Genomic DNA, 119303 nt, shown 5'->3' with positions numbered 1-119303 from the left:
GCCTGACACAGGTGCTGACAGCAGGGAAAACACTGCATTTCTGTTCTGGAGGCAGCAACTGCTTTCTACTGGTGCTTATGCAGATCTGGGGGGGTCCTTATGCAGCTCAAGGCTGTGCTCTGTTTTTAATAATTACCATATCTATGATGTTCAGGTGGCAATTGCTCTCAGTTGTGTTCTCATCTGCCTGCACAAACTCAGCAGTGTGATGGCAGATTATTTGCTAATAGCAAAAAGTCATCCCTATTATTGACACCTGCATGATGGGACCCCTCTCTCCCCATGCATTCTCAGTCCTTTTCCTATCTCATATCCTCTCCTTGATGGACAATATCCACCTCTGCTTGCTCTTAACAAGTAAATTTTCCATCTTGCAGATGGTACTCTGTGGAACCTAGGGCTGAGGGACTTCTAGGACCTTCTGCAACAAAGGTGGAGTCAGAGCAGGAGCTCTTCAAGGGCCACGTTGGCCTCCACAACATCTCTTTTGGCCTAGGGGCACATCATCTCTCTACTTCTTGTGTCCTATTTCCTCCTCCTGCTGTCATTTTGCCTGGAGAGCAATGTCTTCTGTGCCAGTTGCCCTTGGCTCTGTTAACCCGGAACAACAATTCTTGGGGGAGGGAGAAAGAAGAGAGCTACTCAGTCTCGAGTCTTTTCAGGGCCCTTTAGCTGTTGTGACTCCCTGTCGAAGTCACCTCAGAGATGGGGATGTTGCTCAGTCTAGGGTGTAATTTCCTGGCTGGAGACCACCAGCTGAGTCCTGGCAGCCTCATCTCGCCTCTTCAGAGCTTGCTGCAGTGTAACTTTGTCAGACACTGGCTGTTCTCCTTCTAACTGGGAGTTTTGATTGGGGTTTTTGATAGATTTTTTTTTTTTTACTGCTTGGAGGTCTTTCTCTCATTTTTCTGTCATGGCTTCACATATTTCCTCCCCTAGAGCTGTTTGTCAAGAGAAGCTTAGAATTGCTCCCTTTCCTGGTCTCTGAGATTTAATCTGGCAATGTTTAAAAGGGAAATGTGACAGACCCTACATGTCAAGCTGGGGTCAGGGATGGGGTCAGTTTGATGAGTTTCCCTCCAGCCAGATACACATCAGTTGGAGATATGTGGAGCCTGTAATCTTTCTGCACAAGTACTAGAAAAATAGACAATGTGAGGGCTGCAAGTTAGGGACTGTGAGGAAAAGGGTATAAAGGCAGAAGCGATTGACTTCTGTGTCCCAAACAGGGGAAATGCAGGACCAGTAGGGGAACAGGAATATGTAGGACATACGTAGGTTTATATTCCTTCATGAAGAGCCCAAAAGACTTGCTGAGGCAGATTGGGAGGGTGGGATTTCGGGATGGGAAGACCTAAGGCTTTTCCTGTCTTTTAGAATGCTGTATGGAAATGAAGTGAGAGGAAAAGTAATTTTTGCATGAGCTACTGAGGGAAAATGAGGATACAGGGCAGACTTTGCAGGTGGAAGGGCAGGTGGTAAGAATAAAAAACTGAAAGAAGATTTTCAGGGCCAAGCTCTCAAGGCCAAGGGCAGACAGGGGGGTTCAGAGCCATGATGAGGAAGGTCACCGGTAGCCATCAGTTTAGGCTGAAGATGTAGGGCCTGCATTAGAACAAGGCAGGAAGAGTTAAAGTCTGTGTGACAGGGTTGACACTGGGATTTGAAAGGGCAGTAGCAAGAATCCAGAATGATAAACCTAGGAATAGTGTGGGGAGATAAGAACAGCAAGCTGTGATGCTGTGAGCAGCAGTGGCTGGAGGCAGCGCATCCAGGTGAGACCAGAAAAAATAGAGTAGCTATGCTAAGGGCACTATCAGACTATCAGGGTGGAAGAGTGTGAAGAGATGTTGGAAATTCATATTTGAGTACAGCTCTTCTGAGGGAACTTCTGAGTGGAGGGAAATAGATATCTACAGTTGGTACCTGTACATCTTCATAAACACATTTAAACCACAAATTAATTCAGCACTATGTCCGCTATCTCTATTTCCTTTGCCAGAAAGTGCCCCAACCTTTCTGCTTAAACCTTTTTTTTGGGGAGGGGGGATGGGGGGAGTGGGGAACAACACATACATTTATGCCTAATTGTGATGCTGCATCATGAATACATTCAGGGAATGGAAAGAGAACCTGCACCTCACCTGACCAAGCAGAAATGCCCACTACAACTTGAGCATCAATATCTCGCAACAGAAATTTCATCATCAGTTCATACAGCAGAAGGAATGGAAGGAATATTTTCTGTGTTGGTTTGCCTTCCCTGCTTTTGATAATTCATTTTGATTCCTGTGAAGTGTTGCTCTCGCTAACAGTTTTGTGTGGCCATTGTGGGCCGTATTTAGGACTTTGTTTCTGTGATGTTGGGTGGCTTCATTTTGAGGATTGTAAAACTGGAAGTGTTGAGTTTCAGGTTACAGTTGAAGCATAAGGCATAAAATCAGCTTGTAGGCACAGCAGAACAGAGTGTCTAGGAAAGATGTCTTGCAGGGTTAAGATAATGCATTTCAGTGCTGTTGTCAGCAGACAGAGGCTGCAATTAATGTGAAAATGTTAGATGAGGAAGGAATGCTGGTGGGTTTGGAAAGGGTAATAAGTATGGGTTTCTTCTAACAGGTAAACGCAGAAGAAAGAATGCTGCAAGGCTCTGGATGGAGGTATCTGGGGAGGTAGTGGAGGAGGTAAAGGAGCATTCTTGGACAGTGTCATGGAACTGGATAAGAGCAGGAGGATGGTTCTGGTATGAGCAAAAGCAGAGTAGTGCAAACCCTGCCCTCTGGTTTCTGTACCTTTTTATGTATGGGGCTATTTCACTTAAGCAGAACATGTCGTTGCTCTCGATGGCCCTCACAGCTAAGATTGCCAATAGGTTGGCTTTCCTTCTTCACTGAGATAGACATGATCCCTGAATGCCATCTTGGTCCACAGCTATTTTGATACTTGATTCCTCTTCCCTGTCCATGCCTCTTGCCTTTTCCCTTCTGTCTCTGCATGTGGAGGTGTTATATGTCCCCACAATTCTGCTACACCTCCCCATGTATCAGCCCTCCCCATGACCTTAAGACTGCTTAGTTCCTCCCATGTACTTTGCTTTCCAGGATGGTAAGCTGTGGTCAGAAAAATAGCCACTGCTCATTCTATCCACTGCCACCCTCTCCTACCCCTCTCCTCTCCATCTGGTACTAGGGAAGAGCTTGTGCCCTGTTCAGCTGGCTAGTTCTGGCACAAAGCTGGACTGGTATAGGAGCGGGAGGGCTGTGCCCATGTCGGATGTATGTCTCTGTGCGGGTGAGGAGCGTCCGAGGCAGGCACCCTTTCCTCCTTTTATCAGACTGCGCTCATTTATTATACCATCTGTTTTCCCAGTGCTGGAGATGATGCTGGGGATATGTGACTTGGGGCACTCAGGCAGAAACTGGCCTGCACAAGGCCGGCCATGTGTTTGCCTCCTAGCAATGCAGCGGTCAGCAGCAAATTCTTTGCTGCTGCCTCCTCTCAGTATGGGAGAGAGCAAGTGTGGGCCTGGGTGTGTAGGAGGCACAAAGAGATGAAATGTGGCAGGGGGAGAAGGGGAGAGAGATACACTGGGGTACATGTGTATCAGCTGGAGAGAACTGTGGGGAGGAGGGACAGACAGATGGGCAGAGTTGGGGAGAAGGAAGAAGAATGGATTGAAGAGAAGGAAAAACATAAGGAACTGTGCAGGGAGAGACAAAGAAACAGACTGGCTGGGGGGCAGCAAGAGAAAGGCTGTGAAAGAAGGAAAGACAGGCAGATCTGGCAGGGTTGTGGTGTGGAAATCAATGGATTGACTGTGGGAGAGAGATGTGTGCCAGCCAGGTACTACACTCATAGGTAAGTGGATAACTACAGAGGTGGAGATAAATTTAGTGTGTGTATGTTTATATAGGCCTGTGTAAGGGTGAGCTGAATGAATGAGAGTGAGGAAGAGGAGCTATAAGGAAAGGGGAGAGTGAAAGCAGAGCAACAAAAGAACAAGGCTAGATCAAGGTGAATCCTTGGAGAGCAAACAAGAGCTGGCATCAGTGGGGAGGAAGGGATTTGTATGAAAAGAAGGGAGACTAACAGCACTGATGTGTTTGGGGCTGAGGTTTTCTTACTGGAACCTGAGAGGACACAGGGCAGACATCAGAGCACAATTCCCCAGTACTAAACAGAAGCATTTTTATACATGCAAGGGCTCACTGCCACTGCACGGAGAGACCCAGTGGACCCAGGAATGTAAATGCCACTATGCTAGTGCAGACTGTTTCCTGCCTGTCGAACTGCAATGTGTACTCGAGCGTTTGCAATCTGTGGACTGCCTATTTCAAGCGTACCTGCTTAACTATTAGAAGCTGTTTAAGATGGCAGCTCAGGTATTTATTTATCCCTCTTTCCCTTCCCTCTTTCCCTTTTCCTCACAGTGTACTCACAATAGAAAAGGAGACATTAAAAAGTAGTACTCAGATTCACAAGAACCTTCTTATTTCTTCTGCCTTGTTTCATAGACACCACTTTGCTTTGCTGCCTAACTTGACCTCCCCCTCTTCCCTTTGACCATTTCTTTTCTCTTCCTTCCTCTGCTATTTTATCTACTTCTTTCTCTCTTCCTTCAATTTTCTATAATTTGAAGTTTTTTATTGTCCCTATAACTCCATTCCCCTTTCTCTATTGTGTTCTAGACTAGGAGCCTTGTTTCTTTCCTTCTGCTCCTTTTCTCTCTCCCCAATTCCTCCATCTCCTTCTGTCTGTGCCTGTCTGCCTGCTTTCTCTCACTCACTGTCTGTCTCTCTTGAACTGGGTTGTGAATTCTGTTGGCATCAGAGTGGGACAAACTGTAAAACCAAGGTTCCCGGAGGGCCAGGTTGTGATCATTTTATTTTTACAATGTCCTTGGATGTGTAAAGGTGTTTGTTTGAGGGGGAGGAGCAGTGCATGTGCTCCATGCAGGAGAAGAGAGAGGAGTGCAGGCCAGAACAAATGAAGCTTATAACCAATATAGGTCAGTTGCAGAGAAGAGTCCCAATGGTCTGTGAAATAGAGAAGTGTTTTGTCATTTCAGACTGGCTAGTGGAAAGATGGCAAATGAATAGTTTTATCTAACAGATGCAGGAAAAGCGTCCTGTCAGAGAATGCAGTAGTGGTGAGCATGGGAGGAGGACCAGCTCTGCACAGGGGATTGCTCATCTCCCAGCCACCCCCATAACCCAGGGAAAGAACAGCCTTTCTCCTGTTCCGAGCTGCCTACTTCTGAGCATGTTCCCATGTCTCTGCTATGGACTGCAGAGCATGGCTGAGAGATGCTTCCCTGTGTCCTCTGCCAGACTTGCTCGCCGTGTCAAAGAGGACAACAACCAAGCAAACAGATTAGAGAAGCACAAAGGAGAACCATAACCTCACACCCTTGGAGGATGGGCTGGAGTGCTTGGTGAGACTCTGCTGGGGTAAGTGCTGCCAAAGAGATCCCCACAGTGGCAGAAAGGCATCATCAAGGCCCTGAGCTTAGGCTGGTGGAGCTGTATGAGCCAAGCGCACTGCTGGGAATTGTTTTGCTCTTCAGTAGACTACTCACTTCCCATGATTTGCCACCATATGAGTAAACCCTGCTTCCTGATCATTCCCAGAAATTTTCAAAAGTGGTCAGTAGCTGCAGTGAACGACTGTGTCAGATACTGATGAGCCCAGCATCTGGCCTTGGGAATTTCGATTTAATTTCTATTAAGAAATTCGTTGGTTTATGACATCAAAGCTATTCTGTTAAAATGACATTAAAACATCAAAACAGAAATCCAGATTTTTAGAGGTGTTTGGAGCCCCTGCATCTCTCTAAATTCGATGTGAGATGCTGACTGCTTAGCACAACTGAAAATCAGGACAGTTCCTCAGTGTCTAAACATGGAGTTAGAAGCCTAAATAGATGTATGTGTTTTGCTTACTTTTTTAAAGGAGGCCTTTATTCCCGAGGCAGAGAATACCACCTCTCGACAATTTCTATCCATGGAATACTCTTCTGTGCATCACCATAATGCTCCAGTCTAACATCTGACTGGCTTAATCTGATGTGTTTAACCTACTTCCTCTATAGGAATTCACTTGGGGGATCCTAAACCATTACAATGGTAATGTGAAAATAAATCCTAGGAATTAATACAATACAAGAGCTCTGTGGTCGCAATATATCAGCTGACTTGCTCTGAAACAGTGTCTCAGGTCCTCATGGGATGCCTCCCTGACTATGTGGGACTACAGAAGTAAATCTTTCTCACATTGAAATTGGTAGCCTGTTACTGGCATCAGTTGGATACTGTGATTCTGAATTCTCTTAGAATGCCAGCTCACTGAACTCCTGAATAGGTGCTGTGATATGTGCTTCTCTTGATTTGTCCCTCCGAAAATTCAGAGGGATGAAATAGCTTATCCTAGACACTAACCATTTCTCTTGCTTTTCTTGGGATGTTCCTTCAAGTATCCTTTTAACCCTGATATACCACTGAGTGTCAGAGATGTTTAATGTCCAATATTCCTGCCCCAATACCCTAAGCTATCTGACAGAAGAAAAGCTCAGGGTATCCTAAAGATGAAAGTCTGCATAGCTGTCTTGCAGAAGGGTTACCTGTGTCAGTACCACCAGACCTAGGAGAGCAAGTCTGTCCGTGGAGGAAGCCCCAGTGATACCTCTGTGGCTGCAGAGGTCTGGATGGCAAAAGCTCGTATTAGGGCTGGATTGTGGCTTTAAATGATGACACTGAATAGATGCGGCTGCACAAGATCCTCTTGTCTGTCCCCATCTGTGCCCTTTACACTGAAAGGAAGACTGATATCAGAGAATATCGATCAGTGTCAACACAAACCATCTTCACTGTAGGCCTCACCTTTACCTCAGCATTTATCATTGCACTGATGCTTCCAAGAAGATTCTGAAAGCCTTTAGAAAAAAGTAAGGCCTCTCTTTCTTGACTTACTCTTTGCAATTCTGTGATTGCTATGTTTACATGGAAACAGGCTTTTTTTTTTCTTTAAGAACCAAACCACAGCCCACGTACATTTCCTCAGTGGAGTTTCATAAAACTGTTTGTCAAGAAATGATGAGTGCTTTTAATTTGGAGTTTCTGAAGTTGACCTGGAGAGACCACCCCTTCTGTGAGAGACAAATCAGGAGTGAGAATCTAATCTAGTTACAGTCAGTAGATAAAAGGACAAAGGCTTTACTGGGGGCAACATAGTTACTGGTGCCCATATTCCAGGCACAATGGGCAGTGAGACCCATTGCCTCTCTGGTCCATTCTGGAGACCTTTCCCTGTGCCTTAGACCCTAGAACAGATTCTGATTACAAAACCTGTGCCAAAAACTTTTCATCAACTTTTTGTTGCCTGGAATATGCTTTCAGGGTTGGATGTATCTAGATGTCTGTGCCTGGCTTTGGATATGAATGGGAACTCAAAAGAGGATTTCCATGAAGGATCTGGGGATACAGCAGAGGAGAAATAATGGGTGTATGCTTGGGAATAAGTGGGTCTAAAGCTGGATTTCTATGCGCATGGTTAACATAGGGGTAAGGGAGTGAAGAGGCATGTATTTTACTTATATGCAAGATAGTCCAACATGAAGGTAGCCTGGGATTATAGATTAAGTGTAGAAAAATAGAAAAATGTGTGTTCTGGAGAGGATAAGTATGAGGCACAGCATCTGAGTGGGGAAGAGTGTCTTTAGTTTAGCATACTTATGTAAATACATAGGGATAGACGTGCTGGTGGGAGGGGGAATGTTCTCACAACTTATTTTCTCTGCTAGTCAGATTCGGTAAGTTTGTGTGTATATATATATACACATATGCATATATCCTCACTGAGGGCGCTTTACCAAATACTAGAATTCCAGCTAGAATGACTTGTTAGCAGCCTACCCTCTGTTAGAGCTAATGGGTTGCAGGTATTGATTTTTTTTCTATTTCTATTGATTAGGAGGCTGCTGTACATACAAACCTTAGCATAGCATGGAAAGAGAAAGGGAGGCAAAACAGTTCACATCCCAGCAACTCATCATGGCGGAAAATTCATCCTGGGAGTCTCAGTCTTCTCCAACTATCTCTTCCAAATAGAGAAGGAAGTCGTTCCTTTTTTGCAGAAATCAACCACCAGGGCTCATGAGAGGACACTTTTTGTTTCCCAACCATCTTCAAATGTATCATTCAATGGAAGAAAAGGTTGTGTGAGAAAAAGGAGTCTCACATGGAAAGCACAGGAGTGCTTCAAGCTTCAAGACTCAGTCTGAAACAGTTATCTTGGGTACCCGTGAGCACCCAATTCATTCGTAACAGCACCCAGATCCCACTAAAATCAGCGCAAACTCTTTCATTTTGGTGTGCTTTGTGATTATGTTCTGGATTTTTCAGTGCCTTAGTGCCTCCACAAACTAATGAACATGTTACTTTGTAAGACTGTTGTGAGGCTAAATGAACCATTGGTACAACATTTAGCTTGGAAGAGGACATAAGTGAGAAACTGAGGGACTTTTGTATGACAGCATTAGAACCTCATACTTGGAACCCCATACTGGTGTCCATCTTGTGATAGACAGGAGTCCGCTCCTGTCTATCACAAGAATTTTTTAATGCACTCTCAGGGCAGTACCCCCACCCATTTTGCATGGAAATCTGCTCATTTTAATTGATAGACCTCTATATCCTGTATCTCCCTTCTTTCTAACTTTCTGGTCACAATGTTACACTAGAGATGACTTTGCTGTAGTATTGAATGTCTGATGTTTAAACTGTGTTGTTGATCTTCCAGTTATATGAACCTGAAGATAAGAAGAGAGGACCAGTGAGGCTTTTTCCATCACCATTTATCTCCCTGTGTCTATCATCTCCATCTCTAGCTCCTTCACCTGAGATTCTCTGGCCAAAACCACAAATCTTCTTTCCATGGCTTGCTAGTTTATTGAACTGGTCTAAGAAAACCAACAGCATGCACATATGATGCGAATAATGTTTCTTAAGTGCTTTGGGACCCTCAGCTTCGGATGTCAGTGATGACTGCTCTGATCACCCCATCTGCTTTTCTAACAATACAGATATGTGACTTTTTTCTTCTCCAGTGAAATATCTTATATTTTCATTCTTGTTATATACCATATCTCTTCCCTGCCCCACTGGCTTCCAGTTCTATGATCATCACCCTAACCCCAGTTTGTTTTTCCTAACATCTCCTCTGCTGGTGCATTTCCCTATTAACACCTCTGCTCTGCCTGCAAATACGGCTGCATCAACTCTATCTCTTTTACATCTCATTACAGCAGCTCCTTCTGAGCTGGCCTCCCCAGGATGAAGATTCCTAGATCAAATTTTTATACACTATTGCTGTTTGATTTTATCCTATGTGCCAAAGAGCTCCACTGCAGCACTCAATCCACAAACACTATTCAGTCTCATTACCATCCCATGGAGTTGCTTCCGACTTTGTGCCCTTCATCTCGCTTCCTGCATCTTTCTCATGCCCCTTTCATTCCTACAGCACTGCCCCTTCTCTCCACAAATAGCAGCACTCTTGGTTTGCCATTGGAAGCAGACTTCCTGTGGCTCCCTGTCTCATCAGCTTCTCATTTCAAGTAATTTAAAATGTAATTTAAAATCTCTCTATTTCCTCCAGACTATTAATTTCTCTCTCCTTACTTTTCTATAGATGTCATTCTGTGTTGCGTTATTCAGAAGATGCGACTGTTGTAAAAATCTGCCACAGTGTTTTTATTCTGTATTCTTGTTTTGTATTACCATTTTTAATGATTCTTTGTAGGAAAGATGAAATCTCAGTACAGCATCTAACCACAGCACAAGCAGTCACACAGGACAGTCTGGCATTTGCATTGCCTTTGTTCCATTCTTCTCCTGTGGCATTTAGATCTGTAGAGGGATTCTTGTGGATGGTCTAAGAGTATATAAGTAGGGTAGCAGGAGGAGAATTATTTCTGGCAATTGGGAAGTGTGAGGCAGGAAGGCGTGTTTAGTTCTGATCCTGAGATGTGCTGAGTTCTCTTAAGTCTCACTCCTTTTGCCACCCTGCAAACCTGGCCTTCTTATACTGGCAGTTTCTTTGGGGAGAACATGCCCTTCTCTTGTTGCTGTAGTACACTATTTGAGAGTACAGAGTAACTGAGGAGCCAACTTTTCTTGGAAGTATGAGGTCTGCAGATTTCCAGAGTGGTTTTCTTGTCCACACATGAGATGTTTGTGCCTGATGGATTTAAGTGCAAGAATAGCCAAAGAAGTTTTTTTTCTTCTTCAGAATCTTTCAGGCCCCTGGCCCAGACTTTCTGTCTTCCTTTGAAGAATGAGAAGATTTGAATATTAGGGTTGGGTTGGAAAGGAACAACCACAAATACAAAAAGAAAATGCTCAGAATCCCAAGAATTACTTATTCTTCCCTTATGCCTTCCCTCTTCAAGGCCCCTTCCTTCTTTCAGGCAAAATGCAAGGGGAGGAGAGGCCCTCGGGTGATCTTCTCTAGCTTTCCCAACGAAGAGCCTCAGGGAACTTCCTCCTCAACACAGACCATCCCTGTAAAGCCATAATCTCCCACCATCTTAGGGGTGTTCTCCCCATCTCTCTGCCTCTCAAATTCCTTTGCACCAAGGACAACAGTCCAGAGAGCCTGTCCACAAACTACCATCCTCCACATTCTTGCAGCAGGCTATACTCAGAGTACTAAAAATGCAGAGTACAATATGCACCTGCCCCCACGTTCATCACCAGCTGTTCAGCAGCTCCAAGGGTACAGAAAGAGCCCCCCTCCCCCCAGCTCCTAAGGCAGAGGGCAAGGCTGGAAATCCCCCAGATGAACTAGGTACTGTGTTTGTCCACAAAAAATATTTCAGTGGTCTCAACCTGCACTGTCTCCTATCACCTCTTCCTCTTTCTGCCTTCCCCGGGGCCTTTTCTGCCTGCTGATGGTGCTTTGCGTATGGCTGATGTGGGACACCAAGAGTGCTTGCTGGTAAATGCCTCTGCCTCAGTCTCAGCTATGAGGGCAGCCTGGATTGTGCCCTCCAAATGGGGGAAATGATCAAGGGTCTGTAGGGCAGCCAGTGGCCCCCTGGCTGCTTGCTATAGAGCCCTTCATGTCCATCAGTCCTGGGACAGATTGTCCTGGAAGGGCAGTCCCAGTCTGCACCCAGAGAGTGAGTAGGGAGAAGAGATAACTGGAGTTATGAAATTGCAGCATGGCTGAAGCCCTCCAACTGGTTCAACTTCCCAGCACCCTCTTCCCCCAGCGCTGCTCCCCCGCATAGAACAGCAGTGAACCTAAAGCAGATCTTCTGGTCTCATTTTTCAGTGAACAATGAATCTGATCAGAGAGAAACAAAATCGGTAGCATCAAGAATTAGATGATTTCTTTTCTTCATGATTGTTGCATTAATGAGCAGCTACATGTATAGAACCAGGAGGTGACTAATGTAATTAACCTGGTGTAATGATACTGCTGAGGAAGAGAGAGAGGATTATGACATACTTAGATGTCAGTATTGCACAATTTTGTATGTGCTCCCTGTACTATCAGGTTGTGTCTGACACAGAAAACTTAAGCAGTGATAGATTTCAGTCTGCATCCATTCAGCTCATGCATCTTTCTGTGTAAAATGAGGATGTGAAAGGTGGATTGCTTTCCCAGGGTTGAGGGGGTGGAGGTATTCAATTTTGGTGGTTCCTGTCCTTAACAAAATGATACTAATTATCATAAATCGTCCTTTCTCATGAAGAATCTTCCCAAAATGTCTGCTTCTTGGAGCAGGCATTGGGATTTTGCCGAAAGCTCTAAAGACAAAGTAAGAACACAGGGATCCACACAACACTGGTCAGGGGGAGGCAGAGGGATGGAAAACGAGCAACACCAAGCCATATGCAACTTGCAGCAAACCCGAGAAGAGTGAAGATCAAGCACTTAAAAATCGTAACACCAGCAATAAGAGCAGAAATACATGCTTGTTTTTTAAATTACCCTTCCACGTTACATTTCAACCCCTCCTGGGGAGAGAAACGGCTGACTGAAGTTTTGTGCGGGTCTAACTGCGGTGTGCGGGTCGCACTCCCAGCTCCGGGCACCCACGACGGAGATACGAAGGAGGCTGAGCTGGGGGGCGGCGGTGGGGCGGGAAAGGCGGTAAGCGAGGGAGCGCCCCAGCTCCGTCTTCCCCTGGGTTCCGCGGCGGCCCCGGGGGAGCGACCCTTGCCGGTGCCGGCAGCAGCGGGCGAGGCGCAGGGCGGGGGCAGGCTGCCCCCCCGCCCCTCGCTGCCTGCCTGCTGCCTGTGTGTGCCCGCGCAGAGCGGAGCGGGGCGGAGGAGGAGGGCGGCTGCCGCCCGCGGATGCTGGGGCGCGGGCGGCGCGGGCAGGGCGGGCGGCGCGGGCAGGGAGCTGTCCTTCAGCACCGCGGGCCGCGGAGCGCTCCGCCCGCACCGCCGCCCGGGGAGCTGTCCTGCAGCACCGCCGGCCCGGGAGCGCTCCGCCCGCCCCGCCGCCCGGGGAGCTGTCCTGCAGCACCGCCGGCCAGCGCCGACACCGACACCAACACCGCCGCCGCCGCCGCCGCCGCCGCCGCGGGGGAGCCGTCCAGCGCCGCGCCGCCAACGCCGCCGCCGCCGCCTTGATGCAGTAGCGGGGCCCGGGAGTCGCCGGGGGCCGCCGCGGGGCAGGGGGTGCCGCAGCCGGGCTCCGCTCCGCGCCCCCCGCCCGGAGGGGCGCCGCGCCTGTCCCCCTCCTCCCCCTCCCCAACCCCCCACCCCAGGAGCCCCCCTCTCTCCTCGCCCACCTCCGCCGGGAGCGAGCGCCGCGGCTGTGCGGAAAAGCCATGGGAGGCAAGACCTCGGCACCTGTTCAGCTGAAATCAAGGGCTTACAGTATACTGGGCACTCTGGCTTGGTGGTAGGAGCGAGCAAAAGGAAGGAGAAGCGAGCAAGAAAAAGTGAGAGAGGATTGGAGCGACTGCCGCTGCCGGGAAAAAAAAAATAAAAACCCAAGGAAGATAACTGGGAAGGAAAAGGATTTTCATGGCGCAGGCTGCAGAGCTAAGCAAGAAGACTGAAGGTTGCATCTCTGCTCTTACAGTCTCTAACTGTCTAGGTCCAGATAATGAGAGATTGTGTTGAGGATGCTGCTGCTGCTCCCCTGTTCACTGTGGAAGCCATCTCCAAATTAGCCATTACATATGGAAACTGGAGACCAGAATTTTAGAAAAAGGGATTAAGGCGTCTCATTTTGGGGGGGGTTCTCTCTTTATTTGTTTGGTTTTTCTTGGTTCTTTTCTCTCTTTTTTTTTTCTTTTTCCTTTTTCCTTTTTTTATATTTCAACCAGAACGTTTCCGATTTAAAAGGCAAGCCTCTTCCCGTGTGGTCTTTCTAATTTACACTCTTTTCCGTGGGCTTTCTTACCTCCCTTTTTTGATATCTATCTCTCTCTCTATACCCATTATATTATTAGTCGGAATTATTATTCTTTTATTTTATTAAACACACACACCCCAAGAATCAGAAGGCGGTTGGGTATTTGTATAATGAAGAATTATGGGGCTCTTTGACAGAGGTGTTCAGATGCTTTTAACCACCGTTGGTGCTTTCGCTGCCTTCAGCCTGATGACCATAGCTGTGGGGACCGACTACTGGCTTTACTCCAGAGGGGTTTGCAAGACTAAAACTGTCAGTGAGAACGAAACCAGCAAAAAGAACGAGGAAGTCATGACCCATTCTGGATTATGGAGAACCTGCTGCCTGGAAGGTATTTGATTCTGGACCTCCACACCCCCCACCCCCCCCACCCCTTCCTCTCCCACCACCCCACATTTCTCCCTCCTCCCCCCAGTAAATCCCTCCACATTCCACCATTTTCTCACTTCATTCCTTTCACCGTGGATTGAGAGTGGTGGGCTCAGTTACTCAGGACACAGAGGCAAGAAGACAGGCAAAACATTCACTGTTCCATTCCCTTCTCCCTTCTTCTTTCCCACCCTCCCCCCTCCCACCTTCCCCAAAAATTCACTTCCTCTCTCCAACTGGAATAATGTGTGTGTTACAAAACCACCGAGAGATCCTTTCAAAAAGCAACTGTGCAGTCTGCCTGTCTTCATCTTGTTTGTATTGCCTGGGTAAGCAATGCCAAAATGCTGTGTTATTGCTGTGCTCTAGCTGCAACCAGAGAGTGAAATAATTGCTCTCTTTGCAAATGGCTTATTTGCAAAGACAAGACTGTGAGTGAGGGGCTATGTGGGGAGGAGGTGATTGCAAAGCACTTCGAATGCAATTATTAGTTCACTTTAGGAAGGAAAAAGAGAGAAAGAGAAGCAACCCTGTTACATCCAAAATGTCTCATGCAGAATGATACCAGTCATCTCAAACAGAGTTCAGAGCATTTTGTAATGTCTGTCAGCAACCACATCTCACTGGGCTGGGTGCAGAGGGGTCTAGTTGGCTGCTGATTGGTTTGGGGCTGGGATTTTTCCCCAGTTTGTTTGTTGTTGGGGGGGATTTGCTTGGTTTCTCTTTTTGGTTTTTTTTTTTTTTTTTTTTAAGGTTTATGGTAAAGGCTTAAAATAAACAACTCTCTGAATGGAGAAATCAGCCTAAGTCTGATGTGGTGAAACTGAATAGCAACTCAGTGACATGTCTGATGACAGAGGAGACACCACTGCAGCCAACTTCTGGAATCAGACGTTCTAAAGGGAGGGGGAAAGAAAAGAGGGGCCAGTGATTCGCTTTTAAATATGTGTTGCTGAGTCCTGCTATTGGCGTACGTGTGGGCTGGGGAGGTGGTCTTCAGCCTGTGCTGGAGGGAGAGGGGCAACCGATGTAAATGCGTGGTTTATGTTACACACGTAGTGAGAAGGAGAGAGTGAGAGCACAGGAGCACACATTCCAGCCCATTGTGAAAGCCCTGTTTGTGAATCAGCTCCCAGCTGGACGGTGGGCTGCCAGGGGTTCATGGGCATCCAGGGATAAGATCAGTGTCTGCCGGTGTCCACGGGAGCTGGGTGTGCCTGGAGCTCCCTGTCAGGAGAGAACAGCAAGTGGGTACCGCAGAACTGATTTTCTTAACCCGGCACCGGGAGATGGAAGGCAGGGGGAAGGGGGAAATAAACTATGTATGTTTTGATGTCTCTCACCAAAGAAAGCTAAAGCTGCTGTTTGGAAATGGTTGTGTCCAGGAAGAAGCGTGAATTTCCCCCCCGTTCTTGGTGCAAACGGTTGAGTGATGGCTGGACATGTTTTGAATAGCTAAGTGACTTCATTGAGCGATGGTCTATTTGACGCATACTGCATTTAGTGCCCTTTGTCAACCCAAACTGCTGCCTTTTAACATATCCTGCAGAGGAGCTCTATGCTGAATACTATATGCTGTATCCACGCCAGAAAATCAATAGCAGTAAATTAATGGGGGATGTTTTAAACACACTTGCTCACACACATGCACAGATTTCCTGCAAATAGATAAATACATAGAGGTATATATTAATAAAAAATGAAAAGCCTTTCACACAGATATTCATTACAACCAGGGAAGGAGACATCTCCTTAATTAAAAATTAATGAGAGAGAGAAGGGAAAAAAAAAAAGCCCAAATGCAAAGCCATGCAGGGAAGAGAGGCTGCGGGGATGAACTCCCTTCCTGAGCCATGTCCCCAAGCTGGAGGGCGGAGGGAGGCTGGGGTGGAGGTAGAAGGTATGAGGACCCCAGCCAGGAGAGGCAGTGAATTCAGATCATGTCTATCTGCCCACAGAGCCGTACCCAGAGGGACGCGGTCTGAGGGGGAGGAGGAAGGGGCGGGTGAGGTTTGTCAGATTGGAGGAGCTCGGGGCTCCTTCTCCTTTACATCTGACAGGACCCCACAGGCACTGTTGAGAAGTGGCTTGCATGGCAAAAGAATGTGCCAGGATACTTCCAATTAAAAGCTCTGAAGTGCCCCCAGCCCCCACAATGTTGTGCTGCCAGCCCAGGTCCTCTGCTCTCCCTGCTGATGCTCTCCAGTGGGCTTAAAATCATAGCCCTGCGTGAAGGGTGTGAAATGCAGCCTGAGCACAACCTGCATGGCCCTGGCAGGGTGCTCTCACTCACCCCACACACGTGAGGGTTGGGCTGGCCCAATCCCCCAGCTCCCAACTGCTGGGCAGCAGCAGCAAGTGGGGTAGGAGGGTGCAATGCACCACAGGGAGGTCAAGCCCAGCTCTGAGTCCCTCGCCTGAGGGCACAGGTTGCACTACAACTTAGATAAAGAATTTGTTGCAAGAGCATCTCAGCAGAGGGCAAAACCATCCCCATGGGCACATGCTGTGCAGGCCCTGAGCATGGGTTTGCCTCGTGAGGTGGCACAGCATAGGTTTGGCACTGGCACTGATGGGATGCCTCTGCTTGGCTTCCCTCAGCCCCACAGCCTGCATGAGGTGGTGGCTGGCACTCTCTTGGTCCCAGGACAGCACAGCCAAATATCCCCACCAGCCCTTGGATGGCAGGCTTCTTACTGTCATGTCTGATCACCTTAGGGGGGTTATCTTCTTTCTTGTCAGAAGGAATCAGAAGAGCGTCCCTGGTTGATTCCCTCTCCCAGTGAAAGCTTCCTGCTCATGAACAGGAGAGAGAAGGATGCAGCAAAGGCTCCTTTCCCCCATGATACATAGAGTGGGTAGATTTGTGGAGGAAAGGGCTTAGTCCCAGGAGGCTGTAAAAAGGACAAAAACCTTGGATCAGTTCACAGCCTGCCCACGGTGTGGCAGAGGCACCTGACAAAGGATGTGGGATAGACACTCCTCTGCCTGGGGTGGATGTCAGGGCAGGTCTATAGAGTGAGGAGAGGTAGTGAAGAGAAGGGCAGGAGGCTTTTTAACAAGAAAATAATCAAAGAAGGAGTTCAAACTGCCATCTGCTACTGGTAGGAAGCCTCTGATGATGTTGCCTTCATTTCTGGAAACGTGGAGGAACACTGGCATTAGTCAACACTGTAGGCTGTCAGAGATGGTGGACACCTCATGTTCAAGTTATCCTGCTAAATTGTCTTTTCTCTTCTTGGACAAGAAGGAGGCCTTTTTTTCCAGTAGGAAAAAAGGATGTGAGCACTTATCTTGGGCTGTATGCATAGGTATGTTGCGGTCAGAATTGCAAGCTCCTCTTGGAGAATTTGGTCCCCAGGCTCTCAATTTTTGGGTTTCCCTCTCTTCAGTCATTCTATTCCCTACAATGGACTGTCAGTCAGCATTTTCAGATCTTTGTATTACTTCAAAGAAGAGTGCCATTTGGGAAGTTACTCCTCTATTCGGATTTATTTTCCCCCTTTCTTCTCTCCTACAGTGCACCCCTGCTCCATCATGGGACTCAAGCAGACAGGTGGTGTCAGTTCACATTACTGCAGATCATGCTTCTGATTTTTTTCCTAATCCTCCTCAAGATGATTCTCTCTCAGACTTTGGGGTTGCCCAGATAGGTCTCTGGGCCATTCCAAAGTCTCTCCCCTTCAAGAAAAATGTTTTTTCTCAGCCTTTTAACTGTATAGGTACAAAACACACACAAACAGCAAACAATTGAGATCTGCAAGCTCATGCCCCACATGGATGCTGCACCTCTTACAACTTTGAAATGGCTGCGGAACTTCCAGCCTAATTCCTTCTTGGCCCTGAATGTTTTAAAACCACTTTTTATTATGAGTGATGCCTTTTCTAATTCTTTCATTAGCTCCTGTAGATCTCCTACAGGATCTCAAAAAGTGAGGGATGATGCCTTATCAGGGTCTTATGAAGCAAGAAAATGAAATGTATTTTATATCTGTAGGTTATTGGTTTTGTCATGTTGTCATTATTATTAAGAAACGGATAGGTCTGGGAGGCTTTTATACTGAGAAGGCAGGAGAGAAGAGTCCAGGGCAGGCAGGCATGAGTGATGCGCATGGGGTTAGACATCCCTGTAGATCTGACTGGTGTGAAGGCAAGTAATTGAATGGATGTTGGTGGAGAAAATAATTCCTGCCTAGAGACCCTTCCCAAGGAGAATTAATGAGCTGATCTGTTCCCTTTCCAGCTTGTTATATCTGAACAGTGCATGAGAGCTAAGTGCAGATTCAGTGTTTGCGAAAATGAAGAGCTGACAGCAAAGTGAGGCAGGGCACAGGCAGTGGACAGGCTTCTGCCAGACGATTCTGGCGCTGCGTCGCTTCCTCTCACTGCCTTCTCCCACTGCTGTTTGTTCCTGGTGCACCTCTTTCCTTTCACATCCATTTTACGTGTAGGGTTTTTTCCCTATTTTCCCTCTTACCTTTCATGATTTTCTTTCTTTCAGCCGTTGTTTCTGTCAACGACCCTAGTTTTGCTCTGCAGAATTGCCTGCCGTCCTACTTCCAAGGATCCACAAACCCACCAGGGTTCTTTCCTCGCATCCTTGCTGACCTAATCCAGGGCCTTTTCTGAAAATTCAGTGGACGTAGCAGTAGATTAAGTCAGGGTCTCCATGTCTTCACAGTTCAGGACCAGGAGCATCCTAGCCCAGCCATGAGATGCAGCAGGAGGAAATGACCGGGCACAGAGCTGATTGCTGCTGGCATTGCATCTGCTGGGGAGAAAAAGGATTCAGAGCTGGACAGGCCTTGGGTGAAGAGGAAGACAAAGGATTTTAAAAAGTGGGGTGGCAGATGGTGAAGAAGAATTACTCAGGATCCCAGACTTGGGTGGGTTTGGTTCTCTTCTCAGCTTAAATTCACACCTGACTGAAGTCACTGAGAAGGCAGGGATTTGAGGGGCTGAGACCTGCAAGCTCAGCTCCTTTGTAAGATTTGACAAGGAAATGCTGTTCCTCACTAGTGAGTTGCCAGAACAGACTTTTAAATTGCTTTTAAATTATGAATCTTCCTGCTGACAGAGAAAGAGGAATGGGTTAATATTGTCCTGAAATGCACCAGAAATTGCCTTGCTGAAAAGAGTGAGAGTGAAATGCAGTGGGAGGGACATGGAGATGCAGTGTGGCAGCAGTAATGTATAAAGAAATTACACAGAGCTAGAACAAATGTCTCTTTGCCAGGGAGACCAGGAGCTATTCCTATCTAATGTTTCCCTTTTAACCCATCCCTTTCCCCATGCAGCCCTCTGAGCCCCCGTCTCACTTGGTTGCGGTTTGGTATGATCTAAGCAAGAGTTTTGGGGGAGAAGGACTGCTGAGGTTTGACAGCAGAATCTCCATATTTATTTAATTTAAAAGCAGTAGCGAGGAGGTTGCCGGGGGGAGCAGGGAACATTTCAGGCTCTCAGATGGCTCTGCCCCCTGCCCCTGTTTTAAGAGCAGATTCCCAATCAAGCATACCCGGTTTATCCCAGGGGGAGCCCTCGCTGCTCCGTTCTGCGCTGCTTCTCCCTTCCATATTGCACTCGTTGTCAGGGGATGTGCTGCTGCCTTCCTTTCACGGGCACGAAACCTTCCCCCTTGAAGGGGGCTCTCAAGGAGGGAAGGGGGCTGCTCCTGGGGGAATGGGTTACAATGGGGCTCCTGCTCCATGTCCTCCCCCCCACAGCCCCCAACCCAAGGCAGCAGCCACCCAGCAGGGGAAACACAGAACGCGGAGCAGGTTAGGCATACGCAGAACGGAATGTAAATACAATACGCCTAAAAGTTATTTTTCTCTTGCCTGTATGACCCCAGCTTTTTCCTCACCCTCCATCTTTGACTCATTCTATCCATCTCCATTTCAATTTGTTCTCGTTTCCCTCCCCTGTTTTTCCTCTTTATTTTTCCCTTTCATCTTTATGTCTCTTCTGTGCTTTCTCTCAAAAGCATCTTCTCCTTCATTATTTCTCCCTGTTTGTCTCCAAGTTCTCTGAGGCCCATCCCCCTTGCTCTTTCCTCTGTTATATTATCTTGTCCTTGCTCTTCTCTGTCCCCTTTGCTCCTGCTGTCACATCTCTCCTCTTTCCTCTTCTCCCGGCCATCATTTTCCCCTGGCTTTACCCCATCTTACATACAGTCATTCCCCCCAGCCAAAGGACCCCATTCTTTTGGAGCCGTGCTGCCTGTATGCTCTAAACAAACACTTTTCCAACCTCTTTCTGGCTGTCCCCCTCCTCCTTTCTTCAGCCAGTGCCCCCTCCTCAAAGCAGTGTATGACACCAGTTGCTGTCGCTATCTCCTCTTACCCCTATGGCAGCTCAGCTACCTCTGAGGGGGGTGAGACCCGAGCCCCTCCCTCTGCTCCCCTCATTTCTCACTGCCTGTGGTCAAGCCAACCTCCCTCCACTTTGCTGCCTCCAACCTCCCATGGCCGGAGGGCTCACTGGCAGCTCAGCTGATGAGCTGGCTCATCTGCGTGCAGCCAGCAACTGGGCTGGAAGGAGCTCGTGGCAGCCCTAAATGCTCTCCCTGGCAACCCTCAGACATGGATCAGGCCAGGATCCAAGTGGAGAATAAGGGTCTCTGAAGCCATAACCCTGGGGCAGTTGTTGTGCACTACAGTGAAGGATCTCTGGTTATCGGGGAGAAGAGTGTCAGTGAGCAGTCGTCCTTTTTGAACTGTTTTCAGGGGAATGATTTTCTCTGAGATTCTCAGGAATACCTAAGGTGGGGAGGTGAATGGGTCTGGAGGCTCCAAGCCCCATGGTTGCCTGAATGAACCTCAGTGAGGAGGGGCAGAGGGTATCACTGGCTGGTGAGAAAAGGGGGACTGTGCACCATGCAGGGCTCTACATGAACCGTGGCGACTCACGGGGTGCCGAAATGGGGACACTGCTGTTAATGGTCTATTGCAGCACATGGCTGCAGACAGAAAACCCACCACCAGCAAGTCCCCAGGCATAAGGAGTAGAGCAAAGAAGATAGCAGAGAGTGCAGGAGCAAGAGCCATCCAAGGATGGGGTGTTGCAAAGAATAGGGTTCATAAAAGGGGGACAGGGACAAGGAAGAGTAGGAAAGACTGTGTGCATGAAAGCTAGGCATGTCTGCCTGGAAAAGGAGGTGAATGAGAGGGAAAGTGATTGGATTGTGTTGAATAATGAATGGGCTAGAGAAGGTGGATCAGTAGCTCTTGATTTCCCCATTTTGTAACACACAGACAAGAGGACCTGACATGAGTCACCGGAGACCCAGTTAAAGCTTTCTCATTTGATGCATATCAGGGCTGTGGAGCTCATTGCCACTGGAGCTCTCATGGCCAAGATTTTAACAACATTTAGCAAGCAAGTGGGCATTTACGACAGAGTTCACGAAAATTAAGCATCCTCCTAATGGATGTGAACAGCATTTTGGGTGTTCTGTAATTCAGCAATTAAGTCAGTCGCCATAAAAACTAGGATAACGTTTCACAAGGGCAGTCTATCCCCTATCTGACTGCCATGTGGTTCTTGCCTCTTCCCTGAAACATTTGTCAGGGATTAAACAGAGCTCAGATTTACTTTGTCTGGCATTTCTTTTGTTTCTAGATGTTATGCTGTGCAGTTGCAATGTAAGATGCAAACTAGGCCTGCATTTCTGCTGATGTCAATGACTGCCCTAATTTGACAAATTAACAGTGAGTTTAGGTATTTCTATCATATTTTTCTAGGAAGTATCTGGGATAGAAAGCAATTAAGAGCATATGGAATTAAGTGGAGTCCTTTTTCTTCACACCCCAGGGTATAAAGTAAGTAGTTGGCAATGAAGGTGCTATATATGTGCAAAGAATTATTATTGTTGAAGTCCCTGCTTCCCAGAAAGCAATAGGCTTTGGGTCTCTTTGATGCTATCACGACTAAATTAGAAACGAGGTTGTCTCTTTTCTCTTGTATCTGTGGAAATGATTACTGCACTGGCATCTGATGACATACAGTACTGTAGTGTTTCTATGCACAAGAGATGGAGGCCCAGTTCTCCCCTCTGCACTGATGTAACCTCGGTGACTCGGATGGAGCTGCTAACACTGCCCGTGTAGGCAAGGGGAGAGCGAGGCTGAGGAAGGGCTGTGCGTGCTTTAAACAGCCATGCCCCAAGGTCACTGCGTGTCTCCGCTCCACCAGTGATGTACCCAACAAACCAGGGGCTAAATTCATTTCTAGTATGAGTGGGTGAGACAGCCCCAAAGTTAATGAGATTCTGCAGTTATTTATGCCAGCTGTTCACCAAGGCCAGCAGTTCCTTTTCAAACTATTCCCATTTTCATCATCTTTCACCCTCATTAGAAAAATTCAACTTGGCTGCCCTTCCTGTGGGGCAAAGATTCTCATACAGACTCCTCACCTTGGATGGGTGAGTGTGTAAAATGGCAGAGGTGACCATGAACTTGCTGGCATTCACCTTTCCCTTTCTCTTCTTTCTGCATTTCTATCTTTATTTGAATCTCTTTTTTATTGACTGTTTTCTGCCTCCCAGCCCCATTTATTCTCCTTGTGTTACAGAAAAGTTCTTCCATAAAGTTCCAAACTACACAATCAGAGTCTTCATACCAAGCCCTGCAGAATAGGTGAAATCCACTTCTGTTTCTGTGGCACAGGTGACTAAAGTATTTATACTAGCTTCCTATCAAATCTATAACTCCCCAGAGAAGCATAGGGACTTTATCCTGCACTTCCTATTCCCCCAGAGCATACACTCCTATCTGCTAGCTGTGAAAAACAGAAAATGAGGATGGTATACAAAAACTTGAGAATGCAATGTCATCCTATTCATGGGTAGGGATTTTTCTGATGTGTGTTTTTGCTAGAAGCAAGCAAGTATAAATTTCTGATTTAGCTTGTTGTATAAAGAATACATTCTGTCAAATAAAGAATAACACTATCCACCTCCGTTCCTTGGATTTTCTATCCCTTTCTGATTTTTCTCTTCCTATTTCTCAGTTTTCATTCTCCTTCGGAACATGATTTTTTTTTTAGTGCCTGTTTTATTTTTCTCCTCCCACTCCTTCATAACAACGTTTCATTCTTAAATTTGCTATCACTCAGAGAACTTCTCTCTTTCTTCAGGTCTTGTTTATATCACCAGTGTAGCTGCAGTGAGATGGATCATGCTTGAACACTGAATATTTCCCAGGTTTAAGGTTGTGTCCATTCAGTATCACAGACCACTGTGAATCAAACGACTTTTCATCCAACCCTGTTTGCTGACTTCTGCAACCTTACTGTGACCTGTCCTTTGTAAACAGTAAATTTCTGAGAACCTGGTCCTGGAGCTTTATCTCCTCCTGAGGATGTTGCATAATATTTTTCTTTCTTAGTTCAATTTTTTTTCACCCTTGGTTTCCATTTTTCTTCATTCTCTTCATCATTATTCTTCAGAATTCACTGTTTCTTCTTCTCTTCCATTTTTCTCCACATCATCTCTCATGTCTGCAGTTTTCTCCCACAGCCCTAACGCCTGATGACATTTCTCCCCTTCCCTTTACATTTCTAGCCCATGGTCCTCCTGGGTAGAAACTAGTCCCCTTGATCCCATCCCATTCAGCCTCTTTGGAGAAGTGGTGGAAAAGGACTCACAACCAAGTCTGTTCAAATATGTGTGTGCACGTGTGCACACGTGCATCTCCTTTCAGATACGATCGGTATGAAAGATTGGTGGTTGAGATGAAGTGGTCTAATTTTGACTGTTGCCTTTTAGACAGCCACGAGGAGTCCTTCCCGAATGTAGATGCCCCCCAGAATTGCCTTCAGAGTACAGGGTCTCAAGGGATCAATCATCAAGAATTTCTGCTGCTTCGTTTTAGATTCAAGCATTGCCCTTTTCCTTAGGCTGAGGGTCATGGGTTTTTGAAGGGTAGTGGCAGAATCATGAAAGAAGACATTTTCCTCTTGCTCATTTTTGAGTGAGGAGTGAATGAACTGTGATAAATATTTTTCTGTATATAACTAGAGCTGTCTCAAAGAAGTGGCAGAGGAAACAGATGGCAGAGGCCCTTTATAGGCAGCTGCTGTTGTCTCTTAAGGTGTCACCATAGCAAGAAAAGTGGTTGTAATTGGGGAGCTTCAAGATCAGTAGCGCCTGAAAGGACTTGAGCAGAAAAGAATGTCATCCTGCCTGAAGGCAGGGGGGAGGGAGACAGAAATCAAATATTCAGAGACTAAGAAATTCAGTACAGGGAATAAGCTGGAGTCACTATGAAGTTTTACTGAATTTCATGACCACAGGATGGATGGTTTCCCTGTGTTTGGGAGTTCATAACTGGCCACAGAGAGCAGGAACATTGTAAGCAGGGTGAAGAGCTGGTTTAGTGTATTTTGGGGATAGCAAGAGGGGCTGGTATCCAGTGGAAACAATTGAGTGAGAGACTGAGATCCCCAATGTACTGTGGAAATGCAGTTGGGTGGGCGTGAGGAAAGGTCCAGGAATAGCTATCTCCAGGCTCCTTTCTCCTCCAATTGCTTCAGAGCACTACTGCAGTGCATGCTTTTGGTATGGGGGATGCTACAATTTGGTGTAGAAGCTTCTGTCCTAGATATTGCTCAAAATGCCTGCCTGGAGCCCTATGATCTCAGTGTATGCAGCACAATTGTAAGATGACCTGTGAAATAACAGAAGTGCAGACATGTAGCTGCTCCCTCAAGAAATAACCAGGCTTAGGTTCCTTCATATCTTCCAGGCTTGGAGGGATTGCACAATGGGCTAGACCTCTAAGTCTTCTAGACATGGAGTTATTTTAATCTCTCCTGCTCCCCTTGTGTCTCCAAAAGTAGGAGCCATGTATTTCTTTCAAGGAAGAGAAAATTCACAAAAAAAGTTCAATTGGAGAATTTGGGAGGAAACCTGGGAGGATGATAGAGTCTCTCATGAAGTGCAAGGGCTTGGGGCAACAGAGCAGCTGTGAACAGGCTTGCTGTTGGAGGTAATTGGAGCTCAACATTGCACAGTGTCCTTCAGCTGAGGGCTCTATTGGAATTGTATTCAGTAGTCTCAAAGGGAGCAACTGCCAAGAGCAGAGCAGTGCAGCTGCTTTGCTGTTGGGAAAGGGAGCAAAAGAGAAAATAATATGTCTACCCTGCTGCGTGAATCGCAATGCAAACAGCAGCACAGCACAGGAAAATGCACGGGATTGACAATTTTTCTAAATTTTAGGTGAGCACCTAATCATTGCACCACTCTATCTCAATCATTGTTCCGTTCTTCCCCTCTTCATCCATCACTTTGTCCATCTGTTCACAGGAAAGCATAACTCAGAAAGGCCAAGAATGGCTTTCCAGGAATTAATTCCAGGGGCTGTCTAAGATCACAGGAGAAAGGTGTTTTTCTGAGTGCTGCATCATTACAGCTTGGCCCACATTTACAGGAACAGTGAGGGGGAAAGCATTCAGAGCAAAGCAAGACTGTGAGAAAGAGCATTGTGAGGATATAAAGGCACCAGGACCAGGGAGGACTTTTATTCTTCTGCAGAAACTGAAGGGATGGGTTGTTTCTGGGAATAAACTGACTCAGCTGTGAAGGAAAGCATCTCTGCATGCTGGTAATGGAGAGACATTTGGGGCTGGAAGGGTCTGTGACAGCTGGAAAGCATGGCTGGCCAGAAGGAAACATTAGGCAAGATGGGACCAAGGACTTGGCCACAGCATGACAGGGGAAGGTGGTAATAGGAGTGCAGTGTGAGTGCTGGAAGGAGATAATTGAGATACATGGTCTGAAAGAGGAAGATGAGTCAGAAGAAACCCTGGGACTCAGAGGTAGGAGAGGTATGAATTGCTGAGAGAAGCAGCAGTATCAGCTTGAGCTGATGGATGGAGAGACTGACCCCCTCATCCACCTTCTCTGAATTGTGGAATGGGATGGATTTTCACCTGCTGATGCCAACATCTGCCACCACTAACAGCCTTCCCTCTTGCTTCTTCCTGCCCCAGTCCATGGGAGAAAGAAGGGTTCAGACATAGAAAGGCAGGGCAGGATTAATCCCATAGACCAAGCAACTTTGGACCTACAGCAATTTGGAAAGTGTGACCAGTGGTTTTGGCTACATGCAATAACGTAGAAAAAGAAAAGGTTAGCAAAAAGAAGAAACAAACTAGTTAGAGCATGAAATTTTAGACTTGACTTGGTGATGCCAAGAAAGGCAGTTATGACCACCTCATACTTTGAGGCTCTCTGCTGATCTCATAGCTGGAAGCACATGAATTTGTCCTTCTTCTGGAGTCTTTGAGTACAGTTTTCATGGCAGAGAACCCTTGGCTTGGCTAGATTAACTTTGGTAAAGCAGGGGAACTAACATTTAATGCTCCTCTCCAGCTGCTGTTCTTCGGCAGAGGTTTTCTGAGAATTTTACCTTTTCTTGCCATTGTGCCATTGCAGCTGCACCAAAACTGCTTCACATAGGGTGGAAACACCTTTATGCTAGACACTGTGCATACACAAAAGCTGTTGTCCCTACATCAAAGAAGTGACAATCTAAGATGACAAATGACATATGAAAGGCAGCATAGCAGAAGACAGAAAATGTGTAGAACTTGTTTCTGTGTTGTTGCTTTTGACATCACTAAGAGGGTATTGCACCTAGAACTGATTTCATCTCCTTCTCCAGGCAGGACAGAATGCAGAACAGGGCATGCCTGCCCAGCACCAGGCAGTGCCAGGAGGAGATTCCCAAATAACTCTAAGCAAGCTAGCTTAGGTGTTTCAAGATCTAATGGCTACTCAAGCATGGTGCCCTTCACAGGCAAATTAGCTGAGTGTCTGAGAGCTGTCAGGATGCAGCACTTACTCAGGTGTGCAGATTCCAAAACCCATATGCAAGGTCACATTACACTGTGCCATGGGGACTTGCAGTAAGATCCTCTCTCAGTTCTCAGTCCAAACCTAATTCTCATATCCACAAACAGGCATGCCTGTGTGACTGGAGGGGTTTTCCCCCATGCTTGGTAACCACAGGTGGTCTGAAAGAAATGAATGATCACATCTCATTCTGTTCCTATGGGAAGGGTACTGTATTATTTGGGGTTCTGAAATGGAGCTTGGCCCAGACATGTGTGCAAGTGCTTGAGAAATTGTGAGCTAGAAGATGCCATCACAGCTGGATTTCTCCTTTGCGGTTTTAGCAGGCAGGGCTGAAGGACACAGATCTCCATGTGACCTGCAGATCCTGTCCTTTCACATGAGGGCTGAAGCTTGCTGAAGAGGCAATGCTGGAATGCTTTTGCCCATGTGGTATCTGCCCTGGGGATACACGGCCACTTCTGTCTCTAGGGTTGTCACTTACCAGTGAAAATTCATTGGATTCATGACAAAACTGCAGGATTTACCAGCAAAGAAATAGTTTGTTCTCAAAATAAATAAAATCTGATCTGGAGGTGGTGATTTACTCAGACACCCAAGAGATCACTTGAGTATCTTGTTTAATTCTCACTGAGACTGCTAGTTTTGTCAATCTACATCTTAGTTTTCTTGGGGAAAAAAAAAAAGTATAATATATTACTGGGTTTCTTCCTTTAACAAAAATAAAGGAAAAGACTCAAGGAGAGGAAAGCTCCATGCTCATCACTTCACTGAGCTGCACCACAGCAGGGATGGTGGTCGAACCCACATCCCAATAAATTCTTAAGACCTATATGAACTTCTTCTCTTCCTTGGGATCCACATGAAGAATTAGATCTCTGCAACAGATACACAGTCAGTAGCTTTTCCCAAATAATGAACTAATCAGAAAGACTAAAAATAGGCTGCACTGGAACATCAGTTCAGCCATTTGGAATGTAGAGCAAACGGCACTGAATGTGTTTAATGAAGTGAAAGAGCTTTGTTTTTAATCACTGAGCTATTGATAAATTGTTGATAGGTGATCAGATGTGGACTGTTCTTTCAAATGTTGTGACTTTTGGAACCTGTCAAGACCCTCTTGAGCCACTCTTGTTCATTTCACTGCTAACGTAGTAGGACTTCCTGCCCTTTTCAGGACCTAAAATAAGAATAACTGTAACGTCATCTTTTTTTTTTCCGGGTAACAAACATTTAGCCTCTGGGCCAATGATCAATTTTCAAGACTAAACGTTCATAGTTGTACAAAATCAGGCCCTGGGAACTGGGTCGGATACGTGAGAGAAGATGACAAGATGGGAGGCAGATCTGTTCACATCTCTACATGCTGTTATCAGGATAACACCAGGGCATTAGATTAGGAGGGTGGAGAGAGTGAAGGAGGGAGAATCTCATTTTTAATTGTACAGCAGCAAAAAATGAGTGGGGAATCAGCATAGAGCCTATGGTGAGGAAAGATTTAATCTTCATGCAGGGAAGAAAGCGAGCTGGATCCTCATGGGTGTTAGACCAAGGGAAGTAAGGGAAACTGAGGCTCTAATAGAAAAATGTAGATCCTTTGCAAGATTTGAGAGAATACTGTTGAACTAGTTTAGTTCATGACAGACCCTATTGGCTGTCCTAGATAGACTAAATCTTCCAGCATGTCTGGATCATAGTCGGTCCAGAATGACAAAAGAAGAGAAGAGTCTTAAGCAGAGCCCACATGTCCCTTAATTTATGTCATCCAAAGTTTCCCCTACGGAAAGAATGTCTCCAGATGGAATGTAAGCAAAATTATTTGTTGTTTTGTGCTATTAAATGGGCTGAATCAACTGGAATGAATTTGAGGACTGAGCCCTATACACCTGCTCTGGTTGATGTATGCTCATACATCAGTGATCTTAGGAGGCAGCTTGCTGTGCACCTTGAAGCTATCTTTTCTTTTCCTTCCAGTGGAGAAGAACCACAGTGTCTTCTCATGGTGTGCAGGAAATCACAAACCCCATGTGAGATATAGTTTACACGCTACAATTTTGTAACGCTGGTTTACTTAGAACACACAGTTCTTAGCATTTCTGGATTAATGTTAATGTGTCCCCCTCCCAAGGTGGGGGTACGTCATCCAACCCGTGCTAAGTCAGTATAGCAATTAATTATCTGACTGAATATTTGTACTCTGCTTATAAACTCATGAATTATTCCATTCCATCCTATTTGGAACCAGGTTTTCCTTTTAACCTCAACTGCAAACCAGCTGTCCATCAATTGTGATGTGCTCATACCTCAGGGTGATGAGAGCAGCAGAAAAGCCTAAATGGGTTGCTAGAAAGTGCTACCAGTAAAATAGAGATGCATTTCATTAGTGTTGGGAGGATTGGCAGCTCTTTAATTGTATGAATCACCCAATGGGTGTGTTCCCAAAGCCAATCGGAGCGTGCCAGTTCAGTAGAGCCACAGTGAGCAACGCTGTGCTGCGTCATTCAGCATTCTCCAGTGAGTGATTAAATCCATGTCATTTGCCGTAAATCAAATGTTGTCACAGGGTCAGTCTTGTGGGTCATGCTAGGTTATCATGGGGATTTGCACTGGTCCTATCAGGTACTGCTGTGCCACACAGGTTTTTTTGAGGTCATGCTGGGTTCCTCAGATACCATCTCTTGAACTCACTGGGAGCCCTGTTGGAGTGCATCAGGGGAATGATGAGAAGGGTTTGCTGCGTAGCCTTCTACTGCACCGGGTTAAGGCCACTTCTCATGGCTGAAGTACCTCTTCCCTGGAAAATGTGCATTTTTCTCATTTATTAGTTTAAGCAGACACCGTGACATTTGTGATTTTGCTTTCCAAAATAACACCTGCCCAAGGCCCAAAATGAATAAGATCTAGTCTTGAGGCAGCAGCTTCTTTTTTTTCAGACAGAAAGCATCATGCTATTTCAGTTAATTGTATTGCCGCCTGACTCCATGCAGTCAGATCCTGCCCTGTGCTAACATTGCTGCACACTGGTGGTTTAGATTCCTGTTATCAGGAACTCCCACATAGCCAAGGAATGCAGAAACTTTTCCTCAGTGAGGGGATGTGGCCAAAGGATAAACAGTACAAGTAACAAGAAATCATGTTCCAGGAGTCCCCTGCTACAGTGGTCCCTTATTTTCAGTCAGGATTTGGTCAGGTATATGTTACAACAGCCTTGAGGTAATCCAGCTTGCATCAGAGACTAAGCCCATCTCTTCTGGTCTGGTGATCAGAAAAACACAAACGCAGCACAAAGCCACCTTTAACCCCCACACCAACCATCCTGCTTCAGATACCACTGAGAAAGCTGGAAATCCACAGCTTCCCTACAGAAGTCACTTCAAATGGCATGAGTTTAAAATGTTGACATTTTTATGCATAGAGAGACTAATTTAGGGGTTTTTTTAAGGATCATTATGGCCCCCTGTGAGGTCTGTGTGGTTAGTTGAGTAGTAACTGCTGCTTACTTTTGCAGAAAAGGAATGTAAGGATAGTCTCAATAATTTTTTTAAACCTCTCAAAATAAGTTTATTTTCCGTGACACACATGGCCCCTCTAGAACAGAGTAGCAGATCATGGTATGAAAGTTTTACTGGTGCCAATCAAGATGACATTCCAAACCCACTGGTGCCATCACTGGTCAGGTAAACAAAGGCTAGCAGATGATTTACTGAAGGCAATGTCCCAGTTTTCAGCAGCAAAACCAACGCTGCTGGGTGAGGTTTCAACTTGTGTTTTCTATGCATGCGATTGCTGTCCTCGGCTCAGAGCAATAGAAGCCGTTCTGGTAGTGCATGGTTTTACACCCTTTGATGCTTTCCATCACCCAGTGTCCCTGGAGCACAAGAAAATGCTCCCATGCCCATTCTATTTGTGGAAAATTCCAGACATGGGAAGGTTAAGTGGTTAGCCAAGTATTCACAAAGACTGCAGCAGAGCTGAACTCACTTTTCGTCAAGCCGTAAGTCCATATCCAGATCACTCCACCACCCTTCCAGAGTGCTGTTTACCTGGCCCCACTGCCTATCACACCATGGAAGGATATTGACTGTTTTCCAAGTGTGAAGTACACAGGTGTTCTCTAAAGCTCCAGGGAAATGTCATGGATTGCAATCAGTAACATATTAGAGCCGATTAAAGCTCTACGGTACTTCTTGCAAGCTCCCAAATCCTTTAAACATAGGAGGTCTCTGCAGGAGCCACATCAGATCTTGCTGGTCTTCTATTAGAGAGTCAGTGAGTGAGCCAGGAAAAAAGTTATTCCCTCTGAAATTGAAATCAAACTCATATTTTCCTCAGCAGAGCTATTTTAAGTCGTTCATTATTATCTTTTTTTCCTCTGCAAAGCACTGCCTTTTTGATACTCAAAGGTTGTTAGAACCAAAGGGGAAAGAGAGAACACTGGGGTATTGTTCTTGCTGCAGTAGCAGGCTTACTTGGCACCTAAAAAAGATTTTGTTAGAAAACTAACCAATTCTACAATGCTTTGAGTGAGAAGAAGAAAACAGCAAGGGAAAAAAAGAAAAATAAAATCCATGCTGTTTAAGTCTTGGGCCGTGTCAGGAAAATAAGGCATGAAGTTGTCATATTGGGTCAAATCCATGGCTACTACAAGTGAGCATAAACTACTAATTCTTACGTTCAGCCATGATGCGTGTGAGGCTAAGACGCAGATTATCTCATTTAGCCTTTGTGATGTAAGAAGAATCCAATACTGAATTCCTGACAGATGGTGTTTAATAGCAACAACAGGCACTCTGGGTATGTTTTCCCATGTCTTGCTGGATCCCAGCTTTCTCCTCAGGCTTTCCGTGTCAGTTGTAACTCGCTTGGAGAAACTTTCAGGTGTGTTTTCCTATTGCAAAAGGAACACATGGAAATGCATCCACATTAAATTGCCATCACAGCGTAGCCTCATGTTTGCCATGTGATGCAGGCAAGGACGCAGTTTGGCACCTCAGGTGGCTTGCTTTCTTCCACACACCAGAACATGGAATCATCACACCATCTTCCATTCATCTCTTTCTCCACCTGCCTGTCTGTGGGGTTTTTTTCTTTCTCATTCATGTTCAGCAGGTGCCTTCAATTCCCAAATATGTTCCCAGATCTTTCCCAATGTCAGCTGTGAAGCTAAAAAGGGATTTTGTGAATTTGATTGATCAGGCTGTCACAAACCTGGCTAGGAGCCATTTGTTGGACACTAATCAGATTGCTGCCGCAGAATCCAGCTGCTGAGTTTCCAGTGTGCTTTTAGTCTCTGGAGCGAAAAGAGAGACTAAAAGCACTACACCTGACTGGGCATCTCCAGGGATGTTAGAGGGGCACAGAGCTCTATCGACCCTTCCTTCTTGGGAACTTGACCTCCTACTGCAGTTGCCTCTCCCTGCAGGCTCACACAAGTTCCCCAGGTGGCTTAAGTACAGCCTTTCACAGAACCCTATCTCAAGGCATGAGTTTATACTTTCACTTATAGGCACTGCCAGATGTAACACCTCTGTGAAAAGGATGAAATTTGCATACAATGTCTGAACCCATCACCTCTCAGGAAAAACAGATCATGAGAAAACAATAAATACAATGTCCCCACCCACTGCTCCCTCTCCTTTGGACTCAATGGGAGATCTCCTGCCTCAGATGCCAGCTCATAATTTGTCTTTTCTGATCGAGGTTTTTCCCCTCACCAAACAAGGCTTTTCTCTTTAAAAAACCATTCACTCCTCTCTCTGCTATCCATTCTGTCTTGTCTCTTGATGAAGTTTCCTGTTTCGTTCCTCAGCCAAGTCTTTCTTTAATCCTTTCCATCCTTACCTGGCTTTGTTCAGCTTTTTGCAATATGCACAGGGTTCAGCAATCCCATCTCCCCTGTGTGCAGTCTCAGTCATCACCCACCAGGGTTCAAGGACCAACCGCTGTTGATGTATGAAGGACTCTTCTGCCTCACAGCGAGCAGGAATCCACACTGGAGTTACTCTCGTAGTTACAGCAGTGTAATAACACCGTGGCATCAAGGAGAGTGCACAACTCATGCAGAGGTCTCACATCAACATGAGGCTCAGCAGCAGCTGTTCACAAGGCATTTAAACCTAGTGCTATTCTAGTAGCATTGCAGGCTCACTAACTACAATGACTCTGAAAGAGGTACAGATATTTATCTCAACAAGCTCTTGAGGCCCTCAGCTGCTCGTCTGGCAAGTGCTCAGAGCTGCTGCTTCTGGAGGACACATGCCCACCCGGATCTCCTCCAGCCATTCAAGTTCAATGTGCAGGAGCTCGGAGCAAAAAAGACAAGATTAAGACACAGGCTATTTTCTAGCTGTTACGTGAGTCAGGGGCCCAGTGCACAGTGGAGCCTGCATGCTTTTACAAAGGAAAATAGGTGGAAGCATCACATTATCTGTAGCTGCAGCTCAGCAGATGCTCCATTTGCACACTACAATTTATGAGCTATGCTGTGGAATGATTTAGAGGGTTGAGGACAGAGTGCTTTGCTTTCATCAGGGACATGGAGGTAAGGGAAGACTTGCCATGAACAGGCTGTGAATACAGCCTAGAGAATAAAACAGAGTTTTCCTGTGTGGGCTGACATGCCCAATGCACAGATCACCCTTGGACTAAGGATGATTCGATGGGCTCTTACTATAAATGATCCTTGGCTAACAACACAGAGAAAGTAATTTATGCTTCTTCCTGCATTTCTGAATAATCTTTAGTAGGTTGAATTGTCCATAAATCTACTGCTGTACTTTGGATACAGGTGTGAATCCAAGGACTCTCTGACTCTTAAAATGATGAAGTTTGGCAAGCAGAAATCACTTTTTAAAGCAAGGATTCACTTCTCTCTCTTTTAAATGCTGCAGGAAGTCGTGACACACTTACAGGAAGTAAGGTCTGATTCTGGTAAAGTGGGCTGAAATAACTTGCCATTTTCAGAGCAGGATGGAACACATGGCAATTAGAATGCAAAAAGCTTTATGAGGATGTAACTGTTCAAAAGCTGATTATGAAAAAGAGGGACTTGGCATCCAATCTGGAAGGGTAGTAGAGGGAGGGATGGCTGCATGGCAGGACTCCTGTTGGTGTATGAATGTCTGCACCATGGTGGCATTGTTATCCCCTTCTTGTCCTGACAATACGCAGTCAATGGCACTTCAGGAGGTGGGTGGGAGACATCTGGTTAATGAGGAACAGATGGACTTCATCGGACATGCACTATACCTGCTCTTTTCTTCACAGCTCTCCCTCACTCTCTGATTTCTCTATTCTTCGCTGCAGCTGAGCTCTTCCCTCTCCTTCCTTTCAAATGGGAGAGAATGTTTGTGTGCTTCCAATAAAAAGCAATGAACTGCTCTGGTCAGAGCCAAGTGCAATACCAGCAAATACAGTTAGGAAGTGACTCAACTGTAGCACGCTCCATTCTCTGGGATCCCTACATGCTGTGCTGGTTCCCACTTACTGTGCCCCCTTACCTCTCCAGTGCCTGGACCCATCGTGACAGTGAGTAACAGAGGCCACTTTCTCATTTGCCATTTCTTTGATAGGACCTGTTTAATGACTTGAGAAGGGCTTTCTCAAAGCCCAGTCTTTGGGATTTGGCAGTTTACCCCACTGTGATAAGGTATTTGTTTATGGGGACAATTTTTAGAAGAGGTGCAGTGATTCCAGGCAACCTGAATTTCCCTTCTATCCTTCTAGTTCCTTCATGGCATGCAGGTAGGATTTGGGTCTGGGCTTGTGTGTTCTCATTCAGTTAACAGATGCCAGTAATGTGGGTTTGTTGGTCTCCCATGAAAATCTGAAAAGCTGCATACAAACCAGATCCTGAGAGAAATACAAATTCCCAAAGGCTTGTGCATCTCACAGCTCAGAGGAGACAGCACAGTGTTCCTAGATGTACTTCTACAAAGGAAATCTTTCTAAATCCCTGTGTTCCAACCAACGCTGACAAAATAGCAAAATAATTCCTATCAAGTTCCAATTGGCTTTCATTAATACTGGCGGCTTTCATCAAGATTTTCTTCCCGAGAGATATGACAGGAAAGTCAGTCCCTAAACCCCTTCTCATTCCTTCTTGTAACAATTTTATTTCACTACAGTTATGCTTGCTCAGAGTTACAGAGTTGAACTGATCCCTCAGTTTAAGTTACACGATGTGCTTATGTAACATCAGAACAAGGTTTCCTACCTTCCTCTAACTCAACAAGTATTTTAGTGAGGGTGAACAAAGTCCCCTGAATCAGTCCCTTTCAAGGGCAGCAAGCAGAGGCATAGTTAGCAGTCCAGCCATGCTACCTTCTTCTGTCTCTCTAATCTGAGAGCTATTACTGTGTCCAAAACCAGGATTAATTTTCAGTGTAGGTCTGTTTTGGATAAAAGGCCTCCATGTCCCTTCTGTGGTTTCTACTCCAGCTGCCTTTGAGACACATTGGATTTTTTATAAAGGGCACAATTACAGCATGAATGAGGAGGAAGAACTTCAAAGGAGGATGATTAAGGTTGGATGCGTTAGAAACCAAGTTAATTCACTTGAGTTGATCATTCCAATGAGGAAAATGGACTGACTCCCCATGGTATTCTCTTCATAGCATACAAATGCTGCGTTAGCATCCAGATCCACCCACTGCCAGGATCTTGACTTTATGGACAACTCGGAAGTATTATTCAGTATACATCCCAGCCAAAGCATCGTGACTGTATCTGCTTGTCCTTGGCTTTCCTTCCAAGATCTTTCCCATACTCTCTCTCTTTCTACCTTTTCCCGAATGTGCTCTCACTCCTCTCGTTAACTCCATGAAGAGTTAACAAGCAGATTCTAACACAATGAGTTAGCAATACCTCAGAAGCCTTAGAGAGTACAACAGCAGGATAGGACAAAGAAAGGAAAAGCCTGCTCATCCCTCTCCTTTTGCCATTCATCAGAAGTTGAAGTATGGTCATCTTAGCATCTTAGCTTTATTCTGTATGTCACACACCCCTATCCCTGGGACTCTATTCCTGCCTGGGACATTTCTCTCATTGCAGCAGAGAAGATCCCCACTCCTCAGAGTAACCTCTTAAGTCCAGAGTGGCAAGACTGTCTTTATTCCTCTCCCACAAGCTATTGAGCATGGCAACACAGTCTGGAACTGGTGTATGCTTCAGTGAGTTCCCAGGGAAGCAGATCCTAGGCTGAGGATCCCATCCAGAAATCCTCAGGGAGAGACTGTGCTCAGCCATCCCTGGCAGCTCATCTTCAGGCTTCACCATGCACATACAAACAAGTCTGTCGGGTCAGCCAGTGCTACCTCTTTCCAGCTGCTTGGATGGCTGTACACTTCTTGTTTTGTCTTAGATTCATTCCTTAGACACACCTCATATCTGTCCTTGGACACATTCCACAGGAACAAAGTGTTCCCGAAGGCCTCTACCCCCATTAGAGAAGTATCTGCTCAAGGTCACTGATCATTCAATCCTCCTGATGCAATGGAGTTGGGGTGGTCTGGGAGCTTCTTACCAGCATAACCTCTCTGACAGATCCTTTCCTTTTAACTCTGGAATGCAACTCTTGGCAGATAATGCCATCTTCAGTGTTCCACCTCTAAATAGCCTTCCATCTGCTGAAGAGTGAAAATCGGTGTCGGTGCACCTGAACCTGTTCCCTTGAAGGGACATTTTCTATGCACTGCCCCAGATTTGTCAAGTCCATTATGAAGAATCCTGTTGTGCAGAACTTCAAATCGAGACACACTGCTTTGTAAGATAAATGCAGGTTGAAAGCATGCAGCTGCATTCCTAGAGAAAAGGGCTATGATTCCCCAGGGACCCTCAAAGGTCCAAGGTAACTGCAGTCATGACCTCATTGCCTGCACCGGTCTCGTCAGTGCAGAAACGGAATGAACTTGTACAAGCCCCACTGGAAAAGAGATAAAACTGATAATCCCAATTCTGTCTTCTACAGCAAGTGCATGCACAGTCCTGGTGTGCCTCTGAGGGAAGTTTATGCCCCAGGCTGGATAGGCAAGGAACTGGGGCTTACTGGTCATTTTAGAAGTCGATAGATTTTGGATTCTTGCTGCAATTTCATGTAAACTACAAGCCAGTTTTTTTACTTCCCACCAGAATGCAGGAACATTGCAGCAACAGAATGCAGTGAAGTGCATTGTTTTTTTGGATGTTGAGGTTGCTTCACTGGGATTCTGGGATTCCAGTTTTCCTGCTCTTCTCAAATGTGAGACCCATGGTCAACCCAAGCTGAATAAAACATCCCCGTCCTGAGTTAGAATTCAGTTTCAGTTGTTTTTCTCTGATTCAGTTTCACTGGTAAGTTGGAAATAAAAATAATAATGCATCACAAATAATATGCATAAATACTGTGTCTTAGGTGAAGTCTGGACTTTCATTCCCAAAATGTTCTCAGAGACCTACCAGTTCTGAAGAACATTGCAACCAGCCAATAGGGTGGATCCACTGGAGCACTTACGCATTTCCTATGTTTAGACTAGTATGGAAGCTTCTTTTACTTTAATATATGTTGCACTGACAGAAATCTATCAACATGTTGCCAATTTGAGAAAGTCTGTTTTTCCCTGTATATGTTTTTCAATCTGATTCCTTTTCTCCTTATAAGTTCTGGTTGTAACACAAATTTCAGCAGCTGGATCTTGTGGAAGAATGGAATTTTAGAGTTGCAGCATAGGTATCTATAGTCTGGTCATTACCATGTTGTGTATGTATTGAATCACTGTATTTCCAGACTTTGCAATGGCATAGTACTGATTCTCACCTCCAGTTGTGCTTGTTTATATGCACCCTCTGGTCACAGGGCAAGGGGTGTCAGTAAAGAAAAGGCCAGTCAGACATTTGCAGGTGGTATTTGAGTTTGAATCATAGGATAACCGGAGCATTTGGGTGGGAAGGAACCTCACAAATTCTCTAGTCCAAGCCACTGCTCAAAGCAGGGTCAGCTGTGAGGCCAGGCCAGTCTGCTCGAGGCTTTACTCAGCGGGGGCCAGGTTTCATGGATATCACATCCCAGCAGAACTCTGAGTGAATGTGGTACATCACTGAAGAGCAGCTATGCCCTAAGTTCCAGAGACATACGGGTTTTTAAAAATTTATACTTCCGTCTTAGTGGTTTGTGCATCACACCTTTGAGATTTATCCCATCTCCTCATTCTGGCAGTCCTCAGCGGGTACCAATCAAGAACTGAAAATAGCCCATCTTGGATCTCAAATCAATAAAAACTGTAAGCCCTGCTTGGGCCACGTGCTTGTAAGAAAGCCAAAGGAAGCACCTTGTATGGCTTTTCCTAGGTTGTGCACACAAGAAAAGAGATAGCACTGTTTCATCTACCTTATCACAGTAATGAGAGAGTAGCCAGAGAGTAAGAGATGTAGGAAAATGTGCTCTGTGGAATCAAGCTCCTTGGGAGCTCACTGTGTGTGAATGGAGGGCTATGAACCCGTGGGAACATGTCTGATGCCTCTCTGCACCAGCTGGTGAAATCCCACGCACACTGTTTCTAGTCCCTGAAGTCAAAGGCACATGGGGCTCCCCTCTGTCCTGGGGAGGGGTGGACTTCTCTTTGTGAGCCATCTTAGAGGCTTCTGTGCATGAAACAGAACTTACTGCTTACTGTTGGCAAAGGGTTAGGCTGGATAAATCACCATATCACAGCACAGCCTCAGAGTCCCAGAGCAGGGGCAGTGACGTTGTCTCTGGTCAGCATGGACGCCACCGGATTTGAACTCCTCCACTGAGATACAATGTCCTGTCAGGAAGAACAAAGAAAAGATATTCCTCTGAAATCCTATTTATTTGGCTCCTTACTCAGGAAATTGCACAACAGCTCAAGGATTATACAACTTTCATCATGCAGTGCCAAGTAGACAGAAAGTTTTAACAGCAACATCAACCAATTCAGCTGTTTTTAGATAAAAACTACCCTTTTTTTCCCTTAATGTGACAAGAGATCATAGTCCCCATGTACTGAGGATCATGTGCTGTAGGTCTCAGAGCTGCAAAACTGTGTCAGCCAGAGCTGCTCAATAGTTCAATGGTCTATTGGACAAATGAGAGGATGAGAAACACAATAAAAGGCAATCTGAGACCACGTGAATGTCTGTCAGCCAATGCCACTGGTCTGGAAAGCCCTGGGTTGCAATTAGAAACAGTATTTCATGAAGCAGTACCTCCTACTGTGACATGTGTTAGACAAACACACAAAGCAGGCTTTAGGCTGCCCACTGGATCTATCCTGGTCAGGGCAGTCAAACCTGCAGCCAGGGGAGCCATTCCAAACTCCGAGCTCCCGGGGAGGCTGCACCCTGGTAACAGCTTGGGTGTCTTGTATGATCAGAAGATTCCCCCTTTCACCTAGCAGTGGCTGCATTGGTCACAGGCATCTCCTCTTTACTGTCACTTCCATTAATTCCCTGCACGCGTGCGTATCAGCATGTCGTTAATCCCACTTGCCTGGAGCTGGCTTCTCAGGCCAGCTAGGAAATGGGGCTATGTTAGAGAGAGATGCTGTATTCCAAACCTGATGCTGTGCAGCAGAGGAACCCAGTCATATGGCTTTGCAAACAGCCCCAAATTTGTTTGCCCACATTCACCAGTATGTCCCATGACGAGCACTTGGCGGTTTGCTCCTTTTCGAATATGTGAGATTCCCAGGGCTGCTCATCACTTCACAGCTGGCTGATAATCTATATGTTAGGCATGTAATGGTGTACAGTGGCATGATTGATCCAGAGCTCGATGTGGCAACACTGTCATCTCTTGTCTCTCTTTTGAACAGTTCATCAGATGTTTGCAACATAAATTTCCAATGACAACTTTATTTGTCCACAACCATTACTTTGTGCTGCAGCCATTTCACTTCATACAACATCTGGGGTATAATTCCAGGACTTTCCCACTCAGGAGCAAAGGCTTTTCACCCAGCAAGCTGCATGAGCTGTTTCACTGGCTTGGATGGAAAAGATGGAAGTCTATAATTAATAAAAATGTCAGCAAAATGTATATATTTGGTTGTGTTCACAGCTTGAACTGAGTGAATCCGAGGCAGTGTGAGCTGCTATAATGTGCCTTTCTCCCTGTCCTGCCAGCATGTAACTCACACAGCTTAAACTACCTTAACTACTGCTGGACTCCTCCACACTTGCCCCTTGCTGTCCAATAAACAGGATAAAGATGTGGTGCTCCTTAATAGCACCTGTAAGATTATCTTGTACTACAACAGCAGCCAAGGAAAGAAACATAGCTGGACAGACCAATAATTGAGAAAGCTGATATATTTCCACCAAGAGAAGGGAGCTATTCATACCCTCTACCTGTCATTATCCTTAAAGTATTGATTCTGCAGTCACATTTTCTTCATCAAAGAAGGATTCTGTGGTTGCAGTCAAACTTTGACTGAGTGCACACATGCATTTGGAGTCAAAAGTGTATGTGACCTGAATTTTTAGACTAACCTCTAACACTACCCTTTAAACAAAAATTCAGCATGGTACATCTCCCAATGTTGGTTAACTCCTACCATTTGAAGGGAGAGGTTATGCTTCTGTTTTACTTTGCAAAAATTATGTAGCTGTCATCAGATGGGCAAGAACATAGGTTTTAGCAAATATCACACAAAATATTTGTGTATGATTATTCAGTTTACTTTAAACAAATTTGCTTCAATTGTGCTCCCACTCCATTTGTCTGCCTTCTGTGACTGTTCCAGAAACATATTTACTGGCGTGGATTTTCCCTCAAATAGCAACATTTACGTGAACATGTTTGTAAAAAGCAAATGTTGATTCTGTAACCAAAAAGTATTCGCTCTGATGAGACACTACTACTAATGAGTTAAAGCTACTACAAAATTGTTACTGGAAATTTTTGTCCGAGGGAAAAGCTGCAAAAGCATCTGGGTTTTTGGGCATATTTTTGATACATTCTTTCTTTTGTGGGGGAACTGGAAACCCAAACATTTTCCATTTTCAGTTGATGGCATAGGATAAAAGTCATTGAGTACATGTGTCCAATTAGAAAATAACTGAAATTCACATCTCATATACTTAAAGCCATGCTGGCAGAAACAGATTAGCAAACAAATCAGAGGTTGAATTGCCCTTGTGCTGTCAAAAAGTCAATCAACAAACAAATTAGGGGAAGCTATTATTTTCCTTCAAGAATTATTTGAAAACACATGGGAGAGACTGTTAATAGTTTTGAATAAGTGGGTATCTCCCAGGCTCTTCAAAAGAAATGAGGACTTTCTGTTGATGGTGCATGGAATTGCAGTTTTACATTACTTTCGAATCCTGTATTTTGTAACATTTGTACTGAGTGCTAGAAAAACACAGGCTGGCTTGGGTTCACAGTGGAAAAACCCAGGACTAAAGTCTAAAAAAAATTGGAAAAAAATCTGTTATCAATTGAAATCAAGACAGAGGAGAGAGAGAGAGTTCAAAAAGCAGAGAGAGAAATGTTAGTCCAGGCCAAGGAAGCAGTATTGGAAAAAGATATGTCAACATCTGAAGCTGTGGGACACTGAGGAAGCCCCTGCTAGTGGAGAAATTTAAGTAATGGCACAGACTGAAACAAACCAGATTGGAAAATAAAGGAGAGGGATTTGAAAAAATGAATGAGGTCTCCACACAACCTTCTCTTCTCCAGGCTGAATGGCCCCAACTTCCTCAGCCTGTCTTTGTAGGAGAAGTGCTCCAGTCCTCAACTTCATGGCCCCCTTCTGGACTTCCTCCAACAGTTCCATGTCCTTCCTATGCTGGGGACACCAGAACTGTACACAACACTCCAGGTGAGGGGGGTCACAAGAGCAGAGTGCAGGGGGAGAATCCCCTCCCTTGTCCTGCTGGCCACACTCTTGGTGATGCAACCCAGGATTCCTTTGGCTTTCTGCGCTGAGAGCGCACATTGCTGGCTCATGTTGAGTTGTTCATCAACCATCACAGAACATATGCAGAATGGCTTTCAAACAGGGACAGAAAAGTGATACAGATTATTTGAAGCTTTTCAGATTAAGAGGAACTATTCTACCTGTGAAGAAGTTAACTGAGAAAAGCTGACACAAATCCAGAAACTTTCTTAGGCAAGAGAGGCTGTGGGTAAGCAGGGACAAGCCAACACAGTTATAAAAGCTGTGTGTATTTGAGTACCATTGACATCAAAGTGGCCAATAGAGCTCACAGAAATTTTTTACTGAAACACGTTTTTTGTCTGTGAATGGCAGTTTGTTGAAGCTGACACTGCAGGAACATACTTTCTAGTCTCAGTGGAAAAGGTTGCTTAGATCTGAGATGGACTCACTGGCCGGAAAGAGGGAAAGAGAAGAGGCGGTCAGAAGAACTAAATAATTCATGAACTCATCTAGAATACAAGAAATCCAGGGTGAAGTCTTTGCTGCGTGAGAAGAATTTTGAACCAGTTTCCACCATTTCAATATTACGTCTAGCTACTAATCCACTAGTTCTTCTAGGACAGTGTTGTTTCCTACCTTCCTCACAGAAAAAAAAAAACAAAACAACTGAGGAGGTGTGGATATGCCACAGTACAAACTGAAGAGTTACTCTGAAACTTCTAAAATACCCCGACGCTTTGCACCATCACATCTCTCCACCACTTAAGGCAGAAAGAAAACCCTGAAGCAGCAGTAGACTCAGGAATGGAGGTCTCTGGCTCTGATGCCAGAAGTAAGGGAGCTCTTTGTGGTCTTGATCAGATGGTATACAACTACATTTTCATAGGGACTCAGTTCTCTGTGCCTCATCTGAGATATTTCGTACCTACTGTTCTATTCTGTATTTTTCAAAGGTGCTCAAGACCTACTGCTCCCTTTCAAGTCCTACAGCAAAGCAATTAGGTTAAGTTATTTCAGACTGGGTTCCCAGAAATGAAGATGCATAAAATGAATGAACCCATGAAAATATTGGCCCTAATGTCTCCGTGACTCAGCTCTTCTCTCTCCACAATGGAGAAAACAGTGCTTACTGATTTTGCGAAACACTTTGAGCTCTACGAGTGAAAATCAGTATGAATGTTAGGTATGATTCTAATTTGTATAAGAAAAAAAAAGATTAAAAGCATCATTTATCCCTGGGGAAGGGATCCCAGCATAGAAGAGGCATCCCCCTCTGAAGAACCACTTGAAAGTTGAGCAGTTGCTAAGAAACGAGAGTACCTTCATCACAATGAATACCTCGAGACGGATGGAGTGGGCAACCGTTTCACAAGGCTGCCACGAGGTAAAAAAGAAATGGGACCAGGCATCATTAGCAGAGAGGAGATCATTAGATTCCTGCACTACGGTCTGCATGAACCTAGAGTGAAAATGGACGAGGACAGTCATGTAGGAGAGACAGCAGGGAGTGACTCTCCTAAGTGCTCTATGAAGAATAAGGAGGCTCTGGGTGCTTGTTAAGTGGAACGGCAGTGTCGATGGAGGAGCCTGAGGACACAGCAGATAATGGCTTCTTTGCAAAGAGCTGAGCAGAGTACCAGAAGCTATGGAATTACTGGAAACAGGAGTAAAGTAAAAAGACAGTAAAGAGATAGGCCTAAATGATGAGAGGTATCAGGGTCAAGAGAAGTAGTTGTTTTCTTGAGCGACTGAATTATGTCAGATGTTTCCAGGGCTGCAAAGAGAGTAGGAGGAAAGGCATGAGAAAGGCTCAGGAAAGGGGGCTGTTAAGTCTAAACGAGATAAATCAGGGAAATCTGTGATTGAAAGATGGAAAAATTATATTTCTGTCTGGAAAAGGGCTAGGAGGTGAGAACAACATGGGTGTGCTGGGAATAATAGTGGTGTCAGAGGAACAGGGAGGAAGGGCTAATACAACCTGAGAAACAGAGAAGGAATAGGAACAAGACTATCCTTGATAAGCTGCCCTGCTTCTGGTGGATATGAAGGAGGGATTCATACTGTTATTCCTGAAAGTATAACCCAAACAACTGACAGTCAGAGACTTGATAAAGCATCCTGAAGAAGTGATGGATTTTGTTTAGTTTTGGGTTTGGGTTTTAATGCTGATGGTGTTGAACAGAAATGGAGATTAACACAGGACTGAAATATTGCCATAATGAACAGAGAGATGAAAGGAGGGAGCCAGTCAAACTGCAGATGAGCACAAGTAGGCATATGAGGAAAATGCTTGAAGGGAATCAAAGGTTTAGATTAATTCTGAGATTAAGAGACAACAGGGATTGGTGCAAATTAAGCAAGGCAGCACTGGGTAGGGTGGGAAAAGTTGGGCTTACTAGGACCAAGTCCCAGACATCCGAAAACTGAAGTCGAGAAACCGCATGCCAATAGTTGAGAAAGAAGGAGAAGAAAGAGGAAGGGGCAGCATGAAGAAAGTCACCAGAGTTGGATCAATAAGCTAAAAACTAAGAAGTCTAAAAAATCATGGAAGGTAAGAAAATAGAGGAAATTCACATGTAGAAAAATGTTTCAGAAGTGAAAGGAGAGATGAGCTGTTAAAAAGAAATACATAGAATCTACTCAAGTTTTCAGAGATCGGAGATGAAGCCTTCCTCAGAAGAAGCCACAAGAACAGGAATGTTTCTTGCTTATTCTGGCAGTTCTGTCCTGCAGGAAACACCTTTGACAAGGCATGACCTAGGGAAGATGCAATAAACAACAGAGACAGTGGTATTGATCTTCTTTGGAACCCACAGAGTGTGGAAACGCTCTACTGCTGGGATTATCCCCTTGATCAACTTGTGGGGAAGTAATGAGATTGCAGGCAATCCCACAACTTTTCTCTCTGTAGAAATGCTCTGCACCCTACAACCTGTGGGCTGTGCTGGGAGATCCTCTGTCCCACGGTGACACTGTTCTGCTGCGGTGGTGGCACCCATCCCACTACTCACAACAGCCCTTTCCCCGCCACTGCCTCCCTTACGAATGAACACTCCTGATGTGTGGCTGATTGATTAGGCAAAAGCAATACAGGGAAAATGTTTTACCCAGCTATTTAGACCAGATCATGAAAGCACAAACCCGCTCAATTCTCAGAGCCAGAGAGGCCCAGCAGGACTGTAGGGGAGGCTTAATACTCACACTAAAACACCCAGCATGCAGCAGCTACATTATCTTTTCCTTACCTGCTGTTCCACTTGTGTCATTCCCTCTTCTTGAATCCCTGTGCTGACTTCCAGTCTCCTTCTACATCAAAGTTCAGTTCTCATTTCATCTTCAGGGCCTCACGTGGCTCTCTTGGAGCTTGCTTCCTGTCTCCTCTCCCATGCTACTCGGTGCTCACTCAGCACATCTGCCCCTTCCCAGCCCCCTCCATTGCCCTGCAGCAATGACTGTGCTCCTCCTCTCCTGCTGTCCTCTCCCCTCCTTCCACCGCACAACCTTATTCACCTCCCTCGTGCCTGCCCTCAGGACTCATTTACTGCAGTTACTCTCCCTGCCTTAATGACTTCCACTTCTCCTATGCCCTTGGCAAGCCTTGCCCCTTCTGACTATTAACTTTGTTTACTACATTACATCTTTGGAATGAGGAATGATTCAGAGATACCCAACTAAAGCCAGAAGCAAACAAGATATGAACATGCCGTAACTCAGACTGTGACCTTTCTCAGGCACTTCCTTCCCTCATTCCATCCTGCAGGTCTCAGGCCTAATCTTGTCCCCACTGTTTTCCCACTGACCTCACCAGGAGCAGGATCTAGGCCTTGTAGCTGCTGCCTAATGGCTGCTGAGAGCCTCTTCTGAAGAGCTGAGTGTCCTCACTTGCAAGTGCCCCACATGCTGGGGTCTTTGCATTGCAAAATCCTGGGGACAAAATTCTGCCTGTTTAGCTGCCAGTAAAATGCTGTGTATTCATGATGGCATGTGGAAATACAGAATAATGCTTAGCGCTACAAGCAGACAGCATTATCAGGGAAAGGCTTTCCCCTCCCACTCACCCCTTGTCTATCTGTTTCTTTCCCGTTGTCAAAATTTAGCATCCTCCACTGAGAGACTCGGTTTTGCTCTGATGCTTGGAAGACATCCAGTCCCAGCTTGCTTGCTTTCCCTGCCAGTCTCCACAGGTATTCTATACACAAGGCTTCCAGCTTGTGAGGAAATGTTCTCTCTTCTCTCCACACCCCCACCCCTCCCACCCCCTGCAGGGGAATCTCCAGTGCTGGGGTTGTTACAGGATCCCGGGGTTAGGCAAAGTCGTCCATTCTCTCCTTGATGTATCAATCGCCTCTGCTCCGCAGCGCACCATGAAGTGCACTCCAGGAAAAGAGGAGCCCTGCAGGACAAGTGGAGGGCAGCTCTCAAGAGGCATTTGCACAATCCATTTGTTGTGTCAGGTCACAGAGGAAACAAGAGGAAAACCTGCACGGTTTTGGTTCCAGCTTGGCCAAAACTCATTTAGGCGTTCAGTAAAGGGGGCTTCACGAGGGACAGTTTGGACCATAGACTACTGAACAGAATGAATTCCATGTTTGAGGTTGACATGACTCTAATGCTGGCTTGGCAAAACCAAGGCCAGCACCTTCCAAGGCCGTGCCGATCAAGAGGCCTTGGTGCACAATGGATTTTAGAGGTCAGTTTCGAAGGAGCAGACTGGTAGACTGAGGTGTGGCAACTGTAAGTAGAGTTAAGTGGACAAGTGGTGCCCCAGGAACAGCTGGCCAGATGTGCGTTCAGCAGCCACAGCTGTCCCAGAAGGACCCAAAGAGAAGCTGCAAACCTGTGCTAAGTAAGGTGCATGGTAGCTGATATGAAGTCAAGCAGATGCAGAGACCAGGCTGGAAAAATATGGACAATGACTTTCCCATCCCACAAAGCTCTGGATTTATAAAACTTCCCGTTCTACACTGGGGTGGGACAAAGATAGTTTTTTCTGTCTTTTTTGTTTAAACCAAAACCATAAGTTAGATACATTGAAATTTTCAGTAAGCCAATAGTTCAGGTATTCACTTTATTCCCCTGGGATTCAGGTGACCGGGTCAAAGTCTCTGCATCCCTCTGAGAAATTTTCATTGAAAAATGCTGACCAACTTCAAGAAATAAAGACTTTCAGCAGTAGCTGTGGCACAGATTAAAAAAAAAAAAGGGTTTACTCGTGGAGAGACAAACACACAGTGAGGCTGAGATGATGCTGTTCTTTGATCTTGGCACATTTCTTGTCTGGCAACTGAGTTCAAAGGTAAGAGAAAGAGGTTAAGATCTAAGATGAAGCACAACTTTTGTTGTTACTTCACAGACTGCTGCAGCTATAGCAGTAAATTAGAAACTGAGGAAGGGGCTGGTACTTCAGACCAGTGACTCCAGTGGAGAACTGATAATATTTTCCAAGGAAAAGTGGGCAAATATGAAAGGGATTTAGGGTTTGGCAGTGTTTAGGAGACGAGTTCTTGTGTTAAAGGCTTTAAAGCAGGGAAATTTCAGTTCTGAGACCTACGTTACTCCGTGTGTGGTGTAGGTGGGGAGTATGGAGGTACAACTTGGTGTAAGAGGCTCCAAAGGATGTGTCTCCACGTAGTACAAGCCAGGACACTGGAGGTGGCTTGGTACCTGCTTGGACATGATTTAAACTCCTGAAACGGCCTTTCAGGTTTCTAACTAAGTGTAACTGGACCAGATCACATTAGAAATAATATTCCCCAGTCTAGTATTGTGAGTAAATTTTATTCCATTATGAATAGCCTCCTCCCTGGGACGCAAGAGCAATGTTACGTGTAGAGTAGCTGAAAACGCTTCAGAGATTACCCTTAGCACATAGCTCACACCTACAGACTCTCCTGTAATAAATTAGTGTGCTCAATGGATGAAAAAATATTGGTGGAGCAGGCACAACTTGCAGTCAAGCTTCAAAAGGGTTATTATGACTGAGCAGCAGTACCTGCTCCCCTGTATGCTTTCCCTGGCTGTGCCACAGGTAGATTCACATTCCTCCTTTGCAGCCTTCCCCTCAGCCTCCCCTTTCCAAATCATCCTTCCCTCACTGACCTCCGCTCGTTTTTCTTGCAGTCATCATCCCTAAACCTAGCACACCTTTCCCCTCTATGGTTTTCTTTTTAAAAGCCAGCATAAACTAACAGGATATACACGTGCACACAACCGTAAATGTCTCATGATACTGCGCTGCTATAAACCTCCCTTTTCCAAACACCCTGCTGGCACTCTTTGCTTGTTAAATAAGCCCAGTGCTGTGCTTAAGTCTAACTTTTGTTGTAAGAGCTTCAGGAGATGGCCAAATCACTTTGTTTTCCTGTAAATCACTGGGGTACCCGCAACCCTGAGGAAATAACAATAATAAAATTATTAATGTTCTAATAGCAGCCTCTAAAAGCTAGCAGCACTTGCAAGGCTTGGCATTTGTTTTTTGCTCAGCTGCATAGAAAGGGACCTAAAATCAAATCTGTGCAATATCTACTTTAACACCCAGTGTTTGAGGTGGATTATGAGTAAAGCAGCAAGTTAGAACAGCAGTAGCTCATTTGGAGACATTGGGAGCCTTGGCATAGCTGTGCTAAGGCAATTTGATCAGACTCACAGCTACCCTGCATGGCCCTGTGGGATATAAGCTGTGTTTACCAACATTTTCTGAATTCCAGTGACCCAAGTGAAAAATAAGCATAATGTGTGTAACAAAGAAAACTCTGTGTCCTGGCTCTTTCAGCATGGAGGGCAATGCTTTCCTACAACTTTCACAGACCAGTGTGGTTGTTAGTCCGGATATTTGCCTTGCCAGCAATTGCACCGAAATAAGCACAGGGAGGTATGAGCCTAAAATGTTTTGGAACGCATACATGCAATCCAGACAACTCTTCAAATCCCAAATCCTAGCATAGCTGGGAAATGCAGGAAACAATATTAAGCCATGTTTGGATTCAGTATTCAGGCTCACTGGGAAGGGACTGCAGTGGAGGCTGTCCCCATCCTGGGGACATTGCAAAGTCAAGGAACTCGTCTTTCTGTGAGTGGATAGCTCGCAGGGACCAGTGGCTTCCTCCTCAGCCGTCAGTAGGAAGGAGCTTACTGTACATCAGATCAGTCCTCTGCCCTTCCTGCCCTGTTTTCCCTCCTGTTCCTTATTCCTTATTGATTTAGGAACATTTGGGAGGTTTTGGATAGTTTTGTGAGTGAGGTCCAGGTCAGGACTGGATTCACCAGGAGTGAACATCCTGAAGAGTTTCAGCACACTCACATTCCCTTCATCCCAGCATGTTCCCCAGAGCACAGTGGGGTATCTGTTCTGGGTCGGGCTTCTCCCAAAACACCAGTGCTCCAGGGTGAGACATAGTGACTGCCAGAGGAAATTGCAAAATGGGAAAGTCCTGACCTCTTCCTCGGGGCTTTCATTTTCTAATTTGTAGGTGGTGCATTCCAGGGCATAAAGGACACAGGGCAGAAAAGCTCCGTGAGTGCATGGCCCTGCACGTTGCAGCTCAACCTGAAGCGCTGCAGTCAGCAGGGCTTCCTGCCAAGGAAATCCTACGCCCAGTTCCCTCCTGGCCATCTCTGGTGGGCTGCCTGAAGGCACAGCAAAAATCCCAGTGCACTTCCTGAGCAGACTAAGGGACAACCAATATTCCCTGCCTGGGCAAAGCTGCCTCCACTCTCCAAGGGCAAGTGTGTGTGAGCTCAGTGAGCGCGTAATGGCTGCCACGCTCATCTGCAGAGCCACCGCGCTGGGGGACCTCGGTCAGTGTTGCATGAAGGGCTTTGGGTTCCCTGGGGTAAAAAAGTACTGGAGAAAGTCCAGCCCTTCCCTTGTTCTATTTCCTCACCTAAAATAGACTTCACACTCATCTCCTGGGCTGGAATGGCCAGAACAGGTTGTGAATTTCCAGTGGAGCCACTCACCCCAACTCAGGCATCAGCAAATGGACCCCCAGTTCTCATCTAGAGATCTTTAAAGAAAGCAAGCAGTGCTTCTCAGTCGTTTTCCCAGAGGAAGGGAGGGCAGTGAAATAAAAAGCCCTGAAGACCACTGGGCAGGGTTGCAATTTTCCCTGAGAGGCAAGCTGAGGAATTCCCACACACTGTTATTCCCCAAAATTTCTACTGCTGGGTGTCAATTCTGCTACTGATTTCACAATTCCTACTGCAGGCTGATGATGTTGTGTGGGAGAACACAGGAGACTTGCTGAGACTGCCAAATTGCTAAACACGTGTGATGGTGGGCTCTCCCTTCCTCCATGTGTCTGAGTCTTGGAGGGGAAGGGGGAGGAGAGCTTAAGTGGCGCAGAAGAGGGAGGATGGATTGAATGCTGCCTCTGTCATTGACTTGTTCCATTCTTTGGATTATTTCCCTGGGGTTCTTGGGTATTTTTGTTATTAATAACTAATAATAATTTCTATATAGCACTTTGCATCCTGAAGGACCCTAAAGCACACCACATACTTCATAAGCTAATTAACAGCTGCAAGCCTAATTCCTCTCTTGGTTGTGGCCCTAACTGCTGAAGGAGCAGTCAGAGTCACACTAGATTTACACCAGTTTAACTGAGGACAGCGTCTCCCCATAGATCCAGCTGGATATGTCAGAGACAAATCCAATGTGGAGTTGGAGATGAAAGATTTGAAGTGCCTTTTCTCCTCCTTCATAATTTAAAAATGACTAAGGAAATTGCATTCAAAAAGCCTTGTGAGCACAGCACTGCAATTGCAAGATTCAAGATTTGGAGTTTGGGAATAGCCAAGCCCTGATTCCTGCTGAGTTAGGGGCTGAGCTCATACCTGTACCAAGGCATGCACAGCTTATGGCTTGCCCCAGGCTGTGCAGGGCACTTTTCACCATGTAAGGAGGGCTGGTTTGCCCTCTTTTCTTGCCTGTTAAATCCATGTCTGTGCACAGTTAACTCCAGTGACCACTAGAGTTACAGTCTCACCACTGATCCAAAACATGACCTACTGTACAAGGTGAGCCTGGCTCTGTCCTCTGATGCACACTCATAGATCAGCAACACAGTTACATCTGAGCAGAAAAATGCAACCTGATAGGATGAACTAATCACACATTTTGTAGCCCGTGGTTTTCCTCTTTGTACTTCTGGGGAAAGATTAACCCATTTGAGCTCTGGGTCTTTGAGTCCAAATTCGAGATGGTTCAGTCCTTATGGCCTCATCCAGCTAGGATGTTGTTTACACGCTCTCATTTCTGAGAGTTTGATGTTGTAACCCTATATGCAAAAACTGTCCTAGTTACAATATTGTTGCCATGATAGGGAAAAGGAAAAAAAAAAAGAAAACAGAAGCAGCAGCTCTTAAATACTTCCTCCATCCCATTCACCCCTTTCCATCCAGGCTTACATGAGTGTCTCCCTTCCTCTGACATCTGGATGTGCAGCTGTGGTTTGGGATTGCCTGTGGTAGCTACGGAGCATCCTCTCCTCCCACACCTTAAGCACATCACTTCTCTCTCACTGCAGATAATTGCATCACCCTTCCTGTCACTCGGCTCACAGTTGTAGTGTCACATTTGACTCGTTACACATACACACATATAAATGGTTTTGCTACAAATTGATTGATTTTTTTTTTTTTAATCTGTAATTTCTTGATTTCTTTCACTTGCCCTTTCTGTTTTGCTTGCACTTTTCTCCATGTCCTGATCAACTTCTCCCTTTATTTCTCCATCCTCCACCACAGCAGGTCCAGCACTTAAGTTGTGCTCTTGGAATTTGAAACCCAACATCATGCTACCACATCTGAGCGCAACTCCTTACAAGCCCTTTTCTCAATTCTATTTCTGGTTCCCAGCTCATTTAAAATCCAGTTCTCTTTTTTTGCAAGGCAAAGGCAGTACTTTTACTAACTCAGCTAGTATACCTTGAATACTGATATAGGGCTTGTAAGCCAGAAAGTTCATATATTTTTCCTTCCTAGAGTGACACTAGTCACTGTAACAACAGTAGAAATTGTTTCTGATCTCTCTGCTGAGGAACAAAGAGATATTGTTCATGCTTTATTCATTCACTGAATCACACAGGAAAATATCATTATAAACCCCAAATTATTTCATTGACATATAAATGAAATCACACATTTGTTACATATGTATATATAAAACTATTTGTAATGCCAGAAGGCAAATTTAAAAAATAGAACATTAGGAGGAGCACAGTTACCCACAGCTTTCAACGATCTAGATGAGCCTAATACATTTTTGTGTTAAGTACTATTTTCAGAAGAAATTCAGTCCAGGTTTGATTCTGGCTAATCTAGAAAACAGAGGCATTTGTTTACTGTGGGAGACGCTTGCACTGGGTATCTGCAAAAAAGAATTTTTGAATGATTTTTATTATTGCTGTGTTGAGGTTTTGCATTTGTGACTTGGACAGATGTCTAGCAGTCCCTGAAATCCAGCCACCCGCAATGTTTCAGTTTGTAAAGCTCAAACACGCTGGATTTGCGTTTGCACCAAAAAGCATTCAAGAGCCTTTGCCCAATTTTCCCAACCAATCTCACTGCTCTGCCTGTGACAAAGCACGGGAAATTTCAAGCCACAGCGAGGATATTTTTGAAAGTTACAACCCTGTAAAAAGAGGGTGTTTATAAATGGAAATCTTCATATAATCTTAATAATAGGTTTTGCTACCACTGCATCTCCACCCACGTACATGGAATAGCTATAGCCAGCTCTGAGGCAGAGCCTATGGGCTACTTAAGCAGCAGCAGCAGCAGCAGCAGCACCAGCAAGCAGGGTGGGAAGGAGGGGAGGCTGCCGCCTCCAAGGAAAAATGCAAAGCGGTTCCAGGCTGACAGCAGTGCAGAGTCCAGCCCTAGCACAGCGTGGGCCCCCTTGGCTGCTGCAGCAGAGCTCTGCAAGGCACCATGCGGGCAACACCAGGGTGGCATGGGCTCTCCTGCACTCCCACACCGCTGAGGCTCTACAGGAGGGACCTAAGTCACCTCCAGCAGCATGTGTGTGGTCATCACACTGGAAGGGTGGTTAAGCGTTGGAAAGGGCTGCCCAGGGAAGTGGTGGAGTCACCATCCCTGGAAGAGTTCAAGAAACAACGAGACATGGCTCATCACTTAGTGCCTTGTTTAAGTTGGCATGATGGTGATCAGTCAAAGGTTGGACTCAATTATGTTGGCGGTCTTTTCCAACGTAAATGATTCTATGAGCCTTCTGTCATTAGCCCCCTCTCATTTGCCAGGTGATTGTCAGGGATGGCTGCTGGGAGTAAGTGAGGAGAAGAGCTGAAAAATGTGGAACAGGAGCCTGGTATTGGTTTGGATGGGACTAATCTCCCTGGTGCTCACTGGCGGCTCTCTATACCCTCTTCCTTCCACCTCATTGTCTCCTCCTCAGTGCTGCCCCATACTGGCTTCTCCCACTTATTTTTCCCATCTAGGTCTGCATTTCTTTTCCTATTTATCCGCCATCTCCTGAATAAATTAATCTCCCCAGAACCTGTATGTTCAGGCCATTTTACTGCTGTAGCTTTGGTCATTGCTAATGTGCTGTGATACACCTCTTCCTCGATGCTCATCAAGGCAGCAATGGTCTGTAAGACAGTGTTTGTAACATTTTTACTGCAATTCCCTTTATCATCTGATCCTTGGCAACAGCTGTAATAAACATGATTATTAATAATAAGGTATAATGGTTCTACCTCGTAGGCAGGGTAGATATTCTTTCATAACTATAAGATCAATTTCTATTTTGCACCAGTTCTTTTACAGGCTTCTTCAGCACAATATCTGAATGATTTCCAGTGGCACATTAAGTGATGGGGCTTGATATCAGTCACATGTGGTTTGTTCCTTTATCCTCTCCCCAGGGAGAGAATTATGTATGCAACATACTGGTTATGTTGCTAGGGTTTTGTTTGGGGGTTTTAACACATGCGCTGCTGCATGTTTGCATTGAAGAAGACCACGTCAAAGTAGGTGCATTGCATTTGGACAGGAAGGAGGCAAGATTTTTGATGGCCTGTAGTTCCCATGGGATCTCTGCTACTGTCCCAGGCTCAGCTCTGCAGACCACATTTACTGCCCCACTGATCTTCACCTTGTAGTAGAAAGTCCCTTTGTCCCTAAGCACCTCTGAGCACTCTTCAGTCTTAAAATTACTCAGCTGGGTTAAAAGGTATTGCCCTAGCACAGCATCCCCTGCCACTGTGCAGGGTCAGAGCTGCAAGAGCAGCACATGCTCAAGCCCCAGAACACTCATACCTTGTGCTACGTTTGCTGGTTTAACCCTACACCTGTAACCTGTGTACTGAGGCAGGTGAAAAGATGGCCTAATTTTTGTAAGGTGCTATCTATGGAGAGATTCCCAGAGAGGGACAATGAGCCCTTTTGAAGGGCCAGTCTTTCTTTTGGGCGCGTCAGCACAGGTGGGTAAAAGCAGATGCCCACAAGCACTGTCTGTGCTCCCTGCCACTGCCTTTTCATCAGCTCCGAATCCCCCAAAATTATGTGTGCTCTCAAGTGCTTCATTCTTGGAAGGGAGGAGGGCAATCAAAATGCCTTCAAAAGGCTTTTCCTGTGCTCTTTGTCACTTCATGAAACCTCACTCCTTCGTCTTGCAGTCATGTCAGGTTGGGCATTAACAACTCAGTGTCACCAGTGTCAATTTTTGACAGGGATGGCAGACCTCCTCTCCTGGGTTGGAAGCCTTTTGTGTGTAAGAAAGGCATGCCAGCAGTTTGCCCTGTAGCTGTGGAATTTGTCTTCGTAGCCCAGAGGCTGGCTCTGAGCCCCACTTCACCACCTGGTACCAAAGGGACTCTGCTCAGAAACAGAATCCTGGAGCAGAAACGTTTGTGTTTGACTACCTGCCCTTTGTGTGCTATTTCTCGTATCTCTTTCATGTGCAGATAGCAAAAACAGTTTAATCTGCGCCAAAGTTTACTCCTAGGGCAGGCAGCACAAATGGGAGCTTCTGAGAACTGTCATGTCTGCACAGTCTTCATGTAAGGAGAAGGTCACATCAAAAGTGAGCATGTTACATTTGAACTAGATGGTGGGAAGAATTATCTGGCCCAAATGATCCAGTGTCTGATCACTTTCATATTTTTAATATAAATATCCTCAGCCTACTCTCCTGGGAAATACCATTATTCCCATTTGGAGTGAAAGAAGAGGGGGAGTAAGTGGCTTGCCTAAAATGATACAGGGAGTGCATGACGGAAAGTGATACTGAATCCTTGGCCAACACCAAGCCATCTTTCTCACCTTTTAGAGACAAGAGCTATATCCAGCCCCCTTTATTTATTTCTCTAGAAGCCATCATGCCAAAACCTCTGCTAAATTAGAGAGTGAGACTGAAGAAAAGCTTTCAGTGGATTGCTTTTCTCCATAAATGGAAATATCACAAATCATTCTGGGAAAAGAGGTCTTTCTGTTCTCGTCCCTCTTTGTCTGCTTCTCTCCTTTTGGATGTCTTTGCCTCTGGCTCGCAGTTTTCAGATGTATGGTCCTGACCATTTAAAAGTGTTCCTACCTCTCAGGAAGGGAGTAGCTTTTCATTCTTTGGAACTTACTATTTTGCAATGGATTGCACTCTGCAGGCAAGCAAGACTTCTGAAAGAGACAGGGCTGCACAAAGCGGCACAAAAATAAACTGTATCACCAACAATACCGAGCCAGGTTCTCATCAGGGGTAACTCAGTCTGTCTTGCTGCAGCAGGGCTGGCGGCTGCCAGCTGTCCTGGATAGACAGCTTATACCCAAACAATGATCCTGCCACACTGGAGGAGGTCTCTCTAAGAGATGAACGCACAGTTGATGTTGAATTTCATGCATCTTAGATATTTAGTCCCTTTTGGCAGTATGAGAGATTGTCTCTGCTCTTAATGACCCAACTGGGCAACTTCAGTCCTCAGCCAGGCGCTGGAGGGGCGCCTGTTGCACCAGTCCTGGCTCTTCGGGACTGCATTTTCCAAAGTTTGGGCAGGCAACAAGCAAACAGTGGTGACTAATGACTCCCAGTAACACACAGGGGATGTGGGGACTGCTCTCTGCTTTTCCATGGACCTGGGCATCCCCAGCCTTCCTGTTTTGAAACAGGCTGATGCTCATTCCCTCCTCCTCTGCAGCCTGCGCACCCCAAAGCAGGCTGTTCAGAGGATGCCCACACTGATATGCCTGAGAGAGGGAGGTGGCTGCCATGAATGAGAGGGACTGAGAAAAAGGAGGAAGATCTGATGGGTGAGCATGAGCAAGGATGAGGGGAGAGCCCAAACTGCACTGGGAGAGCTACAGGGAGGAGGTGGAAGCACGTGCCTTAGGTTTCTCAGAGAGGCGTATGGGCGAAGACAGAGACACATGCCCTGTTTCAAGGTTTACAGCATGAAATACCTTGAGCTGGGAAGAATGGGAAGGACAAGGGGACTCAAGTGGAGAGGAGCTGTTGCTCTTACTTTCTTGGGGGGTTCTCAGAGCCCTACATGCCCTCCCACATAACGATTTGATCTTGCTCAGGCATTCAGGAGTATTAACTATAGGGTGACACACGGCTCTCACCATCCCTGGCTCTGCAAACCACACATGCAGCACAAGAAAAGGCTGTTGTGTCAGACCTCAGCAGCACTGCTGAGCTGCTCCATCCCCCCTCCGTGCTTCCACCAGCACAGGTGCCAGGGAAGCTGCTGTACCATCTCAGCAGGCCACAGATGTCCGTCAGAGAATTGCCGAGTGACCTTGGCACAAGAAGTGACATCAAGGCCTTCCCCACACCAAGCGGGTTTCTGAACCGCTGCCATCCATCACTCACCTACTCCGTGTGCTTTCGGAGCCGCTGGCACCAGCACACCCACAGCATGCCCTGTTTAACACGTCCCCGTACGGCACCAGGCAGAGGAGTGCTGTCACCCCCATTTTACAGGGTAGGATTCTGAGGCAGAGAAAAGTGGTTTTAACAGCACGCCTGTGGCACAGCAAAAACTGAATCTTGTTCTCTTATATTCCCAGTTAGCGCATTAATGACCTAAATTCTGCATCCTTTCCCCATCCATCGCCCAGAGGAGCCAGGAGGCATTGGAGGAGAGGGTGTGGTAGCACAGGCGAACAGTCAGCATCCAGATCCACAGCACTCTGTGCTGAGCACAGACAATGCAGGGGCTAAAGTGGGACCAACGCTGCCTTCGGGAACCCCGGCAGGGTCGATCCAGGGAGGGGAATCAACCTGGCACAGCATATCAGCCTGTGGAGAAGGGCAGCTCCACAGTGCCACAGCATTTTAAGGAAGCCTAGGCTGGGCACTCCAATGGCCAAGTACCCTGCTGAGCCAGGTCAGTAAAGCCTTTGGGATGCTCAGCAACAGGAGCAGGTTTTCAAAAAGCCTGCATATGCCCTCAGCCTGCCTAGGTGGCTGAACTTCTACCCAGATATCCCACACAAGTCCATATAAAAGACAGCCTGCACCAGATGCAGCATCTTCCCCAAGCAGCTCAATTCTTTACATAGGAATTAATCAGCCTCAAATTCAGCAAGAAGCAGAGCGGGGGAGAGGGAGAAAAAAGGAAGCAGGGAAAGGATGTCACACAGTGAGGGGGTTTCCAGATGCACTGCGCCTTCCCTCCCCGGCTGATTCCAACTGGGAGGCTCCGGCTGCGTGCCAGGAACATCACCTGGGAGATGCATGCAGGTTCTGCCTGCTCTCCCAGCACGTATGGGCAGAAGGAACTCGGTGTTCAAGACCTGCTGGGCAAGGAACTGAAATCTGAAGCTGGAGACCTCCCCAGTGCCCCGGAGAGTGCCAGTGTTCATGTGCACTGTACAGCAGTGACCTCAGCCAAAGGACCAGGATGATGGGCTGCTCATCTGTTGCAGGCAGATGGCCCCAGGCAGTCAGGGGCAAGCAAGGGAAAGGACCCACTTCCTGCTGTATCTGCTGCCTCATAGGGATTTTAGTGGGCAACTAGCAGGATGGAAGTGTGCCAAGGCAATTTGCTTGGCTATGAAGCTTGCCTTTCCAGAAGAGCCATGGCTGAGAAGCAGACACTTTTCGAACGAGGTTAACTGGATTGGGGATGGGTGATTAATAACCTTCTTTCATAACCCACAGTTTCAGTGTGGGAATAGTATGTCAGAGCTACACAGAGAGGCTTTGTTCCTACTCTCTTCTCCTATTACTTACCTCTTAATGCACACACACACACACTCCTCTTTGCTGTCTCTAGTCTCTTTATGCAAGCTCTTTGAATGAGTAGCTAAATGTGATAGGTACCTTAGAGGCATCAGACACAAGCCAGATGGATGCAGAAGAAGTCAAATTTGGGGGCTGACCTAAAGGAACCCACATACCTGCCTTCCATTTACTCAGCTATTTACTCAGGACTGCCTCCCAAAGCATCCCAGACATTAATCCATCAAGAATTTCTCAGCAAGAAACTCAGGGAGAACCCTTTGAGCTTGGTTCCTCTTCCATCTATTCACAAATAACTGAAAGATCATTCAAATTCGTCAGGAATAGACCTCCCAAGACATGACTTGGAGACCTGACACGGTGCCTGCAGTCCTCAGCCTGGGTAGGGTTGGTCTGGAAGAGCTCTGTTTTTCTTCCCAGAGGCAACAACCTCAAGTGTGGTGGCTTCATTTTCTCCTTGCCCTGCACACCCAGCTGGTCCAGAAGCTGGGGTCAGGGTCAGGGTGGCAGGAGGCTCACCCAGGTTGCCACAGCATTTGTCACTCTCCAGACTCAGGCTCCAAATGCGTCTGCTGAGGGATCAATGAGCCTGAGCCACTTTGTTGGTTGACCTCTGGCGAGGAGGCCCATGGGATCACAATGCCTCCCCACACACCTCATGCAGACAATGCATTTCTCCTTTCTGGACAGATTATGTCCATCAGTTCTGTGTTGATGGCCAGTCAGTGCAAGTGTCCAGAGGGAAATGGAATGGAGGGTAGGAGAAAAGAATTATGGGAACCCCAGGAGATAGAATGAAATTGTCTTTCACGTGGTGACCCCTGTACAAGAATGGACAACCTGATCATTTGAGATGCTAATTAACCAGTGGTCATGGTGAAAATTATGATGTGGCTTGAGGAGTACCTCTCTGGAGTGGTATTCCTGATGTCGAGACATGAATGATGAAAATAAGAGTCTGGTAGACATCTCAGCTAACAAAAGACTTGGAAGATGTCACTGGCCTCCTGCTGGGATGGCCTTGTTGGCCATGGAGTGTGTGAAAAAGGGAGCCCCATGAGTAAAACTAGCAGAAGGCCCTGTGCGTACACCAGCTTGATGGAACTGTGTCCAGCCCAGCTTCCCTCACTCATGGTGGAAGATTTTGCTCCCCCAGCACAAGGGTGTTTTGCTGCTGAACTGCATACACGCACTTGCACCAAGCTTCTTGTAGCCTCAGTCTGTGAGAGGACACAAGAGAGGCCTGACAAAGGTATGCAAAAACAAGCAGTCATATGGAGAAAGTAGATTAAGAGCTTTTGTTCTCACACCAAACCAGAACAAAGGGATGTATCCTGCCCATGGAATGAGAGGGCAGCAAATTCACAGCTGAGAGAAACAAATACTCTCGCAACCCACACCCGATCATCCTGCCACGATCCCCTCACTGCTGGGATCCACCAGCCCACGCCAGGGGAAACACTGAGCTCTGCTGATGTAACCCACAGTTACACCTGTCGATGCTGAGGGAGGGGACCCTGACACCTGTACTTTGCAGGATGGCCCAGTCTCTGGCACCTGTTCCCATCCCGCCTCCCTCAGAGGCGGGCAGAGCTCTCCCGCCCGTCTGCGGCAGGAGTCACGGAGCTTCTGGTGCTCTCCTCTGCTGAGCGAGGCGTGCTGGGCTAGGTGGGCGTCAGGCTGGATCCTGACAGCAAAGCCCACATTCCTGTGCAAGTAAGAGGGAGATACATGTGCGAGTGTGCAAGGAGAGGCCCCGGGCATTTCCCGGGCATGCACACACGAGTGGGCGTGCTGCCTGGGAGGAAGGCAGGCGGGCACAAAAGGTGACGCAGAGGGCAGCTGTTCCTGCAAGGCAGGTTTTGGTGTTCTCATTTGTTCTTTTTTCCTCTTGTTCCCTAGGGAATTTTAAAGGTCTGTGTAAGCAAATCGATCACTTCCCTGAGGATGCAGATTATGAAGCCGATACAGCAGAATATTTCCTCCGTAAGTCCACAGGCTCTTTTTGCAATGGCTTGTAGGTGCTAGCGTCGGGCGCCTTTTGTTTTCTGAACACAGGGTGGTGGAGACACTGGGACCTGTGAGGCTCAGTGGAGACCCCAGAGCCTTGTGACCCCCTAAAACTGGCTCCACTCTCACCTCCTTGGGACCCTGCCCATGAGACAGTGCAAATTCGAACTCACAGTAAAAACCAATGGCATTTTTTTTATTAGCAGCAATTAATTGCAATATAAAATCAGAGTCTCAATTCAAATCCATTGAAAAGCAGCTGATTGGGCATTAGGTCAGACTGGGCTAGCTGGGGCAGTGTGTGTGTGCGTGTCCATGTGTGAGACATTTACATTTCCTTATCTGACACTCCAGTGGCACCAGACTTAAGAAATTAGCTGGGTTTTGTCTGAGGAGCTCTTATTGCTGTCTTCACCTTTCCCCAAACACCACTTCCCTACAGAGGCTACAGATCTGATCTTTGCTGGTTTTAGTGATTTTAGTGATGGGAGCAGGAAGCGGGAATAAGGACAGCCAGAGCCCTTTGAAGGAAAGACCTGGTGCTCACCCGGAGCCCCTAGGAGAGGTGCTGAACCCTAGGTACAAGGCATGTCTGTAAGGAAGCCTAGCCTGAGCTCCAAGCCCAGCCTCAGGTGTGTGGGTGAAGGTCAGACTGCTTTGCACAGCAGCATCCTGGCCAGCAGGACAGATCCGCATCGTGCGTTGCCCTGCCCGGCTGCCCTCCCCAGCCAGCATTTCCACCCACCCCAGAGGCAGGAGCTTACTCTTCCTTTAGCACAGCTGAACAGGGAATACTCCTCCTTTTAGGTCCCCACCTCACTATCCTGCCCTCCCTCCACAAGCCCAACGTCTTTTGACATCATGAGATCTTCTCCCGACAGAAATCTGAGATAAGTGCTTTTGACCTTCCAAGGTTAATCATCAGAGGCTTCCAAAGACCGGGAGTCTTTCAGAATAGCTCCTTGTCAGCTGGGTGTGCTCCAAGCCAGATGTGGAGACCCAGCCCTGCGGCAGGGATGAGAGAGATAATTTAGGATCTGTGAGGCTCATTTGTATGTGAAAAGAGGCAGATCTTATGCTGCTTCCTCTTGGTTTCTCAAACAGTCCTTCATCCACTGTAAATTGTAAATAACTGAGGGAGATTGCTTCTTTCAGCTGCCTTTCTGCAGTACCGGTCTCTTAACTGCTGCATGGCCCCTGGACAGCAGAGCTGAAGACAGGGGTTTGATCTGGTTTGGCACAGGGATGCCAAAGGTTTGCAGGCTGCCTCCGAGGGCAAACCAGCCCTTGCAGAGTTGCTTGGGAGCAAGGAAGCTGCTTGCAGCATCAAGTGCACTTCAGAAAAAAGAGCTGGGGGAAGGGGCCAAACATCTTAAGAAGGATGGGTTTGTTCCCTCAGAGGGAACAAGATCTGAAGACAAAAATTGGCCCAGTGTCAGGACCTGACAGTGTCCCCAGGGTAGAGCCCTTTTTAAGAAAGAACCAGGTTCAAAGAGAGATTTGGCAAGTCAATAAAGAACTACTTGGGTCATTCCTGAGGGAAGTGGGATTTCTGCTGGCTTTGACCTGCCTGGAGAGGGACCCCACTGAAGATCTTCTTCCCAGAACTTCTGCCAAACTGGAGTCCCTGGTTGCTCTGCATGGGCAATGCCTGGCGGTACCATCAGGAACAGCTAGGAAGTTGCTTATTAGTATCAGACTGGGCAATTCCCTCATGCCCCAGGGAAGCAGGACAGTGATGGGGTAGTGTCCATGGCCTAGAAGGGCTTAGACATTATTTCTGCCAGCCATCCACATTAGGTGTCTTAGGCTTTTTGAAATCAAATGCCTGTTATCAGAGAGGAAGCAGAAGCATCCCTGTGTTTCTTTGCTAGCAGACACAGAGGATTCAAGGGAGCATACAAACACCAGCCACTTCTCTTTAGGCCACAGGCTCTGGAGCCAGGAAGACTGGATGATATTCTGCCCCTCTCTTGGTGGCATGGTCCTCCTGAGAGGCTGAGGAAGGCTGCTGTCCTTCTCCATCCTATGACACCTGCAGCTCCCCATGTCAGTCAGCAACTTTGTGTTCTCCCAACAGACGTGAATTTCAGAATTAAGACACAGATAAAACTGATGCATCAGGACCAGATTGCAGGACTGACCAAGCATCCCCCTAGAAACCCTCTCAATAGTGGGTGTCTACTTGATGTTTGCTTCCTGCCATTTAAGCTTCTCATCGTCAAATCTCATCTTGCTTTCCAGAAGCTATTAAGATGGTTATTACTGCTATCCTGTTCCCTGAAACACAGCCAGGCAGAGCTGGAAAGCAAGCAAGAGAGGTTTCTCCCTGCCTTCTGCATTCCCCATGCACAAGCAGTGGGCTAGGCCCCCCTCAAAGAGCTGGTTGCTTGTGCCTGGCAGGATCCAGAGGCCAACGGGGTCTTTGAAGCGCGGTCTCTGCTCACTTAGGAAGAAGTCCTGCATTTGCTTCATGTAGGTTCATTCTCGCAAGCAAGGAAAGATTAGCTTTCATCCCCCCTTCCAGATCTTTGCTCCACAAGCAGAATTGCACCAGCCCGTCTGATACCTTTCTTTATCAAGCAAGGCTTCATTTCACACTTTAACAGCTTATTTTCTCTTGTGAAGGGAGGAGAGAAGGCCTTCCTAGTTAAAAAAAAATAATGAATATTCTCAACGCAGACTCAGGCAGAGCGGTGGCTCCCACCGAGCCGCCCACAAGCGAAGTGTGCATGCGTGCCTGTGTGCGTGGGTGTGCGTACACACAGGCTTGGCCTTTCGCTGTGTGAGCACGAGTCAGGCCCCCCAGAAGCTTTGGGGTATGTTTTGCATGCACATATGAGCATATACGTGCATCTGTGCATCTATGCCATTGCCCTCTGCTGGCTGAGCTCTTCCCGTATCGACCGATGGAGAGTGTGCGTGTGTGGGAACTGGCACATCCAAACCCATCACTGCCCTCTGGAAGGAGCCCAGTCATTTAATCACTAGGATAAGCCCCGCATTTCAGCACACAGGGCTGGGACTTTTGCTTCTCGATCCTCACTGCAGCTGCAGAGCAGTGCATGGCACCAGGAGCTCCTTCTCAGCCCTAAAAAAAAAAAATCTCCTTGAGATGCTCATGCCCTTTCGGGAGGATTTGAGATTGAGCAGCTCTGCAGGAAGCATTTGGGTTGCTGTTCTTTGAAGTGCAGGCTCAAGCGGCAGAGCCCCGCAGAAGAAGCTGAATGGTGCCTGGGCTCCCCCTCCAGCCCACAGTCCCCGCAAAAACAGAGGAAAAGACAGCGTGAGGGGGAACAGACAACACAGGCAGGCTCCCAGCTCAGCCACCAGCCCCACAGCCCTCTCTGCCTCCCCGTGCCGAACCACCAGCTTCTTGGCAGCAGCAGTGGCCAGGGCATGGGAGAGTTGCTTTGGACCACTCTCTTTTTCTGACACACTTTGTTTCTCTCTCCCTCCCTCCCTCCATTCCCCAATGCCTTTATTCTCTCCTTAAATTACTCCCCTATGGCACGTTGCCCTCTGTCTCTCCCCTTCACCCACACCCACAAAACGTACTTGCGTGCCCCCCTCCCCTCACTCCGGTGCCACTTCCACGCCCCTGTTTCCTCTCTCTCACACCTCTGTTGTTCTTTCTGCCCCGCCCTCCCTCTCTCCTCTGCAGGGGCTGTTAGAGCCTCTAGTATTTTCCCGATCCTGAGTGTGATTCTGCTTTTCATGGGTGGACTCTGCATTGCAGCCAGCGAGTTCTACAAAACCCGACACAACATCATCCTTAGTGCCGGCATCTTCTTCGTGTCTGCAGGTAAAGGGATGCACAGGGCCTGATGCCCCAGGGATGGGCTCCAGGCGTTGGGGGGCTGCCCAGCCAGGACGTCTGCAGGGGCGCAGTTGCCTAGGCAGGAGTGTGTGTATTTCCCAGCCCTGACAAGCTTTATTTGGGGTGAAGGCAGTGTCACAAGGATGCCTCTCCATCCTGCCTGCTCGCCCATCAGAGGCAGGCAGGCAGGGGCTTTCCTACTGCCCTCCTTGGGAGCTGATGGAGGGAGAGTGTTTCCCTAACATCTGACATCTCTCAGGGACCAGCCAGGAGTGCAGTCCACGGAAGCAGCAGGCACATGAGGAGGGTTTTGCCCGAGTTTCCCAAGGAAAACTGCCCACCAGGAGGGGATGGGCAGGGATTCAGCCCCACAGCCCCCACCACTGCTATGTGTGACCTTCCTGACATATCCTTCTCTCTCCCCCGCCGGACGGCTTGCAGGTCTGAGTAATATAATTGGCATCATCGTATACATATCAGCCAACGCTGGAGACCCCTCCAAGAGTGACTCCAAGAAGAACAGCTACTCCTACGGCTGGTCCTTCTATTTCGGGGCCCTGTCCTTCATTATAGCCGAGATGGTGGGAGTGCTGGCTGTCCACATGTTCATAGACCGGCACAAACAGCTGCGCGCCAATGCTCGTGCCACGGACTACCTCCAGTCCTCCGCCATTACCCGCATCCCCAGCTACCGGTACCGCTATCAGAGACGCAGTCGCTCCAGCTCCCGCTCCACCGAGCCTTCACACTCCAGGGATGCCTCTCCCGTCGGGATCAAAGGGTTCAACACCCTCCCATCAACAGAGATCTCGATGTACACCCTGACCAGGGACCCGCTGAAGGCAACCACCACCCCCACCGCTACCTACAACTCCGACAGGGATAACAGTTTCCTCCAGGTTCACAACTGTATCCAGAAAGAGAACAAGGACTCTATCCACACCAACACAGCCAACCGCCGGACCACCCCGGTATGAAGCCGTCGCCAGGAGCTGAAAATGGGGCAGGAACGGGCAGGAGGAGACAGGGGTGGGCTGCAGGGTGGGGAGGGTGGAAGGGGGCAGGGGGCAGCAGGGGGGGTGGGGAAGGAGGAGGTGGAAGTGCCCCTTGGTGGAGTGGGGACCTTCCCAATGCAAAAAAAAAAAAAAAAAAAAAAAAATCCACAAAAAAACCACAAAAACAACAAAAGCAAACAAAAAACTGACAAAAAAAAACCAACGAAGGAACAAGCAGATAAGCAGACAAACAAGTGAGTGAACAAAAAAAACCAAACAAACGCAAAGGAAACATGAGGAAAGAGACAACAGTGAAAAAAAATTCTTAAAATAAAAAAAGCAAAAGAAAAAAGAAAAAAAAGAAAAACTTTAAAACTGAGAGAAAGATTTAAAAAATAGAAATAAATTTAAAAGAAAATGCATGATTTCCCATGTACCATTATTTTAACATTTAATAAAAACAGATTAAAAAAAATAAAAGGGAACCAAGAAATAACAAATGACAATAAATCAAGTGGGAGGAAGAGGAGGAGGAGGCAGCTTTTTTAATTTTGGGAGGTTTTATTCTTTAATTTTATGGTTTGTTTCCCACTTACCTTTAGCCCAGCACAGGCTTCTTGGGGAACAGGGGATGGGGGTTCGGCTGCCAGTGACTTCGGTGTCCTTGGGCCCGTTATGGAGGATCCTGGGTGCCGGAGTTAGCCATGACCCACTCTGTTCCCCCGAGACCCATGGGGATCCACTCCATTCCCCTGGGATCCGTGGGGATCCGCTCGTCCCCCCACAGGTCCGTAGGGGTTTAGAGTGACCCTAGGGAGTGCAGGAGCTGATGCTGAGTCACGCCTCCACAGGGTCCCCAGGAGGGTCCCCACTTCCCCAGCCCTGGGGACCCTGGGGTTAACGGTGACAGTGCAAAAAACAAACAGACACAGTAAATAAAGACACACATGAAGAGACAAAAAAAAAAAAAAAAGGACAAAAGAGGTTTCTTAAAAAAAAAAAGTGGCAATTTTTTTAATAAAACAACAGCTATAAATAAATGTAAATATAATAAGTGGATTTACTTGCAAGAAGAACAGATAGTATTTTTTTTTCTTTTAATTTTTGTTTTCTTCAGCTTTAAACTGTGAAAAAAAAAAAGGAAAAGAGAGAGTGGGGAGCTGTGTGGGAGGCACAGGTAGAGGACGGGGCGGGGGGGGGGGCTGGTGGAGGGCAGCTGGGGCTCCCATCCCTTCAGGATGAGGATGCTGTGGGGGGACACACACGGGATGCTGCGGGGGGGACAGCACTCGCGCACACATGTGCCCACGCTCACACACTCGTGCCCTGGTGTGCGCATGCTCGCCTGTGAATGCTCCGGAGGCTCCCCAGGGTGGCCATGCACCCCTCAAATCTGCCCAGATCCCCCTTGGGTCACATCAGTGGGGCTGCAGCCATGTGGGGGCACGGTGAGGCCACCCAGCCGCCCCCTGAAATCGCTCCTGTCGTCGCCTGGGCATAGACAGCACACCCTGACCCAAAACCTGCCGAAGGCTGCCTGGCCTTGGTACGTGCAGCCTGCCAGCCCCCATCCCAGAGAGCCCCCCGAGCCCCCATCCCAGAGAGCCCCACGAGCCCCCAAGCCCCAGCAGCCGTGCCGGGGAGAGGTGCCCATGGGTGTCCCCATGCCCGCTGGGTTTCGTCCTCCTCTCCACCCCTCTGCAGGGGGTCCCCGACTGCCGTGGTCTCCTCCACAGCAGCAAGGCAAGGCAAGCTGGGTCCCCCCATCCCGCCCCGGGCCCCCGGCCTGGCTGCCGCCCCCTCCCTCCCCGCCACGCCGGGAACGGGACACCGGGATGCCAGCTTTTAATGCAGCTCCCTCCGCAAGAGCCGCTGCCGATGGAGGCAGAAGGGGAGGGGGCAGCAGAGGTGATGGGGGATCTCTGTGACACCCACGAGACACCGGCCAGCCCGGGGCGAGGACAGGACCCCTTTGGGGCTGCCCCCCGAAAGCAGCAGCGCCCGCGGCAGGCACAAAGCCGAGGGTTGCAGGATGGGGCCGCTGAGCCCTTCGGCAGCTCAGACCCACTTTTCGACTTTTTTTCCGTCCCCATTCCTGCTGCTCCAGTTTTAGGAGCTGCGCAGTCCCCGCTCCAGGTCCCAGCGGGGTTTCTGCTTTAAAGCAGCCCGATCGTCCCCGCTCCCCCCGACCCACTGCTACTTCACCCCCACCTCCCCGCTCTGGGGTAGGGCGGGGGGCAGCAGAGGGACGGGGTCACCCCCAAAAACGGCATCACAGAGCAAGAGGCGGATGCGAGCGCCTTGGCTGGGTGTTCAGACCCCACCCCACTGCTGACATCCCCTCCGGTGGCCCCTCAGCCCCTTAAGAAAGATTCACAGGGGACATCCACCCCCTCCAGTGGCCCCCGAGGAAAAAGTTAAAGCCGGTTCCCCAGATCCCAGCGTAGAGGGAAGGTGGCGTTGGGGTTGCCATGCCCGCCCAAGCCTGCTCGGAGCTGGGGAGCATTCACAGGGCTGAGCGCGCCCCGGGGCCGGGCGGGAAGGGGAGAGGGCGGGAGGGCGCCGGGAGAGCGTGTGCAGGAGGCAAGGGCTGGCGGGGAAGCTTCTTCCCCAGGGTGTTGCTCAAGTCCAGCTCAAACCAGTACAAGAAACCAACCTCCATTTTCTTTATTTCGTGGTTTTTTTCAGACTGTTAAAAAGAAAAAAATTTTAAAAAGAGAAAATGACAAAAAAAAAAAATCCTGGTACATGAAATAAAGATTTTTTTTTTTTTATAACTTGGTCCTCGTTTATGTGGCTTTATTGGGGGCATTAGTAGTGCCAGAAGAGTACCTCAAAATCCAGCAAGAGAATCTACTGCTGTGGACAATTTTGTCCTCATTGTAAATTCAGAGGACGGTCTTGCTTCATGATAGTCTTTGAGATACAGGAACGGACGAGGCAAGAGGAGAGGGCTTTGCCACAGCTCTTTTTTGAAGTAAGTGTGGGTAAATTCAAGTCATACATGTGGGCTTTCTCTGCTGCCCTCCAAAACACCTGCTCCAGCCTCTCTGTAGCCTCCAGCATCTCCCCTCCTGTTCCATTCTCCTTGAATCAGCCACAAAGGCTGATGCTCCAACTCCTACTGGAAGACAGTGGCTCTCATGGCAAGCCAAGAATTGCCAGCAAGGTCAGAATTCATACATACTGGAGGGCTCAAAAAGGAAAAAGAAAGTGACCCTAGCATTGTTTTGGGGGTTTGTTCAGCCACTCATGGGATTTCTGGCAATTTCCTCAGGAGCTGGGTTGGCAGGGGGTGCCTGGTGGAAATGCTCAGTGTAGGAGCCTGGAGTGAGGGAATAACTTAGAGCTGGAGATGCAGACCCAACAACAGGTAAGGTGGCAGCAGAGGAGGCAGTGTGATCCCCACAAAGGGGACTAGGCTACCGCTATGCCCCCTCACCTCTCACTCACCACTGGCAGCAAGGGTGTCACCAATGAGCTTCCCTTTACCCTGCACTGGGCTCTCACTTGCTGTGAGACCCTCCATGGCTTTCTGAAGCAGACCAGAATCCCCGTCAGACTCCATCACCTCTAGCTCCAGAGGGGTGACACAGAAGGACAGCTGCCTGAGTGACAAAGCTTCTCTGAAGTGTGGCCAGGGTCTGACCACAGCAGACAAGTGGGACCTCGAGCTGAATGAGCAGGTGGGACCGGGGGAGTTAATTTGTCAGCAGCAAGGAAGGCACAGCTGGCTCCAGGAGCCCCAGCAGACACTGCTGGGTTGCAGTGTGATCACTGCACTGCAGTTCTCCCTGTTGCCCAATGCACCTTGCACAGGTTGGTACCTGTGCTCAGCATCTGTATCCCCTGGCCAGCACCAGTGGGTCCCCACTCTGCCCCTCACTGGACCCCCTCCAGCACAACCTCCTACAGCTCATCCCTCTTCTTTGGGCCCCTGTAGCACCTAACACTCACCCCAGCATTCCAGCTGGCAGGACACTTTGCTGCCAAGGTAATTGGGGGCACCCGCCGACCCATTTCTGCTCCTCCTCCAGGGACCCTTCCCAGCAGCAGCCTCACCAAGAAGGAGGGCACAGGGAGGGGAGAGGCAGCAAAGCAGGCCAGGAGCCTGTCTGGGGCACACCAGGGAGCTCCCGGCCCTGCCACGCGCACATCTAGGAGACAGCTGCCTTCCCACCCCTTCTAGTGCACAGACCCCAAAACCTTCTCACCTCCTCCTCATCTCCTTGCCTGGCTCTGAAGCCTCCACCAGTGCTGGGTGCTCCCACTCAGGCATGGGTGGGATGAGCTGAAGGAACCCCCCTGCATCTCCTCCATCCACCCTGTGATGTTTCCAGTCCTGGCCCGCTGCAGAGCTTGGGGCAAGACTGTGCTCCCTCATCCTCCCGCGTGCCAGTGGGGCACTGGGAAGATATGGCTACACTTCCCAAACAATGTCCTGCCTGGAATGAAGGGGGTGCATGGCTCGCCCCCTCCACACAGCTCCATGAGGGGCTCCTTCCTCGTAGGGTGCAGATGCTTCTCCCCTTCTCTCTCTGGCTTTTATGGGATGAGGCAAGGGAGGGGGAGAGCCAGGGAAGCAGCACCGGCCTGAAATTAGGTGTGGGGAATGCTCCTCAGACAGCGCCAGCCTCCATGCCATAATAATTAGTACTAATATTCAGCACTTATACAGCACTTTTCATGTTCAAAGCACTTTGCAAACATTAACTAATTAATGTCATATTAAGTGATGTCTTAGAGGGGCAGCACTGAAAGCAAACGACTTGTGCGTGGGCAGAAGCTCTCATTCCCCATCTCTCCTCAGGCACATTAACACTTAGGTAGGTGAGAGACCCTAATATGTTATCCTGTGCCCCTCCGAGTTCTCAGTGCTCCCCATGCCACGTGCTTGCCTCTCCCACTGCTGACTGTGTGCTCTGGCAGGCCCTGAGTATGCCAGGGGTGAGAATGGCACCAGGGTCTTCTCCTCGACAGCACTGAGCCACTGAGGCCTTAGGGAAGCCAAAGACTCGTGACTGAGAGGTCAGTTAAAATATTTGGGTTGGAAAACTTCCTGCCCCAGACTCAAGCCCCAGCAGTGGGGAAGGAGAGGCAGCAGGCCTCTTGCAGCACAGCCAGAGTGGAGATGGAGCAGGCAAAGTCTGGTCCGATGCCTTCAGCCAAGTCCCTCTCATGCCCCAGCCTCGTGACCTCTTTGGGGCCAGTGGTCATTCCCTGCTTTCGGGTGTCAGAGGAATGCAGTGTCTGGCCCTGCACAGGGCTGATTTTGGACAGTCCCCCTCTGAACCTGAGGACATGCTCTCAAATGCTGGCCAGGGATGGGTAGAAGGCAGGCAGGGCATCTGCCAAGAGAGAGTGCTGCCCTACTCAGACAGAGCAATCTGCAAGGATGGCTCTGGCAAAGGATCTGAGCTCCAGAGGGCCTGCACTGCCCAAGGCATGCTGGCCTGTGCTGGCAGTGGTGCCAGGTATTCCATCCCATGGAGGCAGAGCACGGCTGAGGAGGGGGCTCCCTTTGGGGGCCAGTGTGGGGCGAGGGAGCACTTACTACTGAGTAATGCCCAGGCCCTCACGTGTGTGGGTCTGCTATCAACATGTGCTTACTACTCTTCTGCTGCCTCTTTCATATGGACCACAGCCAGAGCTGGCTGCACTTTGCTTTAGTGGGAGACGCTCTGAGAGCTCCTCATGTGGGGAAACCCAGATACTTGGCTATTAAATTAACATCGGGCATTTAACTGCATCACTGAAATGGTTTAAACACCCAGGAGTGGTAATTAGTAATTATGGTTTGGTGAGGGAGGATATTAAGACCCAGGTATGGAGCCCAGTATTTTTCTCTGCAGATAATTTTTAGTGCCAGATGACTACAGAGAGAGGCCAAGCGTCAGACACGCAAGCCTGCTGTCTTGCTTGTGTGTGAGGACTGCCACGGGGGAAGAAGACAGCCACAAAGCTCGCCTTTCAAAAGCCAAGCACCTCAGCCAAGGACAGAGAAAGGTTTGAGGAGAGCTGATGGAGGAAGAGGGTCTGTGGAGAGGTACAGTCAACATCAGTAAAGCTGCTAAGTGAGCAGTGCTAAGGATGGCAAAGGACAGGCTATCTGAATGTCCTGGAAGTATCCCCAAAGGTAGAGGGGGCTCCAGACAACTTGGCATCTCCTTCCCAGGTGCCTTCCAGCTGCTGGGACCTTCTCCCCTCATCTCCCCAGGCTCTTCTTGACACCTTCTGGAGACAAAGAAAGAAGGGCCAACAGTTTTGGTAGGGAAGGGAGACAGATGGAGGATAAAATTTGAGTAGGACCTATGCAGGTTAAACAGGTGTGAATTAAATGCCATCAGCCTGAGTCTTACGTCCAAGAGTGGGGAACACATCATCCCTCATGCGAAGCGGAGGCATGGAGCTGGACCACACGTGGGCTGCTGTGCAGTATGCAGCTCCTCACCCAGGCAGGGCATTTACAGGACCTCTGATCAAACCGAGCATACCTGTACCACACTTTGCTGGTACCACAGAGCTCCAGAGTAGCTGGGCCACCAAGATGCCCCGTGGACATGAGAAACTCCCCTCCAGCCTGAGAGGGGACAGGGCCCTGACACCCGGACATGGGACAGGTCTTAAAAAGACTTCTAACTGGGGATTTATGCCCACAAGGGTAGGGAGGACATCTGTGATGTCCCAGTGTCCATGGTGGCTATTCCTTACTAAAGCCATTGACCACTGGCTGATAGAGGGGTGCTGAGGACCTGCCAGACATAGAGCTGCACTGAGGACCCAGACCGAGGATCCAGGACCCCAACAAGCCATGCTGCTTCCCACAACAGCAGCAGCAAAAAATGGGTGACTGCCTCCATCTTCCTGGCTGCAAATCCCAGCTTTGACCTGGCTGTGGCAGAGCCAACACAGACGTGAACCATTCTGGCAGAGTGTTGTCACTTGTGCCAGTTTTACACCGTGGAGAGGAGTAACGTGCGAATGACGCCAAACCCCGCTGGCCTCATTTCGCCTGCCCTTTACTGAAACCTCCGGGCCTTGCACCCTGGGCTCGGAGCGACGAGGGTGCCGCAGCTCATGTGCGCAGCAAGGGCTGGGCCTCGGCATCCTCTGCATCCTCTGCAGGGTCAGCTCTTGACATTGCGGAACGTCCGCAGTGGAGGAGCCGGCTGGCCCGATACCCACGGCTTCAGCAAAGGGGTCAAGATACACGGGGATGGGCTGAGTCCCAGAAACAGATCCACAAGGGCAAAGTACTGGGCTTGGGAAAGGGTTTTCTCTGCTGCTGCTCCTCCTGCTGCTCCTGATCCCCTCGGGGATGGAAAAAACAAGGGACTTTGCTCTCTAGGGACCTGTCAATCAGAATCTGCCAGCACCGTTTAATTTGCTGCATTAATGCCTGCCAGGAGCGCCGGCCGGGCTGCCTGTTCCTGAGCAGGCAGTGCCCTCCCGTGGGACGAGCCCGGCACAGCAGCAGAGCCTCACAGCCGCGCCGTGCGGGAGCTGGAGCAGCCCCACAGCTTCCAGGGAAGATGCAGCGCTGGGACCCTTGCCCGGGGTCCCCTTGGTGCACAAGGGTGGCCAGCGGACATTTCCACTCTGCCAGGGCTCCTCACTACCTGCTTTCCCTCATTCCCCCTCTCCTTCCAGCAGTTCAGAGGGGGTACAAGGACATAATTTACCTGGGGGGTTCAGCTTAATCCCACCCATGACGGGCTCCAGCCAGCACAGGGGCAGGTATTATTTTAGAAGGGAAGGCAGACAACAAAGCTCTTACTGTGAGCTTGGTGTGGCCACTGAGGTTCGAGGCAGCATGTCCCAGGAAGCTGCTTATCATCAGCAAGTCCCCCCACTTCTCCTACTCTAAAATCTGCAGCTCTGACTGGTGCCTAGCCAGGGATCATCTAGGAGTGTTTAGTAGGGTAATACTTCATGCATGCAGGAAAAAGAGTAATTCCAAAGAGCAGTTCCCAGGTCAGGGAGCCCCATGGCTGCCCCATGTCTCCTTCTGCCCTTGCTCCTCTCCCTCGAGTGCCTGATGCTGCTTGTGGGTCCTTTAGGGACAAAGGGAGGAAGGGAAGGTTCCTTCCCAGCCCAAACCCCTTCCCGTCCCCTACAGTAGGGGCCACAAGCAAAGCCTGGGCCTGACCTTGGGAGTCAGCTGTGACCTTGGGAAGTGCCTGATCCAGAGGAACAGGCTGCAGACAGGGAAAAGGAGAGAAAGAAGGACCTTGGACTGCTGCAGTGGGAGCTTTCTGGAGCAAGGCTGAGAGTGCGCATCCGTCCCAGCTGCCTCGGGGTACCTGACACCCGATGGGGGACATACGCAGCACAGCTTTGCCAGAAGGGACAAAAGCACCCGGCTGACTCCTCCAAAGACAGAAGAGAGCAGATGGTGCTGAAATCTGCTCAAGAGGAGAGGAAGGAATGGCCCCGAGGCTCCGTACTCCCTGTACCCTCCGCACTCCCTGTACCCCAAGAGGCACATTTGTCCGCGGCCAAGCGTGTCGGCCAGCCCTGTCTCTGACTTACCAAGGGGCAAAGAAGGGAATGGCAACCATGGACTTTCTGGGCTGCTGCATATCCCTTGCTGCCTTTCTTTTTTGTGGGGACCTTCCTGACAGTCTCTGAGAAGGGAACAGTATGTTATACATAGGTGGCATCTGCTTTTGGCTCCTTACTGCCTTGAAACTAGGTCTTGTGCAAATAGGGTTCAACTGTGTTTCCTAGCAGAAATTGCTTGCACTCTTTTTCTGCCTCCTGATACTCTACTTAGACCTCTTTTCCTGGCTGGCATAAACATTAAGCTTTCCAGAACAGAGACCAGCCAGGCAAGAGCATTTGCACAGCACGTTTAGCCCAGAAGATTCTGATTTTTCACAGAAGTTACTCTAACACTGATGATGTTGAAGGAAATAACCGTGGGTGCTTCTGCGCTGGGCAAGGGCCCTTGTAAAGAACACCCATGTTGCTCACAGATCTGCTCAGATCGAGATCCTTCTGAGGGCAGTGCTGCGTATGACTCAGGCACTGGATAATCGCAGGGGCACGGAGCGGGGCTCCTGCAGCTGAAAGGCACACTGCTAATCAGTGGTGAGAAGGCATTATGTGCCTTGTACCTTCCACCACCCAAGGCCCTATCCTCCTCCCCGCTGTAGATCCGGCAGGATCCATGCAGCATTTCCCAGGAGCAGCAGCCTCTGTTGACACGGTTCCCCATCACCATGATAGCTTCTATCTCCTCCAGTCAGGCAGGGAATGTTGTCCCTTCCTGCACAGCATGGAGGTGACAAGCTCCTGCTGCAGAAGCTCGCTGGTGTAGCCTAGAAAACAGCCACAGAGTGGGGATTTGCAGCTGAGCCTGTGGACTCCCAAGCCCATGCCCCAGCCACTGCACCAGCCTTCCTCTCCTGATGCAGGCTTGGAGCCAGCAGGGACGCTGCTGGCGCCAGCTGCTCTAATTGAGCTTTGTAGAATAAACTTGTGGCATTCGCCTGTTGGCTGCTGGGATAAAATCCAGCACTGAGTGCAGATCAAAGGAGACAATCTTGCTGACAGTTTGAGGGGAGGCAGCTGGACCTGGGCTCCTTCTACAGCTCTGGCAAGGGCAGTGCTCAGCAGCCAAGGGTGAGGATGCAGCGTGACACACACACTGCCTCTTTGGCAATACGTGTGGTCCAGACCCTGACAGTCACAGCTATAGAAACCTTGGGAAAGTTCTGACACTGGTCGCAAAAACAGTCAAAACCAGGCAAGAGACAGCACTAATTCAGAGAAAGACTATTTTTTGGGTACATCAAAAGTATGTGGCTTTTCCTGGTAGCATGGAAGGAGCAGACAATACAAGGTCAGGCTCTGAGCCCAGCCTACAGAAGCAGCGTGGTTTAAGAGGGGGGTCTGTCCTTGCTCAGTTTCTGTCTGTCTGTGAGGACAAGACAGTCCAGCCCAGCAGTCGGGGAGAGCTCAGCACAGCAGGAAGAGGAAGATGGGGAAAGCCTTACAGAGAAAACACTATTTGCTACCAAGAATAATAAACTCAGCACATTCCTGGTGTGGACCTTTCTGGACAGACATGGCTGGTCTGAACACACACAGCAAATCTGCCAGGTGCCACCAGCGCCCAGCCCCACTAGACTGCACAGACAGCAAATTAAAAATCAGATTCACCGCACGTACACAGTAATACTGTTTTATGGCCATTTTTCCAGGGTTCCTGAAAATCCAATCAAGAATTTTCCTGAAAATCCAATCAAGAATTTCCCTGAAAAAGCTGGTGAGCAACCAGCACACAAGAGGACAGGTTTATAGTTCAGCAACCAGGACACCAGCGAGAGGAAGGAAGCTCTTGGAAAGGAGGCCAAGCATTGCAGCAAAGCACCTGGCCTGAGAGAACAGCAGACTGAGGAGGCAGATAAAAGTGCCATGGAAAAGATGGGATGCAAAGAGGAGGGCCAGGGAAGGAAGGAGGGCTTCCCAGCCTGTGAACATCGGTCTGGGGCATGAGCCAGTTCACACTTGGCCAAGGTTGGTTACAACAAAAGCCCAGGAGCCAGCAGTAAGTTTTGCTGTTTTAAAGATGATGACAATGACTGCGGGAGAGGAATCTGACCTGAGGAGGTGTGTGTGAACATCAGGGCTCCCTGCAGTGGGAATGTGTTAAGGCTGAAGACTATTTCCCTTGGTTTCTGGGCTTGTCAAGAAGCACGGGGCAGTGCAGACTAAACATATGGCACAGGCATACGGTGTGTTTGGTCTTTAGTGAGGAAAAGGAACCCAACTGTGTATTTTTGATGCATTTCTTAGAAGAATGAGAAAAGGAAGTACTGGAAAATAGTGTTTTAGTGGGAACATTAGTCTTTCAATCCTCAGCTGCCTCTTTGATTGGAAGTACCGTCATATAAGGTGGAAAGCAACCTGTTTTAAGGCTTTCCAAAGCTTTTTGAAGGCAGAGGTGATCTTTTTTCTAGGAAAGGCCCCTAATGGGTTGGGTGCTTGGACTTGCTCTCCTTCACTTAAACCTGGCAAGCCCCTGGTAACACTGCCTGAGCTGTGTATCATCCTCTCGCAGCAGGAGGTGGCTGCTCAACGCAGCGCCAGCTTACGGGGCAACAGCGAGCCCCAAACTGCAGAGGAGAGGGATGGCAGAGAAGGTTTTGGACTGGAACATCTAAGGTGCTGGAATGAGCCCCTCTTTTAGGGACCTGTTAACACCAGCGCAGAGCCCAAAGCCAGAGGAGTGGGAGACAAGAACGGAAAAAACAGATGGGAGCAATTTATCCTGGCAGTTCTCATGAGCATCTTCCAGGGAAGAGTGATTAGTCTTATTAACTGATTAAATGATTAATTAACTGATGAACTGAAATTATGGATGAAGGATCAAATGATTGCAAAGCAAGTGTATTTGGAGTACTTTTCCAGGAAGCGACGTATTTCACGTGCCTTTCATGAAAACCAAAGGCGGCGAGAGGAACTGTTTGCAGCAGCAGCAGAGTGTGGGGTCAGCAGGACAGGACCAGAGGCACACGGAGCTGTGGGGCCCCAGCAGGACACAGGAGGTGCAGAGCCTGGTGTGAAGTGGGAAGCAAGACAGACCTGCTTCCTCTTCTAGTAAATCTGACCCGAGACAGGCTGAGAAAGTCGGGTCTGTTCATCCTGGAGAAGAGAAGGTCACATGGAGACCTCATAGCAACCTTCCAGTATCTGAAGGGGACTACCAGGAAGCCAAACAGGGATTCTTCATCGGGATCTGTAGTGATAGGACAGGGACTAATGGCTACAAATTGAAAGAGGGAATTTTAGGCTGGATATTAGGAAGAAATTCTTTACTGTGAGGGTGATGAGACACTGGAACAGGTTGCCCAGGGAAGTTGTGGGTGCCCCAACCCTGGCAGTGTTCAAGGCCAGGTTGGATAAGGCCTTGGATAACTGGGCCTAGTGGGAGGTGTCCCTGCCCATGGCAGGGGGTGTTGGGATTAGAGGAACTTTAAGGTTCCTTCCAACCCTTAACATCCTATGATTCTAAATGTGGCAGCAAATCTCACCTGCTTAAGAGTGGATTTTCTTTTCGTAGAACTCTTCTTCTCCTTGCTAAGAAAATGGAAGGTTAGAGCCATGCCCAGGCAAGCATTTATCCCGCACCAGCCACTCCCTATGCATGCTGTCTCCTCCAACCCACACCATACCCAACTGTGTCACCAGAAAAGGAAATCTGATGGGCTAAGACCAAGCATCACGTGATCTGCCATCTCTGGTAGACAGCAGCAGCACTGCATTCTCTTGCATGCACCTCGCGCAGACTCGGGAGTGAAGAGGAAACTGGAAAGAAAGGGATTTTATCAATTTCTTTTCATTTATTCCTAAGTCTATTTCTCTTTCCAGAACTTCTTCGTCTTTTCCTCACCATCTCCTAAGCTCTGAGTCCCTCTGAGCCCACTGGGCCCACTGCCTAGCTTGGGGGGGCGAGAGGCAGGCGCTGTGGGGCTCACATGGAGCTGGGATCCCACTGAGCCACTGCAAGCGACCGGCGAGGCAGCTCCAGCACTAATGATGTTTGTCTCCAAAAAGGCTGTTTAGGTGAGACAGTTACAAATTGTATTTTATAAACTGTATTTCTATAAGTGGATTTTTTTTTTGCTAGCGGGAAGAGGTGCTTTAATAATCCCACTTCTGATTAATGGCAGGATATCTTGTCAAAGCAAAGACCACTGCAGCTTCAGTTCTTTCTCGAGGAGGAATCACAAGTGGAAAATAAAGAACAAAATGCACACCTCTCTGCCTGGAAAATATTGATCTAGACTCTTCCTAGGTAAAAGATACTCAGTAAAATTCTCTGAAGAGTTTTCCAGCCTGTGAGCTGAAGAGATTTGTAAACCAATCCTGCTCTTTTTAGGGGTAGAGAAAATTTCAATCACTCTGGCATGAGAGCATTTGGGATTTATTGATTTATTGCCCTCACTCCCTGAGAAGAAATACTATCCCAATTACAGAGACAGGGACCCGAGGCACTGCTGTATTAAATCACTGGCTTACGGTCTCCTAGAGAGGCTGTAGGGCTGAATCCAACTTCCAGCCCTAGGCCTCCCCTCCAGCAGGTCCAGGGAAGCCATCGGGGACAATGGGAAAGCTTGACTATCACACTATGAACACAGCAAGGGCAACTGCAATTCCCATTCTTTACACATCTTTAACTCTCAAAGTCAAGTGGTTCTTGTAACACCCTCTAAAGCACTAAGTTGGTTGAATGATCACACAACTACAGCCTGAAAAGTACCTGATTTTGTACAGAACCATTGCAGAGTTTGCATTTGTACTTTTATTTCAAGAAGCTCTGTGTGAGAGAAAATGAAGAGGTACAGTATTAAGTCATGTTTCCTGTCCTAGCATGTGGCTTTATTGACATACTTCTTGTCCAAAGTCCTGTAAGTCTGTTCTCTATCAAAGTCATTTCTTAACTTCTATCTCCATTTTTATCTGGGAAAACAGGAATTTACCTACTGGACATCACAGTAACTCCATCACATGTCTGCAAAGCAAACTAGCACAACCAGATGGGAACTGCCCATTAATGGTTGAAATCTGTATTTGACTAAGCTGAGGATCGTCATTCTTCCAATACATGATTTTTGTAACGTAAGTTGAACTCCAGTTTTCCTAAAGGAAAAAAGTTTCCAATCGGGCAGTCCTTTGTGTGGCCATGAAGCTCAAGTTGTTTTCCTGAGAACAGAGGGTAGACAGGCAGAGGGAGTTTGTTAGACACCTATCCCATCCTGCTGCTATCAGGAGAGCCATTTACACCAAAACCATTCCCAACAGGCATTTGCCTACCACAGGGCTGAATACTTCTGCCAAGAGAAGTTCCACGGTTCCAGGAAGTTTAGCCATTGTAAGCACGGGAGATGTTTCTGACCTCACCATTGTCTGAGCTGCTATGCTCTGCTGAGCCTTCAGCACACACAGAAAGCCAAGTTTTCTTCCTCTTTATGACATCTGGGTACAAACTGAATGGGTTTTGTCACATGTCACCCCCAGCTTTTACACTTAAAAGCCAAACTCAAGCATTTTAATCAACAGGGCAAATTTACACTATCCTTAACATCACTCTCCTGGCACTCACGCATGTTTTTCCTTATTAAGTGGCTATTAAGCGGGAACAAAATTTCAATAAATGACAGTGTTGTCCCAAAATAGGTTCATTCACCCAGTCTGCAGGAGGCCAATCCACGCACATAATCCAGGCATTTGATTTATTTACAGTTCTGCATAGAAAGGGGTGCTGAATAGCAAATCCATAAAGCCAGCATGATGACTACCAAAACTTTTCACTCTTTATATATTTTAGCAAACAAAGCCACTAATGTTCCTTGGCCAAAAATTACCTAATTCTCTTTTTAATTAGTATTCTGTCTTCTATTGGTTAATGATCCTCTCACTGCTCGTGCTAATTAGTCTGCACGCTCAGTCTTTCTCTCGAGTCGGTGCTTTCTTGGGTCAGTGGCCGTGATCTCCCCCTGCCAGAATTACCTTTTACTCAGCTGCAGCTGATTCAGCACAGTTGCTGAGCAGTCTTTATTAGTTTCTTCCTTATCTTGGGGGTTCTGCCAAATGTCCCTGTGGCTTGTAAATTCTGCATTTTTTGTGCCCACAATCTGTGTTACATCCTTCTTCCCAATTTTGTTAACTTCCCCTGAGGTCACTGAAACATGTTAAGCCCTAAACCTTAACAAGGCAATTCTACTGTCAAGTAATTTGACCTTCTAACACCTGGGTATCACTTGGAGCTTGTTTGTTGGCTGCCGTTTCACGGATTAAACCTCTTTTCTTGTTGATTAGACTTGAAAGTATACAAAGATCAAACATCAAAGAACATCCTTTCTTAAGAAAATTTTTTCATATTTGACGCTTTGCGACAACGCGGCCGCTTTACGACAGCCGCGCTCGTTGGTCGCTTTTCCGGGGGGGGGGAGGGGGGATGGTGGAGTTTTTCTACTTTACGACAACGGCGCTGCCGTCGCGCGGTGCTGACGGAAGAAGGGCGCGCCGGGGTTGCGCGCGGCCTTTTCCCCGCCCGCCGCCGCCGCTGGAGCTGCTCCCGGAGCCGCTCCCGGATCCGCCGCCATCGGGGCCGCGCCGGGGCCGCGCAGGTGAGGGGGGCGCTGGGGCCACCCTGGGGCCTCTCGCCTGCCCCGCCGGCGCCTCCCGCGCGTACCGAGACCCCCGGCCCCGCCCCGCCGGTTCCGGCGGGGCCGCGTCGCCGCCCCTCCCTGGCACACGCAGCGCCCACCGGGACCCTTCCTTCCTCCCCGGGCCTGGTGGGCGGAGGCGCCTTCCCGTCGCGGTGGCCTGTGCCGAGGCAAGGCCTCAGGTCTCGGTGCCACACCGTGCGGCAGCTGAGGGTTTCGGGGTTATTTTTTTTCTTTATTCCACCTTTAGAAGATTAAAAAATGGCGAAGTTTGTGACACCCGTGATCCAGGACAACCCCTCCGGCTGGGGCCCGTGTGCTGTGCCCGAGCAGTTCAAGGACATGCCCTACCAGCCCTTCAGCAAAGGAGACCGCCTGGGCAAGGTACCTGTGCCGGGCTGGGCCGTGAGCTCTGGGTGCCTGCCGGGCCCCCCTGCGCGCTGCCTGCGGTGTTCGCTGTCGTTACTGTGGCTGCTCCTCTGGCACCCTTGGCAGTGTGTCCTGACAGGCTGTGAACACCTAGCAGGGCTGCCCAGCAGAGGTGGGAGTCAGAGGGATTAGACCTGAAGCGTACAGCAGTGTTTGCTTTTGCTGCTGGGAACTATATGTGCAGAGTTAGAGGTGGGGGGGGGGGGGAATGTCGTGTTAATGCTTGCTCTGACTGTTTATGCTCGTTCTTAGGTGGCTGATTGGACAGGAGCCACGTATCAGGATAAAAGATACACAAGTACGTGGGGTCTGGTGGTTCCTGGGGTTTCTTTTCTACAGAGTTTTCTTCTAAGCGTCGTTCCTGCTTTCATGTCTCACACCCACCCTGTAATTACCTGCACACCTCAGCAGGACAGGCAGCTTACTTTAGGAAGCGTGCTTTACCCTTGGGAGAGCTCTGTGGGGCTCTCCCTGTCCTTGGGGCTTACTCTGCATTTTTGTACTGCCTTACTAACCGGGTTCGTAAGGGAGGTTTGGAGCGGGGGAAGACATGCAGGTGTAAGGCTTTTAGACATCAGGCTTAGGTGAAGGCAGCTGGGGAGAGAAAGGGGCAAAGCATCAGGGTTTTTTCTTAGAACCTCGGCGTCGAGACGCTTTGTTTTATTTCCAGACAAGTACTCGTCCCAGTTTGGTGGCGGAAGCCAATACGCCTATTTCCACGAGGAGGATGAGACAAGCTTCCAGCTGGTGGACACAGCCCGGACACAGAAAACAGCGTACCAGAGGAATCGTATGAGGTTTGCACAGGTAACGTGTTCTCAGAGATGGGATCCAAGGGGAGCCTCAGAAGCACAGGATTCTTTCCCAACTAAAATGTCTTTTTTCGTTTTTTTTTTTTTTTCTTTTTTCCGTCATTTCTGCAGAGGAACCTTCGGAGAGACAAGGACCGTCGGAACATGCTGCAGTTCAGCATGCAGACACTGCCAAAGAGTGCCAAGCAGAAGGAGAGGTGAGGCTCCAGAGAGCTTGGACTGTGTGAACATACTGTTGATAAATTTGCAAACTTACAGTAACAGAACCTGCTGGAGCAAACAGCAAAGGATTTCAGGATGTTTCGAGTCCAGTGTTCAGCTGGTGTCAGTAGTACTTAAAAGCATGGATTTCAAATGGCTACCTAATGCCTCAGGAGATTTTTTGAATTGTATTTAGAAAGTAAAGGTGGTGTTCTAAACAGAGAATATCGTTTCTGAAAACTATTTCAATCTTCAGGTAAAACTATGTAAAGAGCTGCTCAAAGCAAAGAGCAGACTTTTTAATGCCTCAGGCATCTTGATCAACAGATGGCTCAGCAAATGTTTCAGCAGCTCGGTGCCTGAAAGCACTGCTCCTCTGGTGGTAGTTTGGAAGTGGAGGAATGGTTGTGGCATATAGGAATCAAGAACTTCTCTTCATGGCTTTTCTCACATTTGTCATTTTAGAGATCGTTTGCGCCTACAAAAGAAGTTTCAGAAACAGTTTGGAGTGAGGCAGAAATGGGACCAGAAATCACAGGTAGACAAACTGACAAGCATTGTGCCCCCTGTGATGGTTTGGTTTCTCTGGCTGCACTCACAGGGCAGCTCCTTTTGCACAAATCCTGATATGCTGTGTCTCCGTTTCGCTCTCTACCTGACCTGCCTCTGGCCGCACAGCAGAAACCTCGTGACTCCTCTGTTGAAGTTCGCAGCGACTGGGAGGTGAAGGAGGAGATGGATTTCCCTCGGCTGATGAAAATGCGCTACCTGGAGGTGTCAGAACCACAGGACATGTGAGTTCCTAAGACAGCCCTTTGCTCGCTTCCTGAGGCGACCAGATTTTTGGAAAGCAGGAGCTCAAGGGTCTCCTGCCTGGTCCCAGTGTTTCATGGAGGTACCCAAACCAGGGGGAGGTAATGGAACACCCAGCAGACCCTAGGGGTTCATGGGTGGTGTTATCTGTAGGAAGGGTATCGAGATGGTCCTCTTGCCTTTGCAGAGAGTGCTGTGGAGCCCTAGAGTACTATGACAAAGCCTTCGACCGCATTACGACGAGGAACGAGAAGCTCCTGAGGAGCATTAAGCGCATCTTCCATACCGTCACCACTACGGATGACCCAGTTATCCGAAAGGTAGCTACCAGTTGGTAAAACCCAGGAGCGTGTTCATGGGTGTGTGCTGTTGTTGGAGACTAGCTGTCACCATCAGACCAAAGGGCGAAAACAAGAAGCATTAGCTGGTACCAGTATTTTTCTTAGGTCGAAGGCAGAGCTAGATTAATGCAGAGTTGAGAACACTGGCCAAGGAAAAGCTGTAATTCTGGAAGGGCAAGCAGACCAGTACTTGAGCTGTGTTGGAAAGGAAACTTACATCAGAGACCTGATCCTTGGGGCTTTGCTTTTGGAAGTGAGGAAGGCTTGGAGAGTTCTCTCTCGTGACCTCATTGGCCATAAGAAGCTGTGCATTTTCCAACAGAATTAACATTTCGTAGTAGTTTCTTTCTTTCTGTGGGTGAGGGTGGGCCAGGATTGCTGGGTAGTACCTTAGACTTGGTCTGGCAGTTGATGTGGTACTTACCAGTTCAGCTTTCTCAGTCAGAACAGCAGCAGAAATCAGTGATCTGGTTTGCTAGCACTTCTCATCCTGCCTAGGGAAAGAGTATCTGTTCTTATTGCTGAAACAGTTTTCTCCTCCTTTATCCACAGCTGGCCAAGACACAAGGGAATGTGTTTGCCACAGATGCCATCCTGGCCACACTGATGAGCTGCACTCGCTCTGTCTATTCCTGGGACATCATTGTCCAGAGAGTTGGATCCAAGCTTTTCTTTGACAAGAGGGACAACTCAGATTTTGGTGAGGAAAAGTCATGAAAGGAATTTCTGTTGCAGTAGCTAAAGGGTGTAATTTTCTTTATGGTTATTTGAGTTTATTCTGTGTCTCAGTGTCCACACTGAGCCCCCTGAACAAGCTAATTACTGCAGTACATGTGATAGCTGTGTGGGGAACTTCAGTATTGATCTGCTCTGATGTGCGGCTAGAAACTCTCTAAAGCTGACATAGTTACTCCCCCAAGTATAACCACTTGCATCTGGTTTTCTTCCCAGACCTCCTGACAGTGAGTGAAACAGCCAATGAACCACCACAGGAAGAGGGCAACTCCTTTAATTCTCCTCGCAACCTGGCCATGGAAGCTACCTACATCAATCATAACTTCTCCCAGCAGTGTCTGAGGATGGTAAGGTGGAACAGTGATGAGTAGTGGGGTCTGTGTTTCAGAGTCTCAAGAGGAAACTTCATTAAGGCTGCTTTAGTACAGCACAGAAGCATTTTAATTGACAGTTGGTTACACCAGTGGCCTTTCAGTTTTGAAGGAGGTGGGATTATTTCTGGTGAGATGTTGTAGAAAGGTTTTCACCTTGATTTCACAGAGAAGTCATCCTACTCCCATTGATGATGCAGACAGGCTTCTCAGTACACTTAATGAAGCCTAAGTGCCAGTACAAGTGCTGCTTATAGTGCTGTGACTAATGTGGGCATAAGGCTTTCATCAGCTGTCTTAATGTTTTGGTTTTTCTCTACATCAGGGAAATCCGCTACTGTTGCTGTAAAAGAATATTTTTCCAATAGAGGAGAGCTGTCTCCTAACATGCTCTGCTGTTTTCATCTGCAGGGAAAGGAGAAATACAAGTTTCCCAACCCAAACCCCTTTGTGGAGGATGACATGGATAAAAATGAAGTAGCTTCTGTTGCATACAGGTAAGCTGTTCTCTCAGTTTGTCATGGGGGCAGGATGTTAAGTGTGATACGGAGGCAAAACAGGTTAGGAGTGTTACTTACAGAAGCTTTACCTTGAAAAGGATTCATGGATGACCTCATAGTGAAAAGACGGAGGAGGAGAGGATTTTGCTGAGTGTTTACATGGATCTGGAAGAGAACAAAGGTCAGAAATAACCAGTTGGATTGTTTGTTGGCAGATACCGAAGGTGGAAGCTGGGAGATGATATAGATCTCATTGTCCGCTGTGAACATGATGGAGTGATGACAGGAGCCAATGGAGAAGTGTCATTCATCAACATCAAGACACTGAACGAGTGGGATTCGAGGGTGAGGAAGAACAAGATCCCCAAGCTAGCTCTAACTGCTTCACTGCTGCCTGACATGCCAGGTACAGCAGGAAAGATGAGACAAACATCTGGCGGTGTCCCCCGGGTGTTACATTCCACTAAGGAGTATAACTTTGGTGGACAAGCAGTGCTGATGGGATTCTCCCCAAATGTGAGGTAGCTGGCTTGAACCCTCTTGTCCCTGGGTGTTCAGCACAGTAGCCAGTCTGTTCCTATGGTTCTCTTTAGAATTCTTCCCTCACAAACTACCTTTCTAACCAGTGCCACAAATGTTGAGCAATCCCAGCTGTTTGCATTTGTCCCTTCCTGGTGCAAGAGCTTTCCCTGTAGGCTGCAGTTCACATTCCCTCAAGTGGTACTGTAGGGTAGACAGAAGCAGCTTCCTTATGTGATGACGAAATGGCTGAAGAGATGGCTGCTGCTGGCTTGTCAGGCTGACCCTGGTTCTGATTTTCCTCAGTATTGCAATGGGGTAGACTGGCGCCAGAAGCTGGACTCTCAGAGAGGGGCTGTCATTGCCACAGAACTGAAGAACAACAGCTACAAATTGGCCCGCTGGACGTGCTGCGCGCTGCTGGCTGGATCAGAGTATCTTAAACTCGGGTAAGGGGGAGGTTCACACCAAATACCTTCCAGGTGCGTTTTCCATGATTAAATTTCGTGTATGTCTGAGTGAAGCATTTACAAAATGAGTAATCCTAAAATCACCGTGTTTGAGTGGCCAAGAAAGGAAAGCTTGTGGTGAGTGCCCCAGCCTTGGTGTAAGCTGCTTCCTCTCCGCATCCAGCTGAGACTGACCCCACACGTGTGAGGGGCAGGTGGCCTGCGTGGGCTCTCAGCCTGTTTGCTGTGGCACCAACAAGGGAAATAAACACAGTAGCTGTGGTGCCTGTCAAGAGTCTGATTGAGATGCTCAGTGCCTGTTACTGAGAAATTGAGTGGTGGGGGGAGATACGGCCACAGCATTTTTTAAACTATCAGCTTAAAATCAGTTGAGTACTGTAGGTAGTGAACAAGAGGCTTTTGCTAAGTAAGTTCTAGTGGTTCTGCAACCCTCGGTTCCATCCACAGATGTGGAACTGATGCTTTAGCATTTTCTTCATTCCAAACTCCCAGGTAATCGTGCTATTGCTTAATTTTATGTATGGGGCTAATTCTTCTTTTATCTTTTGTACCTCTCCATCCGATTTGGGGATTTCCAGGTGCATTACAGATTGACAGTTTGTAGCCAGGAGATCCTCTTAGCTTTCAGTGTTGGAGTACTAGGATTTTTCAGCCCAGAAAATGAGATGATCATGCTGCTTTTCTTGCTGGTGTTCTTCTGCTGTCTGGGCTTAATCTCCTGATACCCCTCTGGTTACTTCTTGCCCCCTAGGTATGTATCCCGTTACCATGTGAAGGACTCTGCCCGCCATGTGATCCTGGGCACGCAGCAGTTCAAGCCAAATGAATTTGCCAGCCAGATTAATCTGAGCATAGAGAATGCCTGGGGCATCCTGCGATGCGTCATTGACATCTGCATGAAGCTGGATGAGGGGAAGTACCTCATCCTCAAGGACCCCAACAAGCAGGTGATCCGGATCTACAGTTTGCCTGATGGCACCTTCAGCTCTGATGAAGATGAGGAGGATGAGGAGGAAGAAGAGGAAGAGGAAGGTTTGTAGCATACTTGGTGCTTTATGCTTTTAAGTGATGTACTGGTGTGGATGAAAAGGGGAGGTGATGTATGATGAAGACCACAGCTAAAGGGTCAGATCTGACCAGTGCAATGGCAGGAGAGGAACGAGGCTGGAGAATGTGTGGTCCTAAGGATGAGACTCAGTGGAAAAGGTGGTGGGTCACATTGGGAGTACTCAGCTGGAAGAAAAAGGAGAGGAGAGTTGGGAATGCAGATGTTGTGCCTCTGTACAGATACTTGAGGACTGATTTTAGCAGGGGCGGGGGAGGAGGTCCCAGATCCAGAGTACTGTCTGGGAAAACAAAACCTGCCAAGAAGCCCTACATTCAGCGGCCCCAAGGTCTGCAGGAGTGGGTGGGTGCTAATTTCTGTTGGTACTGGGATATTTTTTGACTGCAGTTTTAGAAGTGGCAGTGACTATAAGGTGACACATTTAAAATGCGTGGTGATGGAGCGCAGTTGAGGGAACATGGTGAAGGCTTTTAGTGACTCTTGAAGCTGAGCAATCACTGGCTGGTCAGGATGGGAGTTCTGGAGGATCAGTGGTGCCCAGTGGACAGTGCCTTCCCTTTGCTGCCTAAAACCATCTGTGACCCCTGACGTGAGACCTCTGTGTGCTCAGTTGACAGTGGGAAACCCTTTACCCTAGAGCTCTTGCTTCTTTGATAGGAAAAATATCTCCCAGCTTATTTTTAGGCTGTAAGCGTAGCCTGGCTGCTCCGGATTTTATTATGGAAATGTTAGTTAGGTTGCTGTGTAATCTGCTCAGGAATGTAAATTGTGTAATTCCAAATGACGTGTATGTGGTCTTGGCTGATGGGCAGGTTTGTTGGGAAGCTGGGGGGAGGCAGGGAGACAGTTGGAGGTGGTATAAATCTCCCGAAGTGGCAGCCGTGATTTTTTTTGTGTTCCTTGTGGCATTTCCTTGACAGCAAGGGTTTAATTTTGGGGTTTGGGCTGTTTCCTTTCCCCAGCTGCATTTACTTAATTTCTGTTCCTCTTCTTTTTCAGAGGAAGAGAGCTGAACCCCGTAGCCAGCACCGGGAGGCTGCAGTGCCCGGGGAGCTCCGGTCCCTGGGGGTGGGCTGTGGCTGCACCTTCGCCCTGGCTGTGCTGCACATAGATCATAAACGGGGGGAAACAGGAATAAAGTTGATTTTGCCGAGTGCCGGCGCTGTTTTGTGTGTCTGTGTACGCCTGGCTCGGGTACCCCCCGCGGTCACGGCTCCGTCCCGCGCCTGCCCCTTTAAGCGCGCCCGCCCCCGGACACGTGGTGCGCGCGCCGCCATGGTGCCGGCGGCGGGAAGCGGCGGTGGCGGCGTCACGTGACGCGGGGAGCGCGCCGCTGCTCTCGCTCGCCCCCGCAGCGGGCGGGAGGCAGCGCTGTGCCCGCCCCGCCCTGCCCGGGCGGCGCGGGAGAGAAGAGGAGGGAGCGAAGCGGGAAGGGCCCGGAGCGGGAGGAGCGGCGCGGCGGGAGCTCCATGGTGCAGGTGCGGCCCCCGGGCGGGACGGGTGCGGGCGGCCGGCGGCGGCCCCGCGCGGCACGTGCGCCGTTTGGCGGGGGCGGGGGCATCGGGGCCGGGACCGTATGGGCGAGGGAGGGAGGGCAGCGAGGGACAGCCCATCTCCCATTGGCTGGGGGGCGTGGGCCGCCCGTCCCCATTGGCTGGTGGGGCGCAGACGCACTCGCGTCCACAGGTGCTGCTCCACCTTGCCACCTGTGCGCTGTGGGCGGGGGCACTGCGCGCCCATTGGCTGGAAGGCCCGGGACCCCTGCTGCTATTGGCTGGCAGGGAGCAGGGCCCCGCCCCACCACCCGCTCTGTGGGAGGGGGTGCCGTGACAGGCGAGGCCTGGTGCGGCCGGGGGGCTCCTGTGGGGCGGCTGCAGCCCCTGGGGTGACGCCTCCTGGTCCTCTTGCTCACAGGGCCAGCTGTGCCCGCCCCGCCATGGCCCCAGCGGTCTGCAGGACGCTCCTGGGGCTGGCCCTGTACACGGGCAGCCTTTTCGCGGTGAGTGGTGCCACGTTCCTCTACCACGACTACTGCATCATCGGGGCCGGCCCCGCAGGCTTGCAGGCGGCCTACTTCTTCCAGCAAGCTGGCCGGGACTACATCGTCTTCGAGCGGAGCCACGCTCCCGGCAGCTTCTTTGCACTCTACCCTCGGCACCGCAAACTCATCAGCATCAACAAGCAGTATACAGGCAAGTCCAACAGTGAGTTCAACCTCCGCCATGACTGGAATTCGCTCCTCAGCCACGACCGGCGGCTGCTTTTCCGACACTACTCTCGCGACTTCTTCCCCAGCGCTGACACCATGGTGCGTTACCTGGAGGACTTTGCTTCCCTGCTGAAGCTGCAGGTTCAGTACAATACGGCCATCATCCACGTGACATTGGAGAAGAATGAGCAGGCCTGGAACGGTCATTACTTTCTCCTGACTGACCAGGACAGGAAGAACTACAAGTGCAGGTAATGGGCAAACCTGGGGCTTGACACACAGCTCAGAGCTTTGCCCTGTTGAGGCATGAGTATCTCCAAGGATGGAGATTTCACAGCCTCTTAGAGCCTTAAGCACCATCAGAGGTGGAGAACATTTTTTAGGGATTGGCAGGTGGATGGGTGGAATAACTGTTCCTGGGAAGGCATTGCCTTTCACAAGCAGTGTTTTGCTTTGGGCAGCTGAGGAGGTTGGCAGGCAGACGCAAATTGGCTGTGATGGCCGTCACTGCAGGGTCTGTCCTTCATAGGTATGTTTGGAATCACTTTTGTTTTATCACTAGATAATTGCTGTCTGTGAAGAAAGTAACTCAGTTGTACTCACAGCCAGCACTGCCTTTATTACAAACTGGACTGAGTCAGTGCGGTGACATCTCACTCCTGTTTTCCCGCGTGTGCTCAGGGGTGTGTCCCAGACAAGTGAAGTCCTTGGCTGGCACAGAGCTGGAACACAGGGGGGAAGCAGAGGAAAGCGGGGCTTTTTTTGCAGGGGCAAAGACTGTGAGAAATAACCCTCAAGGCTGTTGGTCACTGAATTCCCTTTCCACTCATCCTATTTACGTGTGTGTATCCCGTACTGCCACTGAGCTACATTCCTAAAAACCTCGAAGTTACTCGTGTGAACATATGGAGTATGTTTCTCACCTCTCCTGAGAACCTCAGCTCTATGACAGTAGGTCGTGCTGGCTGTCACTTGCCGGTGTGCTGCTGGCAGGCTCCAAGGGGACAGAAGGCAATCCCGGACACCCACGTACCGCGAGCGAGTTGCTCTTGGGACGCTGTGTAAGCAAGGCTGGGACAGCAGGCAGTGCTGCTTGCCTCAGCTGCCTGGTGTTTCCATCTAAGTCACAAAAACTTCCTCAAGAATCAAGTAGAAGCTCTTATGGAGTGATATAAAAAGATCAGTGTAGTTATTTTTGGTGTTAGCAATTAGTGGTGTTGCTAACGTGTTTTTATGACTGGGAGTTACATTTCAAAATATCGAAACTATTTCCTATTTGTCTTTAAAATTACTTCTGCTCTGCCAAATGGCAACTCAAATTTTAAATCAAAGTCATTTTTATGCAACATATAATCAACCTGTGAAGTTATATTACATATATTGTCAATGAGTTCATATGAGTAGAAGTTGCATTCATGAACAGGCGAGGGAGATGCATACATACAGCACCCACACTGACTAATGCTATATATAACAGTGTTCCCAGTTATCCTGAGGACAGGGAAGAGAGGAGCAGGTCATTAGCTGAAGCTAGGTAGAGGTTTCTTTTGAAACCATGGCCTATGCAGCTGGTACAGTGTCACTGTGGGGGTCGCACTGCAGCCACCTTCCATGGCGGGAGGAAGAAGGAATGAGGAGATGGAGCCCCCTTCCTGAAATTCCTGCATTTCTAAGTGCTGTCCCTGTTTTTGCAGCTCTTTGTTGGTTGCTGCTGGGATGTGGGTTCCCAATGTGGTAAACTTTCCTGGCTCAGAGTATGTTGAGGGTTACGAGACTGTGTCCATCAACCCAGAGGACTTCGCTGGCCAAACCGTGTTGATCTTGGGACGAGGGAACTCAGCCTTTGAGACAGCGGAGAACATCCTGGGTGTCACGAATTTCATCCACATGGTGAGCCGGTCCCGCGTGCGCCTCTCGTGGGCCACCCACTACGTCGGGGATCTGAGGTGAGAAACCACTCCTATTCCCCTTTCTAATGCAGCTGGAATACAAACAAGGAGAATCATTTCTTTCCCGGGCCATAGGCTGGACTGGTGCAGGTGGTGGTGCTGTGGTCATGGGGGTCACAGGGGAAATATGGGGCCTTCTATAGGTCCTTTGTTTAAAGCAATCCAGGTTGCAGTCACTGAACACAGAGGCTTGATGAGAGCTTTTTAGGATCTGTATGAAATAGCAGCATGTCCACTTGGAAGCTGTAATCTTTAAAATGTACTGGCTCTCAAGTTATTCCCTTGTTTCCAGTCATAGAGGAAAGCTAGGAGGGTGGCTACATCCTGCAAGGACAGCGAGGTTGTGTTACCTGTGATGTCCCTGGGAGCCCTGAGGCTCTGGGGATAACCTTTACACTGAAGAGGAATTGGTATGCCTGGTAAGTGATCCCATTTTCAGCAGCTAAGACAGAACCTCCCTTCTTTACATTCTTGTATTCTCCGTAGAGCAATTAACAACGGCCTGCTGGACACCTACCAGCTGAAATCTCTGGATGGGCTTCTGGAGGGCGACCTGGAAGATCTGGCTATCGTTAAGGACAAAAAGGGAAAGCTGCACATCACACTGCGGTTCTACTTGGAGAACGGGAACATCAGCGCAGGCATTGACTCCATCACCCTCCCTCAGGACGAACTGGACAATTTTGCCACCCGCGCACCTTACGACCGTGTCATCCGCTGCCTGGGCTGGAAGTTTGACTTCTCTATCTATAATAGGTGAGGGAGAACCAGGATCTCCATGAAAAAATGTATTTAGACTGAAGGGCCTGAGTAGGGAGGAAAGGGAAGAGCAGGTTTTCTCCTGGCAGCAGCGTCTGGACCTCCATGTGCTCTGAGCTGCTTGGTGCTGCACAGTCCTTTGTTTATTGTGCAGGTAAGGCTGTGTCCCAGTAGGAATGTGTGTCACTGCCCTCTGACCAACAGGCTCTGAGGCTGTGCAGATGGCAGCAATGAGACCTGAGTGACACAGAAAAGCTTGTACCTTTAGAACTTAACATCCTGACCTGCCAGATCACATGGACAGAGGGTTTTTTTTTGAAATGAGGATGATAAAGATGCAGATCACTACGAAAAGGTTTTGTTGGGGAAAAAAACATTCCCTGAGGATGCAACCTTCACTCCACCTTGGTAAATCCTGCAGTTGAAAATGATACTGCTGACTTCACTGTCTTCCAAAATTCACTGTCAGTGGCTTAGCTGAGAATTAGATCTTGTCCAGGGCTATCTTGGGAGGAACACCCTTATCTTCCAAAGATCCTCATTTTAGTAGTAAATGCCACTGAAGGCAGCAGGGGTATGAAACAGAATCTTGCAGTGGCTGCAATATAATGAATATCAGAAACCCTTTTTATTTTTCTACTCCTGTCCTTCCTGATAGCCTGCTCTTCTCTTTTGCACATCAGATCCCTGGGATTGATGCCAGGAAAAGGGAATATTAAGAAGTATCCTCAGATCAAACCCAGCTATGAATCCAGAGGCACTCAGGGGCTCTTTATTCTTGGCACTGCTAGCCATTCAGTTGACTTCAGGAAATCTGCTGGGGGCTTCATCCATGGATTCCGGTATACAAGTGAGTACTGGGGTGTACAGAAAGGGCAGAGGTGGAAATTGTTCCTCCCTTCAAAGGAACAATCCATAGTTTACTGCTGGAAAGAGATTGCCCTTAGTGTTGTTCTGGCAATAAGAAGGACAAAACATAGTCAAGCTGCAGCTGCATCATCTGAAGTGGAGGAGAAGTGACTTGGGGTCATATCTGAAGTTTTTGGTTGTCTGTCTTTGTTTTGTCTTGTGTCTCTCTTGCCTGCTGTCTGTTATTTATGTAACACAATAGATTTCTTCCTGCCAGATGCTCTGCCTCGTGACAGGCTGTGGGTGAGAGGTCTGCGCTGTGGAGTTAAAACCCAGCAGCTGTGGGCAGTGGAGAGAACGTCCTTCTTTATGTGTGTGTGCCCATCCTTGTCATTAAAGGACTGCTGAGAAGTAATAAAATATCCCCAAGGACCCCCACCCTCTCCCCCACCACTTAGCATCACATCAGCTTTCCGAGGGCATCTCCACTGCAGTTACCAGCGACTGGGGTGGGAGATCCTGAGCACGGAGGAGCTGTAAAGGTTGTTTATTGAGTCCTGCTGCAGTGCAGAGATTGGATTTCTTAAAGCATAAGCTTGGGTTGTTAAATAAGCTGTCTTTGTTTCTCGCCATGTCTTAGCTCGGGCAGTCCATCGCCTATTGGAAAACCGTCACCACGGTGTCCCCTGGCCATCCACAGTCTACCCTATTACACAGCTGACCAATTCCATCATCAAGAGAGTGAACGAGGCCTCAGGCCTCTACCAGATGTTCAGTGTCCTGGCTGACATCATACTGCTGAGAGAGTGAGTGAGTGAGTAGTTATTCCCAGCACTGCACCTCCATAATTTCATTTCTGTTTCTTTACCATTGCTTCCTGTGGTGCCACCACACAAATTGCACTGTTGCTGCCTAAGGATGTTACCATCGTGTAGGCAGCCACCCCAAACCTGTACCACTGCTGCAGCTGGTGCCCAATTGTGCAGACTATTTCTCCCTCTTAAAGGGCTGAAATGCTCTAGACCTTCCCTCTAGGCTCAGAGGTGTAGTATCCTTTTACTGACCCCGGGGAAAAACTTTCCTTGAGCAGTGCTACTGTAGAGAGAATCCCATAATCCAGGAAAACACTGGTGTCTTGTAACAGTATCTGCAGCCTTCATAAGCTCTGCATCAAGTCCAGCCCAGATCTGAAATGACCAAACAAAATTACTATCTGATGATCTTTTGGCTTTAGCCTCAACCACCTGAGGGTGGGTTGGATCCCAGCTGGCTTTGTCTGGTGGAAAATTGTGATGGTGTGTTTGCAATTCACAGGAATGCCACAGCATTTGAATACCTGGAAGAGTACCCTGTTGGAGTCCTGGCCGAGCTGGAAATGCAGACGGGAAGAAAGGCTCGCAATGGGCTCTTTGTCATCATCATGGAGTATGGGAGGAATTTCTCTGGGGCTGACAAGGATGTCTTCTACTACAACCGTGCTGTGGGAGAGGCGCAGCATGCCTGGCAGTCCAACTTTTTACACCCTGTTATTTACTATTACAAACACCTCCCAACAGGTAAGCTTTCCTGTTAATTATGTGACACAACCAAAACAAAGAGGGATAAAGATGAATCAGAGCCGAAGTGCGGGTGGTACCTGAAAGCACTATTCCCCTTTCTCCACTTCCTTCATATCCATCCTGTGAGACACCCCCCACCACTGTATGAGCTGAAAAGGGTGCTGAGAGTTGGCAAGAAAGTTCCATTGGTAAGATGATATGGGGAGGGGAGGAGGGGAATTGAGACCTCACATTTGAGAACAGGAACAAACAGGCGTGTTGGAAATTTCCCCGTTCTCAAAAAGAGGAACAGTTCTTCCCTTTGGCTGTCACCCTCTGTGTACTTGCAGAGCCTGAGAGATGAGGCTGGGCTGTTGTTGTTTGGCCATCTTGCTGCCAAGAGAAAGCTGCTCTCTGTGGCAGGCCTAGGTCTGAGAGGTCACACAGCGATCGAGGCAGCCAAAGGCAAGGGTTTGAAGAAGAGTGTTCTATCCAGCAGCAAACAGGCTCGGAGTAGACTTCCTTAGGAAATGAGTGTGTTGAAGTCTTCATCTCCAGAAACCTAGGGTCAGGGTCCAGCTTGCCTTGCACAGAAATAAGCATGATGGGTAGCAGCATTAAAGCAGCTTAGCCCATCTGGCAGTCCCTGCCCAGGGGGAACAGGAGTGAAATGACAGGAATGCTGCGGGCAGGGACAGAGGGCAGCTGTGCAGTGGCAGGGCTGTTGAGGACAGAGCTGGCAGAGGGGATTGCAAATGAAAGTAATGGATTAAAAGGTCAGGACAAAAGCGGAAACAGCTGTCACAGCTGCTTTCCACTCCCCAAGCTCTTTTTAATGCCATTTTGCTTCTAAGAGACTCCCTTAATGTTCTCTTGGCAGAGCGTGGGATGAAACTCCGTCCCCCAGACTGGCCTCTGCCCCGGCCAGATGCCATCCATCACATTGTGGAGGACTTTCTGACAGACTGGACAGCCCCGAATGCTCACATCCTGCCGCTGAGGCGGTTTTTGGAGAACTGCCTCAGCACCGACCTGCGCAATTTCTTTGCAGGTAATTTGAGCACAGGGTTGAGGTGGCAGAAAGAGGAGGAGGAATGTGAGGAACAAGTGACAGGAGCGATCTCCTCTGCAAATAGCTGAGATCTCCCTGTGGTAAGCTGCTTGTCTCACTGTCAGTCACACCTCCTCAGTGCACTCACCAGATGGTACAAAGTGCCGTTCTGTGTGTGTGTTCCTAAAGAGTCCTTGCTCTTGTTCACCATTAGAAAAAGACTGGCCCAGGCATGCCAGGATTTAGGGAAAGCCATATAAGGTTGGGTTCAATTATTTTCTAGCTGCAGCTTTCTTTTCTTCGTCGTTATCTGAACATTTCTTTGTGCCACTGTGTACTAGATCTCTTGTACTGGTGATTGGATTGCTTTCCCATGGGAAATGGGAGTGCTGTGATGTGAGAGGTGAAGAGCCTCTGCTGCCTCCCTGACCCGTCTGTGACCCACCTGCAGGAAGCCCATGTGGCACACAGAGGGAAGCCATCTTGTGGCACAAAGAAGATGCCAGATGGATGTAAACTCAAATCCAGCTCCTTTTTCTCTCAAAGTGCAGGTTGGGAATCCCTCTCTGCATCTCCTGAGCACTGCAGAATTAAGTCAATTGCTGTGCTGGGGCAGGGTACTGGGTGGGAAACTCTAGCCGTCTTCCCTCATCCTCTCTGCCTTTTGTTTTGAACGAGTCCCTGATAGTTTATGGGACTATTTCCCTACAGGGTCTCTCTGCTGACTCTAATTTTTGATCCTTTCCCCTGCAGAGTCCTGTTTCCTGTTTGCCTTCACCCGTCAGAAGCTGCCTCCCTTCTGCCAGCAGGGGTACTTGCGAATGCAGGGACTGGTGGGGAGCCAGGAGCTCCGGCACCACGCGGTACAGGCTGGGTTGCTCCAGGATTACACTCACAAAGACTTTTTGGGTGACAGACCCCCTGACAGCCACGATGGGTCACAGGAACAGTTGAGAGATCATGCGATACCAGTTCGTCCTCTGCAGCATCTTGTTAATGCCAAGGATGAGCTTTAACCTTTCTTGCTCCACACTGAAATCCATAGGTGCTCTTCTGACAGTACTGTAACAGAGATCCACAGCAGGATTCTGCCCTTTCCAGTGTCCCTTTTCCATCCCCATGCCTCCCACTGATCATGAGTTGCCAAAGACCTGCTAAGATCTTGCTGTTACAAAGAGGACCAACATGCTCTGAAGGATTGAGTGAGGGACCAAAATCCAGTGATGCTGAGGTTCCCACGTTGTCCTTGCAGAGTTCAGAGTTGCCTGAAGATGGTGTTTGTGTTTATCTCACTGACCAATATCTGCAGCGACATACAGAGGTCACAGAAGTGAGTGCAGGAATGCCTGGGAAACTTCAGATGTCACGTTCCCCTTCAGAGGTGACCTGCTCACACCCTGTGGCAGCCCTGAGGCTGTTCTCTGGACCCTGGATGCTGTACGCTGTGTATACTTGAAGATTTGTTTCTGCATTGAATCCTGAAGTGGTACTCCAGGCAAACTTCCTGGTATTTTTCCTGCATTTGAGTTAGGGCAATTGTGTAGCTTGAGTGGGGAAGGAGAATTTCCCAGAGAACACTACAAGGGACTCTTTCCTCCACGACAGATGAGTAGCTTGCCTGGAATGCCTGGGACACAGACTTACAGAGTTTGGCTCTGCTGTCCTCATGTTTTTCTTCTCCCACACCAAGCAGCCTGGAAGGTTAGCCTATCTTTTATAAAGCATGATCAATATTTCTCCTATTTGCACTATGTCCCATCAACAAAGTTTGATGTTGTTAAAATGCTCCTTCTCTGTTTTATTCCACTCCAGTCACCTTGAGATCTTAGAGGGACTGACAGGGAGGCTGCTGCACTTTACTGCTGCCCCGTCAGCCATGTACGCTTGCCTGTCACCTCCCTCTGGACTCCTTCCATGGCCCTGGAGTTGCAAAGCAAGAGCAGTTTCGAGCTTGACCTCATAATGTCCCTATGATTTCTAGGAAATAGAGGAGGGGTGACAGGGAACAGGCTTATATTTACACACGTTTTTCCAACCCTTTAGCTTCTTGAAAAATACTCACTTTTTCTTCCACACTGAGGGGGCTGTACCTTACATGTACCTAAAGCTCTCCCAAACCTTTGAATTCAGCTGCTGTTTCAGTAAAACGCCAGTTCCTTGGAGAGGCTGGGGAGCAGAAGAGGTGAAGGAAGTGACAGAGGAGTTCTTGCTTTCTTTGAGAACACTGGGCTATGCAAGCAGTGCTGCTGCTGGAAGATAGTGCCTGTTCGCATGCAGCTGGAGAGGGAAACAATCATCTCAGCTGGCATCAATCAGCATCTTTCTGTGGCCTTTACATCCCATTGCCCCAGCTCTAAGGCCAGTCCAGGAATGGCTCTCGTGGCCTGTAGTTGGGTGGTGCTAGTATTTGCTACATCCTCGGCACCATGGGCTTTTTATTTTGGGATTGTGCAGGGGAAGAAAAGGGCCTGTGGCTGAACTGGATTGACCAGCTGTCACCAAGAGCCTGTTTCATTTGTTCCCTCTATGCACTGACACAGAGTGCATCCCCGTTGTACCTACAGATGTGCACATTCTCCAGATGTTTCCTCTTCCATCCTCAAATTCCCCCAAGAGATTGTGGATCTGTATGTATTGCCTTAAATTGTGATTCCCCTTAGAAAAGCAATGGTTGAAAAAACTGGTACCCACCAACAGTTCCAGCATGCACTGTGCACATCTCCCAGCGTCTTGTGAGTTGAAACTCCAGCTGTTCTCCTGCCACTCGCTTCCAGCAGGACAGGGGGAGTAAGGATCCAAGTCTCCCTGCTTTGGGTGCTGCAGGGTGAGCACTGCTCTCAGCCTCGCTCCTGCTGAGCTCCTCTGATGCTGGAGCTGGCAAGGGAGAGGGAGCGCCGGCTCCAAACGATTTTCCATCAGGTTACAGAGGCCGGGGGGTGGCATGGGCCATGCTAGTTTGTGGTCACCCCTGAGTGCAGGGCTGCAGGTTGGTCCCGGTGCCCTGCCCCAGAGGGTGCGTTGTGGAAGGGAGTTAATTGCTGTCTGGGAGATTGTAGAGTTGTGCGCTTCCAGCAAAGCTTAAAGAAGCAGGTGGCCCTTTGCCTAGCCACAATCTGAGCAATCTGGAGAGAGCCGCCAGCCGACGAGATCGAGATCGAGATCAGGACCGGGACCGGGGCCGCCGGGCCCGCGCCACGTGCGGAAGGCGCCACGCGCCTCGTGGTGCGCCCGCGGCGCTCATTGGAGGGCTTCGCCGCCAATCAGCAGCCAGGGTTTGCCCCACGCAGCACATCCCTCCGTCCCCTCCAGGGGCGGGGCGAAATGCCCTAATGGACAGACACGACAGCCAATCAGAGGTGGCCGGCTCTTGAGGCGGCTGCCAATCGGCTGGGAAGGCGACCGGCCTGGTTGTCTCAGTCTTCCGGCGTCGGCGACCAATCGGGGCGCAGGTGGGCGGGGCGCCGGGCGGAAGCTCGGTGTGTGCGGGTCACCTCCGCGGCCGGGAAGGTGCGGGCGGGGCGCGGGCCCGGTGAGGGGAGCGGGGCTCTCCTGGCTGCGTACGCCTGCCCTCGGGCGGGGGGAGCAGCGGGGCGCCTGTGTCTGGGGCTGTTCCCGCCCCTCGGGTTGGGGGACGGGGCACTGTGCCACTGCGGGAGCTGCTGGGACATCAGCTGAAGGAGCCCCGCGCTGTCGGGGCAGTGGGAATCCCGCGGCCTGGGTCCGCCCTGTGGGCAGGAAGGAGCGGGCGGTGGGGGTAGCTCTGCTCTGCAGGGCTGAGGGAAACGGGGACCCTGTGTCTGGGGCTGTCTCCTGTAAGCGGGGAGGAGGCGGGGTCTAGCTGGGGGTCCCGTGGCTGTGGGGCTGGAGCTGCAGGGGCTGGACACAGGGGCAGGAAGCACTCCCATGTCATATCCCATAAACGTCTGTCCTGGACACCTCCTGGCCCGGGGACAGTCCTGCCGAGGGGGCTCGGAGCAGGGCGCTGCTGCAGTGGGACCAACCATGGGGTGCACCCAGCCCACCAGCCACCTCTCCCCACAGATGGCCCAGAGGCTGGCGCTCCAGCGGCTGCTGTCCCTCCCCGCGCGGAGCCCCCTGGCATCCCACGGCAGGACCTTTGGCACCTCAGCTGGCCGCAGGAGCACTTTCAATGTGCAGGATGGCAGCGACTTCCAGGACCGGGTGGTGAACAGCCCCAAGCCCGTTGTGGTGGACTTCCACGCGCAGTAAGTTCCACCCGTGGCTCTTGCACCCCTCTCCACCATCACCCATGCCAGTGTGTCCCTGTGTGACATTCCTGATGTGGTGGCACTCTGGGAACACCATGGAGGAGCATGCCTGAGGACTTCCCAAGCTGTGGAGTCTGGTGTTGAAAAACGCTTCTGCCCGTCAGTCTCCATCTGTGAAGATTTCCCTCATAGCTACACCCTGCAGCAGTGTCAAACAGGAGTGCCAGGAAGGCATTCCTCAGGGTGGCATAGCTGCACCTTCCAGGTGCTTACTTGTTACCCCAGCCCCAGTGTTGCATCATCCTACAAAAGATGCTTCAGGAAAAAACTCTTGATACCTGCCCTGTTTGGCTTCATGGATGAAATGTCCTCTAAGAAACATTAAAGTTTGTTAACAGCCACGGAGAGCTCTGCACCTGCAGTGCCTCACTGTTGTCATGTTGTGTCTTTCCGTGTTTCTTAAAGCTGCGTGGTTTTGAGGCTTTTTATAGCAAATGCCTTTATGTGTTACTAACAGCCATGTGACACCAATGACAGTATTTGTCTTCAATGAAAATCCTGTCATCCTCCTGCCAGTAAAAATATTCCCAGATGTTATCCACTGGATTAACAATACTGATTATCTTTGGGGTTTTCATGTATTTTCATAGTTCTCCAGTATTGTCATGTGAGCCTGTAACAGCTGATTTGGGGCAAACAGAACACAAATCAGCCAAAAAACTTCTGCTCTAAATGAACCAAACTGACAAACCAAAGTGAGCATTAGTTGGGATCATCCAGGGAGGACAGAACAATTAATTGAAGCCTGAAATGTGATACAGAGCTTCCTTAACACCTTTGACAGCTCTGTTGTGAGAGAATTGTTTTTCTAAGCTGTGGTTCAGGAACTGTATTTCCAGGCTGGCTCTTGAGTGGAACAGCAATGGTGGTAAAGACACTGGAGTACCAGCATGCCTTCCATGGCTGCTGCTGCACCTGCCTCTCCTAATGTCTCCTCTCTTTCCTTGCTCCATCAGGTGGTGTGGTCCCTGCAAGATCCTAGGCCCCAGGTTAGAGAAGCTGGTGGCCAAGCAGGAGGGGAAGGTGCTGATGGCCAAGGTGGACATTGATGATCACACAGACCTTGCTATCGAATACGAGGTAGGAGGTGGAAGAGCACAGACTTTCTTTGGCTGGCAGTGCAAAGGTGCCTCCCTGGGGAGGGCTGTGCCTGCACAGCAGCAGTGTTGGAGGGGAGGGGAAGCCCAGAGCCTACGGGTTCCTGATCCACTGGGTCACTTGTTAGTAGGTGGATTTTGGTGCTGAGCTCTGCTCCAGTTCTGCTGGTCGTGCTCAGCATCCCCACCTCTAATTCTGCAGGGAGGTGTCCTCTAGGCCTTGCAGGCATCTGTCAGTGTAAACACTTCCCTGGCCTCGAGGGGCCTGGAGCACACATGGAGTTCTGCTGCGAGCCGGGGCTGCTCAGGTGCAGGGCAAGAACATGAAATAACAAGCCCCATTCTGCACTGCTGTTGAACATGGTTCTTTGTGCAACCAGCCTGTCCTCTCTTTCCCTTCCTTGTTCAGGATCTCTAGCTGGGTCATAATGTCCCATCCTTAAGTTGTAGCACAAGGAGACACGGTGAGTTTTATTTGGACAGGTAGAAGCCAGGTCAGAAAAAACACATAGACAACAGGAGCACATGTCCTGCTCTTGAAAGGAGAGGAGCTTGGTGTAAGTGTGTGACAGTACTGCTGATTGTGTTCCCTATGCTGCCTTTCTCCCAGGAAGGAGCAGAATGATTGGAGAAAGCCATGGCTTATTTTGCATGATTCATTTCTTTGTCCCCTCTGTCAGTGATTAGGTAGTTTAAGAAACACAGAAGCCCCTCTGAGGGCAGTGCCTGCCTCTGTTGTCTCTCCTTGTAAACAACCACTCTGCCCATGGAGTTGGGGCATCCTGCTGTTATGTTTTACAGGGAAAAAAAGTGCTTCATTTTCACTTGGGTATCACACAGATGGATCTGCTCCCCCTCTGCAGATGAAGTCCTGCTCCCAAGGTGACAACTAGCACAGCAAGCTTGTTGAGCTGCCCTGAAAAGTGTGAACCATCTCCTTCCTGAGCAAGCTGTCATTTTTTTGAGCCTGGAGAAGACGCTGTATGCCATTCCCACACCCTGCCGAGCCAGAAGGAGACGGAAGTGGAAACAGCTTGTTTCCTCCCACTCTTTCCCCAGGGAGACCTTTCTGCCTGTGCTGTGGTGGCATGTCCACACAGCTGGTGGCCACAGTCATGACTTGCAGCTCCCACAAGCTGAGCACGAGAGCTTCCGGTGCTCTCCAGGGTGGAGGCATGCTGGCAGATAGACCCTGGGCCAAGGAAGATGTCTGCTGGCTCCTGAGCAGGGCTAGCTGCTGCAAGCCCAAAAGCTGCATAGCTCAAGGGGTGCTGGTGAGAAGTTGAAGAGGGTGAAGTGGTTTTAGTGATGATCTAAAAGCATGTAAATCCTAATAGATGCAGGGAAGGCTCTGGTAGCAACCACGCTAAGGAGAATAGAGATTATTAGTTCAACTCATGTATTGTTCCAGGCTTTCCAGTAGATAGAATTAGCTGGGATTACAAGAGGATAATCTCAGATGAGTGGAAACAACAAGCAGGGTGTGTGCACGCAGAGAAAGGTCTGTGGGTGGAAAGAGGCTGGAAGTCCCCAGTTGTGCAGGTTTGATGACGCACTGCGTGTCCTCTTCCCCCGGGTGCCGAGGGAGCAGCTGCGCTGCCCGCTGTGTGTGTTTGTGTGCAGGTAGGACTGGGGCTGCAGGGAAGGGTCACCTTCTCGCAGTTCATTCTGCAACCTTATACACAAACATGATGAAGTTTTTGTTTTGCAAGAAGGCCTCCTCCACTTTTGGAGTGATGTGTGTGTGCCTTGTCTTGGCCGTTATCCCCGTGGCTGAAACACCATCCCTAGACAATGTCTGCAAGTACCATAGCTGCAAACAGAGATAGGAGAATTCTTTGCTCAGATCGTTTGAAGCATCCTTTCCAAGGCAGAAGTTTGGTTCGTGTGCTGAGCATGTGCTTGGTTTTGCTTCATCTTCTGTGGAGTTGCTGTGTAAGGAGAAGTGTGAGGGCTGATGGGAAGGCACCGAGTCGAGATCAAAGAGCGACCAAATAGAGTGTTTGTGAGAGATCAGGAAAACCAAAGGTGGTATTTAGGAGGAATCAGAAAACATTTGTTTTAAAGCCATTCCATTGGGGATCAGATGTCTGCACGCTGAGGAAGTCTTTGTTTTGGGGCTTTTCAGTGTCCATGCCACCCCCACAACTCCTTCCTTGGCTGCCAGGAAGTCTCCCTCCATCCATGTTTATTCCCCTGCCCATGCACACACACAGCCCCCACCTTGCTGCCTGCTTGCACAATGTCCTCTTCAGCAGCCTCCTTGGTGCAGGGGGAGGCAGCGGGAGGGGGAGACACCCTGGAAGAGCAGAGGAATGCTGGTGCATTCCTTTACACAAGCCCTTGGCTCTCAGCCATCCTGGCTTAGCACAAAGCACGGATGCATTTCCTGCAACTAGCAATGTCCCCAGTGCCCCTCCCCGTCCTGTTATGCCCAGCACAAAAGTTCTTTCTCTGGGGACTCCCTGCTTTATCTAACACCTTCCATCTCTAGTTGGGGGCGTTCTCCACTGCTCCAGCCAGCTCCTGACCTCTCACCTCAAGAGCAGAAAGGGAGAAGAAATACTTCTGTTTATCTGCAGTCTCTTAAAATTCTTTAGATTCATCTCTTGCCTTGGCCAGTTGCCTCTGTGGTAGTGACTGGGAAAGGGCAGCCCCTTCTCTGGCCACTGTGGGTGGGGAGCTCAGGAGAGCTGCTGGGTACAGAGATGGTCATTCATGAATGAAGCTCCATCCTGTTACCGCCTCACTCAGAGACCTGGGTGAAATCCTTCTCCCTGCTCTGATGTGTGGCATCTGAGCTTGTATAAAAGTTTCAGATGGGAGAGAATTCCCTTGGTATGGGTGTTGCCAGGAATAACGTGGATGGCCATGTTCGTTTATTTATCTGTGTGGTCAACACTAATCAAAAGCAGACTGATTTTTTCTGTAGAAATGCTCTTGAGGGAGGAGAAAAGTTTGTTTAGGTTCAGTGCAGATGGGACCCAAAAAAAGACATGGGGGGAAAAAAAAAGAAAAAAATGCCCTCAACTTTGCATTCTAGAAATTCCCATGACATTTGTTTCTCAACCAGCAAAACAAAGTACATGCTCCATTAACAGGCTGCCCTTGCTGCAGCTGGCAGGAAGGAAGCTGACAAAATCATCGTGTTTTCTGAGCAGAGGAAAGTTGCTCTGTGACTCTCGTTCTTGTCTGGCTCTGCAGCACCAGCCCCAGACCTTCCACTCTTTCTTGGGATTTGCTCACCAGCATGAAGAGGGAAAGAGACAGAGGGATCGAGGCCGTGTGAAGTTCATGGGTGCACTGGTCAGCCTGCAGGGCCTGGCAACGTGGTGTTGGCTGCTTCTTTGTAGAGCTTCCAAGAGTTGCCTGTTCTCACCCAGACCCTAATAAGGGCCGGCTCTTGGTTTTTTTGGATGGAACCAGAGCAACTGTGCTCGATGGAGGTTTGCCCTTCTCAGGGAGGGAGCAGTTGAGTGCAGTGCATCCTTTCTCTCTCCTAAAATCGCACGGGAATGTGTTGGCACCATCGCCAGTGCTGGGGCCCAAGCCCTCTGGATCTGCTCCCTGCAGTCACTAGGAGGAGCTGAAGATCGTGCACTGAGCAGCCCCGACGCTCCCGTCCCTTCAGATGAGACTGCACAAGCCCTGAAGGACACTGCGGGGAGCCTCGCTGGACTGCTGGGTGGGAAGGGGAGACAGAATGGCCCTTTCATCTCAGGCTCCCAGTGGGAGAAAAGCCAGCCCTCTGATGGGTTTTGAGAGGGATTTGCAGATCTTTGTTGGCAGCAGGGCTGGCAGTGCACATGGGAAGGCCCCACAGGCTGGAGAGTCAGCGGGCAAGATAAGGACAGGATGTGTTTTGGAGGCAAGACTGCAGAGATAAGGGCATCAAAGCTGTGGGGTCAGAAATGTGATCAGATCTCCCATTGCTGCAGCTCTCCAAGCTCTGGTTGTTCCTTCTTTCAGTGATGTCCCTGGGGTCTCTGGTGTCACCAGTCAACCAGCAAGTCCCTGGGGAGTGTTGTCATTTCCAACACTGTTCTCTTGGATAATTCCCAGAGAACTTTGTTCTGGGCTAGTAAAGCAGCGCCCAGAGCAGCACAGCTGCCTGCTAGCTCTGGTCAGAGGGACTTTCTCACTTCTTACCTAATCACCAGGGATCTGCAGTGAATGGCCACTGGTGTGTGACCAGATAAACCACTGAAAACAGAAGTGGAAAAGGAAGAAGGGTTGGAGGGGATTGTCATTGCCATAATATGATGGAGCAGGAAATCTGCCTGTGCAATGGTGGGGTGGTTTAGGATTAGAGCTCCAGTCCTGTCTGGAGAAGAACACAGGTCCAGTCTGTTGCTGCCATGGCCGTAAAATGTCCAAAGGTCATCATGTCTGAGAGGTGTCCTAGATGTGTTCGCTTATGATAGGACAAAAGGGAAGGAGAAGAAGCATTTGTACTGGAGAGGAGGAAACAGCCTTGCCTTGTTTTTGTATTAGCTTTGGTATTGTCTTTAAAAATTTGGGTCTTACTTAAATTCAAAACGCAGCTCAGCCTTGACTTGAGCAGTGTGGTGTAAGTCAGTGCAGAGATGAGGCCACAGGGAGAGGAGGAACGTGGAGCTCAGCTGGCCTCTTTTGCGAGTGGACATCTTACCCTAGAGCAGTGCGTGCTCAGCTCCCTTGTACCCACTTCCTTAGACTTCCATTGGGGGACTGGGTGCAGCTGGCTTCCTGCAGGCTTTGCTCACCTGTCTCCCTGTTTCTCTTGCCCTAGGTGTCAGCAGTGCCAACTGTGCTGGCTATGAAGAACGGAGACGTTGTGGATAAATTTGTCGGCATAAAGGATGAGGATCAGCTGGAGGCATTCCTCAAGAAACTCATTGGAGCCTGAAGTAAAAGGGTGGCTGTGCCTCTGCCTCTGCCTCTGGACACGTCCATGTTGTGCATTCCTTGCCTGGGAGAGCTGAGGGCAGGTCAATTGCCTGCCCTTACAACCCAGAGGTTTCTTCTCTTTTGGTGTTTTTAGGAGATGGAAAATGTTGTAACCCTTCCCTCCTTCTCCCCCTTCTCATGAGCAGCAGTAGTTGTAAAGGGCGCTGAGGAGCAAGGGCTGCTTATTCTCAAAACGGGGAATGTGGCTGGAATTAGGAGCCTGTGTTTATCAGCCAAGAGCTGACGTGCAGAGCTGCTGCTGCTGCTGAGTTAAGAGGAGGAATGTTTTTCTCTTTGCCTCACATCTGATAGCCCAGAGCAGAGGGCAGCTGCTCCCTGCAAGATGATGGTACATACCTGTCCTGGGTGGGTTTGTTTAAAGCTGAGAATGTCTCTGCCTTGTCTGTGAAACCTGTCTCTTTTGTCCTCTGTCCTTGTGTTGCTGGGACAGGTACATGTCCTCCACAAATCCATGAGCTCCCATCATAATTTTATAAGTGAAAATAGGGAGAAGTATTTTATGGATCTCCTTTTGTATGTCTGCAGTAGAGAACTTCTACCAGTCACTGCTGTCTAGCTGGGAGAATAAAACTTGATTCTCAGAAATCTGTCTGTCCAGAGAGGTGAGTTGGGAGTATCAGCGGCACAGTTTCTAATGATGGGTTGGGAAAGTGCAGGTTATGACTTGATCCCTACTAAAAGTTAATGTGCTGAAAAACAAAGTAGGGGATTGCTTCCATGGGGCTTTCAGTGCTGCCTGTAGGACCCCCTTTGTGTGCTGCTGGATCCAGGGGGCAGAGGGAGGACTCGCCTCTCATGCACAGGGGAACAGCTGCTCCTTGCACATGAGGAACCTGAGCTGTGCTCGCTCCCCCTGTGCTTTTCTTGCCCCTTCCCAGCGTGTGGAGCCTGAGAGCCTCCCTGTCCCTGTTGTCAATAATTAAATGTGCTCACACAGGTGAGCCCTGCCAGAAGGCAGCTTTTTGACTTCAATTGCTCTGACCTTTGGACTAACGGTGCCGGCTGTGTGCTTCTATCCGAGCAGCTTTCAGCCCTTCCAACCTCTTCCTCCTCATCCTCACATACACCTGTTTCCTGTCAACCTGGCTTCTGAGTGCTGCCAGCCTCCTCTTGTGCTTGCAGGCAGAGTACAGCACCAGCACTGATGACTACTGTACTGTTTAATTCCAGCTTGCTTATCTAAGCTGCATGAGAACATTGTAAGTGCTTAATAACTATGTACAAGCTGCTTTTTTTTTTCACCACAGCTTCTGTTTCCTTCAGTCACTCTTAAATCTGCTTTGGCTTTGCTCCATTTCACCTCCCTGGCATGTGAGCAGCGAGGTAGTTTTTTTTCTGCACCTCTGCAGTAACAATTTATGACCTTTGAAGGAGCCAGGGGGTGGTGATCCAAGTCCTGCTGCAACCGCAGTGCTGCTGGCATCACTGCTCCCACCTGCTTCTGTCACCCTGGGGCCTGGGCCACAGCACAAGGTGGTACTGGTCCCCTGAGGTGGGTGCCTCCCATTCGGGCTGGGCTGACCTCACCGCTGGCACGCTGCTAGAGGTGATGTCACTTGGATGTAATCTGGTAAAGAGCTGTTGGTCGGTTGCAATCGATAAAAACTGGCATTTCATTTTACTCCAGAGACCACAGAGGCTGTGCTGCTTCTGACCTCCTCAGGTTTCAGGCTGGGCAATTTCCCCTGCAGTTTCAGTGTTCCTGCCCAGTAAACACTTCTAGTAAAGACTCTCCATTTTCCTGCATGAGCAGGAAAAGTAGGGGAACAGCGTCACATACCCGACAATAGTCAACTTTCTTGCCTTACCATCCTACAGAACAGGAAAAAACACGGGGCCTTTGCATTGTGTAATTACAGGCAGTATAAAATAGTTATTTTATTGCTTCCTTCTAAGGAAAAGCAGAGCTAAAGTGTCACTTAGCTGTTAAAGTGCCAGCACACTTTAGGGTGCATTATGTGAAAGTCACAACTGTTTTCTTTGAGATAAATGCTGAAGACCCATGTAGGTGGTGCCCTGTGGGAATCCTTCAGAACAGTGTAACAGGTGGATGGGAGGAGGAGGGCTTTGGGGACATCTTGAGATTCCCCAAGCACTTGGCGAGGTTTTCACCAAAGGACAGGACAGAACTCAGAGCAAAAGGATATTTTCTGTGCCAGGTCTTTAATTCAGTTCCCTGTTTGCCAGCTGCTGGGGAAGGCTTCAGGGATTCCCACAGCAGTGTTAGTAACAGGAGGTGCAAGCAGGAAGCAGTGCCAGCAGTGTATTTATGTAGTGGCTAAAGAGGGGTTGCACAGCAATTTTCATGCCACCTGAATGTGATGTTGGTCTTTCCTGATTGAAGGGAGCTGAAGCAATGGGTAATTCCTCAGCAGTAGCTGTTTTTCCTATGTCAGCTGGGAAAATGTTTCCTCTCTCCAGCGAGGATGCAGTTTGTTTTCCCTTTTGGAGTTAAGCACATTGAATCCTCCTCTGATCTGTCAAGCACTTGCTCTCCTGCCCAAGCCTGTCTATATGACAGTAGCTTTCTCAGCTCTTAATGTTCCTTGTTTCTATTTTAAGAGGACATGGCAGTCAGTGCCTTCCCAAGGGGAGCAAAGCTCAGCTAAGCCCGCTTTTCTTCCCCATGCCTGTTTTGAACCCAACGCCAAGGTTCCCCCAAGGATCAGGCATAGTGCCTCTGTCCTCACAGTCTTGTCCAAGGCACCTGATTCCAGGCAAGCAAAGGTTTTCCATTCGTTTCTGTTGGCTTTACACTTGCATCAAGCCCTAACACAGCTGCTCCTTTCCCCAAGATGTTTGTGCCTGCCTGCTGAACTCTGAGTTAATCTCCAGCTGCTCTGGCTCATAGTAAATATCTGCAAGGAGGGAGGGAGAGCTTTGCTGTCTTCTCTACTAGAGGTGCTATGCCAGGACCAGCTTCAAGGGCTGGTAGAGGATGGAAAATTCAGGTTGCTTGGCTTGCAGCACACAGTGGGCTGTGTATATGTGGTCTTCTGAAGGGAATAGTTTGGGTCAGTTTGGTTCCAGTGAGGTCTGACCTTGGCAGCCTGGCCAGTAAATCCTTTGCTTTATCAACAAATACGATTCCTCCTGTGCAAAGAACAAAACAAAGACTAGCTCCATGTCAACAGGGAAATGGCCCCCACTGACACTGCCTTTTCAACAGCCCAGCCAGGCTGTTGGCCCAAACAGTTTGTTAATCACTTTGAGCTTCCCCTCACACACCTCGTTTTCTCATCCAAGTAATTACAGGATTCAGACAGAATCAGCAATTAAATTCTCCAGCCCTGCAAGGCTGTTAGCAGCAATGTTAAGCTCAGTGTAGTTCAAAACTACTGCTAAATGGTGGCAAGTGCTTGCTGTGAGTTTCCTGCAAGTTAAAGAGTAACAGCAGCTGCAATAGTCTAGTCAATAAAAAGATTAGATAAAACTACCAGAGGCTTGACTTCCAGACCAAAACCAGGCTAGATCCCCTGTTACACAGTCTCTTGGCCTCCTCACCTGTCCCTGCAACACATCCTGGCTCAAGCTGTGGTTTAACCCCAGTCGACAACTAAGTACCAGGCAGCTGCTCACTCACACCTCTCCTGGTGGGATGGGGAGGAGAATCAGGGAAAAAAAATGGCAAAACCATGGGTTGAGTTAGGAAGAGTTTAATAATTTAAATAAAGCAAAATATAAGAATAACATAATAATACTCGTAATGAAAAGGGAAACTACAAAAAGAGAGAGAAAACACAAGAGAAACAAGTGATGCACAATATAATTGCTCAGCACTTGGCTGATTGATGCCCAGCCTGTCCCTGAGCAGTGATTAGCTCCTTCCAGGTAACTTCACCAGTTATATACATGGGCATGATGTCCTATGACATGGAATATCCCTTTGGCCAGTTTGGATCAGCTCTACTGGCCATGCTCCTTCCTAGCTTCTTGTGTAGCTCCTCACTGGCAGAGCATAGGGAACTGAAAAGTCATTGATTTAAAGTAAGCACTGCTTAGAAAGTAGAGCATTGGTATGTCACCAGCATTATTCTCATACTAAATCCAACACACAGCACTGCACTGCCTACTAGGAAGAAAATTAACTCTGTCCCAGTCTAAACCAGGATACTGTCCATCACCACACAGGGGTGGTGTTCTGCTGCTCTTTTCAAGGATGTGGGGTGCCCTTGTGAGCTTTGTGGTTTCTCTGCCTCTGCAGCTGTGTATCTTCAGCAACACTTTTCCCCTTAAAACCTTTTTCAGGCAAAAACCAGACTGCAGGTCTCAGGAGAGTGGTAGCCACAGGCTGGGTGCGGTTTGGAGGGGGCTGCTGTGCTGAGGCATACCTGGTTGCTTTTTCTCTCTGTGCATTCTACCAGCCAGGGAAGGATGGAGGCAGGAGCAGCAGGGGAAACCCTGAATTTCTTATACCAGGGGAGCCAAATGGGTGAAAACAAGAGGGCTACAGGGAGAGATTAAAAATGTGTCAGCCCACATCCCAATGGGAATGGAGCGAGGAGAAGCCCTGACTGCCTTCCTGGTGGCAAGGGGTCCCTGGTGGGCAGTGAGACAGGGAAACATCCTACAGGGAGAGGCCAGAGGGGGACGTTGGAACTGCTCGTGTCCTGAGGGAGAAGGACAGCTGGGAGCTGCAGGCAACAGGGCAGCACCCAACTTCCCACCTCTCATTGACTTCTAGGCCCTTGTGATCCAAATAGTCACAATAAAAATGCACTGAAAGGGATGGGTTTTCTCCATGGCTTGCATGCTTCTTTGAGGTAAGGTCCCTGTAGGTGTATACATATATATATGTGTTTATCTACTCACATACTCTTGTTCTCTGTTGTGAAGAGTGCCAGGAGTTTCTGTGGCTCACAGATGTCCCCAGCAGCTGTAGCTGTTGGCAGAAAAGGATAGGGGCCACCCTGCTGGCTCTCCCACCCAAGGCAAGGCTGAGCTCCCTGTACACTTCTCAGCTACTACATGCTTCTCTTCGCTCTGCTGCTAAAGGCACCCTGGTTCCATCTCTCTTGCGAGTGGACAAGTGGTTGAGCAATTTCCTGAAAAACAGGAAATTTTTGCGGTAAGAGTCCTCAGAAATACTGACTTCAAGTCATCCAGGGGGTACAACATGCTCAAGAGATTTCAGTGTTTTCCAGAGATGGTGACCTCTGGTCACCCGTGTGGCTGCAGCTCCTCCATGCCAGTCCCACAGAGCTGTCAGTGAGAGGGTGTTTGTCCCGGCGGGCTCTGCACACAGAGCGTCATGGCCTCAGGAAGGAGAGGAGATGCATCCCCCGGGGTTGCTGTCTTGCTCCATCATGAGGCAATAACACTTCCTGCAGGGCCGGTAGCCGCGGGCACAGGGACTGCACGGCTCCTTTCCTCGCAGGTGGCTTTACCCGCGGGGCCATGGCACTGGCAGCAGCAGGTAACAAACCCAGGTCTGGCTGTCGCAGCAGCTGGGATGGAGATGGAGCAGTGCAAGCTCCAACATGCCCGCTGGTATTTATATAACATCGTTTTGCTTTAATCTGGCTTTTTAAGTAAACTGTCAAAGCCCTTTCTGTTCACTTGTTCACTAGGAACCTTTTTCTTTCTTCTTTTTTTGACTGTGAGTTTCATCTTTCAAAGCTTGGCTAGTTTTGAGTGATGCCGAAAAACCCCATTTACAGTGGCTTTTTGTTCTGTGCTGGTATTGTTCAGGCAGAAGTGGTTGTTTTCTTTTCATCCTGGCATAGCTCAGAAGTGACTGCATACTCTGAGCTCAAACTTTCTAAAAATACTTACCCGTGAGGAGAGATCCAGCATGGCACTGTTCAGGCCCAGAGATTAACGCCTTGGAAAGGTGCGGTGGTCTGAAAAAGAAGCCAGTGTCCTGCCAACTCTGGTCACCGTAAGCCCTGGAGCATCAACATGTGGCAGGCAGAGAGGATCTGCAGAGGGCTGTGGATCTCTGAGGTACCAGGGAAGTCTACCCAGTGCCTGCAGAACCAGCCCAAGGGAAATACTTTCTATGGAGAGGCTATAGGGTGACTCAGAAGTCATAAAGAGAAGCGCTCCTTGCTGCTTGGAGAAGTGAGGCTGAACAATGAGCCTGCTCCTCACCAGAGGTTGGTCTTCATAATCACATCCTCCTGTTGGAGCATGAGATGGCTCTGGGGGAAGGGAGGATGACAGGGACTGAGCAGAACACAGATCAGACATAGGACAAATTGCAGGAAAGCATGTGGGAGCTTCTTTTCGTCCTGCCACTGGCTGATTGCAGGAAGCTTCCCAGGTGACAGCTTTAGCAGCTGCTGGGACAGGAGACATTATTGTTCTGCACTCGTGTTTATGGCTGTGCCAGGTTTTGGCAGGAAGCTACAAGACAAAACCCCCACAATCTTCCTTCTTGCTTGCCAGGTCTGCTCTCAAGGGGCTGATCCTTCAGCCTAGCTATTTCAGCTTAGCTCACTACCTGAGGAGATCCAGCTTCCCCTTCCCAGCCAGGCCAGCTCCCATGGGCTTCATCCTAAAATCCTGGCAGGAGCATGGAAACTTTTCATAGAGCTCAGGCAAAATTAAAGGTTGCTGTTATCACACCCACCACTGCATTTCTCATGCTAAACTTGGAGTTTAAAAAAAAGTTTTAAACTTGGAGTGTGGTTACCCAGCACTCCAACCCCCTTGTACCTGTCTGGGCCCTGTTTAGTTCTCGTTCCCCTTTCCCTGGCCTTGGGATCAAGTTCTCAGTTTTCTGGCAACTCTCAGGAGGCAGCATGTTTGGGGCTTTTTTAATCTGGCATTGCACACGAAGGCAGAAGCTACCAGCATCCTTGAGATGAAAGGATGCAGGAACGCAAGGGACCCATCACTGCCAGTCTCACTGGAGCCTGCGGCACAGAAACTGGCAGCATGTGGCCATGTCTGCAAGCAAACTTCTTAGGCTGCTGTCATCTCCCTGTTCTGCTGCTCCCCCACAATGCTGTGCCTCCGTGTGACATTGTGTCCAGCCCCTGGTGGCCAGCAGCACATGACTGACCCAAGGGCACAGTTCCCAGCCTCGTTTCTCCAGCTTGCAGCTTGGGGTCATGATGGCTAAGTTCTGCCAGTGTTACATCCCAAGCCCTGTTTCCCTGCCTCCTCTTCCTTCCCTCCCTGGAGTTTTATACTGAGGCCAGGAATGATGATCACGTCCCCTCCAAGGAATCAACAGACTGTGGCATTTCCTTTGAGGGTGGAATCTGAGGCTGCTGGCAGCAAATCCCTCTGCCATGGAGCTGACGAGGCAGGGAGGCTGGTGTGTCACTGGCTCTGCTAAGGGGTGCCAGCCGGAGTTTTCCATGGAGCGGATGCGCCCGCTGTTGTAATCTCACCTGGAGAGTGCCTGGCTGCAGTTCAGCCCCTGCCACGCTTGCCTGCGCCTGTAATCTCCCAGGGTTTTGCAAGCGCCGTCAGCCCACAGTGGGGGAGCTGCAGGGAACGCACAGCGCTCGGGTGATTCAGCCGGAGAGCCTCTGTCCCGTCTGAGTCAGGCCTTATTCCAGCATCTCCGTGTCCTGCTGCAGGGGGCTATGTCTATAAATTGCAGAAGCCTCACAGACTGGGTCTCCCCAGCACTTCTGCCCCTTTGCCCCCCAGCCCAGCATCCCCACCAAAGCTGGCTCCGGCCGCGGCTGCTTCCTCTTCGCGGGACTGTTGTGCACAAACAGCTGCATCGTGTCAGCCCGGCGGGCTGCACTGCCCCGATAAATGACCCAGTTCCCGAGAGCAGGGACGGAACTGCCAATGTACACCTCCCTCGGCTGAGGGGAGGGCAGCAGATAGCCCAGCTTCAGGAACCTCACTGTTCTCATCTCATCTGTCTCCCACCAGTGTTGTGTCTTCCGATGTCTTCTCTTGCCACACACACAGCAGCACTGGTAGCACCCAGGGTGTCTAAATTCATAACCCCTGCTTTGCAGAGAGGGTGAATGGCAGCACCGCTGGCACTTCGGGAAGCCATGGCCAATGCCTTGGAAGGAGTCTGCAGAGGCTGAGTGCCTGCATATGGTGTCCTCATAAAGATGAAGGAGGAGTAGCCTCCAGCCGTCGCCCACAGGCACCTATCAGCAACCCAGAACTTGGGCTGGGGACACTAGAAGATGAAATGCTGCCCTACAGGGTGTTCTCTTGCCCCATTTGTGCACCAGCCTGCGCTGGCTGTCCTTTCTCACATCAGGGCAGGGGGATGGGACAGGAAGGCCCTCATTATCCCGGGCTTGCTAATTAGACGGGAATGTTATCTCCAGCCCAGATGTCAGCTCTGACCTCCCTCTAACCTTCTTCTAGAAATCAAAACAGACACAACTCTGTTTGTTTTAAAATAAGAAAAATAAGCCTTTGGGGTGAAGCAGGAAAACCTGGCCTTGAGGGTATGTCTGGGGAGGGAGGAGGGCACACAACCAGATAAGCCTGGTGAGGTTCTCCAGGCTGCTGAGCTGGGTGGGACTGGCCACCCTGCCCTGGGCAGAGAACAAGGTCCCATGGCTCATGGTGGCTGTGCACGTACTGTGGGCCCTTGAACCTACATCCAGCAGGGGTGTTGGTGCAGACACAGCTTCTTGTCCCAACACAACCCAGGGGATCCCAGCTGGGTCCTGAAGATCCAGATGTGGAGCTAATAGCAAAGATCAACTGAGTTTGTATTTCACCTCACTGCTTTGCTTTTGGGATTTACAAAGATGTCTCAAAAGGAGATGTTGATCCCTGGAACAAACCTGACCTGAATATATTTTCCTCATGCCACCTAAGCAGTCCGTAAATTGTTTCAGAATAAAGGGAGCTGGGTGACATAAAGAGCTGGTGATTCTTGCCCTTGACTTGTAGTAAAACCTTACATTTCTGTAATAATTTTCAATAGCTGGGGAACAAACTTTGCCTGACTCTGATCTGGGTCAGACCTTTGAGCACCTCACCCTGTGTTAACCCAGATTTACATCTCCATTCGCTTCCTCTTCTTTGTAAGACTACAGCTCCAGCCTGGAGCTTATCACAAAGGAGGTCTTTACCCAATACCCCTTGTCCTTCTGTGACAGGCATCCAAACACCCTGGGCTGCAGCATCAAAGCTCCTTATGACAGAGGCTTGATGTAGTTGCAGTAAAATGAGGAGTGGATGTGGCCAGCTGAGGACCAGCACCCCGGGGCTTTCTTCTGCTGCTGCTGCCTTGGAGCAGTCACTGGTCCAGCCTTGGCTCTTCCCTGCCCAGTCCACCAACAGCACAGTAACAAGACTTACGAAGACACCAGAGGGATTGCTCATTAAGCCACAATCCCAGTGTTTCAAAGGCACAGCTGATTCGCAGTTACACGACGTTTTGCCTACCATATCCCCAAGACAGCAAGCAGGTAAAAGTTTTGAGGTGTCCTTTTTCACTTGCCTCCTTTGAAAACACCTGTTGGCCCCCTGAGTAATGGGTGTTCTTTTTTATGCTCTAAAGGCTGTGCCTCATGCTCATGACATCACAGTAGTGATGTGTTGCCCTCTGGCAACATCACCAGAGCAGAAAATTATTTCTGCTGTCTTCCAGACCTGGCTACTGCCTGGTACACCGTCTCCCCAAGCTTCAGGGTTACTGAAGCAGAGTAATAGCTGAGAAGTGAGTAATCAAGAAGCCACCTGACCAGATTTAAACCTGACTGTAAACATCTTCTCCAACAATAATGGGAAGGAGGATCTGTGCCTGCTAAGGCACAGAGTTGCTGCAGGAGGACTGTTCACAGACATCCCTGGGACTCAGCATTCACAGAGCACATGTGTGGATGGCATTCACAGAGCACACCTGCAGGAGAGCTCTGCTTACAAAAACCACCACAGCTCCAGGGCCTTGAGTGAATTTGCACCCATTTTTATGACCTAAACTTTTGAGTCAATATTTACCCGAGAGGGAGATGCATAGCTGCCCTGTGACACTGTGTACACGCACAGACAAACACTGGTACTGTGCATGCACACCCCAGCACACACACTCGCAAAAGCTCCAGCTTCTACAAGCAGGCAGAGACACCTGCTCTCCTTCCTCGGGCTGTCCCAGGACAGTCCTTCACATTTGCAAGAGGGACACTGACAAACTGGAGCAACTCTAGGGCAGAAGTGTGAAGCTGCCCAAGGGAACTGGACCATCTGACACAAGGGCAGGGTCTGAGGGAGCTGGGTTGGTTTGCAAAGGGACAAGAAAGCTCATAAGGGGGTCTATCCAACCACCGACTTCTACTACCCAAATGGGGGTTATGTGGAAGGTAAAGCCACATTGCCAGATGTACTCAGTGAAAATACAAGAGGGAAAAGATGGTGGATTTGCCATCCTGAGAGATTTTCAAAACCCAGTTGGATATGGTCCTAAGCACCCTGATCTAACCTTAAGGCTGGTCCTGCTCCAAGCAGATGGTTGACCTGGAGACCTCCAAAATTACCTCTTATGCTAAATGATGCTGTGATTTTGGTAATGCTAAATATTTGGTAGTAGTCGTTCCTTAATTCAGATACTGACTGCAACAACTTGCATGTGGGGTGCTGTAAGAACACCTATGACCAGCCACACAACTGAACTCAATTCATTCACAATATCCCTGGAAGGGAGGCTTTCTGGCTTCTACTGAACTTCAATTCCCTCATAGTTTGTGAGCGGCTTGTGGGTCTGGCTGCTAATGACCATGCATTTTCAGCACCTCTCTAGCAGGCACATAGTCAAATGGACCAAGGAAATTATCAAACTGGAAACATCTGTCTTTCTTTTGATTCAGGGTTGTTTCCAGCTGAATCAGCTGGCTGTCATCCGAGACTGGCAGTGGGAGTGTGAAGATCAGAGGAGGGAGGGGAACAACCCTCCTTCAGGGACTGCTCAGACTTGGGTTGGCTTCACACAGTCATCAAACCCCAACCCTGACCCCTGAGACGTTGAGGAGAACATAATGTTCCACCTCTGTAGGTTAATCTAACCTGTGTTGCTTATCCCAGGGCAAAGTATGCACAGCTTCTCTTCCTTGAGAAAGAGAAAGCAGGTAATGCGTGGCTGTGTGGTAGGCTTAGGAGAGGGCATCTCCTGAAATCACTCCCACTTGTAGACTACTCTCACAGCTCCTGCCCCTCTCTTAAAATACGTGACGTGAGATCTAGAACAACTCAGTAGGTGGTAGGGAAGGTCACTGCATCTGGCAGCTCATGTACTTCTGCAAACTTGGTGTCTGAGAACTGGTAAGTCCACGTAGGAGCATCTAGCCCAGGCATTTCCACAAGTCAGCAGCCACAACTACGAGAAGTGTATCATAGAGGAAGCTCGTAGTGCCTGTTTCCTCTCATAACACAGAGATAATTGGCTCCTGCAGTGCTAAATATGACTGGTTTTGGTAAAGACTGCTGAGGCCTGGCTTTGTCGATGTGTGCTTTGCCTTCTGGAAAACCAGCCTTCCACAGCTCCCAAGTGGCTCCCTTGCCTCCTGCTCCTTCCCAAATCATGCCAATATTCACAGGGGGAGGTGGGTGCTGTACCATTTTTTTATGTTCTTTTCTTTTTTCCCTCCTGTCGGGAGAAACTGAGTGACACCAGAGTGATGGCTATGGGCTGGTAGAAGGCTAAAAAAATAAAGTTACAGCCTGAATCCCCACTCACCATGCCCTCCTCCCCATCCCAGGCAACATATGCATGTGGCTTAACTTTTCACGTCCTTGGTTTAATGAACTCATGTCAGGAATTTCATGTGCATAGCAACCTTATCTGATGACAGTGACATTTTTTGAATGTTTATGTTCAGTTTTATTTGCAAACTGTTTCCAGCATAGTTCAGCTGGGTGGACTGGACAGAGCTGAAATGTGTAAGAACCCAACACACATACTGGAAACTCAGCCAGTTACTGGGGGGCTATGAAGCACATCCACAGGCAAAAGGATCTGCAACTGAGTTTGTGCACCAGATTTTCCAGCTGCAGCCTTTCACACACTCGTTAGTGTCCGACAAGCAACACGGGGGTGGGGGGGGGGTGTTTGTTTTTTCTTGTTTTCTTTTTTCTTCCAGTTCTCAGTACTGTCACAACCAGATGGGAATACGTTTCCCACGTCAGCTGTGGGGGGAGTCTCCAACCCAGAGCTCCCTGATACCCACAACATTACAAAAGCAGACGTCTCTGCTTCACCACAGCTCCAGCTAGTAGGAGGTATGGGGAGAAGGGGAGGGGAGCCGAGGCGTTTTGTAGTTTGAAATTTGAACAGCTGGATTCAGCAAGGGTTCCCAGGGTTTTTCCCGGGAAGGAGGTCAGCGGCTCGGGCAGGCAGATAGCCTGGGAGCAAACATCAGGAGTGCCCCTGGAGGCTCCACCTCCGCAGCTCTGCTCCGACTGGAGCGCTCTTGCCCTTATAAGGCTGCGGTTGTCACAAGCAGAGCCATAAATAGTTGTGTGATTGTTACCTGCTTCGCTCTTCCCAAGTCAGGCTCTTCCTGCCTGCAGCTTCCAGAGCTTCCCCTCCCCACTCCAGCTCCAGAAAGGCGGTGTTTCCCATGTCTCTGCACATGGATATGAGGTCCAATTTCTCCAGGTGCTCTGCCCCTGCACACGACTCCTTGCATTGGCCTTTGCAGAAAGCCTCCTGCCTGGGACTGTACAATTGCTTTACAAAGTGCTGCAGAAGGGCTGTGGCCCACCCATCTGTGTGTCTTTCTTCAGCGGTTCCCGGGCCAAAAGTTTCCTTGGTTTGAAGGGTGTCACTTTCGTTCTTCAATTTTGGGTGTATAAACAGGGTTGGAGGAGAATGAAAAAGAGTAGATCAGGGCATAATAAGACACTTAATAAAAACAGCAAGCAGCCCCATGTTTCTATTTGCTTCTTTTCCAGCATGTGACATCCATACCTAAATGCAGAGGAGATCTTGATGTCTCCTGGAAGGAGATCATCATGAATAAGACACTGTGGGCTGAGCAGCAGCAAAGTCATAGACCAACAATCAGGAGACCTGGTGTATCTGTCAGACAATTATTTGCCTGTTCCCTGATGTAGTTGAGTTTTACTCCTTCTCCCCTTCTCAATTTTTCTCTAAGTAATGAAGCAATTCATTGTCAGTGCATATTTTAAACACTGACTCTCTTGGTTCCTGTCTTAGACCCAGCACACGCTTCCCAAAAGTTTCCTGTGGGCCCCAGCTACAGCAGTTTAAACATTTTCCATAGTACGTGCAGTAGCTCTGTGCTGCCATGGGGTCCTCAGTTCCCCGATTGCCTGGTCAGTCAGGGTAGTACCTGTACATACTTCCTGCCTGGGACCTGCTGCAGCCATTGAGGCCATTCTCAGCCTTTTCTTCACTTCTGCTCACTCTCTCACACTGAGTTTTCCCTGCTGTTTGAGCTGGAAAGCTCTCTGCAGAAAGCAGCAGGAGCTGATCTTGGCTTCAGAACCGGTCTGTGCTACTGCAACAGAAGGAAGAGTGGTTTGATGTGCAGCAATAAAGGTTGGAATGCCTATCTTCTCTAGGCTATCTGCAGTCTCTTCCAGAGAGGAGAGGCAAGTTCCCAATAAGAGCTGCTGTGCTTGGGAAGCTGCCACTAAGAATTATGAGTTTTCCCCTAGACAGTCTTTTCCAGGTCTGCTGGCAGGATGGGATACACAGCCCCCATTGGGAATGTAGCTTGAGCTACTATTTCCCCAGTCCTACATAAATGTTATTCCCCTGCTTTCTGGGCAGCTCCTTGGACACAAAGGCAACTTTGAATACCTGGTGCCTTCTGTGTTGTAAAGGTGTTGGGCAAACAGCACTATCAGAGGCAACAAGAAAAGTGTGACGCTGACTGGAGACTGAATCATAACGTGCTTCTCCCAGTACCATAGGTTCATGTGCCCTGCTCAACCTTACTCCAGAAATTTAACAGAAAACAAGATTAGAGAGCAGCAGTGTGAAAAGTTTCATGCTAACACAGGGTGGAAAATGTTTGGTGTTAAGAAGGGAGTCATCCTTCTAGTACAGTTTTGTTGTACTAGATGTACTACCATCATTGGGATTGCCTCTCTTTGAGGCAGAAGGGCAGCCCCGAGCCCCCGGGTTTTTCTCCTTCCCTTTGGCAAAGGGAGGAGGGTCCTAGTGCCTGGGTGGCTGGCACTGCCCTTGGGACAGCTCGGTGCCAAGAGGTGAGGTCACCGCTATCAGGGAGGAGGGCAGGGGCCGCTCCCGTCCCAGCTGTTGTGTGTCCCGAGTCTGAGCACACGCTGAGCAGCCAGCCAGGACACCGCCAAGCAAGGAGATGTCTGGAGCAATTACAGCCATTCTCACTTTCCTCTCTTTCCCCCTCCTCCTGCAGGGGTGAGGGTAGCAATCATTTTAGCGCACACAAACCCCGATCTCATTCATTCATGTCCCCAGGCATTTACACCCAGAGTCACTTCCAGGGGACCATAATCTAGATTCTCAGTTTTAGAGGGGACTTTATGGTGAACTTAAAAGACCTTGGTCTCCTGTATCCTGAAGAAGCACCAAAAAAAAAAAAAAAAGTCATATTTAAGTGCTTCTAATTATAGGGGTATTTTTCCTCCTGCTTTACTTATTTTCCTGCTTGGGTTTGGTTTGGGTTTTTTTTTCTTTTTTTTGCTAATTAGAAGACTAATTTTAGAAATTAGTCTTGTCC

The 119303-nt window shown here is 48.7% G+C and overlaps 4 protein-coding genes and 1 long non-coding RNA gene across 13 annotated transcripts; 4 read left to right on the top strand and 1 right to left on the bottom strand.

Annotated features, from left to right (window-relative positions):
* Window positions 1-9725: 9725 nt before the first annotated feature.
* LOC116442823 lies at window positions 9726-12286 on the bottom strand. The gene is made up of 2 exons (XR_004239658.1): window positions 11995-12286; window positions 9726-10320 (listed from the first exon to the last, which is right to left on the bottom strand). It is a non-coding gene; the product is annotated as an uncharacterized LOC116442823 (long non-coding RNA).
* Window positions 12287-12752: 466 nt separating this feature from the next.
* Window positions 12753-64851, top strand: CACNG2 (calcium voltage-gated channel auxiliary subunit gamma 2). 2 transcript variants are annotated; one of them, XM_032106313.1, is made up of 5 exons: window positions 12753-13077; window positions 13620-13765; window positions 59642-59725; window positions 63414-63554; window positions 64011-64851. In XM_032106313.1, exons 2-5 carry the CDS (start codon window positions 13624-13626, stop codon window positions 64544-64546), a joined length of 903 nt encoding a protein of 300 aa, XP_031962204.1. In that variant the 5' UTR covers window positions 12753-13077; window positions 13620-13623; the 3' UTR covers window positions 64547-64851. The 2 variants fall into 2 exon arrangements, with proteins under 2 accessions (XP_031962204.1, XP_031962203.1); XM_032106312.1 differs by having other exon boundaries at window positions 12753-13765.
* A 14735-nt stretch (window positions 64852-79586) lies between these two features.
* Window positions 79587-87156, top strand: EIF3D (eukaryotic translation initiation factor 3 subunit D). 4 transcript variants are annotated; one of them, XM_032105343.1, is made up of 15 exons: window positions 79587-79704; window positions 79994-80127; window positions 80425-80470; window positions 80843-80979; window positions 81096-81181; window positions 81651-81723; window positions 81864-81979; window positions 82186-82318; window positions 82892-83039; window positions 83291-83421; window positions 83857-83942; window positions 84161-84290; window positions 84771-84913; window positions 85686-85966; window positions 87000-87156. In XM_032105343.1, the coding sequence occupies exons 2-15, from the start codon at window positions 80005-80007 to the stop codon at window positions 87011-87013; spliced, it is 1647 nt and encodes a 548-aa protein (XP_031961234.1). In that variant the 5' UTR covers window positions 79587-79704; window positions 79994-80004; the 3' UTR covers window positions 87014-87156. The 4 variants fall into 4 exon arrangements, 3 of the variants coding, with proteins under 3 accessions (XP_031961234.1, XP_031961235.1, XP_031961233.1); XR_004239543.1 differs by having other exon boundaries at window positions 79590-79691; window positions 79992-80127; window positions 84161-84351; XM_032105344.1 differs by having other exon boundaries at window positions 79590-79691; window positions 79992-80127; window positions 81867-81979.
* Window positions 87157-87341: 185 nt separating this feature from the next.
* Window positions 87342-96138, top strand: FOXRED2 (FAD dependent oxidoreductase domain containing 2). 2 transcript variants are annotated; one of them, XM_032105341.1, is made up of 9 exons: window positions 87342-87478; window positions 87915-88460; window positions 89904-90155; window positions 90645-90914; window positions 91601-91767; window positions 92407-92572; window positions 93081-93322; window positions 94356-94456; window positions 95109-95191. In XM_032105341.1, exons 2-8 carry the CDS (start codon window positions 87937-87939, stop codon window positions 94442-94444), a joined length of 1710 nt encoding a protein of 569 aa, XP_031961232.1. In that variant the 5' UTR covers window positions 87342-87478; window positions 87915-87936; the 3' UTR covers window positions 94445-94456; window positions 95109-95191. The 2 variants fall into 2 exon arrangements, with proteins under 2 accessions (XP_031961232.1, XP_031961231.1); XM_032105340.1 differs by lacking the exon at window positions 94356-94456 and adding an exon at window positions 94185-94355 and having other exon boundaries at window positions 87343-87478; window positions 95109-96138.
* A 1629-nt stretch (window positions 96139-97767) lies between these two features.
* TXN2 (thioredoxin 2) lies at window positions 97768-105663 on the top strand. Of its 4 annotated transcripts, none has more exons than XM_032105345.1 (4): window positions 97768-97862; window positions 98397-98581; window positions 99601-99724; window positions 104513-105276. In XM_032105345.1, exons 2-4 carry the CDS (start codon window positions 98397-98399, stop codon window positions 104627-104629), a joined length of 426 nt encoding a protein of 141 aa, XP_031961236.1. In that variant the 5' UTR covers window positions 97768-97862; the 3' UTR covers window positions 104630-105276. The 4 variants fall into 4 exon arrangements, with proteins under 4 accessions (XP_031961236.1, XP_031961240.1, XP_031961237.1 ...); XM_032105349.1 differs by having other exon boundaries at window positions 97811-97831; window positions 104513-105663; XM_032105346.1 differs by lacking the exon at window positions 97768-97862 and adding an exon at window positions 97864-97884 and having other exon boundaries at window positions 104513-105663.
* The last annotated feature ends 13640 nt before the right edge of the window (window positions 105664-119303 follow it).

This window comes from Corvus moneduloides, chromosome 4, assembly GCF_009650955.1.
Source record: "Corvus moneduloides isolate bCorMon1 chromosome 4, bCorMon1.pri, whole genome shotgun sequence".
Classification (NCBI taxonomy): Eukaryota; Metazoa; Chordata; class Aves; order Passeriformes; family Corvidae; genus Corvus; species Corvus moneduloides.
The sequence above is the reverse complement of the archived record's forward strand: the minus strand, read 5'-3'. Positions and strand labels throughout refer to the sequence as shown.

Coding starts and splice junctions, on each gene's coding strand:
- CACNG2 (XM_032106312.1), top strand. CDS start 13,555: ATGGGGCTCTTTGACAGAGGTGTTCAGATGCTTTTAACCACCGTTGGT. Junction 59,726..63,413: donor TACAGCAGAATATTTCCTCC/GTAAGTCCACAG, acceptor TCTCCTCTGCAG/GGGCTGTTAGAGCCTCTAGT. Junction 63,555..64,010: donor CATCTTCTTCGTGTCTGCAG/GTAAAGGGATGC, acceptor GACGGCTTGCAG/GTCTGAGTAATATAATTGGC.
- EIF3D (XM_032105343.1), top strand. CDS start 80,005: ATGGCGAAGTTTGTGACACCCGTGATCCAGGACAACCCCTCCGGCTGG. Junction 81,724..81,863: donor AATGGGACCAGAAATCACAG/GTAGACAAACTG, acceptor CTGGCCGCACAG/CAGAAACCTCGTGACTCCTC. Junction 84,914..85,685: donor TCAGAGTATCTTAAACTCGG/GTAAGGGGGAGG, acceptor CTTGCCCCCTAG/GTATGTATCCCGTTACCATG.
- FOXRED2 (XM_032105340.1), top strand. CDS start 87,937: ATGGCCCCAGCGGTCTGCAGGACGCTCCTGGGGCTGGCCCTGTACACG. Junction 92,573..93,080: donor GACATCATACTGCTGAGAGA/GTGAGTGAGTGA, acceptor TGCAATTCACAG/GAATGCCACAGCATTTGAAT. Junction 93,323..94,184: donor TTACAAACACCTCCCAACAG/GTAAGCTTTCCT, acceptor TTCTCTTGGCAG/AGCGTGGGATGAAACTCCGT.
- TXN2 (XM_032105349.1), top strand. CDS start 98,397: ATGGCCCAGAGGCTGGCGCTCCAGCGGCTGCTGTCCCTCCCCGCGCGG. Junction 98,582..99,600: donor GTGGTGGACTTCCACGCGCA/GTAAGTTCCACC, acceptor TTGCTCCATCAG/GTGGTGTGGTCCCTGCAAGA. Junction 99,725..104,512: donor ACCTTGCTATCGAATACGAG/GTAGGAGGTGGA, acceptor CTCTTGCCCTAG/GTGTCAGCAGTGCCAACTGT.